The 144179-nt window shown below is 43.7% G+C and overlaps 1 protein-coding gene and 1 pseudogene across 1 annotated transcript; both read left to right on the forward strand.

Moving 5' to 3' along the window:
* The first annotated feature begins 28344 nt into the window (after window positions 1–28344).
* Window positions 28345–29412, forward strand: LOC148518986 (uncharacterized; annotated as a pseudogene).
* Window positions 29413–42606: 13194 nt separating this feature from the next.
* SLC13A3 (solute carrier family 13 member 3) lies at window positions 42607–119457 on the forward strand. The gene is made up of 13 exons (XM_088476747.1): window positions 42607–42717; window positions 85655–85920; window positions 89342–89502; window positions 95499–95565; window positions 100720–100905; window positions 103758–103883; window positions 107607–107702; window positions 108055–108159; window positions 109997–110094; window positions 113119–113231; window positions 115256–115417; window positions 115675–115812; window positions 119284–119457. The coding sequence occupies exons 1-13, from the start codon at window positions 42607–42609 to the stop codon at window positions 119455–119457; spliced, it is 1803 nt and encodes a 600-aa protein (XP_088332873.1).
* The last annotated feature ends 24722 nt before the right edge of the window (window positions 119458–144179 follow it).

The following is a 144179-nucleotide window of genomic DNA, read 5'->3' on the forward strand; positions in this document are numbered from 1 at the left end:
AGGAGCGAACTCATCCTAGCGAGCGGGTCTGAATCCGGTTCTGTGATCCCTGTAGGCTGTCAGTGAGAAGATTTAAATGATAACTCCTGCTGAATGAATTAAGACTGGAAAGTCTGGATTAGAAGCTGTTCTGACTAGGCTGACTGTAGTACATCAGTGTGGAATTCTAGGGCTTGTCTCTGCTGACTCCTGCCAGATAAGCCGAGGCTGCTGCCCAGTGCTTTATCTCCTGACTATCCTGTGGATCTGAGTCTGATACTGCAACTGATAATTATGTTATGGCATCTATGGCTGCCACCTGCACTGTTCACCTCCCCCTGTGATGTCTACTGCCTCAGTGTGGTGGATACTATGTAGTCTGTAATGCAGGATTAAACAGGAGATTGAAGTACCAACCTCTCCAGGCGATGGACTTTGCTGCCTCAGGAGAGGGAAAAGGCAACACCCAGTAGTTTTTTATAATCGGATGCCGTCCAGCCTCCACTGATGATGAGGTTGTTGTCAGCTGCTCACCCCGCTTGCAGAGCTGCACTGCATCAGAGAGGGGCTGATTTTTATCAGGAAGCTCCGCAGGAGCTACGACCATCATCCAGCCTCCGATGCCTGAGGTTGACCTCTTCCAACACGTCTTCGGATGCCTCTGATGCCTGAGTCTCACCTCTTCCATCAATAGTGGCTCTATTACTGGATCCAGACACTGACTGTGACACTTGTTCCTGCCAGCAGACTGCTGTCAGCACAATCCACAGTCCGCAGTCCATCTCTTCACTTCCCCGTAGCTCTGGTGGTTAATGGCGCTCTCCCTTCTTCTCCCTCCATCTGCTCTTTTCAATTGCCATTTGCCCCTGAGGCTTTTCAGCTGTCCCCTGCAGTTACTTTTTTAAAATTAAATGGGAAAGTCCAAAAAAAGGGGGGCGGAATCAATGCACATACTTACAATTCTTTGACCATTTACTAAACATATATATATATTTCTACTATACATTCACATCTTTATATTTCATGCAATTACACTAACATAACTGTTATCAAGCCCTTAAGGCCACCCTGCTTCATATGTACCCCCAGATTATGGGGTACCACAAGTATACTATGGATGCTAGTTGTGCAATGCTGGGCTCTCCTGGACCCAGTGGCACGTATGTGCCGCATACGCTGCACCCATTATAAATACACCTATGTGTGGGGTATAACTTTAACTAGGATACTGCTATGGGGTATAACATTAACTAGGGCACTGCAGAGGGAGGTGTTTCCTAGAAGCATTAGGAGCACCTTCAGTACTCATCTGCTCATCCCTTGTGCCCCCAGTTTTGAAGTAGATGGAATTAGAGCTCACTGTAGCACAGATTATTTCAGATGGGTAAGCTGCTGTTATGGGAGGCAGTGTCTCTTTTCCTCTTATGTGATTGTGTAAGGGCAGAGATTCATGTGACAGAGAGCCTGATTCAGAGATGGACAGAATTGCACAGCTGCACACAAGCGGCTGTGCAATTCTGTCCATTTATAATGCAAATGCAAAAAGAGGCATCAGACACCTCCTTGCTGCATCTGCATGAGCCCAGTGCTACAACCAAGGTTGCAGCCTGGGACCACCATCAGAACAAAGTCGACCATCAGTAGCGATTGTTGTCCTTACGGCCTGGCTGTGGCAGCTGAAGCTTACCACAGCCTGACCAGGTCCTGGCAGTTTGCGAGGCCAGGAAGTCTGCGTCCACCGGCACAGACCCTGGCCTTGTTCCTCCCGTTTCTGAGAAAGCTGCCTAGGAACACCCCCGCTCCATGTCCCAAATGCCGCAGCCTGTCAATCAGGCTGCGGCTGGGAGGGTCTGCGAGCGAACTCGCAGATGGAGGGCTGCATATGTGCACATTCTGTGCATACACAGTCCTCCCACCATTGGAGATGTGCGCTAACCATCGAGTTAGCGTACATCCCAGAATCAGGCCAAGAGTCAGCGTCAGAGTGAGCTTTAGCTCACTAGGTAACCTAGCGTATTACTATGGTTCATGTATCACACAGACAAGGCAAAAGGTAAGGTAGAACTGAATCTTTATTATATTTTAAGTTAGCAATTTCCTTAGTCCTAGCCAAAATCAGTCATGGCAATCACCTCCATTATGATCACCCAGAGCAGAAAAGTGAGGAAGCTCCCTAATCTAGCAGCCTAACAACTCCATAGCCAGGACTTCTTCCTTCTGTAGACTCATGGGCGGGAATTCAATTCAGCGCAATGTTGAATAACGACGGGAGGGAGCTCCCAAAGCTTTTCAATACACGTGCTGTTTGGGCGGGCTAAGGATTTCTTCTCAAACCCCCCTGGGGATGCGAGGAGAAATCCGACCAAAGTGCCGGGCGCGCAGCTGTTTTTCTGCATAGCGCCGCACTAACAGCCGCGCGCCCGGCACTTTAGTCAGAGAATGCCGGTTACCGCACCTTAACACCCTTGTTAAGGCGCGATAACCAGCATTCTCCGACCACACAGCGCACTGAATTGAATAGCTCCGGGAGCTCGCTCCTGGCACTATTCAATTTGCGTTATTCCCCCCATGTACTGTAATATCATCCAGCTGGCAGGAGACAAAACTCCAAACTGCAATATCTCCTGGTAGGAGCCTAAACTCCACACCCCAGAAGAGGTTATACAGTACTGAGATTTCAACCCCCTCCTGTACTGTCCTTTTAAAACATCTCAAATCCCAGAATGTTGGTATTTCACCCCTGTGCAGGTATCTCATTAGTATGTCCCCTGGTATTGGGTATCCCTGCAGGGGGGCTGGATGTAATGCACAAGTATACCCCCCTGTTTACTAGCTACCCCTTGTGATGTAACTACCCTCGTGTCTGAGGGTTACCTGGAACTTAAGGATTGTTAATGAAAAGGGGGATCTATAATAATGAAGGGTACCCTTCTCTAGCTTACTCCTCATACTTTCATACTTGCCTACTTTTGAAAACTATTTTCAGGGAGATTTTTGTTATTAGTACGGTATGCGTGTACCTTTGAGGGAGGTGTCATAAGCCACCCAAGGTGTGTGTCTGGCTCCACATATGGGCATATCTATGGTTAAGTGCTTCTTGTGAGATATTTCTATATAACATTAGTAGAAATATATTTAGGGAAAATTTTGCAAGTATTGATACTAACATTGCTACCTGCAATATTGGATATCTTGCCCAGAAACAGGAGATTCAAGCTTGAAGTGGGATTCTCCCGGAGAATCCGAGGGGGTAGACAACTATGTAGTTATATGTGACATGACGTACCCTCCAACTGTTCAGAGCTTCCTGCCTCAGGGAGAGACAGAGGACATGACCATATATAAACTTACTTTGAAATGTTTGGTAATTCACCTGCCAACATTCCAGAAACAAAACCTTACAACCTAACTTACACACTGCACAATACAATTATATACTCCTTAGATGCTGTGAAATATCCACTTGCAAGAAATTGAGGAGGGTTGTCATAATGTTATTAGGGAAAATTAAGGAAACTGGAATCTACAGATTGAGAATTAGACAGTGAAAAAAGCTGGGTCACCAAGCCACACAGAAGAGTGATGAGACTCTTGTTAATTTGCTATTGGAAGATTGCAGTTAAGACGATTCATTGTCAAATAGTGTTGAGTCTGTAACCAACTTCATGCATCTAACTTGGAGCTTACAGTCTAAATTACCCACACAAGCACTCATGCACACACTAGGGTCTGTTTTTTTAGTCAGCAGGTAATTAACCTACCAGTATATTTTTTTGTAGAGTGGGAAGTAGCTGGAGCACCCAGAGGAAACCCATGCAAACACAGGGAAAACATTCAGGGCGGGATACATGATGCATCCCACCACCCTTCACATGTATGCTGCCGTTAGTAACGCCGGTATGCAGGAAGAAAATCACAAAGGACAGCTCTCTCGGTAGGAGCCGTCCTTTGCGAATGACCATGAAGTCCCTCTGAAGTCCTTCTGCACATGTGCATAAAGACGCACCCGCTGCAGGGGGTGCTGGGAGGGATCCGATTGGATCCCTCTCACAGCACTCTACAGATAGAAACCCATAGGCTTCTATAGGGTAATGCCTTCAGGATATGGCATTGCCCACCGCATCCAAGCAATGCATTCCGGGAGTTGGAGCTTTGCTGTACCCAGCCCACAAACTCAACACAGATACATCTTTGATCAGAAATGTAACTTATAATCATAGTGTATTCTGTTATCCCATTGCTTTCCCTGTGTCTGCATTGTTCAATTATATTGCTGTCTTCCCTTGTCTCTGTACAGGTCATGTCATTGTCATCTTTTTCTGCTATAGTGCTGAAGTACCTTGTGAGTTCAGAGCCATATTAAGGGGGGCTTGGTGCCCCTCTCACAAGGCCTCCTGGCCGGAGCAAACTGCTGGACTGTGCAGTCCTGTGCATTTTCTAAAGGCTGGATGAGTCGGTGGGCCGGATGAAGAGTGGGGGCGGGGTGGATGACCAGGGGTGGAGGTGCTGACATGGGGCGAGCTGGAGGGGTAAGGGTGCACCCCCGGTCATAAGTGCCCTGGGCTTCCAGAAGCCTTAATCTAGCACTGTGTTTGATCCAATTCCTTGGAGCAGCCTGCTACTCAGGGACAGTTCTAATGTGAAAATCGGCTACCATATGCCTAACAGCATGAGTGATAGTAGTGTCCGTGATCTGTGTATGTTGGCATCAACATATAGTATTTGACCCAGCCTGGTTGAATTCCAGTTTTGGTTTGACCCTATGTTATATGACCCTTTCTGGACTGTGTTTTTCACAGCTCCCCCCGAGTTGCTAAAGCTGTCTTTGCTGTGGATATGAATTATTGCCTCTCCTTTTATACCGTCACCACTTACCTATAATGCCAATGTATGTCAGCTCCTGTACTGGGAGTCTGATTTTCTTCAGTTACTGATCATCAATCATTTGCTAATTGTTACAATAAGGGCCTGATTCAGCTTGGATCGCAAATGCTAATATACACGCAATCTGTGTACTGCTCATGTGTATGCATCACAGTGCGTGTACATGAACTGGCCACTGAGTTCGGGACTGCGATGGCATGCAGTACTTAGCTCCACTAGTGATACCTATTACCCTACCAGAGCCGCCAGCATTACCGCTATTAACCCAGGGTATACTGCATTACCACTGTTACTCTGTACCACCGCTGTTCCTCATAAACCCAACATCCAGGTTAAGGACATCTGTCTAGACCAACCTCCAAGTTACATTCTGCTGTTACTTATCATAACCAAACAGGTTACACCAATAGGTCATGCTAATATGAATTTTCTTCATTAACCTTGTATGTACTTTGTATTTTGCATAACTTGTAGCTCTCACTGTCAAATACAAATAAACAATGATACAGTAAACCATAAACAGTGATAAAGTATACAGTATGAGTGTCTATACTGTATATAATACCATGCCGTCAGAGAATTGGAGTTTGACATTTTATTTACATTTGCCATGTGGTTCAGTGCAATCTGATCTCTGTTAACTGGTCTCTGTTATCTATGCTCTGTTAACTGTTCTCTATATGTTGTATATGTGATTTACGATTTGTTCACACCCACTATATTAGCAAGAAGATGGCAATATGCCAGCACCTTGCCTGGCCTTTCATGCGCTATTATTATAAAATCAGTGTGCATAATGTTAACATCCGGAGATAAGTCTTACAGCCCTGTATTTCTTTGGTACTCCTATATGGGGTGAGAAAGCGATTACTGGAGGGGGTTGTAGAAGGTAAGACAGGGTTGCCTACCCTCCCAATTTGGGCGAGAGCCTCCTGATAATCAGGTGCAGATCCCGCCCCCCCGGAAAAGCAGGCAAGCCGATCCCCCCGACATCCCCCGCAATTTACTCCTAACCCCCGCTGCGAGGGCAGCCAGTGACGCGATTCGCGTCATTTTGGACCCGCCCCCTGCCTCACAATGCCTGTATTATTGGCATTGTGTAGCAGGGGCGGGGCCAAAATGACACGATCGCGTGACCCCGTCCCCGTGATGCCTACAAACGTCAGGCACCCATCCGGACACCCCCCCTTTTTCAGCCACGCCCCCCGCTACCCTGCCGATCTGGCTGCTCTCTCTCCAGAAAGTCGGCAACTATGAGGTAAGAAGAGGCTTATTTCTTCCTTTTGCCTTAAACTTAGATTTTGATGAGCTATCCTGTTTATGGGAATCTTTCCTCATTTTCCTCTCATTAATAACCTATGCAGGGATTAATATCAATATATCCATAAGCCAAGATAAGAGAATGAAATGAAAACAGAATACAAATAACTATGGGCCTAATTCAGCAAGGATCGCAATTGCAAAGCTGCACGTAGGCTATAGATATGATATATGCACACAGGCAGCTTTGCATTTGAGATCCTTGCAATAATGCAAATGCAGCAGGAGATGTATGACACCCCCTACTGAATTTGCGCTGCCAGCACTACGACAGAGGTCACAGGCTGGGATCACCATCGTGACCATTGCAACCATCAGCTTACTCAGGCTGGCCAGCTTGCGAGCCCAGCAGACTGCGTACATCCACGCAGTCCCTGGGCTGGTCACTCCCGGAAAATGGGGCAGAACACTGGCGGCCCCTGCCCCGTCCCTAAAATGCCTCTGCCTGTCAATCAGGCAGAGGCATTTAAGGGCTTGCGTACGACTAAGCAGGACCCATTCTGCACACTTGCAGAATGGGTCCTGTGCATGCGTATATTCCCAATAATCGGGAATCTGCATTGCGTGCACTGCTGAATCAGGCCCAATGTCCAGAAACACAACCACATGCTATTGGTTATGTCATAGACTGACACAAAGCTTGTTATTAATAACTAGCCAGCTCAGATTTTCCATACCATGGAGACAGGGACGTCTTTAGAGAGGAGGGGTCCCGTGTGCGTCCCCCATCATGGGCCCCCTCCTCTCACTCCATGGCTGGCAGCCGACTGACGACACTGACCGGCCACCACAGAATCAATAGACTCTGGGCACTAGAGTGTGCCCGGAGTCTATTGCGCATGCCCAGATTGCCAGGGAAATGGTGCGGTGCCATTTTCCAGCTGATTTCCTCACAGCGCTTGCGCAAAACTCCAGAAAAATGGCAGCGGCTGACATCTTCCAGCATTTGAGCAGCACTGGGAGACCCGACATGGGACCTCGGAGAGGTAAGTTTTACATAATATGGGTCCCCTGCACCCATTATAGATATGCCCCTGCTTACACACCCGTGATAGCAATCTCGAGCAGACATGATTCTTAGTAAATTTACCCCTTTAGGTGTTTTGTTTCTTGTTAATTGTATGACTCTATATTTGTTTATGCTATTTTGTCTCTATACATATACAGTATGAATATGGATGGAAAACTCTTTCAAGATTTCCACTGAAAGAAAATCACAGAACCTACAGTATGTAAAATTTCAATTATATATTTTTTTTAATATTAACTGGATTGAACAATTAAAGTGTTATCTGCATTTGAAGGGCCTCATCAAGCAAAATAAATTTCTGATAAACTGTGAGACAAAGGACTTGGGGGGTCATTCAGACCCGGTCGTTAGCGCCGATGTGCTCGGACCGGGTTGATGGCCCCCCACAGAGCATGCACACGACGGCGCCGTCGCCATCGTGCGCATGCGTGAGACCCGCTACGACCGGCAGCGCCGGTCGTAGCGGGTCTCGATCCAAAGGGGTCGAGCTGTCGATGTTGATTGACAACTCGCCCCGTTGGGAAGGCGGGCCGGGGGGGGGTGGCAGCCCAAATGGAGGCGTTCCCATGGGAACGCCTACCGTTTGGGGGAGGCCCCACTGACATCACTAGTGATGTCAGTGGAGAGCTTCCGGCTCAGACAGAGCCAGAAGCTCTCCGGGGCTTACGACAAGGGAGACCCTACCCTAGGGTCTCGTCATAAGCCCTGATGGTCGCGATGGTCTCTGACCATCGCGACCATCACCGGAGCGGTCGTTAGAGCTGTGGGTGTTAACCCACAGCCTAACGACCGCAACAGAGGCGGGTGGTCAGGATGCAAGCGGCCGCCCAGTTTCTGAGCAACCGCTTGCATCCTCCGACCGCCTCTGAATGAGGCCCTTGATTCTGATTTGCTTGCAATGCTGATATTTGTGCAAATTAGCAATTTTTATCAACTGCGCAGGCCTCTAAGTCGATAAAAAGTCACACAGCGCATGTGTCACCAAGGTATGTACACACAGAGGCACAGTAGTAGTTGAGATGCAGTCTATTCAGACGCACAGAGAAGCACTGTCTAATGGGCATGTTGTGGGAGTACCACAGGCATGTCGAATAACTGATTGCTAACTCAGACACTTAATCACCTACATTGGCGGCAATGCTCTGATGAAGATTCTGCACCTAGCTTATGGCAGGTGCAAGTTGCTATGGTGCGTCCGATGGTAGCATCTAAAAACGGGATTGTTGCGTCTAAACTCACAAAGTGGTCAGCTCATTCTTTGCACATTCAGACACATGCTTGTACACCAGGGAAAGGGCTTTTCCTAGTATTAGCATGTAGTTGCAAATGCGCCTACAGCAAAAAAATACTAAAGCGGCCGCAGCAGCACGCGACTCAGAAACAGCCCCAAACTGTTTTCTCATTTCTCATTTCAATTGTTGTATAGCAATGTAGTAATGGGGTCGTATCTTTAAAAAATAAAATGCTTCTTGTTGGTACCTAATCCCCACGACACTGCATGCCATGTTCTACTGTATTGTTGGAGACAATGCAGGGAAATTGGTACTCTTTATCACACATGGTGATTGTATCCTGTCATCCAGCAATTCTGGACTGTTACCTGGTACCTGGTCACATCCGTTACTGGCCTTTCACCTCCTACGAGTCCGGCAGTGGCTCTGCTCAATTGCCCTGTCCAATTCATATCTAAACCCTGTGACAGACTGTACATGCATGTCTGCAACGCAGGCAAATCTCTAATAGCCAAACAACTAGCTCCCCGACCAGAACTGCTCTGATTTATTGGTTAGGATGTATTGCATTCGTGGAATATATCACCAGCATCCAGGACATTATGGTCCCCAAAATTCATAAGGCCTGGAGCCCCTGGTTTCAGTTAATGAATTATCCACTTTCAGATGCACACTAACCTGCCCATTAGCTCTCTAACGTGACTTGCACTCTGGGCCTGATTCAGAGCCAGATGCTCTTGAAGAGCGCTCGCTCTGAATCAGGGTGTTATTTTTTTTTTGTTGCGGCCTCCCGGCCACTCGCTAAGCTGTGGGAGACCACCCACAGCTTTTGTGAGCGGCCAGGTGATGGTCGCGATCATCGTGACCATCGGGGCTTGCGATGAGACCCTTGTGGTAGGGTCTCGTCCGTCGCAAGCCCAAGAGAGCTTCCTGCTCTAACAGAGCAGGAAGCTCTCCACTGACATCACTGGTGATGTCAGTGGTGCCTCCCACAAATGGCAGGCATTCCTTCGGGAACGCCTCCATTTGTGTAGCCACCCCCCCTCCCCGCCTACAAAACGGGGCGAGCTGTCGATCAACATCGACAGCCGCCCCGTTTGTAGTGAGCCCCGGAGCGAGATAATTTCTCTCTGACTCTGGCGCTTGCGCATGTGCGCGGCACGCGCTGTGCATGCGCAGTACCCCACCATCAACCCACTTGCGAGCGCTATGCTTACTTGATTGACATAAAATCGATAAATATTAGTTATACATCAAATATTCTTGATATAAAGCAAATAAGAGAGACCAGGTGATGTTATATAGTTGCGCCTCTGCTGCTCTAGTTAAACTTCTTCTAAATTAACCTCTTACAAAACTTTGAAGCAAAAGGAATTTAGAAGTAGTTATACCTTAGCGCCCCCTATTTACAAAGTGGTATAAAAGACGATTTACTTATCTTTCCTAGTCAAGTGTATAAGTCATCTTCTTAAGAAATCGTCCACAAATTGATACCACAAGTATGCTGCAAATACATATAAAGGAAGAAAAAAGGAACAATCTAGTGCAGACACTTCTACAAAGACAGCCTTAAAAATAAATTCTTTCTTATGTATAAGGAAAATATTTAAAATCATAGAATTCCCCCCAAAAATTTTTTGGACAAAGTTTAATACATATGAAACAGTACACAGCCCTTGTATAAAATTCGGGCTTCAATAATCATAAAAACATATATAAAAAAACACCAACATTAGTGAAGTTGGCTTCGTACCAGAATCAGGTCACAACAGAGCCTGTAATAAAGCTGAAGGATAGTTGTAATACCCGGGATCCACCACAGCAACTTTCCAGGGACGTCTTCCAGACTGAGGGGGTCATTCAGACCCGCTCGCGAGCGCAGGACGCTCGCAAGCGGGTCAATGGTGCCGAATTGCGCATGCGCACGACGGAGGGAGCTCCGTTGTGCGCATGCGCGAGACCCGAATAACGACGGCCAGGCCGTCGTTATGGGTCTCGCACCAAAGGGGGCGTGCTGTCGATGTCGATTGACAGCATGCCCCCTTTGGTGGGCGTGCCGGGGGCGTGGCTGCCAGACGGAGGCGTTCCCATGGGAATGCCTACCATCTGAAGCCGACCCCACTGACATCAGTAGTGATGTCAGTGGGAGTGAGTTTGGCTCTGATAGAGCCAAAATCACTCCAGGGCCTGATTCAGGCAGAATGCCAACAAGGAATCCCCCTCTTTCCATCCAATGCGTTTCTACCTCTCCGGAGGTCTTTGCTTTGACATAAATATTACTTCTTCAGGGGTGTTTGTGAGTTGTGTCTATTAGCCTGTCCCAATGCTTCACGTGTTTCAGCAGTGATCCTGCTGGTACTTAAGAAATGCACAATGTGCATAAAATACATATTTTACATGGTTAAAACAATACACAGAATGTTAAACACAGCTTGGATGAGAAGGGGTGTCCAGCTAGCTATATGCCTATATTCAAGATCCTGACATGCAAATCTCATTACAATGGGCTTTTGCTGGCCCTAAGTACCTATATGATAGTTTAACAGATTTTTTATGTTGGACCTGTGTCTTTTTGTGACTATAAAACCCTTTAACAAACTTTCATATTTATGTTACTAATGCAATTTAAATAAATGTACTGTATATTATATTGTTTGGTTTGAGTGCAATATTTTCTTTGTTTTGCTGTATAGCCATAAATGTCTATATTATATATTAAGAATGCAACCCATGTCTGTGCATTCACTACAAAACAGCAGCAACAATTGAATAGAGATACAAAATAACCAACTAGTGGTTTACTTTAGTATGAATTTACTGAGTAAAGATCACATGACCATATTTTTGTCATTGTGGAATTATCCTCTTTCCTAATATCTGTCATGTGTGTAATGTTTGGATTGTGTAACGAATGTCAATGTGCAACTGCAGCATTAACAATACAACCTATATGTCTTGGAATAATTGCATTTTCCGAATATTTAAATATATATGTTTATCCATTTATTTATGTTGGACAACAGGGGTCCAACTAGCACAACACTGCCCACAGTGGTGTGATTATTCTGTTAGAGAGATCCTTAGGGATAGACATAGAATACAACATACATGAGACAAGAAGTTATAGTATACATCTCTGTACTGTAGAGCGCTTACTCTTCCCCCCAATATTTCTTGATTGTTTATACAGAAAGTTGGAACACCTCATAGAGCGAGCAGCTAGTGGTACAGTTAGAAGGTCGTCCTGAGAGCACCTACCGCCAACCCCTATTGCCCAGCATCTAAGTATTTGTTCCAAGGTTAGCAGCACCAGTTTATTCACTGAACTTAAAACATTTTAGTTAAGGAAGCTAAGGTATGGTGGGATTTCCATACTTTTGAATGGTATTTAAAAGAAAACATTGTACCTAAAGGCCTCAAATTACATAAGAAACCAACTCACAACACTGATAATGCATCATTTATTGAAAGATGGGACAAGGTTCTAGTAGAATGTTCCACTAAACTAATGCAACTCATATAAACAGAAAGACAGTTAGAATTGGAAAAAATAGGGGAACGCATCACAAAATTAGACTCAGAACTAGAACCATACAAGCAAGAGTCAGAGTATGCAAATTTAGAAGGATTAACTAAAACACAACTAGATAGAGTTGAGAGAGAGGTGATTGAAACGAAAAGATCAAAAATCCTAAGGGACAAATTTGGGATAAAACATACCAATAAACCCAATATCAATAAGAGACTACCCATCCATTCTAAACTGACACGTACAACAGACAGAAACCCAAAAAAGAAATTTCACACAGACTCCGATATACAAAAATCTCAATCTCACATATCAACAATATATGACAAAGTTACACTCAATATCATATACATATTTGAGCAATACTGAAATCACTGCCTACAGATTTTGCCCACCTGACTATAAGAACTACCATTTTTTTATGTGCCTACATTTAGTTGTAACATAGTATTAGGGGATCTATGCGTAGCAGTGCACCAGCTTGAAAGGTGTCCAGTTTGGTACAAATTAGTAAATATTCTCAGTAAAAGTCTAACCAGGTAACCAAGGCTATCTTTATTATGCCAATGTGGCTTTTCAATATCACATTAAAATATTCTATTTCTTAATAAACAGAATAAAATAGTCAAATCTTTTATAGCTATTTAGATATGAATTGGTCTTCTTTTAACCAGCCATTTGGATGTACAGTACCTTGATCAGAGCTAAGAAGATAATTGGATGCAGTTCACTGTTCACACATTTATTTTAGAGATGTACAGTTTGGTTTTCCTGAATACTGAACACACCTGAACTTTCCCGGTGCGGATCACTTTTGGAGTTCCGAGTAGAATTGAGTCCCGGCTCGAGTCAACTGTAAGTTCGGAACTCAGATGTAAAAGCCAAGTCTCGGGTTTTGGATTGCAATGTAAACAGATCCAAATTACATGATTTTAACTGCTTGTACCAATTTTAAAGAGATCCAAAACCAAAACATAAAAAGGTGGTTTGCCAAAAACAAAACCATAACACAATAATGTGGGTCCGCACACATCTCTAATTTATTTATTCTCATAATACAATCGTTAATGTGTAAATGTGTTTCTTGCCAGAGGCAAACTTTGGATTTCTACAGTGGGGTTTCATAATAAATACTTCCTATGAAAACATAACATTTAACACTACATATATATTTTTTTCATTGCCAGCCTATTTGTCCCTTGTATTGCCAAACTCTTTATTACCTCTAATTACTCTCTCATGCTTATTAATACCACCACCATTGCCCTCTCTCATGTCCCTTACTGTCACCCATTGATCCCTCTCCCCCCCTTTCATTGATCCCTCTTGTGCTTCACTGCCTACACAGTCACAGCCTCCCTTAGTTCTTGGTGGGTTGCTTTGCTGCACAATCTACTATGCTGCTGAGAGAGACAGTAAACACTTCATTTCTGAGCATGTTTGATTAGAGATGGGGTTTTGCTGAAAACTGAAAATACCTGAACTTTGGGCTTCTGAGTTGATCCTAATCTCAGCTTGGATCACTTTGGGGTTCTGAGTAGTCCTAACTTGGGTCTTCTCGCCAAGTTCAGAACTCAGATCTAAAACAGCATCCTATATATTTTGGATTGCATATAAATCCCTCCCTCATGATTTCAGGTGGTCAAAATTGACTGGAAATGACTGGAGATGAATGTTACTGATGTAAATAATACTATAGGAACACAAACAAGTATGATGATTTTAGCTGTTGTTAGACATTTTTAAAGAAATCCAAAACCTCACCAAAACATTTGAGGGTGGTTTTGCCAAGATCAAACCACTGGGGTCTGCACACATTTCATATTTGATTGATGTGCTAGAATGCTGAGTCATGCGCATAGCATTCGGGGGCATCAATCTGATTATCAATCTGATTATCATTTTTTTGCTGCTGATCATACTGATACATTGGGGGTGTTCCCTAAGGCACTCAGGCTAATTTGGAGTGAAACCAATGTTTAGGGAAGGTTTATGGGCAACAAGAATATCTCTGTAAGGGGTACAGGTAGATTCAATTAAGCATTGGCGCGATATGTGGCTGCTCAAAGAGCAAGTAATTACTGATGGAATCCTTACTAATTTGTCTCACACCACTATAACCATATAGCATTGGTCCTTGAAGTTCTGTCAGAACCTTGCAGCTAATTGAATTGCACCAACTGTAATTGCACTCCCGAATGCTATCTCAGGGGCAAATGCAGGATTTTTATTGGGGGGGTTTCTATATACGTATAGAAATATATATATATATATATACACACACACACATATATATATATGTATATATATATATATATGTGTATATACATACATACAGTAACCACACACAAACATATATGTATTATATATACAGTACACACGCATATAGATATGCACACACATACGTCACATAAATTATACACACACATATATTACACACACTTACCTGCCAGCAGCTGTGGGTTGTAGAGATAGGGACGGGATCTGGCACTGTCATTAGGCCCCTCCCCCTAGTGGCAAAATGCAGTGCTTCGCAGGTCAGTCAGGAGGGGTCAGGGCCAAATGACGTGATTCTAATGGAATTGCATCATTTTGGCTCCGCCTCATCTCGATTGACCCGTGAATCGCAGCATTTTGCCGCAAAGGGGCAGGGCTTAATACTATGGCGCTTGCTCGTCTCGTCTGTCAGAGGGGGTTTCTGGGTACTCAGAAACCCCCCCTGCTTGCGCTACTGCTATCTCATATGCCCTTGTTACAATTTTTCAATAAATACCACATGAACATTCATCAAAGTTTTCAAAGCTTTTGTTGGTTCATTCAGTTACATGCATTTTCTAGTGTTTTTAACAATACTTCAACTCATGTAACTGGGTCTGACATGGAACCCATTGTTTCCTAGGTTAGCATACCCACTTAGCTTTTTACTGCCATTTGGGTGTGTTACTTTGCGCTGCAGTTCTTTGAATGTTTCTTGCTCTGTTCAATGATGTATATCACATGAACAGAGTAAGCAAAAATGCTAGTTCACAACTGCATGTCATATGCTTTAATGACAAGACACTGATGGAACAAAATAACATGTAAAGAAAAAAGTAAAAAATGTCATAAATGAGGGAGACAAAATTGTTATAATAGTGTATTATAATTAACATGTATGATCCAATGCTAATATTATTATATTTTAATATACGACTTTACTTTTCCCATTTCTTCTAGCTGTCTGGAGGTAAAAGGGCACAGGGCTGAGATGACAGTGGGGACCAGGCATTCCATCAGTACTAAAAGGTAGAGTACAATGGGGCAGATGTATGAAACTCTGGAAAGTGATAAAGTGGAGAGTGATAAACGACCAACCAATCAGCTCCTAACTGTATTGTTACAGGCTTGAAAAATGACAATTGGGAGCTGATTGGTTGGTCGTTTATCACTCTCCACTTTATCACTTCCCAGAGCTTCATACATCTGCCCCAATAAATCTATTATACTAGGTTACTATTTGTTGTGGTCATTTGTGTGGGGATTAAATATAAACATTTCCATACTGCATATCACACTTACAGTAAATGTACTTGTATTCAAATTTAAGTGTATCTGAACAGACAGATTAGGGTGGCCAAATGTAAGGTGAAAACAGTAAGGGTGGGTACATGTAAGCTTAGCAAGTTCAGCTCACCCACTGGAGATGGGATCTTATGCAAATGGAATTCATCCCCAGATGCACATTTTTGGGGTGTGTCTTTAATAGGTACCAGAGGCCTAGTGTAAAGAAAGATACGTGATGGTGATGATGATGATGACACCACATCGGGGAAAAAAATTCCCAGTGGCAAACCAACTACTATAGCAACAATCTGCCATCATTTACACACTAAACATTAAGGGCCTGATTCAGAGCCGGATGCTATTTGCGCTCGCTCGTTCTGAAAAAGGGGCCGGATATTTAAATAGAGCGCTCGCTCTTTGCGGTCTGTTGACGCCTCTATGTCTGAGCAAGCGAACAAAATATGCGCTCGCTATTTGCAATCAATGCCCCCTGGCCGTTCGCATCATACGTCATCTCCACTATTTATTAGATTAATCCAGTACATCGAAAGGCGTCTGAACTGCTCGCAGTGCTTGTCAGTGGCAAACGCAGGATTTTGAAAGGGGGGTTTCCAATTTCTGAATACAGAGCCAATTAAAAAAATCCACAGACATATATATATATATATATATAAACACACACACACACACACGCAGTATAGACACATATATTCACAGTATACACAAACACACACATATATACAGTCAGGTGCATACATATTGGGACATTGACAGAATTTTAATATTTTGGCTTCTATTCACCACCACAATGGCTTTGAAATGAAACAAACAAGATGTGCTTTAACTGCAGACTTTCAGATTTAATTTGAGGGTAATACATCCAAATCAGGTGAACGGTGTAGGAATTACAACGGTTTCTATATGTGCCTCCCACTTTTTAAGGGGCCAAAAGTAATGGGACAAACTAAACAATCCTAAACCTAATTTTCACTTTTTAATACTTTGTTGCAAATCCTTTGCAGGCAATTACAGCCTGAAGTCTGGAATGCATAGACATCACCAGACGCTGGGTTTCATCCCTGGTGATGCTCTGCATGCCTCTACTGCAAATGTCTTCAGTTCCTGCTTGTTCTTGGGGCATTTTCCCTTCAGTTTTGTCTTCATCAAGTGAAATGCATGCTCAATCGGATTCAGGTCAGGGGATTGACTTGGCCATTGCATAACATTCCACTTTTTAGCCTTAAAAAATTCTTTGGTTGCTTTTGCAGTATGCTTCGGGTCATTGTCCATCTGCACTGTGAAGCGCCGTCCAATGAGTTCTGAAGCATTTGACTGAATATGAGCATATAATATTGCCTGAAACACTTCAGAATTCATTCTGCTGCTTTTGTCAGCAGTCACATCATCAATAAATACAAGGGAACCAGTTCCATTGGCAGCCATACATGCCCACGCCATGACACTACCACCACCATGCTTCACTGATGAGGTGGTATGTTTTGGATCATGAGCAGTTCCTTTCCTTCTCCATACTCTTCTCTTCCCATCACTCTGGTACAAGTTGATCTTTGTCTCATCTGTCCATAGGATGTTGTTCCAGAACTGTAATGGCTTTTTTAGATGTTGTTTGGCAAACTCTAATCTGGTCTTCCTGTTTTTGTGGCTCACCAAAGGTTTACATCTTGTGGTGAACCCTCTATATTCACTCTTGTGAAGTCTTCTCTTGATTGTTGACTTTGACACATATACACCTACCTCCTGGAGAGTGTTCTTGATTTGGCCAACTGTTGTGAAGGGGTTTTTCTTCACCAGGGAAATAATTCTTCTGTCATCCACCACAGTTGTTTTCCGTGGTCTTCCGGGTCCTTTGGTGTTGCTGAGGTCTCCGGTGCGTTCTTTCTTTTTAAGAATGTTCCAAACAGTTGATTTGGCCACATCTAATGTTTTTGCTATCTCTCTGATGGGTTTGTTTTGATTTTTCAGCCTAACGATGGCTTGCTTCACTGATAGTGACAGCTCTTTGGATCTCATATTGAGAGTCGACAGCAACTGATTCCAAATGCAAATGTCACACCTAGAATCAACTCCAGACCTTTTACCTGCTTAATTGAGAATGAAATAACGAGGTACTAGCCCACACCTGTCCATGAAATAGCTTTTGAGTTAATAGTCCCATTACTTTTGGCCCCTTAAAAAGTGGGAGGCACATATAGAAACCGTTGCAATTCCTACACCGTTCACCTGATTTGGATGTAATTACCCTCAAATTAAATCTGAAAGTCTGCAGTTAAAGCACATCTTGTTTGTTTCACTTCAAAGCCATTGTGGTGGTGAATAGAGGACAAAATATGAAAATTCTGCCAATGTCCCAATATTTATGGACCTGACTGTATATATATATATATATATATATATATATATACATACACACACACACACACACACACACACAGTATACACCTATATACACAGTATACATACACATATATATATATATATATATATATATTATATGCAGTGTTGCGGCGGCACTCTGGGTGATTTATAAATACACAGACCCTTACAGCTTGATATTAACTACGTTTCAGAACATCTATATATATATATATATACCAATTAAATTAAATATCCACTTACCGCAAAAATGTCTTACAGAATAGCCTGTTGCAGTCCGAGGAGCAGACTTGGTGGTACTGCAGCACTTCCCTTGCCTATTTCTGCTCCTCTTAGGTGGCCGCGGCCAGCCGCTGCAGGGAAGGAAGTAGGGCCAGCACAGAGTTGTACGTAATGGCGCTGCAGCGTCATTAGTATGACAAGAGTAGCCAGGAGAGGGACCATTCACGGGGGAGGGGAGGAGTCACCAGGAGGGTTACCAGGGCTGGCGGCGGCACTGTACCCCAGCTTTGAGCCCTCTAAACCTTAGGGCCCGGGACGGGGGCACAGCTTGTACCCCCCTGTCACGGGCCTGTCCGACGGGTAGTCTGCAGGCGGAGTGGCAGATTGGGCCAGCCGGTGTCACAGTGACGTTACTTGCGCCGGACCCAGCTGCCGCAGTTAATCTGTGTATTCTACAGGGGGGTGGAAGCGGGTGACCTTTAGAAAAGGCAGCACTGTGACTGGAGACTGGAGCCTGGAGGCGGGGCTGGCCGGGGAGTGAGGAGACAGAAAGTACTGTGACACTGCAGTCTGTCTGTCTCAGCCCGACTACATGATAGCTCGGTGGTTGCGGGCGGCGCGCCGCCCTCTACTGGCCGGTGCTCATGGGCCTAGAGCTGCCTAATGGAAGCAGCCGCCCTTTAGGACCCCCCCCGCCGGCAACCCCCACCCCCTTCACCTGCGGCACCAGGAGAGAGCACCGGGAATAGTCAGCACCCGACGGCAGCTCAGCTTTTCAGCCGCCTCTCACAGTGCCCCTTCGGAACTGCCTGGGAGGAGCTGCACTCCCGCTGCAGCTCCCCCTACGTTCAGCCAGCAGCCAAGCCCCAGCTGTTTGTAAGCTGAACTCCGGGCCCGGCTGCTCCTTCTCTTTAGGAAAAAAAATAATTCAGACGGGCAGCGATGGAGCGGCGGCAAGGGGGGGTTTCTAGGTACTCGGAAACCCCCCCTGTGTGCGCGTATGCTTGTGGTAGGATTTTCCTACCGCAATCATGCGAACAGTTCAGGCTAAGAGACAACCAAGTGACGTGGCCGATGATGCTGCTTTGTTAATTATGCACACCCTAAAAAAAACAGGTTTTGACCGTTTGGCACGCCTGCGTTCGGATCTCCACTCCCCGTTTTCAAGCACCTTCCCCTGTTACCACCCACAAACGCCTCATCCTGTCACTCAAATTAGCAGGCACTCGCTATTTTGCGAACACACGATTTCCAACCGCAATGACTGGTTGGCGCATGCGCATTACGACCCATACGCATGCGCAGATCTGCGAACATCGCTCGGAGCAAACAAGCGGCCGCTTACGAGCGGCTCTGAATCAGGCCCTAGGTGTCCATACATGGTTGATCTGTTTCAGGACATCGCATTGTAACACATTTTTCTTTTACAACACATTTAACCCTTCACTGTTTGTTTATTATACATGTACTTCACTTTTTTTATTTTCATTCTTTATATGCAGCTGAGGCTGCTCTTAACTATCTCTTTTACACTGCACTTTTCTTACTTTGGCGGTGCCCTGGGGCGGCTTAGCTGGGACAGTTTGGGGGTGTCCTGCACTCTGGATTTGAATCCTAGTATGTTAGGGACCTACCCTACAGAGGTTACCTGGATATGGTGGGTAGGCCCATAACCTTGGCAAAGATTATGCTAAAAACCTCTATTGATTGCAAAATTGTATTGCATTTATATATTATCAATAATTTGGACCTGAGATTTGTCTGTTTTTGTGCCTGCAATTAGTCTCATCAGGTAGCACCTCCCATTATATATATATATATATATATATATATATATTCAGGGTGTGCAGTCCAGGAATCTTTCCCATATAGTTCAATTAATTTGCTTTATTGCACACCTGAGGGAAAGGAGACGCCCTCAGTCTGGATTAGCACCCCTACCTTATTGGTTTAAATGCATGGAGTCTGGTAATGTATATGCACACTGGTATTAGGCACAAATCTAGGTAAGTCCTACAAGTTATATACTGTAGTGCAACTTTGGTTCATTTTTGGGGCGTGGGTCTCCCTGGATTGCTTTGGTTGATCTGTTTCAGGCCACCGCATTGTAACACATTTTTCTTTTATAACACATTTTAACCCTTCACTGTTTGTTTATTATACATGTACAGTACTTCACTTTTTTATTTTCATTCTTTATATGCAGCTGTGGCTGCTCTTAACTATCTCTTTTACACTGCACTTTTCTTACTATGGCGGTGCCCTGGGGCGGCTTAGCTGGGACAGTTGGGGGGTGTCCTGCTCTCCGGATTTGAATCCTAGTATGTTAGGGACCTACCCTAAAGAGGTTACCTGGATATGGTGGGTAGGCCCATAACCTTGGCCATGATTATGCTAAAAACCTCTATTGATTGCAAAATTTTATTGCATTTATATATTATCAATAATTTATAGTTGTGCACCTGAGATTTGTCTGTCAATGGACAGATGTCTGCAGACATATCTGTCCATCGGCTGTGCAGCACAGCCAATGCGACGACGTTCACCGACATATCACGGGTATACACTGGCCGACATTGATCAGCCAATATATCTGTCAGTGTGTACCCAGCATAAGTCTCTCGTCTCTATCTGCCTCTCAGCCTTCTCATCCGGATGTACCAGCATTTTCTCATATTTATTTTTCCAAAACAAAAACTCATTGTTTTCCCCCCTTCCTGGGCCCCATCATCTTCCCCCCTCTCCCTTTCTCTTGATAACATTTCCCTCCTGGCTATCACCCAAGTCCACTGTCTGAGTGTTATCCTTGACTGCTCCCTGTCCTTCACAATTAAAATAAACCTCACTTTTGCCATTTCCACCTTTGCAAGATCTCCAGGATAAGGCCTTTCCTCACCCTTGATGCCACCAAAAACTTTATCCATGCACTCATCATCTCCTTCCTCATCTACTGTAAGCTCCTCCTCTTTGCCTCCCCTTACTCACCATTCCCGCTTCATTCTATCATGCTGCTGCTTGTCTCATTTTCCTTTCTATACACTCTGCATCAGCTTCCCCCTCTACAACCTGCTTCATTGGGTCACCAACTCCCACAAAATCCAGCTCAATCTCCTGACTCTAACTTAGAAAGCATTTGTCTCTTCCTACATCTTCAATATCATCGGTGTCCACACTCCCTCTTGTCCCTTCCAGTCATACTCTGCTTTCCCCATCTATTCCACCATTTACCTAATTTAATACTCACCTCCAAGATTTTTTCCGCTCCATCCCTTTCTCTGCAACTCACTCTTTTGCCAAGTCAGACTTTCTACCAGTTTTGCCAGCTTCAAATGTGCATTCAAACCCCATCTTTTCACCAAAACCTACCCTCTCTCCTCCTAAATTTCCACTCTTCTCTCCTCCCTTTACTGTATTTTCTCCCCAGTTCACCCACCACCTGTTAATCCCCCTCTTTGTATGTACGTTCTCGCAGGCTGGGCCTTCCTTCCTTATGTTTTCCTTAACACTATCCTTGCTTCTTGTGTTCCTTACCTCTTGTCTCCTAGACCCATTTAGTGACTCAACCTTCTTTGTGTGCAGGCTTAGTGAGTACTGAAGTGCCTTCCCCTTGCCGTGACTCACCTCTGCTTGCCAATCTAGATACTGGGGCCCATTTATCAATGATCACATTTGCAATGCGATCTGGGCACGATATTATTGCCCATGATCGCATTTCAGGATGCAATGATGGTGCAGGAATGTATGAAATAGCACCCGCAAGAACAGGGGCTCCATAAGGAGCCCCCTCCTGTCAGGTGCTCAGAGTGAAGAGACGTGTGCCGGACTCCTGCGCATGCATGGTCTACAGACCACATATGCCTGGTACATTTTCCGAAGTGTACCCCATAGGTTCAGCAGCAGAATGCTATCTTCAGATCAGGAGCGTAACTAGGTATTTGCAGGCCCCATAGCAAAGGTTTGTTAGGGCCCCTATGTACCACCCAATGGTGAAAAATGTATACAGCACAGGGCTTGACAAATTTTTCTAAAATCTAGGAGCCAGGATGAAAGTGTAGTAGCCAGACCACCGTCCACCCAAAAAAATTACAGGAGTGAGTGAGGAGCACAGCTCTGTGTGTTATGCAACTGTTACACACACTATACTAGTCCACAAAATGGTCACATTTGAATGGATACAGTAAAATGGAGGCCCCCTCACTGCTCTGCACAGCTCCCCTGCTCTACCCCTCACCCCCCAGTAATAACGGACCACATTTCACATAAAATAATTGTGCCAGAAAGTACAACAAAACCCCCCTCCCCTCGTGGTCACACCACTATCCATCTGAAGCCTCTCTGCAATCCCTGGCCATGCATAGACCCTACTATCGGAGAGCTCTATGCAGCCGGAGATAGGAGCCAGTAGACAGCCAGGACGTACAGGAGGATCAGCGTAGACTGGGACAGATAGCAGGGATCAGAACAGGCCTGGGTGGAGAGGAGTCGTCAGTGCAGTCCGGGATGGACAGAGGCACAGCAGTCACCGCAGGCGACACTCAGCACATGCACTCCTGTGCATGATATGAACACTGCAATACTACAGGCACAAATCTCCGCCGGAGCTGATGAGAATCTGCTTCCTCCCTCACTGCAAAATCTAGTAGCCAGGCAGCAAAATCTGGTAGCCATGGTGACCTGGCCCCCAGGATTTGTCGAGCCCTGATATAGCACAATTTAATGTAATTTTGACAAGGAAGATGGGCCCCCCTAAGCTCAGGGCCCCATAGCAGCTCCATCCCTTGCACCTATGGTAGTTATGAAGCTCATGCTTCAGATGGTGTAAGCTGTGAGGACCAAACTCCGGAATGCTTTGTAAATCTGACAACATTGCATGCCCCATTGAAACCTATGGGACTGTTTTGCAAATGGAGTGCTTGCAGCAAATATCAAGAGATTTCTGCTGCGGTGCCTCCATACATCTAGGGGATACTAAATATTTGCAGGTATCCTCCAAAAGCTGGTGTTTTCAGGGAATACAGTATGCCACAAATATTTAATGATAAATAGGCCCCACAGTGAGTTGCAGCGGTGTTTTAAGACTGAAAAAAATGGAGCAGAAAATCACAGTCTTAGGACCTTTGACTGTATCCTACCTATTTGATCTGCTTATTGCTCCAAGTTGTTCCGAAAATACAATAAACATTATAAATACTGTGTGATACAATTGTATCCAGTGCACAGCACTGAGTTTAACAAGTTATAATGGTCTTGGAGAAAAATACAAATTGAAGTTCACAATGCATTAAGTATATGTTGTACAAAGATAAAAGATTAAAGTATACCCTTTATATATCCATAATTGATGCCCTTCTTTTTAGTGCTGGTGAATCAATTATTATAAATTGATTCACTAGAACTAAAATGAAATTGTTCTTTAGCTCTGTAGATATAGCTAATAAGCAATGTTAACAGCTGACTATAGTATTGTTTTTAACGAACGACTGCTCTTATGTATTTAGAATTATTATTCCAAAACATGTGGCTTGTTAATTTACTATATATTAACATAACCACATCACATGCACATACATCTAGCAAATGTGTAAACTTATGTAAATAGAAAGGTTTTTTACAGATGTAGATTATGCGCCTATTTATATAAGCCAGGAACATTCCACAAGTGTCTTGCATCAGGTGTTTTGCCCTATTGTTTTTTTTACTTGACAATGTATGAAAATCATCATTAATGAGTTATTGAAAAGGATAATAAGGGGTGAATTACATATCCCACTATCAACAGTGTTATCCAGGATGCCAGTGCTCAGAATACTGGTGCCGGAATCCCGTCAGCAGTCGGAATTCCGGCGCCAGGATCCCAGATGGGTCACAGCCAATCAGCGGGCGCTAACTGTAGAGAGGCCTCTGATTGGCTGGCGGGCCCGGAGAATGACAGAAACCTGCCGGTCTTTATCATTCACCGGGGTAGAGATGTATGTGTTATCACATACATCTCTACAGTTCGAAATCGTACGGGTACCTTGTTTTTTTTTTTGCCAAATCCCATGGAGCCTTCTGAAGAGGGGGACAGATGCGATGCCAGAGGGTAGGTGAGTATTGGATTTTTTTTTCACAGGTAACCCGTGGGATTCTACTGGAGAAGGGGACGGAACATCTGGCAGAAGGTAAGTATGTGTGAGTGTGTTAGTTATGTAATAAACTTTTTATTTCTACGGTGTGTGTATCATGTCGCTTTTTTGCTATTTTTTTTACAGTGGGGGTACGGGTGTAGTTCAACAAGTGCCAAAGGGTCAGCATGCTGGTGCCTGTAGTTCCACTGTAAAAAGCATACCACATACCAAATGGGGACCATGAGTAAAACCCATCTGGTTTGGGGTCAAGAGAGATGACATTAAGAGTTGTAATCTAATTGACATTATTTTGGCCAGTATTTTATAATCATAGTTTAATAGGGTAATTTTACTGTACTAGGAGAGTGAATCAGAGTTTTATTTCCTTATTAACGGAGAGGTCAACATGTATTTATTGGAATACATTTTTTGAGGGTAGGAGTTTGAGTAATCCTTCAAAATGTTGTAATAATTATCATTAATACTATAGTTGCATAAAAGCTAAACAGGCAACTATTAGTTCCAGGTTCCTGATTTAGTTTTAATGCAACAATAGCAGCTTAACTTCTTTCTCAGGACTGTCTCATTAAGATACGCCCTTTGCTGGGATGTAAACTTTGGCAGGGCTGCCTCTAAAAGATAAAAGTGTTATGAAGTTTCATCAATCGAAGCCCCTGAATACACAGATGGGCCCAGCCAGTTTGTTGCTCAATACACCCTGTAACGCGCCCTGCATCTTGCGCCACGTGGTACGCCTTGAGTCACGCCTTTCATTATTAATCGCAATGGAATGAACCGTGGCACTGGAAAAAGTCATAGCATGTAATACAACTTTTTGTCCACCAGGTGTCGCTTTTCCTAAACTAAACTGCGCATGTGTCCGATATCCAATACATTTTCTGTATAACCGCCCGATGATTGGCTGACAGAACCTGTGATTCGGTACACTATAGTACAGCTTTTTCATCATGGAATCAGGGTTGTAGAAGAATGTGTAATGAGTTTTAAATCATTACAGTACAGTATGTGTGCGAGAGTACAGTACTGTACTTTTTTGAATAATATATGTTTTAATATTTTGTCTCAGGGACTCGGACAGGGGTCACAAGCACACACAGCTTTCAATGAGATGGAATTAATTAATACTTGGATAACTGCTCGGGTACTGTGTTTACATGTACTAGTATAATATTTAGAAAGGAAGACACACTTGCATTATTATTATCATTATTATTATGCTTCCCTCACTGCGCCCTCCCTAACGGCAGCATGTGGGTGGAGTGCACAAGGATTCATAGATGGATGTGAAAGCCTTCTTGGCCTAGTGACAGATAGTGTAGTGTATTGAAGGCACTACATTGCTCCACAACTCCCCCGCACTCTGCAATGACACACCCAGGGGCAGATTGGCCATACTTTAAGCGGGAAAATTCCTAGTGGGCCAGTTGGACTGTGGGGTCACTTGTCATCTGTGGCCCTGCCCCCGAATCGCATCAACCGGTTGTCATTTGTTTTTACATGACAGGCAGCCCAGTGCCGGCTGCCTGTTACAACTAGTAGAGCTTCCCGCAGCCCGCCTCTATCGGGAGAAGAGGCTTTAGTCCCCACCCAGCAGGAAGGGAGCTGCCCCAGCACTATGGAGGAAGAGTGGATCTTTGGCCGGCCGGTAAGTTGGATCTGCTGCCTGCTAGCCTGGTTCACAGAGGACAGAGGGGATATAGGGGACAGAGGGAAGGCAGGGAGGGACTTCACAGGGGATGGAGTGGAGACAATCGGGGCTGGCTGCCTGGGAGGCTCAGACGAACAAATGAGTCTGAATCTGATTGTAGTGCATCAGCACCTGTTACAGGAGTCAGGACATTTTCTTTTTCTAAAGACTGACTGATATGGAGAATGGAGATAGAGATCTGTCTTGGGGGATGGGGGGCTATTCTGTTCTAGTCTCTGTGTGGGGGGAATGATGGTCTTTCTGAGAGGGAGGAGGCATTTGTTGTACTAGGGGGAGATGGTCTTTTTTTGGGGTGCTATTCTGTGCTCAGGGAAGATTATCTGTGTGTGGGGGAGGGGGGCAACTGTGCTAAGGGGAAATGATCTGTCTGTGGGGGAGGGGGGCTATACTGTGCTAGGGCAGGAGGATGGCACTGGGGAGATGCAGTATAATGGCACTGGGGAGACACAGGATGATGGCACTGGAGAGACACAAGATAATGGCACTGGGGAGATGCAGGACAATGGCACTGGGGAGGCGTAGTTTGATGGCATTGGGGAGACACAGGATAATGGCACTGGGGAGATGCACGATAATGGCACTGGGGAGATGCAGGATGATGGCATTGGGGAGACACAGGATGATGGCATTGGGGAGACACAGAAGGATAGTGCTGGAGAGAAGCAGGGGGTGGCACTGAGAGGCACAGGGGGATAGTGCTGGGGAGGCACACGGGGGGGGGATTGGCTGGAGACACACCATGGCGATGGTGCTGGAGACACCAAATTGGACGCTTTCTAATGAAACCATATTACTGATGCAAATGGTACCAAATGACAAATATATTTTATTAATATCAAATTTTTGATAAGGAAAACCCACATTTTGTCCTGGACCAAAACTTCTGTTACCATGTATTATCTGGTTGAACCTCTGTTGTATGAGGATGATATTGGATTTATTGCTATGCAAATAGGTGGCTTCCAGACCATATGATCTCCTGCATGAATAATGAATACCGACTCAAGACACTGCTTGTCCAGGGAGGATCAATTTCTTCAGAGGTTCCCCTTTGCAGAGAAATCATATAGGTAAGAAAATACTCATTGTTATTCACATGCTGGCTGTGCTTATTTCCTGGAGAGAGGGACTGTGGGTATGCCCATCAGCTCCTGGAGCAGTGGGCATGCCTCCAGCATGCTTTTCCGGGCACGCGCCTTCGGCGTGCGCACATAGGGCCTATTTCATATTTTTTCCCGGGCCACTTTCAATTCCCAATCAGCCCCTGGACACACCCATAGTTATGGGGTGTAGGGCTCAAGTGTCGGGTTTCAGATGCATGCTCAACGTCAGGGGCTTAGATGGGTCAGACATACCCACAGGTGTTGGTGTTCAGGGACTCAAATGCAACCTCAGTTTTAAATAAGACCACATGATTTCCTGTTCACTAATGTTGCAGTAGTGTATTGAAGGCACTACATTTCCCCACAACTCCCCCGCACCCTACAATGACATACCCATACAGTTATGGGGTGCAGGGGCTCGAGTGTCAATTGCTCCATAAGGTTGCCGATCGCTCCATAAGTCCTGCCGCCTTGTGGCCTGATTCAACATTTGGCAGCCATTTTGTCCCTCTCATGCTTCAGCCTTTACTGCTATGTCCCATGCTAGCCCAGTATCTCGGTTTTCCGTGCTGCTGCAACGTCCATGCCCCTAGACACATATTTGTGTATCAAGTCTCATAACTCAGCACCTTCACTTTTTATGCCCTGCTTGCCACCAATCGCTCCATAAGGTCTGGTCGCCTCATGGCCTGATTCAACGGTCGGCAGCCATTTTGTTCCTTTTGTGCTTCGTCCTATACTGCTATGTCCCATGTTAGCCCAGTATCTTGTTTTTCCATGCTGCTGAAACATCCATGCCCCAATATGCATTTTTATGTATCGAGTCTCGTAAAGCAGCCTAAATTTACATGACCTGCATGGAGCTCATAGTCCAGCTACGAGGCAGCCTGATTCAATGGTTGGCGGCCATTTGTCCCTCTCATGCATAATCCTTTACTGCTGTGCCTCATGCTAGCCCAGTCTATTTTATTTACATTTTTGTGTTATGTCCATGATCCTAGCCGCATGTATGTACTTAGTCACATACAGTGTGCTTTACAAAATATATTTGGTAGTTAAAAAAAATTTACATTTTTGTCTGGCTAGAACTTTTTGACTTGCTTTGAGGATGCCCATCAATTATCATATGTCACTGCTGTTGGAAAAATGTAATATCCCCTTATGTGTTATAAAATATGTTATACAATATTCATTGTTTTGAGATACTGGACATTAAATATACTCAGTAACAGTATTTCTCTTGTTCTCTCCATGTTGTCCCTGTCGTCAAACATGCCAACAAAAATCAGCAAATTCATGAGCAAGAAATTGAAAACATGAAAAAAGAACACAAAACAACACAACAGATTCAGGCCTGGCTGAAAGAAAGTAGTGTTGTAGTCAGTTTACAGACTGTGCGCTATCATGCATTCGAGAGGATGAGGTGCAGATATAGAACTCCTTCTAAATGCACATGGTAGGTACTTTACATCAACCTTTTTTTAAATGTTACTAGATTGCTACTGTACTGTGTTCCAATTTCAACAGACTGTAACTGTGCAATAGTTTCTATATGTACTGTAAGTGTTATACCGTAGGAGCATCAAAAAGATTGTGCACCAATTAACTTGTGAGGATGATGAACATACAGCTTTACAAATAAAACATATTCTAAAATCAGAATATGACCTGGACATTTCCTGTTTCAGCATCAAACGGATGTGGAAGGAACTGGGATGGACTCTTGGCCCTACAAGGTAAAATAGTGTACAATAATCCACAAATGCACTCTACAATGCACTATTTTATTCAGTAAACTGTCCTTAATAATACACTGAGTTACGTGACTATAAACTAATAATATTTTTTTTTATTCCACAGAATACATCCCATGATAAGGGATGTTAGTTAATAAAGAAAAGAGAGTTGAAAAAGCATGATGGTGGATAGAGAGTGGTAAGAATTTTAATAATGTAATTTTCACAGATGAAACTTCAGTTTCTTTGGAGAGGTTCTCAAGACTGTCCTTCCGGAACCATGCACATCTCTCAATTAAACCACATCCCAAGCATCCATTAAAGCTCCATGTATGGGGAGCTAGATCTCGTTGTGGTGTAGGACCTATCTTAATTTTTGAAGGTACAGTAATGTTTGTTGTAAAAAATGCATAATACACAAAATTTACAATCCCGTACAGTAGTACAGTGTGCGCTTGATACTGACCAAAATGTCTTCTTCAAAGAACAAATAGTAGATGGCTGTATGGTGGAATATGTGAGAAAACGCTATCCATCAGGACACCGATTATTCCAGGATAATGATCATAAACACTCTGCCTCAGCAAAATTCATGGAAGATTAACAGTAGGGTTAATTTTTGTTGGGAGCCAATTAACCTACCAGTATATTTTTGGAGTGTGGGAGGTAACCAGAGTACCCAGAGGAAACCCACGCAAGCACAGGGAGAATATACAAACTCCACACAGGTTGGGCCGTGGTGGGACTCGAACCCACAACACAAGTGCTGTGAGGCAGTAATGCTAACCATTACACTGTCCATGCTACTCATTGATGGATTGGCTCCTATAGCTAACCCCACAATGGTGAGAATCTAGTGTTTCCTCACCATCACAAGTTTCTACCCATGGTTTTTTTTTGGGGGGGCAGACAGGCTCATTTGATTGCACCCAGCGGTTAACCCTATATGTACAGGAGATAGTGAACCTACAGTTAAACCGCTCTGTACTTAAAACAGATAATTATGAGTATACCATACACAGAACTTGATTTTCCAACCTCATATATTGCAGTCGGACACTTAGCACATGAGCTATTTGATAGGAAGCTTTAGAATGCTGCAGCACAGCAAAATGAGGAGAGCAGGATAACTCAATCCTCTGTACCTGTGAACGTTTCTTCATATGACCAGGAGTCTGCGGGAATGGTAACATTACCGACATGGATCAGAACCATGTATCACAGGCACGGGCAGAGCAATCAACGGCCTCCCTGGTGTATCTGCCCACCACACAGACTTCCATTGGCTAGCTGACACAGCAGTCTGCGGGAACAGGCAATTACACCATGGAGGCCGCTTATTGCTCTGCCGGTGGCTGTGATACATGCCTCTGATCCCTGCCAGTGATGTCACAGTTCCCACAGACAGCCGGTGATATGAATAAGCATTTAAAGGCACAGTTAGGAGTTTGAGTTATCCTGCTCCCTTCTGCTAGTTTTGGACTGCATACAGCCCCACCATTACAACCACCACTGGTTAGGAGCTCCATCTCTCTCCACTTTATCTCTCTCCAAGGCTTGATACATCTCCCCCATAGTGTTTGAAAAATGACAGAAGCTGATTGGTTGGTACTTTATCTCTATTCAAAAAGGACAAACAATGTAGTTAAATCCACTACAATTCCTGGCACTAATAATATAATATAAATGTCTAAGTATTAATTCACCACAGCTGCAAGTAATTGAGGTCTAGTTAGGACCTACAAATTTTTTTTTTAACAAAGCGCACAAAAACAACAATAATTACTGAGGGTGGTGTTCTTTGTTTAATATATAGTTTTAACTATTATTATATATCTATATTCATAAACAGGAGGCTTATTTAGTTATACCAATAATTGGATTTATTTAAAAATATCCCACATAAACATACATCTCAAATAATATGATAGTATTAATCTCATAAACAACAATAAATATATAGACATCTATTAGTAACCATGTAGATACTCCTCGAGCATATATTATTCTATTTAGAAGCTACACTTCGCACCAGACTCCTCTGTAGTTAATAGCAAAATTGCAACATAATTGTTAATTATTTGCAACATAATTGTTAGTTTGTTTGTCTGGTTGTAAAACATATAGCAAATATGTTGCCAATCTTCAAGTTCTTGGGTTAGTAAACTAAGCAAGTCAGTCAATTAGTAAGCACCTTTATATGCAAAGTCAGTCATTTATTGGCATTTCCAACAGGTCTCCTATTTTCTCTCCTATATAGATCTATGTTAAAACAGTCAATTATTTCTGTCTGTGTGAGCCGCCACTCTATATTTTCCCTTAGATAATATTCAATCAATTGTAGAAAGCACGTCCACGCTATAGGAGTATGTGTAGAGGGTAGTCCTGTCAGGATGTAGTCAAATTGCCAGCGGATGGGATCCTGGACGTCGATATACCGCCACCGCAATCCCGCCACCCGGCATAATGCTGACGCCGTTACCCTGAAGGAGATCAGGATACCAGCGTTGGCATCCCGACCCTTGTCATCCCAAATCTAGAGCCGGGTAAATAGCGCACTGTCCCCGGGGATGGGGAGGTTAGGTTTAGGCACCCCAGGAGGATATTAGGGTTAGGCTCCCCCCAGGGAGTGTTAGGCTACAGGGAGAGAGGGCTAGGCACCTCCTTGGGAGGTTAGGGTTAGACACCCTCCCAGGAGGGTTAGGTTTAGGGTGTGTGACAGGGAGTTTAGGGTTAGGCATCACCAGGGGGAGGTCAGGGTTAGGCACTAAGGGGGGAGGTCAGGGTTAGGCATCGGAGAGGGGGGGTTAGGTGGGGGGAGAAAGGTAGGAATAGTATTCTTACCACCCCTGTCAGGATCTTCAGTCTTCGGGGATCCGGCGTCTGTATTTCATACCGATTCCCTCCTGTCCCTGCAGGGAGCAGTGGCTGGATGTAATGGAGAGGTCAGAAGCAGAGTCCAAATGCTGCTGTAGGTGGTTTCTGAGCCACTGGGCGGTCAGGCAATCGCTACTTGTCTTTGGCTGTTTAGCCGGACCAATGTGTTGGTGGGGGTATGACGTCAATGTGTTTCGTCCTGTGGAATGCCGGGACTTTCTCAAGACTGAGGATCAAATTATCTGATGTCTCCTCTTATTCCCCCAAATTGAAGTTAATCAATTACACCAGGATCGTGTTTGTGCAGCAGGATTTCATTTCTTTATGTTATAATACTCAAGTGCAAATGAGCATAAATGACTCTATAAATTAAGAATTTATATGTATATAAAAATGAAAACATACACATAAAAAATACACATCATTATATATACATAATAATATTCATTCTAGTGGGATATTTTATTAATACAACTTTTGAACAATAAAATATTTAGTTATTATTTTATTTATAACATTATTGAATAAGCCTTCTGTTTTAACATATATTAAAATAGAATGTGGATGAAAATTAAAATAAAAATAGAATAGAGGAACTATAGAGATTAAAGTAAAATAAAAAATCTAGTTAATATGTAACAAGGTAGCCAAAAACAGATATATATTCCTTATTAGATATTCACAGATATCAAATAAGAAATTATTTAATAATCTTCACCTATATTATTTGTCATCTTATAAGTTGTTCCACAATGTCTTAATCTAAGTTAGTATAAACATTACATATAAAAACCTCTTTCCTACCATATCAAGATTGTACTATATACATTATAATGGATAGAATGAGCTAAAATAAACTAAAATATGGTTTATATAACAGACAACCTAACACTTATGTTGCAATTCTGATATTAACTACAGCTGGTGCGAAGTTTGGATCCGTATTAGAATAATATATGCTCGATTACTATCTACATGGTTACTAATAGATGTCTATATATTTATTGTTGTTTTTATGTGATTGATACTATCATATTTTTTGAGATGTATGTTTATGTGGGATATTTTTAAATAAATCCAATTATTGGTATAACTAAATAAGCCTCCTGTTTATGAATATAGAGCAAACATATAATAGTTAAAACTATATATTTAGCAAAAAACACCAAGTGCAGTAATTATTGTTGTTTTGTTACTTTAAATCTCTCTCCACTTTATCTCTCATAGGGGGAGATGTACTAAGCCTTGAAAGTGATAAAGTGGAGAGTGAGAAAGTACCAATCAATCAGTGTTTGCAAAATGACATTTAGAAGCTGATTGGTTGATACTTTATCTCTCTCCAAGGTTTGATACATCTCCCCTCTGAGAAAGATCTACTGGAATACCATCTTAGTCCAGCTGCTAGGACTAGTGAGTGCAACTCTAACTGCTGTTGCAATGTGTGTTCATGCTTTGGTGATCTCCACAGCTTGCTTGGTGACAGTAGCTGCCACCACAACTTCTGCAAACATCGGAAACCAGTGTCCTGGCTCTATGTCCGAGTTACAGTACTCTGAGCTGGTGAATAACCTCAAGAGTGTCCATGCAGCACAAAAGCAAAAACCTTGCTCAGAACCAGAAAAGGAAGTAGGTTCACATACAATAAATGATGGACTGTCAAGTTTGTCAGCAGCTGTCTGGTTTATATATCATATCTCTACCTTCACTGTTTGTCTGATTTGCAACTGTGCCACAAAGTGCCATATATACTATGGATGCAGAGTTGGCACTAAATGTGGGCCCATGTGGGCTCTATGGTTATGCGTGGTACGCAGCCGTGTAAGGCGCCACATAGTGAAGGGCGCCGCGGCCGCGACCATGCAGATTTATTAGAGGCTTACCGCGGTGCAGTCTGTGTCTCCGTGACACAGCTGCACCGCGCGTGTAGCGCTGACCGGACTGAGTTCGGTCAGTGCTACACAGTGCCAAACACACAGCCGCCGGTGCCGGCAGCTGTGTGTTTGTTTCAGCAGCTGATGAGAGTCTGTCAGACTCTCATCGGCTGCTGTTGCTCCCACTGCGTGAGCCATCTTCCGGCTTCTACAGTGGGTAATGGGAGAGACGTCATGATGTCATGACGTCTCTCCCATAATGCAAAGCGGCCCTGGAGAACGGACGGAGTAGCTGATAGCGGCGGCGGGAGCAGGAGTAGGGGTTCAGGTAAGTGTTTTTTTTTATTTATTTTTATTAAGTGTGTCTCTACTGGGGGCACTAGAAGGGGGGATTACTACTGGGGGCACTTGAAGAGGGGATTATTACTGGGGGCACTTGAAGAGGGGATTATTACTGGGGGCACTTGAAGGGGGGATTACTACTGGGGGCACTAGAAGGGGGGATTACTACTGGGGGCACTAGAAGGAAGTATTACTACTAGGGGCACTAGAAGGGGGGATTACTAATGGGGGCACTAGAAGGGGGTCTACTACTGGGGGCACTTGAAGGGAGGATTACTCCTGGGGGCACTTGAAGGGGGGACTACTACTGGGGGCACTACAATGGGGATTACTACTGGGGGCACTACAAGGGGGGATTACTACTGGGAGCACTACATGGGGGGGAACCTCCACTGGGGGCACAACAATGGGGGGACTACTACAAGGGGGGACTACTAGGGGCGCTACAAGAGGGGGGATTACTACTAGGTGCACTACAAGGGGGGGACCACTACTGGGGGCACTATATAAAGGGCAATACTGGGGGTCCTGCATAGGGGGGGAACTACAACTGGGGCCACTGTTTAAAGGGCACTGCATAAGGGGTACCACTATTGGGGGCACTGCAATGGGGGGGAACTACTACTGGGGGCACTAAATAAGGGGCACTGCATAGGGGGACTACTACTGGGGGCACTATATAAGCTTACTACTGGGGGCACAAGGGGCAGTCCACAGGGGGGACCACTACCACGGGCACTGCATAGGGGGCGCCAAAAAGTCTACTCGTTTACCCTGAGCCCATGGATGAAGGGGGGCCCCACACCAGCTCCTTGACAAATAGGTCCTGCCTGTACCTATTTTCTCTATCTTCCTTAGCATGGTGAAGTATCCCAACTCTGCCAACTCTGACATATAACAGCTGTTCAAAATATCCTAGTCTGATCTGATTATTGTAATTAGTTTACCTTTATCTCCTCATTAAGTAGGGTACCAGCAATACAGTAAAACTTTGTCGGTGTCCCTTTTCCAAACTTTGTTACAGCATAACTAAATTGGATAATACGGTGCACAAAACGCTATAGTTTTTTTTTTCAACGTTTGTTCTACAAACACAGGAGAACATTTTACATTAAAATCCTAATCTCTCCTCTGTCTCTTTTGATGTCCTTTATATGGAAAATATAACTGAAATAATAAGTGCACATGTATTCATTACATTGAGATATCATATTATCGATGTTTAGCCGGAAATTTAAGTATACCGAATACACAGCATCAATGATTTCGATACATTAATGTGCGATGTCCATTTCTGGTTTGACCTCCATACCAGTGAAGAGAGCCAATGTCATTAGCTCTGAGCTCCCTCTAGACATAGACTGGTTTTATAAATAAAAATTCTACAACCTCTGATACATTGCCCCACAGGCCTAAAGGCTCATATGCACTAGAGGATAAATTGAACAATAACAATATTGTTATCGTTCATATTGTTCAAAATTGTCCAGTGTGTATGCACAATATCATTAACGATGCGTGCTCCCGCGGACCATTAATGATGCCTTTCATTGCCTGAACTTGCAGGGAAGCCTGACGATATCGTCAGGCACTACAAGTACGGGGATGTGGCAGGTGATGTCACTGAACGATATCGTTGAGTGTGTATGCTCAATGTTGTACCCGACATTGAGCCCGGCAGTTCAAGGGATAAAACTTAATGATATTGCTCATGGAGCATATCGTTAAGTGTGTATGAGCCTTAACTGAAATGTACAATTCAGTCAGTTATACTTGGAATATTGTTAAAATTAATTTCCAAAACTGCAGACAACCCCTCATCTTGGTAAACATTTACAAACATCAGAGGGTTCTTGAAGACATATGGGAGAATGTATACATTTCTACAGGGTATAAAGAATAGGAAAACTTCTGAGAAAAATTCCACTAGATTATAATAGAGATGGGCTCCCTCTTCCTATAGGGTGCCACTGTTTCACTAGCATGGTTTCACATTGTGGGCAGGATGCACTATCCTCAAAAATGCAGTCAGACCTATTTTCGGAGACTTCCCCAAGAGGGATCCAAAAGGATCCCTCCCAGGGTCCCCCGCGGCTCTAACTACTACAAAACATTCTATGCATGAGTCCAGTAGCAGAATGCATCACATTAAAAATGCGATGCTTGATGCCCAGAAAGAGGTTAAGGGTTATTATTGATTTATTGAAGCTTAAACAATTGCATAAGCCCACCTTGCATATATAGACGCAGTCCACCCCCACCTGTGTTCTCTGTCATATCAAAAAATGTTCTAAGCTTTTCTGTTTCCCTTCCCATTAAATAGCACCCACGCAAGGAGGACAGTGAGCTAACACTGCCCTGCTTTTCCAGCTGTTAACCAAGCATAGGCCGTTTTCTCTATGTTTGAGTCAATTATAATAGCAAGAGTGGAGGGAAGAGAGAATGTATAATGTTAAATTAGCTGATTATATTAGCAGGAGAGGAAGAAGGTAGCAGTATATACACACACCAATGATAGGAGTTATTATTTTTATATTGGGTCTAATTTTATTATATATGCGCTAGTAGTGTTATTTGGGGTTGCTAATAATACAACAAGGGGCTCTGTATTTAATGTGGGTGCTAATAATTTAATGACAGGACCATTTGGGGAAAGGAAGCCATTTTGAAATTATGGATGCTATTGAATTAATTTTTCAGGTGAATACTACCTATATCAAACAGGGCCCCAACTATCCAGGATCTGGACAAACAAACAATAGAGCTTAAAGGGGCCTATCCATCCTAACGTCTAGCATCAGTCCTTCAGGTCGCCGGGTGCGGTGCCCGCACTGAACGGCATTCACTGAACGTCATTCAGTGCAGGGAGACCGACCTCCTATCTGAGAACATGTGGAACCTGATGATCGTCGTCAGGTTGACTGACATATTCCACAGATAGTAGGGGTCGGCAAGGACCCAGCGTGCACGCGCATCACTGATCCTTGCCGGCTGTCCATTACACGACTTTCTGAATGTTCCGACCAAAGCCTCCTGGTTTTGGTCGGATCGTTCAAAAACTCATCTAATGGATAGCCCCTTAAGAAGTAGATTTACTAAAGCTTCTAAAAATGAAAAGTGGTGGTGTTACCCATAACAACCAATCATTTTCTAGGATGCAACTGAGAAATTATAGCTATAATCTTATTGGTTGCTATGGGCATCACCACCACTTTTCATTTTTAAAAAGCTTTAGTAAATTAACCTCTAAGACACTAGTAGCAGGTAGTCAAAGCTGCCAGAGCAAAGAAACTGATGGAGGGGCTTTGCACACTGGCTCCTTTAATATTGGTGGCTGATGTGAATGTGCTACATGGAGTGTACGCACAAGGGTGCTATTGGGATTGATGCAGATAGTATCAGAAATGTGACGGAAATGTGATGGGCGTTCCTGGGTGGAGACTGGGAGGTGGCTACTAGTGCACACACAAATTGGTCATTCAGTAGGCGTATTATGGAAGTGTCATGGGGTTGTCAATGTAAGTGATTGTTTTCCCAGATGCACAGCCACAACCATAAGGGGCCATAGTCAGACAGAGAAAATGCACCTGCAAAAGGGCTGGTGCAAGTTTCGGTGGTGTGACCAATGGTGGCATATAAGGACTCACCAATCGGTATTATAGCCTGCATGAATGCTGTAAGTGGGCGTTCCAGTCCTTGCACATTTGGCCATATATCTGTAGACAGGGGAAGGAGTTTGCAGTGGCATTTGCATAAATTCGTAGACACGTGACGGCTGCACGCAGAGTGACATTGCAAGGCATAATATGGATGAGTTCTGGGTTTTGCTTTGTTGGGCCCGCCCCAGGATTGCTCATCTAGCACACGGGCCTATATCATGTATAAATGTGTACAAAGAATATTGGCAATATGACTGCAGCAAAAACATTTTTTAATTAACAGATCTTTAAATATTTATTACTCTAATATTATTTACTGACTGACTACTAACTACTCACTGTCATGTTACAGATTCAAGAGTGTCAGAAAAAAACAGGTTCTGAAAAGAGAAATTAGAAGCATTTTGGAGCACAAATTACGCCAGGGACTGGCCAGTGGCCATTGATGTGGTAAAAGCCTGATGTAAGAGCAGTGTTAGAAGAATGCATATGGTTTGCTATTTATTATTGTCCAAAATCGTAGGATGGCTTGCTCTGTAACACAGTATGCATTCCCAAATAGATATGTATATTCTGTATTGTGTGACTCACTCAGGGCCTGATTCAAAGGTGGACAGAGTTTCAGTAGCAGCCTCTACTGCAAATTAATGCTAATGCTGCAGCCAAAGGGCTCTCTACTGAGATGCTCACTGGCTGCGGCTCTAGACCGTTGATGTGCGCAACCATCAATTGAACATCGGATATTAGAGAAACCCTATAGTTGCTCAGAATGTCCGACAGTGCCTGGCCGCCGGTGCCAGTGGAACAGTGCCTTTAAACGCAGTCAGGGGTGTAGCGAGGGTAGATCCAGTGGAACATGAGCTCCAGGCACCAAAATGGACAGAGAGCGCCATCCAGGGTTCCAGAAATCATGTCGTGCTGCAGAGTATGATGGCCGCCTGTTAGTTTTGTCTCGCATTTGTTTGCTCTATATTCCTGTCAGATTGATTACATTAACTTCTCACCTCTTTAATTCCCTCCCCTCTCTACCCTGTGATCGGCTCTTTACCCCTCCCCTCTCCTTTTCTTATTGGCTTCTGTTACCACCCCTCTCTGATCGACTCTTTGACCCACCCCTCTTCTTTGTTATTGGCTTTTGTCAACACCCCTCTCTACCCTGTGATCGGCTCTTTGCCCCTCCCCTCTCCTTTTCTTATTGGCTTCTGTCACCACCCCTCTCTGATCGACTCTTTGTCCCTCCCCTCTCATTTGTTTTTGTATTCTGTCACCACTCCTCTCCTGTCCTTTTCCTATTGGCTTCTATCACCAACCCTCTCTGAGGTGATAGACAGGGATTGGCTTTGCCTTTCCCCTTTCCTTTCTTATTGGCTTCTGTCACCACCCCTCTCTGATGGACTCTTTGTCCCTCCCCTCTCCTTTCTTATTGGCTTCTGTCACCACCCCTCTCCTGTCCTTTTCCTGTTGGCTTCTATCACTACCCCTCTCTGATTGACTCTTTGACCCTCCTCTCTCCTTTCTTATCGGCTTCTGTCACCACCCCTCTCTGCTCCTTTTTATATTGGCTTCTGTCACCTACCCTCTCTGATCGACACATTCCTCTCTGATCCCCTCCCTCTTTCTCTCCTCATTCATTCATTGTGCTTCAATGGACTTAAAAGTGACACATCTGAGGTACAATCCTATATTTCAATTTTAAGGTATAAGTTTGAAAAAAGTCACTGCTTTGCTATTTAAAGTACTGAGGGTGATACTGACACTGGGCCTGATTCAGAACCGCTCGCGAGCGCTGACCGCTCGCAAGCAGGTCGATGTTGGGCCAGTGCACATACGCACAACGGACCCGGCTCCGTCGTGCGCATGCGCGAGACCCAGATAGCGGCGGGCAAGCCGTCGCTATGGGTCACGCTACAAAGGGGACGTGCTGTCGATGGTGAGTGACATGGGAACACCTACCGTCTGGGGCCGGCCCCACTGACATCACAAGTGATGTCAGTGGGAGTGCTTTCGGCTCCGATAGAGCCAAAAGCACTCCAGGGCTTGCGGCAGACGAGACCCTACCACAAGGGTCTCGTCACAAGCCCGATGGATGCGATGGTCTTGACCATCGCGACCATCTTTTTGACTGCTCGCTATAGCTGTGGGTGGTCACGCACAGCTATGCGAGCGGTCAGGAGGTCGCTCTAAAATCAGGAAGGACGGCCCTGATTCAGAGCGAGCGCTCTATCAGAGCGTCCGGCTTTGAATCAGGGCCACTGTTTGCTGTTTTGTTTTTCTCTTCACTTCAGGCTGGCCATACCCCACTGGCACAGTTCAGTACAGAGAAAGGGGGGCGCTATGACATGCACTTTCTCCGGGCGCCATGGTTCCACGCTACTCCTCTGCACGCAGTCCCTGACACCAACATGCCCTGAAACCACCAATAGCCCACCACTGCCCAGGAATGCCCAACAGAATTGCATGGATCGGGACGCATGCAAAGTGTGTTTCGGACACATGTGCTTACGCCCGATGTTTTAATTCAGTTCACCTCTGAATTAGGCCCTCAGTCTCAATGGTTTGTTGTGTCAGTTTGCATTAAACAATAGGTAGCTCTATTAATCAATCACTTTCTAAGTAACAGACAGTCTGTAGGCAACATTTTAAGTGAATTAGTGAATACCATAGTGTGCCAACAAATAATCAAATCAATGACAACAAAACACACAATTGTTGCACAACTTATAGTACTGACAATCAACAAACGTAATAATAAAATCAATGATAGTAATACACATAAATGTATATATATATATATATATATATATATATATTGCATAAATGTATACATGTGTATATATTTTATATATATATATATATATATATATATATATATATATTGTGTAAGGTCTGTCCCGTCCGCTCGATGCATGTGTACTGGAAGCCTGGGAGTATGCATATGTACACTCACACAAATATATATGCTTAAGCATTGCCTTTGGCCCCTCTGTTTGTTTACAGTTAGGAATGGTCATTTTCTATACCTATGAGACCAATAGTTACCTCTCTTTAAGAACACTGACCCTCTCATGCTGTTTTACAGCCTGGTATTATGCACTCTCTGATGAATTCTGCCAGTGTCTTAGGAGCAGGCAAATTGTTAATTTTAGTTTTTTTGCAACTGGTTCATTGCAAATACTTAACTAAAGCAAACAATTCAGTTACTCACAATTTAGATTTATTTTAAAAGATTTGCTGCAAAAAAAAGATGTTTGTAGAGGTTAAAGGTCAGTCTTAGAGGCAGAGGCATGTCTCAACACAAAGAACTCTTCATCCTGCAGTAAAAGAATTCAAAACATTTCAAAACATTTTGACAAATAACTAGCCAGACTCTTAATGCAAATGCTACTTGTAGGAAATTTAATCACAACAATCCAAGCGCTTTTACAAGTTTATGTGTACTTATTACAAGATTTAACCTTGTTAACATTGTAGTCAGAGTGTGTTAAAATACTGCCAGTGGGAGATCTGCCACTGTCAATGACTAAATCCATCATCAAATGTTTACAGGCGATAAACTATTTACCTTGTTATTGGTTTTATATTAGGTTAGATAGTAATTTGTTTCATTTATTACACTTTTATCACATTGGCAGACAGTTGCTCCAAGCATCTGCTATTGGGATGTAGTTTATATCCCAGCGGTCTGGATGCTGGAGCTTAGTATCCCGGCGGTCCGGATGCCGGCGCTTAGAATATCAGAATCCTGGCGCTAGCATCCCAACCACTGGCATCCTGTTGGAAAGTATTGTGGTTAGGGTTAGAGGTTAGGCACTAGGGAGTAAGGGTTAGACTGCCGGGGAAGGGGATGGTTAGGCTGTGTGTGTGTGTGTGTGGGGGGGGTGGGGGTGGAGAGGTTATGTTCAGGCTGCGGGGTCGATGGTTAGTTTTAGGCTGGGGGAAGGGAGGGTTGGGGTACTTACGTACAGGTGTCGGTATCCTATCCCTGTCGGGATTCTGACCACCGGGATCCTGAGCGCCGGTATCCCATACCCAACCCAGTTAAATAGATTGCCATATTCAGTTTCAGAGTATGATCTCCCTATGCTTGAATTTTGAAAAAATACACCTGCTAACCTAGAACGCTTTGCTTTTGATGCAGAGCTGGACACCAGTTTGCATAGCGTAAAATACGCAAACTGGCTGTGCGCATGCCCTGAAAACCGATTGCAATCACATGGGGGTATACAGATTTATAGAATTATGAAGGGGTGCACATGGGGATTGGGATGGTGAGGAAAGGTACACTCACACATAGGCCTAGTAAAATAAGGATGTGTTTGTGTACCAGATGCTAACTTGCACAGGTACACATATTCGCCAGTAGAAGCTGTATAATTGTGGGTGCTTCATAACTAGCGCTCGACTGACTTCGAATTTACTGCTGAAGCTGATATGTATGTTATTTTTGTATGATTGTTTTAGGATTTTTTTCCCATATATAGATGGGGAGTTTAACCTGTTGTGTTAGAGAAGGTTTTTTTTCAGTTTTATTAAAAAGTAATGACAAATATTTTCTGACAGTGTTTCTCTTGCGCAATCACTATTGCTGTGCACACAATTCATTGGATCAATGAAAAACAAGCCTCATTTTCCGAATGATTACCTTATGTCTGTTTTCTGCCCAAATAACAGTGTAAACAAATGTAGGTAATCACGTTACATTTTTTTCCTGTCTCAAAACTGCTCAAAGTCCGGTGTGACTGAGCCCTAAACCTTAAGTAATAAAAAAGGCATTCTGTGCATTTTGATGTCAGGGAAATTAGGAAATATTGCAACACGAATTCTGAAGTGAAAATGTGAAAAACTTTTAAGATCAGCTATTCCTAGAAATCATTTTCTAAAAAAAAAAAAAAAAAGTCTAGCTGTATGTTAATAGGTTACTGGGAGGTGCTTTACACAGGGGTGTGTGTTTTAATTACAAAGTGACCTGATACTGTAGCTCCTGTCCACTCCACACTAATATAATAGACATCCAAGCAGAGCTTGACACCAGTCTGACTCCACTCCATAATGTCTGTGCTTGTAGCTCTGGTCAAAAAAATCTGGTGCATCAAGAAGTTCATCATCCTGGTTCTAACACCGCTGGTCCTGTCACCTATCCTGTTTACTCTTCCTCCACAGGTAAGATGAGTTCTTACATTTCTGTTAAAAGTTGTTGATTCGGACAAAATCCCTTTTTGATCAGCTACAAGAAAAGTAAAACTAAACTTTCCAAGTGTGGTTTTAAAATGTTGTGGACTAATACAAATGTTTCTTAATTTTATATTAGGTTTAAGTTTGGACTACTTAAACACTTTCTTATTTGCGTGCTAAATATTTGTCAGTTAGTTTTGTTTTAAAAGGTAGAAATGTTGGGATCTTTTCTAAAAGTGCATGAGTGAGATACACAGCATCTAGGAAGCAGAGGAATGTTCACCCTGCACTACATGGAGAACAAACAGAACTTGAAATTGGGATCAATGAAGGTATAGATCTCACAGGGGTTCAAACCGTAACTGGACTTCTTTGTGAGTGAGTTTATTTTAACAAGATGTTTTGGGCATAGAAGCAATGGTTGGTGCAGTGCTTAGTGCACCTTGGTATGTTTAAACCACCAGTATTGTGTCCTGTTTTCTGCTGTGGAAGTAGGAGAGAAACAAGCTCATTAGGATTAATGCATTTTATGAGAAAAATCGCAGTCTGTGCACACACTCAGGTTATCCGTAGATGAGAAAGGAAACGCATGCCTTTTGTTATATAAAGGGGTTTGTCTTGGCGGACTGTGCTTTCTCTCACAGATTTCGAGTTGGACATAAGACTTGTACATGTAAGTATTCTATTTTGAGTATGTTGCAGTGCATGATATACACCTCTACGTGTATATCTTCTGTAGTTCACTTAGTCCTGGTGTTAAAATATGTGCTGATAATGATCAACTGTGTTGTGAAAATGGTAAATTGATTAAGACATGTGTCCCCATCATACAATATATGTATCCATCAGCAATAATACAGCTTGGCTTGCTTACTGATAAAACGCTAGCTTCTATTCGGCAGAATTCCATATAGAAAATGAGTCCATCAAAAATAGCTTGTAGACATGTAGAACTACATGCTCCAGCATGCTGGGGCCAAAATAAAGGTTCACATGGCTATCCTAAAAATGGAATAATATGCCAAAACTGGTTGACAGGAATGATGGTAGCATGTGTGAGGACAGGAGACCACAAGCTAAGAGCATATAAGGTCTGTTACAAAAAGATTTTTTCAGCTTATTTATTTTTGCATCGTTTGCACTTTTAATACTTTTGTTTTCACACATACATCCTTCCTCCTCATATTCCTGGATTGCTTTTTCAACATTTCACTTTATTTGGCTATTTTGATAGCTAATAATACACATGAATTGTATTTATTCAGCATATTTGAGCACATGGATGCATCATGTGAAAATTCAGTCATACTATTTGCAGGACTTTGTCACCATACAATACGTACAGATATGTGGATGATTGTGAAAGGAAAATGCTCAGTCCGAATAATTCGCTTTTAATGCATTGATTTCAGTACTAAAGAACACCAACCAGCCATTTAGATGGCTGGCTGGAACCATAATCGTGTAATGTTTGGTAGCAAATGGTTTTCATCTGGTTGTTCAAAAACAGTCCAAAACTGTCATTCAAACAAGTTGGTTAAATCAAACTTGTTTGATTTAACCAACTCAACCAGCCGTTTATCGTTCAGTGTAGGAGGAAGTTTGACACTTTCCCCCCAACCGAATGTTTTTCAGCTTAGACGACACTGTGCACCTACTGTACTTTGGCATGTAAAAAAAAGAATTAAAAAATAAATTAAATTTGTTTTCAGCCCAGTGTCAGTTAACTCAAAATCAGAGGGAATACCGACATAGGGCACTCCTGATTTCAGAATAACTAGCACTGGGCTTTGCTAGCCTGGGCTGGTGTAACGATAGAGGGGTTACTCGTAGTGGCAGGGTGCCCTCAGTATGCTTCTAAACGTGCCCCAGGCCACTTTGCACCAAGACTAAATTCCCCAGGGGTTCCAAATCCTTCATAAATGCTGGGTATAACCAACCAGGGTGCCAATAGCACCAGAGCTTCCTATCCCAGCACGGCGGGTATGAAGGTAATGAAGAGGTAAAAACAGATTTAAAACACTTTGTTTTTGACAAATTAAAAGTCCCAGCATGGCCTGTTTGCCAAACATGGCTGCTGGGGCAAGCTGATACTTGGATAACCACAATATATTTAAGAACAGTCTTTACAGACTAGACTGTTTTGCAGGTATGCATGATAGATAACTGGTTAGAAACATTTCCCACCTAGGGCTGAATCTACAGGCCATACTTGCCTACTCTCCTAAAAGGTTCCTCAATCTGCTCATGGCCACCCACGTCCCAAGTGAAGTGTGCAGTCAGGGTGGCTGTATGATGCATTTTGCTCTGATTCACATCATCATGGTCTCGCCTTTACAATGATGGTAATAGCAGCATTATATAGTGGGGACCGGGCCATGATTATGCAATCCAGAGCCGGATTAAGGGGAGGGGGGCGACAGGGGCGTCAGCTCCGGGGCCCCCACACAGGGTTGGTGTGACCCTGCTGAGAACAGGTGCCCAGTGGCACCTGTTCCCGAATGGGGGCTCAGCTGCCGCGATTGTGTTCAACTTCTGCAGTCAATGCTGTGCTGTATGCAGCAACACTGACTTTTATGTAGCAGAACTTTTATTGCATGCAGCAGCACAATCAGTGCTACTGTATACAGCGCAGAGTGGCTCACGAGTCCCATCATCAGCGTCATGTCAGTGATGAGTAGGTGAGTAATCAGGGGCGCAGTAGGGCTCCGTTTAGCTTGGGTGCGGGAGGGGAATGTGAGTTGGTTGGGGAAGTTGGTGGGCTCCGATTGGCCCATGCGACTTGAAGTGAAGTGGGCCCCCACATCTTAGTTGCCCTGGGGCCCCTACAAGCTTTAATCTGGCCCTGATGCAATCTCTCACCTCCACACCAACTTGGCCATGCCCCAATGCATTGTTGACCTGACTCCCTCCCCTCCCCTTCCAGAGCCAGAAAGCCGCCATGTATGCAGCTGCCACGGCATGGGGGTCTCTGCAATGGGTGCAGGGTGTGTAGTTCCCGCACCTCATGTTCCCAGAGATCTGCACATGTGCAGTAGACTCTAACACAGTGCCAGAGTCAACTTAGGAATGTGCCGACAAGAGGGGGGGCAGGAGCACAGAGATTGTACACAGACCAGCTCCTCTGTTAAACCGCCCCTGTGCCTTGGGTAGTAATGTTCAGGGATAGCAGAAAAAATGCTCCATTGATAAATTACTACTGGTTTCTAGTACTTACAGTTTGCCCTGTTTCAGCAAACCATAAAGGATGTGACATATTCATGTGTGGTGCATATGATGTGTTATGTGGAAAAAGGAAGTAATTAGTTTGACACTGCAAAGTTGATTGAGTTCCACGAATTAAAATATTATATGTGTGTGCTAACATTAACAGAACTGTACTTATAGTCATGTTATAAATTGAATATAAGACAAAAGGGATGCCGGCGCTCAGAATGCTGGCGTCGGAATCCCGTCACCAGTCAGAATCCTGGCGCTGGCATCCTGAACGATGACATCTTGATGATAAATATTGCGGTTAGGGGAAGTGTTGGGCACTATGGGGAGGGTTAGGGATAGGCTTCGGGAGCAAGGGTTAGGCTGTGCAGGGGGGGGGGGGTGGTTAGGCTTAGGCTGCAGGGGTGGGGGGGCTTAGGTTTGAGTTGTGGGGAAGGAGGGTTAGGTATAGGGGTAGGGTTAGGGTACTTACCGGCCAGTGTCAGTATTCCCACGCAGTCGGGATGTCGGCTTCAGGATTCTTACCACCGGAATCCTGAGCGCCGGTATCCCGTACCCAACCCAGACTAAATAGATGAATGTAAACTGATCACCTTAGAATCCATGTAAAGTGCAGGCCTGGATATGATAATTGTGGCTAGCCTGTTCCAGGATCGGAGTGCATGAGAATGCAAAGGAGCATGATGTCCTAATCAACGGACCTGTCAAGAAGCTTTCTATTCAATCTGATCAGGTTCCAGTGATGAAGGGGATGAGACTTAAATATGGTACAAGGCTTTTAGCACTACAAAACCCCAAAACTGAAATGATTAGATGAAGGTGATATACATAGCTTACATTTGTTTGTAGTCCTAATATTGCACTTAGAATGTGTTGTTTTGTGCTGCAACCTGTAATCTCCATTATCCCAGGTAGCTCTTGTTATTTTCTCCGAGCGCAGTATTAGATGGGATGGTATTTGACAGAAAAAAAGTATTGTTTCTCTTAAATAGTAGTCCAGCTGTTGGTTTTACTGCTGAAGTGCTATTCCTACATTGTTTCACTATCCATCCCATCCATCCCTGCACTCACAGGAGACTTGGAGGCTGATTGGAAAAAATTATCGGTGTTTTGTAGTGAGGATTTAATCTCTAGTGATTGACAGACAGGGGCCATTTTGTTGGAGGTAACAGGCAGATCCGGATTTAGACCTCATGGGGCCCTAGGCAAGATACCTGTTTGGGGCCCTCTTCTATGTTTTCCCTAGTACCTTAACCTAAACAACTAAACTAACCCTAATACCCTAGTCCCTAAACTAACCCTAATACCCTGTCCATAATACCCTAACACAAACACCTAAACTAACCCTAATACTCTAACCTACACCGCTACACCAGTGGTTCTCAAACACGGTCCTCACTTCACATTTTACAGATCTCCTGGCAGGTGCACAGGTGCATTCATTAATCACTGACAAATTTAAAAAAATCCACAAGTGAAGCTAATTATCTCACTTGATTCCATGAGGAGACCTGGAAAACATGCACTGTTTGGGGTTCTGAGGACCGAGTTTGAAAACCTCTGCGCTACACCATCCCTAATACCCCATCACTAATACCCTAACCCAAACCACTACACCAACCCTAATACCCTATACCTAATGATGATGATTATCCGTTTAGTCTACATCGAATTTCGGACACTTTATGGATCAGTGAATGGCACGCTTCTCTTTCTCTGACCGCTTCCTTCAGGTCATTCATGGGCATGTTCGTGTCAGACTTTATTGTGACCAGCCAACGAGTTCTTTAGTGTCCTCTTCTTCTGGACCCGCTGACGAATCCAAGCATTAGAGCAGTTTCTAGGGAATTAGCCCGCATGACATGTCCAAAATACGAGAGTCGTTGTTTGGTGATTTTGCCTTCTGATGATATTTTTTTTGACCAGCTCAAGGACTGCCTTGTTCGTATTCATTGCTGTCCATGGTATGCGCAGCATTCGCCTCCAGCACCACAATTCAAAAGCGTCGATTCTCTTGCGATCTGCCTTCTTGAGTGTCCAGGTTTCGCATGCATACATAAAGATCGGAAAAACAATTGCATTGACCTGGTTGGTTGCTTTTGTTGCGCTGCTGATATCATTGCTCTTCCATATCTTTGTCATTCCTAGCATAGCACTGCGGCCAAGTGCAATTCGTCGCTTTATTTTAGTAGATGATTATCCACTGCGATCAATCTTATAACCCAGAAAGAGGAAGTGTCGTCCCGATTCGACTTCCTCATTATCGATTGCACTATGGACTGCATCGTCACTTGCCGTAGTCACTATCTTTGTTTTCTTGATGTTGAGGTACAGTCCCATGCTCTCGCTTTCTTCTTTGACTCTTCTGACCAGATATTCTAGGTCTTTTCTACTTTCAGCAAGCAGAGTCGTGTCATCGGAATATCATAGATTGTTGATGTTCCTACCTCCGATTTTTACTCCAATTGTAGACTCGTCCAAACTGCATCGTCTCATGATCATTTCGGCGTAAAGATTAAATAAAGCTGGCGAGAGAATACAGCCTTGTCAAACGCCTTTTCTGATCTTGAACCAATCCGTGTTGCCAAAAGCTGTCCTGACTGTGGCTTTTTGACTCATGTAGAGCGATCGCATCAGTTTCTCCAGGTGCTCCAGAATGCCCATCTGCCGTAAACATTTCCATAGCTTGTCATGATCAACGCAATCTATACCTAATAGACTAACCCAAATCCCAAAACTAAAGGTGCCCGGCACTCCTGGACACGATATGGTGCTAAAAAGAGTCCAATCTGACCAACGATCTATTGTGCGTCCTTAATGATATCCAGTCCCGTGGGAAAGCACATCATCATCATCAGTGGACACTCACGGTTTGCACATATTTTGCACGGTTTGCCATTCAGATGCGTCAAAATCGACAAATCGTGCAAAATATCTGAGTGTGTGGGCACCTTAAGCCTAGCATCTAACCCAAACTGCTACACCAACCCTAATCCCCATACCCCTAAACTAACCATAATACCCTAACCCTAAGATTTTTCCTCTTAGTACTATCAAGGTGGGGGGCCCTCTCCCCATTACATACAGGCTGCTGTGGTCCACTGCCCCTTCTGTGTCCCCTGCCAGCTCCCCTCCTTCTGTGTCCCATGCCATCTCCCTTACTTCTCTGTCCCCTACCAGCCCCCCCTTCTCTGTACCCTGTTAGCCCCCCTTCTGTGTTCCCTGCCTGCCCCTCCCTTCTGTGTGCCCTGCCAGACCCCTTCTGTATCCCCTGCCAGCCCTCCTCCTCCTGTGTCCTATACCAGCCCCCTCCTTCTGTGTCCGCTACCAGCACCCCTTCTCTGTCCCCTGTCAGCCCACCCTTCTGTGTCCCCTGCTAGCTTCCCCATCTGTGTCCCTTGCCAGCCCCTCCTTCTGTGTACCCTATCAGCCCCTCCTTCTGTGTCCCCTGCCAGCTCCCCATTCTGTGTCCCCTGCCAGCTCCCCCTTCTGTGTCCCCTGCCAGCCCCTCCCTTCTGTGTCCCCTGCCAGCCCCTCCCTTCTGTGTCCCCTGCCAGCCCCTTCCTTCTGTGTCCCCTGCCAGCCCTCCTTCTGTGTCCCCTGCCAGCTCCTTCCTTCTGTGTCCCCTGCCAGCTCCTTTCTTCTGTGTGCCCTAACAGCCCCCCTTCTGTGTCCCCTACCAGCTCCCCCCTTCTATGTCCCCTGCCAGCCCCTCCCTTCTATGTCCCCTGCCAGCTCCCTCCTTCTGTGTCCCCTGCCAGCCCCCCCCTTCTGTGTCCTCTGCTAGCCCCAATTCTGTGTCCCAGCCCCACACGCTTACCTTCTTGTTATTGCTCCTAATGCGACAGCTACACGGCTCCTCTCGATGGCGTGATGTCAGGTGCGCCGGGCCTAGTCTCCAAATGAAAAAACTTTGTTGCATGGCTTCCAGAAACACATGAGCGCCGGGCAGCAGGATGGTATGCAGGCGGATGGGCAGGATGGTTAGCGAGCGGGCGATCAGCGGGATGGATTGTGGGGCCCGGGACACCAGTCCCGCCAGTTTCCCCCTGATGGCAGCCCTGCTAGTGGCACTGGTGAGTCTGTGCTGAGGCAGCAATGAATCTGGCTGGAGGCTGGCTGGCGGGTCATGGACGATGACCCTCCTTCCCTCCTATGCACAGTCTTTGACAGACAGTGCAGACATCGGTACTGCAGCGGGACTCTGGGGGTGTGGGCGGGTCCGCGTGATGTCATGACATCACGCGGTACTTGCGCAGTGCTTCTCTGGGAGAGTTTTGACAGGACAGGTTTTTTAGATTTTTCTAGGGCCCCTTGGGGCCCACCGTGCCCTAGGCGGGCGCCTAGGTTGCCTTATGGATAATCCAGTCCTGGTAACAGGGAGTGGCGGCAAAAATTAGGGCGTGTCGTGACTGTTTTCAGGGCGTGTATCTACCTACATCTGTGATCCCGTATGCAAAAAATATGGTGCCAATTCCCTAGGGTTACTCAGATGGTAGTTTATCAAACTATCACCGCTGCAAACGAGCACCGCTGAATATTTGTACGCAGATGCTTGGATCTGCAAGGCCGCTGGTTGGTGTCTCAATACATTTGCAGGTGGCTGCAGGGTTAGCATGTTTTCACTTTAGTGTATACAGCAGAACCAGGTCCATTGTACCTGGGACAAACTATTCTACAATGCAAGGGGGGCGAATATATTTATTGTTTTTGCATGCAGAATAAATACTGATTGATTTGCATGTAGCCCACAAATACTGTATAGCTTTATTTTTACACTGCAATTTAGATTGGAGTTTGGACACGCCCCTCCCATATCTAAAGCTCTCTGCACATTTTAATTCTGCCCATCTGCAGTGCAGCATGGTTTTGCCAAGATGCAAATTTACTCTTATTAGCTTTGCTTCCAACTCAGAATAAGTCCATTGGGATCTATTTTTTAAGGCCCCTGCAAAATAAAGATTTTTTTTTATCAATGCTATTTACAGCCACGGGATTAGGATGGAAAACCAGCCCAGGAAATTTCTGGATGCAGCCCTAAATGGGAATGGGTTCTGAGGAGGGGTCGGGGTCTCTCTTGGAATGCCAGACATTTCAGTGCCCTGTGTGGAATACAGCAACTGCGCCACCCCCTGCAATGTTTCAAAGTTGGTTACTATGTCATCCATCGATGGTTAACTGTCCATGGCCGATGGTTCAGCCTGTCGGTTGCAGAGAGCCAATGGTTCTCCGCCATTGATGGCCGGTGGGACCGAGTAGGACCCGATGGTTGTTTTTGTTTTTCAGCAGGTATATGGAGCTTAGCTTTGCCCCTGGCTGCTGATAAGCCCCACACCTGTTTCTGATTGGCCCACGGCCCGCCATGCCCTCAGCAGTGGTGGCCACTGAGGGGTGCAAGTCATCGATGGTTCACCATAGATGGTTTTTGCCATAAATGGTAATCACCAATGAAACCATAGATGGTGACCATCAATGGACACCCCACTGATGGCCATCCCTAGCCCTTGCCAGATGGAAATGAGAGGAGAGAAGATGCAGCACTGGTGGGGTGCCATGCATAGGTCAGAGGTCGTGCCTACAGGCAAGCCACTGGGTCCTAGTGCTCTGCGGTTGTCTAGCTCCAAAGCATACTGTACAAAGGTAGCGCAGAGCACGCCTCTTTCAGGCCGGCCATGGATCACTTTGGTGATCTGATCGGCAACAATGTCGGCCCCAGCTGTGAGTGAGGGAGAACAGGAGCACCTCCTGGTGGCCCAGCCGGAACTGTCCCATGTTCCCAGTGGCCCAATTTTCCCCTGCATGTCACACATAACTGCACATTAAATAGAAATCTGAACTAAATATATGTTACAATTTTCTATTTGTTATAGCCATCTAGTTTCTTCTACATTCAAATTTTTACATGTCAGCAAGATTAGTCATCTTCTAGGTGATTATAAATAATCATTAATCTTGATGAGAGCGTACTACTGGCACAAAACCATGCTCAATAATCACTTCTGAGAACCACACTGCAACATCATTAATCTGCCATCTTACATTACATTAGTTTTGAGTAATGACATGATCTTCTACACTCAACAACATCTAATATAAATAATACTTAATACATTTATGACACAGATAGGGAGGGCATAGTCATAGATGATTTTATAGCTGATTTTTCTGAATAAGAAAGATTTTTCAAAACTACATGCCTTGTGTCGTTATACTGGGTACACACTGGAGTGACAGACATTCGTTCTGATATCGGACAATGGAACAGTAATTGTGCGTCCACACTAGACGACTTTAATGAACAACAGAACGACCACCATTACGTCACTCATTAACAATGCACCGGTCGCTAGTGATATCGCTAGGTTTGATCTGCAGCACATCAAACCTGGCAAACGACCTTGGCAGCGCGCAAGTGTCCTCGGAAATGCGTAAACACGGGTACACACTGAGCGATATAGGTGATTTGTTGTTCCAAAATGGCAATTCAGCCCGACATCGGTGCATTGTGTACCCAACTTTAGTTAGTGGGTGAGGTAGAAAGGTGAACAACCCCTTTAGGGCATGCTTAGTCACTGTGGTCTAAAGTAAAATTAAGTAGTTCCCATTCTTGACCAGAAGTTGTGAAAAACCATTCCCAAATTGAACTTTCATTTAATAAGCTCACTGCAACCCTCAGACGCGCATGGAGGGGGTTTTTTGAGTACCCAGAAACCCCACCTGCCCGCGGATCACTAAGTGTAGTGTAGATTGCAGTGAGTGCAGTCCGCGCTCCACACTATCAAGCACACTGCCGCCGGCTCCGGGTAGTACGCTCGTACTACCTGGCGGCGGTATGTTTATTTTAGCAGCAAATAAGAGTGAGACAAACTCTCATTGGCTGCTGCGTCCATGGAGCTCCTCCTTCCAGCTCCCCCCGCAGCGGGTGATGGGAGAGCCGTCACAACGTCTCTCCCATAGTGCAGAGCGGGCCGGGAGGAGCGGACAGCGGCAGTCATGGCAGGTACGGGGATTCAGGTAACTTGTGTTTTTTTAAATTTTTCTGTGTGTGTAAGGGCACTGACACTGGCACGGCATAGGGGGGTGCTACTGAGGGCACTATATAGGGGGGGTGGTGGCTACTAGGGGCATTGTATAGGGAGAGCGCTACCAGGTGCACTGTATAGACGAGGTAGCCACTACTGGGGGCACTGTATAGGGAGGCCCCTACTGGGGAAACTGAATGGGGGGTGGCCCATTCTAGGGGCACTGAATAGGGTGACTACTACTGGGGGCACTACATAAGGGGCACTATTGGGGGGACTACTACTGGGGGCACTATATAAGGAGCACTGCTGTGGGGACTACATAAGGGGCACTACTGGAGGGAGTACTACAGGAGGCACTGCAGAGGGGGGACTAATACTAAGGGAACTATATAATGGGCACTACTGGGGGCACTGCATAGGGGTGACTACTACTGCGGGCACTACTGGGGCACTGCAAAGGGGGAGACTACTACTGGGGGCACTATATAAGGGGCACTACTGGGGGCACTGCAAAGGGGGAATTACTATGGGGGGCACTATATAAGGGGCACTACTGGGGCCACTGCATAAGGGGGACTATTACTGGGCGCACTGCAAAGGGGAGACCACTACTGGAGGAAAGGGGGGTCTTTAGTAAATCATGCTGGCTGTATTTATTTGCCTGCTGCATTCATGTTTCTAAGTGATAGAGGTGTGTGTGTGTCTGTCTGTGTGTGTCTGTGTCAGTCGGTGTGTGTGTACCCCGTATTTTACTGTAGTGTTCCTAAATCCTGTGTAAGCTGTTTCTATCTATATATCGATCTTTTTATTTATGGCTAGATGTTTTTTAATTGTTTCGGTAACCAAGTATTTGGAACCCCCCTTTCAAAATCATGAGTTTGCCACTGACCATCATTACGCTATGTGTTCCTGATTGTCCCAGTTTCATTGCAGGAACATAATTTATTAGTGAACAATAGCATGCTTGTATAAACTGCTTTCATCAACAAAATCTTAGGCAATGTGCTGCTTCCAACTCATTGCAATTAACAACATACTGTAGTGGTTTCTGCCAGTTTGTTGCTTCTTTCTAAATCTCATGAAAAATGTTTGCAATAAAGTACCTTTAAGCTTCCATAATCCAATTTTGTTAATAAGATTGCTTTTTTAAAGCAGATTATTTATTTACTTGCATATACATTTCCATTACATTGGGTATTTATTGGCATTTGGTAGTGACTATATTATTATATATAAGTAATATTACACAATTAATATATGATCTAAAGTTAGTTTGGATTAATATAGAAATGATTATAGAAATGTTTTATTTTAGGCATACTTCATTATTCAGCTGCAAAAAAAAAAGCCAGAACTTAATACGTAATACCTTTTCCTTCTCTACAAAGTGCACAGCTGAACGCAGATTCTCGATTATCGAGTGTGCAGAATGGGCCCTGCTAAGGTGCACGCAAGCCCTTGAATGCCTCTGTTTGATTGACAGCCAGAGGCATTTAAGGGGCGGTGCGGGGTCGAGCTGTGTTCCCAGAAACAAGGCATGCCCTCCCAGTTTTCCGGGAGTTGCCAGTCCAGGGACTGCATGGACGTATGCAGTCTGCTGAGTGAGCAGGTCTGCCAGTCTAAGTAAGCGGAGGCTTATTTAGCTGGTCGGCCACCAGGTGCCGTCCACCATTGCGACCATCAACCGCCGATGGTCGCAATGATGATCTCAGCCTGCGACTTCCGTCACAGTGCTGGGATCGAAAATGCAGCAGGTAGTGTCATACACCTCCTGCTGTATTTGCGTTATTCAAAAATGAAAACTTGGTACTGCGCTTATATAAAGATTCTACTATGGCCAGGGGCGTAGGGAGGGCGGTTCCAGCGGAGCGCGAGCTTCAGGCTCCGAAAAAGTCAGAGGGTGCTGGCTTAAGTCTTACTCCGGCAGGTGTCTATTTGCTGACAGACTGCCGTGCCGGGCACACACTAATTCATTCTCCTGGCCTGGATCCTAACAGATTGCGTTACATTCGTGGACGGGACACGATCCGCCACGAAGCCACAGCCCCTTGCAGTGATGATGCCTATCCAGCCCTCTATACCTGCACTCTGAGTCTGGAGACTGACGGCAGATGTCAAGCGGGAGGCGGGGCTTAGGTCCAGCAGCAACGGGGGCAGGACTTAGGTCTGGGGGCGGGGCTTAAGGCCAGATCTGCCAGGTACTGCACACACAGAGAAGCCACGAATGTACCCACCACAAATAAAGAAAAGAGGTGCGTGCTGGCTGCTCCTGTAATGTATAATTGTTGTATATATATGTTTATATAAAGTGTATATATATATATATATATATATATATATACATATATATATATATATATATATATATATATATACTGTGTATATATATATATATATATATATATATATATCAGGGCTTGGCAAATTATTCTAAAATCTAGGAGCCAGGATGAAATTGTAGGAGCCAGCCTACCACCCCCCCAAAAATTTTTTTTACGGGAGTGAGTGGGGAGCACAACGCTGTGGGTTATGCAACTGTTATACACACTATACTAGTCCACAAAATGGTCATAGTTGAATGGATACAGTAAAATGGAGGCCCCTTCACTGCTCTGCACAGCTCCTCTGCTCCACCGTCCAGTAATAACGGACCACATTTCACATAAAACACTGGTGCCAGAAAGTACAACAAAACCCCCTCTCCTCATGGTCACACCACTATCCCTCTGAAGCCACTCCGCAATCCTTGGCCACGCATAGACCCTGCTACCGGAGAGCTCTATGCAGCCGGAGATAGGAGACAGTAGAGAGCCGGGGACGTACAGGGGGATCAGCGTAAATTGGGACAGACAGCAGAGATCAGAGGAGGCCAGAATGGAGAGGGGCGCAGGCCGGGCACAGCAGTCGCCGCAGGCGACACTCAGCACATGCACTCCTGTGCATGATATGAACACCGCAATACTATAGGCACAAATCTCCTCCAGAGCTTATGAGGATCTGCTTCCTCCCTCACTGCAAAATCTGGTAGCCAGGTAGCAAAATCTGGTAGCCAGGCAGCAAAATCTGGTAGCCATGGCGACCTGGCCCCTGGGATTTGTCGAGCCCTGATATTGATATATATATATGTATACATACATATATGCATCTATATGTATATGTATATATATATATTATATCTATATATAAATATATATATACAGTATATATATATACAGTATATATATATATATATATATATATAGTATATATATGTATATATAGTCTGCTTGTTATTCGGCACTCAGGATAAGAGGATGAACAGGCTGCCCTCCTAGATAGTTGAATAAATAGTGTTCCTATAGCGTGACATGGCAGCCCCGGAGAAGTAAGGAAATAAAGCGGCATCAGGGGCGGAACTAGCGGCGGTGCAGCCGGTGCCTTGCACCGGGGCCCGCTGTGGTGCAGGGGCCCATGGCCGCCTGCATCTGACAGCACCGCTGCCCACCGACCTGGTCCCCATTAACAAAAATTGGAGCCAGAGCGGGCCCGCTTTGGCCGCTTCGGCTCCGATATGACAGACACTCGCCGCGGCCTGGCCCACACGCTGGGGCTGGGGGGGAAGAGGCTGACACGCACTGGGGCTGGGGGGGAAGAAGCTGACACACATGCTGGGGCTGGGGGGGGAAGAGGCTAAGACACGCGCTGGGGCTGGGGGGGTAAGAGGCTGAGACACACGCTGGGGCTCGGGGGGAGAGAAGCTGACACACACGTCGGGGCTGGGGGGAAAGAGGCTGACACACACGCCGGGGCTGGGGGGGGGAAGAGGCTGACACACATGCTGGGGCTGGGGGGGGAAGAGGCTGAGACACACACTGGAGCTGGGGGGGAAGAGGCTGAGACACACGCTGGGGCTGGGGGGGGAAGAGGCTGACAGACGCTGGGGCTTGGGGGAGAATGAGGTTGACATGCTGGGACTGGGGGGGGAATGAGGCTGAGATGCTGGGGCTAGGAGGGAGAATGAAGCTGACACCCTAGGGCTGGGGGGGAGGAGAATGAGGCTGAGATGCTGGGGTTGGGGGAGAGAATGAGGCTGACACAGTTGGGCTGGGCAGACTGGATTTACTGACTGGCGGGGCAGTAAGGGGTGGTGAAAAAACAGGGCTGGGCAGCAGGACAGACACTGAATCTAATTACGGGAGGGGGAGTGGGGGGGGTAAAAAACTGTTGGGGTGCGACGGTGGCAGGAATGGGCGGGAGGGGGCCCGAAGCATATTCTTGCACCTGGGCCCACCACTCTCTAGTTCCACCACTGAGCGGTACGTCTGGATTTAGTATCAAAAAAGTTTGTTGATCACTTGAATACGTACAAGTGCTTCTGATACTAATGGCCGTATTCAATTAGCGGCGAAAACTGAAGTTTTTTTTGTCATTGGCGAAAATCCAGGACTGCCACCTTATTTCCTTACTTCTCCGGGGCTGCCATGCAGTGGCGTCCCTCCCCGCGTTGACACCTGTGTGCAGCTGAAAAGGGGACATAGCCTCACAAATAGGGGTGTAGCCTCGCGGACAGATTTTTTACTAAATATTTCAAGCATCTGTCCATACACTTTTATAATTAAAACAGTGTCTCTCTCTCTCTCTCTCTCTCTCTTGTGCTCTCTCTCTCTATATACACAGTATGTGTGTGTATGTATATATATATATATATATATATATACATACATACATATATATAAATTTAGACTGCAGCAACTCACTAACTTTATGTATTGAATTTATAAATAATACAACAACGGTTCTGTCGTAAATGTTGGATCTTTTTCCTTTGAAATGCTCACATGCCCCCACATGTTGGCCACGCCCGCAAGTCAGTACAGGTGAGGGGGGGTGCCACAACATACCCTTGCTCCGGGCATCATGGCTCCTAGCTACACCTCTGACTATGGCAGAAATCACTGCCAGTCTGCGAGCGAAAGGGTCTGTATATAAATAAGGGAACAATTTGATTCCATCTAAAAATTATATAAATCTAATGCATATATAAAAAAAATTGCACATTAATTTTTCTAATAATCAATTTATATATTCAAAAAAGACAGTACAATACAATATTCCACCGAGGAATTAATGAAAAAAAAGTTCCATAAAAATTAAGAAAAGAAATGTATAATAGGGAGAATCCTTTATGTATCAATGTTCCATAAGCTGTGAGAAATGGATTTCAACATATAAATTCTCTCTTTAGTGTGATAAAAAAGGTGCTCCTGGGACAAACAATATGATATCCATAGTCCACGAGCCCCAATGATGTGAACCTAAATAGGAACTGTCCCAGCGTATAGAGGGCTCAGCCATTAGTAAGTAAATAGCATTCACTAACAGGCTGGCCGCTAATCAGCACAAACTGTTACCTGGCTCTCTGGAGCTAATGGCAGTGTTTAGCTGAAATCTCCAGCCGTCTGTTGTATATGGGCTTTATCAGAGTGATATCAGTGTTGCCGTAGTGTACAGGTATTGAGTAGTAAAATCATTAGCATGTCCATAGAAATATAACCAAGAAATACTCCAGATCTGAGGGATGAAAACCAGTGTACTCAAACCACAACCAGACCTATCTGCAAGAAAAAAATAAACTTTTTGGCCACAGGACATGTGTGTCCAGAAGTGAAAGTTTTTATGAACCTAGTCTCTAGGTAATTTGATGACATTCATAAAAAACAGATAACGGAAACATCAAGGGAGCCTCAACTGGAAGGAAAGGAAGGCTATACATGAACTTAAGGCTATCCCTGATATCATTAACAAACAATCGGACAAGGGCGGAAATATTGTCCTGTATCCTACAGATCTATATATCAAAGAGACAATTGGATGATAACTGCTATACTAAACTGATGCTGAATCCTACTGACAATTTCAAAGATCTCTATATGAATATTGTCAATAAGGCTGCTCAAGAGGGAGTGATCACTAAGCAAGAGCAAGAATACTTATCCATTGACAGTCCTAAAATTCAAACTTTTTATTTGCTCCCCAAAGTACACAAAAATCTGAGTGAACCACCGGGAAGACCCATAGTGTCAGGAATAGGTAGCATCACTGAAAAGGCCAGTATTTTCATCGACACACACTTATGACACCATGTCACAGGACTTCCTTCCTATGTCCAGGATACCACCGATGTACTCAAGAAGATCAATGATATGCAACTAAATGATAACAACTTGGTTAGTATAGATGTACAATCACTCTACTCTAGTATTAGCAATGATGATGGCATAGTCGCTATAAGATACTTCTTGATGATGGAAGGTTTAGACAACATTCGCAAATTCTTCTGAAACTTCTCCATTTTGTTTTATACAAAAACTATTTTACTTTCAGTGATCAATTTTTCTTGCAGACCAGATGCACAGTGATGGGGCAGCTTGTGCCCCCACGTATGCTAATTTATTTCTGTGGTGGAGTGAGAAGTGGCATTCGTGAGCATAATGACCAATTAACCAAGTATGTTACCACATGGCTTCAATATATCGATGATATATTGGTTATCTGGGAAGGTGACTTTGAACAATTAGATCTGTTCATTACTACTCTCAATAAAAATAACGTAAACCTAAAGTTTACATATGAAGTAAGTCCCACCAGTATGTCCTTTCTAGACTTAAGACTAGCAAAAAAAAGAAGCAAAAAAACAAAAAAAATTGCAAAAATTTTGTTTTTGGGTGCCTAGCCTCTCGGACGTGAGCCCCTTAATGTTAGGGACGCCAGTATAGAGGAGCCTTGATGATTGGCCTGGCGCTTATTCATATATTTGCAAATGTGTGTAACTAATACCTCTAAATCTCTATTATCATGTAGGATTTAAGTATTGTTTTTGCTGCAGTGTGCTGGGGGGCAAATCTCTTTTTTTCTGTAGACTTAAGACTATACAGAGAGAAGGACAACATGATAGCCACAGAGCTATACAGAAAACAGACAGCAACCAACAGCCTTCTGCATAATTCAAGCTCACACTTCCCTCCCACCCTGGAGAACATACCCAAAGGAGATTTATTGAGACTCCGAAGAAATTGTCCTGATAATGCAATATATCAAACAAAAAGCCTAGATTTGGTTAATTGTTTGAAAAAGAGAGGATACAGTGGTAAAAATCATGTAATTTTGCATCCCAAACGAAACATGAAAATCTGATTTTTGGCAGAATCAAATCCATTGACAGAAAAAATCTGATAATATCAGATTTGTATGAAACTTCTGTAGTAACTGGAAGAAAATAAAAAATGTTATTAAAAAACATGTCTATTCTTCTTTCAGAATCAGATCTCGCAGCCAAACTCGATAAAACAGTTGTTAAGAGTTGGAGAAGATCGATGAATTTAAAGACAATTTAGTGAGGAGTCACTATATAAAGTATCCCCCTAAAAAACAACAGTGATAGGGACCCATCCATGTGGATCTTGTAAACTTTGTGACCACATTATTAACATCAAGAAAATCAAAGATAAATTTGGAGAGGAAGTAAAACTGAAACACTTTGTCAAATACCGCAGTAAAAATGTAATTTACTGCATTATGTGTTCATGTGGGAGGAAGTACGTAGGAATCATATCACGTATGGAGACTAGAACACATGGGCAATATCAGACATGCTAGATCTGATATGGCCAAGATGAAACAACTAACTACAGTAGCCCAACACTTTTATCTCAAACATAGTGGCTCAGTCAAAGGCTTGAAAGTATTTGGCTTTGAGACTCTGAACTTAGGCATCAGAGGAGGAGATGCTACTAAAGAGTTTTTGAAAAAAGAAAGTTACTGGACATTCAGATTAGGCAGTATTGCCCCAAATGGGATGAATGAAAACATCAACTTCAGCGCCTTTTTATGAATGAATCCTTAAATTGTTCTGCTTTATTCAATTCACCAGTTTTTTTTTCTTTGCACAATAACACTTGAATTAATTTTTACAAGTCTTTTTCACGCAATTTAACTTTTTGAGAGGAGCACCTGTCTAATATACCTGTTTTTGATTGAGATCTAAATCTTACCTACAGAACATGTCACAATTGTAAAGCAATTAAAACGTACCATAATTTTAATTTTATTTTATTTCTACACTATATCACTCAGACAATAGTACTAAATTGCACATTTTATATTAATTGATTAACTTAATTATTTATAATAATTGCACATACCGAATATGGAGAATCAAATAATGGGATCTATTATGATAATTCGTCTGATTATTTTATGATTTTTTATGCAATGATTCCCACTTTGGTTTTCATTTGTATAATACATAAGAATTCATTCTACGCATTTCCTATCTTACATGGCTGACATAAATAACAATACTTACCTTAATTACAATGGTACCTCCTTAATAACTGCTTTGTACTATTGTGATAATTTTAATACATCCCTCTTTATTACTGTAGTATTTCTATACATAGAAACATATGCTCCAAATGCATGTTTTTATACTAAACAAATGCTGGATCAATTTATCTCACTGTCTGCTAAATCACTGGCTAAGCATGTTGTCCTGGCCCTGGCTGATGATTGGTTATTACATTTAGTGTGCTGTGATTGGCACAGCATTTTGTCAATCACTCTTAAGAGAGCTATCATTGGCGAAGGCAGATCTTTTTTTTTTTTCATCAATAAATTTTTATTGAATATAGTACAAAATTTTTATGGGGTACAGAAAGAGAAAAAAGGGGGGAACATACATAAAATAAAAGGATGTGACAGTACACTTGGAGATATCAAACAAAAAAGAACCAATAGAGGAACCATAGCTGCCTGAACAAGTACTTAGATGTGCTAGTCCCTCTCTGGAATCTCATTTAGATCGAAAGGAGAGGCACTTTGAGGAACCGGAGAGGGTAGGGATAGGGGTGGCGCTCCACCATCTGTAACATACAGATACCAAGGATACCATTTTACAGTAGGGGATGAAATAGTCATAGAGTAAGGAACCTCCCTCCTCTCCATTTCAAAATGGGATTATGTTTTAGTTATGACTTTAGCAAATGGGGGAGGGGAAGCGGATTTCCAACTCTGAGCGATAGTAGCTTTAGCAGAAATCAGAATATGTCCAAGAACATATCGGTCAGATTTGGGAACAGAGATTGGATACCAGTGGAGAAGGGCGAGGGAAGGATCTGGGGTTAAGGTGAGACCTAGGACATCTTTAATAAGATTGAACACTTCCTCCCAAAAGGGGCGTATTAAAGGGCAATCCCAGAAGACATGAAAAATAGATCCTTCAGAATGACAGAGACGCCAACAGAACTTTGAGACTGTAGGCCAAATTTTATGCAATCTAGAGGGTGTCAAATATAATCTATTTAAAAGTTTTACATACATTTCAATATGGTTAGTGCATTTAGATATAGAGAAGGTAGAGAGATAGATAGTCTCCCATTGTGAGAAGGTAAAGGTACGTTGAAGATCTGCCACCGGAGCTGAGCAGGGGACTTAACCGTCGGGGCTCTGGGGGAGAGTACGGAATACCAAAAAGATATTGCGCCCCTAGAGGAGGGGTTATTAAATTTACTCAGAATTAGATGTGGTGGAGTCTGGAATACTGTAGGGCCGGTGTTCATCAGAGCATACCAATGTGTGAGTTGGAGATAATAAAACCAGGCTGATGATCCCAATGGGTACTTAATGCACAGATCTGTGTATGATAATAAAGAGGACGGGGAAAGAAAGTCTGCGAGAGACACCATGCCCAAGGACATCCAGTAGGACAAATTGAGATTAGGCAAGACCCTTCTCAGCGCCTGAAGAGAAACATTTCTGGTAGGTAAGGCAAAGTCGAAATGGGCCGACAGACTGTTATCCCAAACTTTTAAAGTGTCCAATATTGTTTTAGGGAAAAAAGGGAGTTGTGGTCGCAATCTATGAGGTATCCATAAAAGGTCAGGGAGGGTAAAGTGCCGCAGGAGTGCATGCTCTAGATCAACCCAGGGTTTGACTGCAGGAGGGAGAGACCAGTCACATATTTGAGAAAGAAGGGCCGCTTCATGATATCTAGTCAGGTCAGGGAGATTAAGGCCTCCCTGAGGTTTAGGACGAACCATGCGACTATAAGCCATTTTATGAGCTTTGCCTTTCCAGACGTAAGAAACCATCAAGCGGCGCATCTGTTGCAGTAGTTTCCCTGGGATAGCATATGGAATAGCACGGAACAGGTACATCAATTTTGGTAAGAGCATCATTTTGAACGCCGCTATACGGCCCAACCAGGAGATCTCGTGGCTCATCCAGGCAGTGGCTAGAGAGGACAATTGCAGCAAAAGGGGAGCATAGTTTCCAGTAAAGACGTCATCAATAGAGGATGGTATATTAATTCCCAAATAGGATAGGGAAGACTTATTCCAAATAAAAGGATAACGGGATATTAATAGGTAAGGCTTCAGTTTTTGTAACATTCAATTTATAATAGGATGCTGCACTGTAAGTATCTAAAATGCCTTGGAGCGATGGCAGCGAAATCTCCGGGTCGGTGACAAATAACAAAACATCATCTGCAAACAGACATAGCTTATGGGATGTATCATACACAGAGAGCCCTGGGAACTCAGATGATTGTCGAATTTTTTGAGCAAGGGGTTCTATGGCCAACACGTATATTAATGGGGAAAGTGGGCACCCCTGTCTGGTGCCGTTAGAAATTGAGAAGGGTGAGGAGAGAAATCCATTACTAAAGACACGAGCAGAGGGATCAGAATAAAGGGCATTAATGGATCGGAGAATATTGCCCCAAAATCCATACCGATGTAAAACCTGACGTATATAGTCCCAGTGAAGCCGATCAAACGCCTTCTCAGCGTCAAGGGATAAAAGAAGGCATTGTCCCTTATTGAACGACACCCATTCCACTAAGTCCAAAACCCTCCGGGTGTTGTCGGGAGCCTGGCGCCCATGAACAAACCCAACTTGATCAGGATATATCAAACGGGGGAGCAGTGGGTTTAAACGATTGGCAATTAATTTAGCAAAAATTTTCACATCCGTATTAAGGAGCGCGATGGGTCTATAATTTTTACTCTCAGAGGGGTCTTTACCAGGTGGGAAGGATCCCATATCGGAGGCTTCCGTAAATAAATTTAGCAAAAGTGGGGAGAGGGCTTCAGTAAATACAGAGTAAAAGGAGTTTGAAAAGCCATCAGGGCCAGGGGCTTTGCCCCTGGGTAGTTTCTGAATGACTTCCTGAATTTCCTTCAAGGACCAAGGGGCGTTCAGTGACTCCAAGCCGTCCGCATCCAGGGAGGGAAAAGATAGATTATCTAAGAAAGAGGATATAACAGTAGCTGAAGGTTGGGGGATTGAGGGATCCTCACACAGATTATATAATTTCGCATAATAATCCGAAAATAAATTAGCAATGTCAAGAGGATTAAGGCATTTAGTTCCCGAGGGGGTTAATAAACATTTAATTCTATTGCGAGTTTGCTGGCCCCTCAACTTACGGGCTAATAGGCGGGAGGCTTTATTGCCGGCCGTATAGAACTTATGTCGTAAACGCGTAAAAGCCGCCTGCATACGTGACATAAAGAGCTTTTGGAGTTGCGCTCGCACTTCTTGGAGTTGTTTGCGCAATGCTCTAGTGGGATGAGTTTGATTTTGGGACTCTAAGGACCGAAGGGACGATTCCAGATTATTCTGTAATTCACGAGAGCGAGCCTTAAATTGAGCTCCTTTTTGAATGGAAGTACCACGGTGTACTGCTTTTAAGGCACACCAATGTGTGAAAACAGAAGTATCGGTAGGGGAATTAGTCTGAATATATAATTTAAGAGAATCAGTTAGGGCCTGCAGAGTCTCTGGGTCTTTTAATTGGTACTCAGGAAGGCGCCAGGGACGCCTAGGGGAAATGTGTTGGCCTATACTCCAAATCCACAGGACAGGCGCGTGGTCAGACCAAGCAATAGGGAGGATTTTAACCTTTTTAGTAGATTGCAGAGTTCGTTTATCCAGAAGGACTAGATAGATTCTGGAGTAACTATTGTGGACCGGAGAATAAAAGGTATAATCCCTCTCATCAGGTAGATAAGTACGCCAAGTGTCATACAAATCATATTCCGCCAATAATTTCTTAAAGGCCAACGATGGGTTCGTTTCACGAGGGGAAGAATGTCCTTGCGGCGAGGACCTGTCTAGTTTAGGATCGAGGACTAAATTAAAGTCGCCCAGCAAAATGAGTGCACCTTGTCTAACTTTAGATATTTCCTCAAAGGTGTCTCGTAAAAAGGGAACCTGTCGGGAATTGGGGGCATATAAAGATACCAAAGTCACTAAAGTCTCCTCAACCTTCCCAATGAGAATAAGAAACCTGCCATTCCCATCTTCCACTTTCCTATGTAACTCAAATGGAGTGTTAACATGAAACAGTATAGCAACTCCATTACGTTTGAGAGGGCTATTAGCAGTGTAGCATACAGGGTATCTATGATCCTTAAATACGGGGGGGGGGGGCTGAGGATGAGAAGAGCGTCTCCTGGAGAGCTACAATATTAGCCTTATGATGATGAAAAGTAGAAAGAGCCAAACGTCTCTTTTGTGGGGAATTAAGCCCCTTGACATTTAGCGAAAGAACCTTAACCATTGGGACATTTAAAACAGTGCATAATGTAAGCTCCACCAAGTATACATGTCAGACAGCAGCAAAACAAAAGAAAAAGGTTACAGATGTAAATAAGGAAAAAGGAGAAAAATAAAAAACAAAGGCAAAAAAGAAAAATAGAGAACCCAAAAGGCCCGGTATATCGGGCCATAGTAGTTGCCGTGAGAAAACAATACGGCAACATGGTTAACATGTGGGGCGGGTCGTGACAATACCCATCCCTGAGACCTATTATGAGACATAATATAAACATATAATAATATAACATATTTACCTACCCCTCTCCACCCTAACAACAGGGAGATAATCCCTATACATATTATGATGGAAAAGAGGATAGGAGGAGGAGAAAGGGATTATTGTAATCAAATAGTAAACCACTTATTGTAAACAGAACAATACACAGAAGTTGTAAATAAACAACAGACCTTACACCAGTAAATTCTTATGAAACGAAACAACATGGAACGACTGCAAAAGAAATCCAAATCTGTATCTATGGAAGAAACAGAGTTCTGACGTTGGGAAAAAAAAAAAAGGAAAGGATTTCAGAAAAGGCAGCAAAAATCGGCTTCATCCCACTCGAGACCACTCCGATTGGATAGGGAGAGCTTGTGAAGGTGTAGGAATCGAGACCGGAATCTCCCATTCTGCTAACAATTTAACGCCAGCTTCCGGGGAAGAGATTATAAATGTCGAGCCATCTTTTCGTACTAGAAGCTTCAACGGGAACCCCCATCTATACTGGATGTCGTTATCCCGAAGCGCCTTCGTGAGAGGTTGGAATGTCCTCCGTGTATTTATAGTATGGATCGAGAAGTCAGGAAACAACTGTAGGTTATTAAGAACTTCCACATCTGTCGAATCACGTGCCGCCCTGAGTATCTCTTCTTTGATGTGAAAGAAGTGAAGCCGCAGGAGAACGTCTCTGGGAGAACCTACTGGAGCTGAGCGGGGCTTAGGTAGGCGATGAATGCGGTCGATCAATAAATCACGAACTTCTACAGATGGCAATAGCTTCTGAAAGATATTTAAAGCAAAGAACTGGAGTTCGGAATTTGATACCGATTCCGGGACGCCTCTAATTTTAACGTTGTTCCTCCGAGATCTATCTTCTAAATCCGCCAGTTTGTTTTTGACAGCCGTCAACTCCGTGAGGACCGAATTGTGAGAGGTTAGAAGGTCATTATGCGAGGAGACTAGTTCTTGCATCTTAGTCTCCAAGTTATTTGTGCGATCTCCAATACCTGTCACTTCAGTAGTGAGTTGTTTAATAGACACTTGAAGGTCAGAGGTAAGGTCCGTGCGGAATGCCTGAAGCATTTGATGAAGAGTGCGGACAGTAAGCGGACCATCAGCAGAAATATCAAGGTTGACATCAGGGCCAGGAGAAGGATCAACCTTAGTTGTCAGCGGAGATTTCCCAGTAGAGGAAGAATCGGTGGTTTTCTGTGCTACAAATTTAATAGGAGGTGCGAGAGTAGACAACTTGCCTCTTTTGTTGGGCATACTGGCGTCTTCGTATAGTAAATATGAGAAGATAGATGGTTACTATTACCAACAGTGTAGTATTAGGTAAATATGGGCTGTGGAGGTCTCATAGGGATGTGAGAGGAAATCACTGAAAGAACATGGCAGCAATGTATGCTATTATCCTGGTATGAGGAAGATGTAGAGGAATGCAATATTCATCCAATAGGGGGATTGTAGTATTGAAATGGATAGGGCATACAGAAAGTTGAAAAGAGCAGAGCCAGCAAGAAGCAAGTATGTTATGGGCATGTAGCCCTGATCCAAAATGGCGCCATCGGTTTCCCCAGAGGCGTCTAATGGAGTCTGGTTGTCAGCAGCTCTGGGAGAGGAGAGGACCGGCACAGCCGAGGAAAGCAGAGGCCAGGGGACACACTCACCGTGACCAGGCGCGCCGGGCAGCGCCCGCTGCAGCGGCGCCACGCGGGACCCCGCCGGAGCTCCAGGCCACGATCCGCGGCACCCGGGTGGTGAGTAGATCAACTCAGAGATAGTAGGTCGGCCGGTGGGGGACAGCGGCTGGTAGTAGGCGACCCGGCATCCACGGCAACTGCAGGACAACCCTGTGGGGAGTTTCGCCGAGCCGCGCCGTACTCCACTATCCGCCGCGGGCAGGTGACCAAAAATTTAGGCTGCGGCTTCTGGCGCGAGTAGGCCGCTGGTCTCCCGTCTCCGCACCAACGACTCCGGGGAGGATAATTTCACTTCCCCTGTATTAAGCTCCACTATAACTAGTATGCGGGGGGAGAAAAAGTCCCTTTATGTGCTGGAAAAGGGGTTTATAAGCTTCTTCAGACGGAGCTCCTATACAGTGCTGCCACTCAGGTCGGCAGTCAGGCCACACACCCCCGGCGGAGGCAGATCTTAACAAGGACATTGTGAGTATGAAGATTAGGTGACTGAGCAAGCCAGACGGCGAAACGCGCATCAACCAAACCCTCCTACCACAGAACCGATCAGCTGACCACCTAACACGCTCACTGCACTACCGCTGACTCTGGGATGATGAGGTTTTCCTCGGTCAGCGTGAGCAGCGCGGCAGCCTGATTTACAGCCGCATGTGAACTACCGCGCCTATGGGGGAATAAGCGAGAGGCAGCTGACAGGCAGCTGACACGAGATATTGATATCCGGCACAACACTTACATGCAGGCAGGTCCTTGTACAGGTAAAGCATCTACTTTTTCTCTTTCCAGGTAGCGACCTGACTGATCTGGGTGAATTTGATCCCTGCAATACCGGATGGCATCAGGGACCATCTAACTCCCATATATAAGATCTTTAACAACCCATCATTATACTTTATTTATTTTGGACCCCCTCCCCCAGTCTCTTATTACTTGTCCAATACAAGGCATTGTGTACAACAAGTAAAAGCAGAAGTGGGGGGCACCTATGTGTTTTACTTTCACTTAATCTCATGCAATAGAATAGTTTAATTTCTGTTTTTTGACCTGCCTGCTGAAATGAAAAGAAAACATTTTACTATCTGTAGCAGATAAGGATATGAACTAGTATCTTTAAAGTAATCATTGTTAGGATTGATATGTCTATGCGGACCTTCCTGATGAATGCTCAGCCTGAGGATATTAATTCAATCCTGCTATTATAAAAGTGATTTATGTGACAATACTGACACATGCTGAATATACTGTAGGGGACTTGTGCAATATGACTGATGGATATAATGATCTTCACTTAAAAGCTAATTAATACTGTTGGATTATAACCTATATGGATGAAGGGCAGATGCAATTGATGACATTTATCTATGCTTTTTATCATCCTTGTGTTTGATGTCTTTACATGCTATTTCTTGCTGCTTTAAAAGAACATGTGCAATATCATTAATAGGCAATTAGTCTCATGATTAAGCTTATCATCACTACCTGATTGCAACAATTAGGGTGCACGTAATTATATTTGATGTTTTTTCCTTTGCTGCTAGAATAAGGGCATGTGCAATATACATATTTGACTTGAACTATTTTGCAAGCCATTGCTATCTTTTAGATGATCTTCAGTGCCATTGGATAAGACATTTTTACATTGGCCGACATAATATGTGCACCTTATTATAATAACTTTTATCTCCCTCTATTGCTAAATAAGGACATGTGCAATTTATTTATCTGACTTTAGTTACATTACTGTTGTAAGAAATTTCAATGACAGTGTATGATTTAACACTGCCATACTTTGATGACCAGAATCAATATATTTTAGGAAGTGTATAATTATATACTAGAATCAAACTTCCTTTTCCTAATATTTTCGCCTATTTTATTTGTTTATTATTGTTTGTCTATGGTATTAACCGTGATTTTTTTTTATAAGGTATGTATTGAATAGTTATGTTTTAACAATTACCACCATATCATAGGTTTAACAATATAAAGAGTGCCCCACAAAGGGAATTTTACTTTATTTTGCCTGTGCAAAACCAAACGTAACATAAAGGATTCTCCCTATTATACATTTGTTTTCTGGATAATTTAATTTTTATGGAACTTTGTTTTTTCATTAATTCCCCGGTGGAATATTAAAATGTGTATTGTACTGTCTTTTTTGAATATTCGAAAAATTCATGTGCAATCTTTTTTATATATGCATTGGATTTATATAATATATTTTTAGATGGAATAAAATTGTTCCCTTATTTATATACAGACCTGTGTCTTAGTGTCGGTAATTTCTGCCATAGTAGAGTCTTTTTATAAGCGCAGTAGCAATTTTTCTTTTTTGCATAGTTTGTTCTCCACTAATAAGTCTCCATAGACTTCACAGGTGACTGCTGCTAATATAATTGTTTTTTTTTTTTTACATGAGCACCTGAAAACAAGGAACTTTGAGCCTTATTCAGCCGTGCACTGCTGAACGCAAATTCCCGACATTTGGGAATCTGCGCAGATGCAGGTCCCATTCTGCGAGTGTGCAGAACGGGTCCTGCTGACTCCTTCGCAGACTGGTAGTGATTGACAGTCTGCTGCTGTTTGTGGATGGGGAGGGGGCGGTGATTTTATTTATTTATTAACAGTTTCTTATATAGCGCAGCATATTCCGTTGTGCTTTACAATGGTGAACATTGAAAGAACAAAAGTGGGTAATAACAGACAGATATATAGGTAGGAAGGCCCTGCTCGCAAGTTTACAATCTATAGGGAAATAGGCAGTAATACACAAGGATAGGTGCTATATATTGCATCTTGGTCCAGCCACAATGCACAGTTTCTTGGTTGGCTGCATGATCCAGTCACACAGGAATGTCGGCCAAATGTCATGAGGATGTGAGAGAAAGACAATGTGTGAGGTTATGTGTGGACTGTAAAAGGGGATGTAATTAGATATGGAAACTATGAAGGTTGTGTGGGCGGTTCTGGGATCTGATAAGCTTGCCTGAAGAGGTGAGTTTTCAGGGATCGCTTGAAGGATTGGAGACTAGTGGAAAGTCCTATTTTGCGTGGTAAGGCATTCCATAGAGTGGGTGCAGCCCTAAGAAAGTCCTGTAACCATGAGTGGGAGCAAGTAATGCATGGGGATGAGAGACGCAGATCTTGTGCTGAGCGGAGAGGTCGGGTAGGGCGATATTTTGAGATGAGTGAAGAGATGTATGTTGGTGTGGTTTGGTTAATAGCCTTATGTGTAAGTAAGAGTATTTTGTATTGAATACGGTAGAAAACCGGCAACCAATGGAGGGACTGACAGAGCGGGGCAGCAGACGATGAACGTTTAGCAAGGAAGATAAGCCTTGCAGCTGCATTCATAATTGATTGTAATGGCGATAGCCTGTTTTTAGGAAGACCAGTAAGGAGACTATTGCAATAGTCAAGGTGGGAAATAATAAGTGCATGGATTAGAGTTTTTGCAGTGTCTTGTGTGAGATATGGTCGAATTTTGGATATGTTTTTTAGATGTATGTAACATGATATGGAGACAAATTGAATGTGGGGAACAAAGGACAGTTCAGAGTCAAGGATGACACCAAGGCAGCGAGCTTGTGGGGCAGGGTGGATTGTCGACTTATCAACTGTGATAGAGAGATCATGTTGGTAACTGTTGTTGGCTGGTGGAAATATGATTAATTCTGTTTTAGAAATATTAAGTTTCAGGTGGCGAGATGACATCCAAGATGAAATTGCAGAAAGACATTCAGTGACACGGACTAGTACAGTTGGTGATAAATCTGGGGAAGATAGGTAGATTTGAGTATCATCCGCATACAGATGGTACTGAAATCCAAAAGAGCTGATTAGTTTACCAAGAGAGGAGGTATAGATTGAGAATAACAGAGGCCCTAACACAGAGCCTTGAGGTACTCCAACTGATAGAGGTAGCGAAGAGGAGGCAGAATCAGAAAAACGAACAGTGAAAGAGCGATCAGATAGGTAGGAAGAGAACCAAGAAAGAGCAGTGTCCTTAAAACCCAGGGATGGTAGTGTTTGTATGAGAAGAGAGTGGTCAACAGTGTCAAAAGCAGCAGAGAGATCTAGAAGAATTAGGAGTGAGTAATGGCCTTTAGCCTTGGCAGTGACCAGATCATTTACTACCTTAGTCAGTGCTGTCTCTGTGGAGTGTTGGGAACGGAAGCCAGACTGAAGTGGGTCCAATAGGTTGTGTGAGTTAAGAAAGTGTGTGAGGCGAGTGTAGACAAGTCTCTCCAGTAGCTTGGAGGGGCATGGGAGCTGGGAGATAGGACGGTAATTTGAGAGAGTGTTGGGGTCAGAGTTTTGTTTTTTCAGAATAGGAGTAATCACTGCATGCTTGAACAGTGATGGAAAGATGCCAGTAGAGAGAGAGAGATTACAGATTTTAGTTAGGATTCGGATAAGCACAGGAGACAGAGCTTTACTGATTTGTGAGGGTATAGGATCTAGAGAAGAGGTAATAGAGTAGGAGGATGAGAAGAGGGAAGATACTTCATCTTCATTTGTGAGATCAAATGAAGAGAATGTGCCAGAGGATACAGGTAGCGAATTGAGCAGGTCACTAGCTGAGGAAGAGCATACCATTTCATTTCGGATCTCATCAATCTTGTCCCTAAAATAGGAAGCAAAATCTTGTGCACAGATAGTAGCAGGTGGTTTGGGTGAGGGAGGGGTAAGAAGCAGTTTAAATGTATTAAAAAGTCGCTTGGGGTTAGAGGCTTGAGCAGAGATAAGAGATTGGAAATATGTTTGTTTGGCAGTGTCCAGAGCAGTACGATAAGAGTTGTAGATAGTTTTATATGTGAGGAAGTCACTTGGAGTATGAGACTTTCGCCACTGACGTTCTACTTTACGTGAGAGTTTTTGTAGATGCCTTGTAAAGTTAGAATGTCACGGTTGACGTCTAAGTTTACGTGGTGTGTGATGGGTAGCTGGAGCTACTTCATCAAGGGCTTTTTCTAGAATCTGGTTTAAGTGTGATGCAGCAGTCTCTGGAGAAGTGAATGTAGAAATTGGTGAGAGTTGTTGTTGTAGAGAGGTAGATAGTTGATGAAAGTTAATAGCATTAATATTTCTGCGGGTTTTAGGAGGTTTGGTTGATGCCCTCTCTTTCCCGAAACGGAGGCGTGTCGGCTGCGTGCAGCTTTGCAATTGCGATAATTGCCGAATAAGGCCCAATGTATGATGATATATTACTGTTATTTTCATTGTTTTAAACTAAGCACAGTGAGACATGTTAGGGAGTTTGAATCAATTAAATAAATAATTACATTGATTAATGTCTCTATCTTGCTATATTCTTACAAAGGCATGGGAACTCTGTAATAGTTATGTTATGAAATATGTATTACCTCAAAACTCCATTACATAATCTTACAGTAAAATAATGAGTCTGCAAATATTATGTATCCCCAAGATGTACTATGGAGTAATCGTCCGCAAATGCCGCACCCATATGTTTCTATGGGGGCTGCTGTGCTGCCGATTTTACTAAGCTCCGGAATGCAAAGCATTACGTAGGTTGGTCCTGTTAGGATAGCGCCATCTTCAGATGGTGTTACCCTATAGTAGCCTATGGGCTACTAATTTGCACTATTTTGGAGAGGGAGTGCATTGGCTGCCAGGGACCTGAAATGGGAAGCTGTGTGATAGCTTTACGCTACAACCTGCTTCCAGCTCTTCGCCAGGATGGGCTCTTATCAGTGGTAGCTCCTTATCTGTCTGGCCGGGGTGTCTGCAGTGCACATTATCCCTCTCCTCCCTTGTCATTCCGGTGACTGACAGGTGATGTCACCGGGAGGCAGGGCTTAAGTCCGGCAGCTGTGGGGGAGTATCTTAAGCCCGGAGGTTGTGCTAGGCTAGCAGACAGGCTGGCTTTTATTATCTGCAGCCCCTATGAGCCAGATAGGGCTGCCGTTATAGCAGGGGAGTGGCTTCCCATGGGAAGCCCTCTCTCTGCTATTGCAGTCTGGACTGTCAGTGCCACGGGGAGAAAACATCTCTCCCTGGGACTGCCTGTACGGCTGTGATCAGCAGGGTAGTGCTACCAATGAGAAATCACTACCACTACTGCTAGCCTAGGCTGTCCCTGCCAGTGGTGGATTTTACTGGGAGGGCTGCCGTCCCGCAGCCCCTAGGTAAAATCCGCCACTGGCTCTTAACAGAGCTCATCTCCTGGCAAGTGGGTTTTAAAAAATTTGGGTGAAAATATAATAGATTAATGTTCACATTGCAAATTTGTACACAAAATATTTATTATATCCGCATTAAAAATGCGGATTGTGATAAATATGCCCCAGAGTGCCTTTGATGATCCTTACAGATGATTAGGACTCTGGGGCCTATTCATCAGTACACAATTATCACTAGTGATAATTATGTTTTAAACTCACTGCGAGTTTAAGAAACCTTTCAAAGGCGTTCATCATGCCTCATTAACAAAAGTACCACTTCCGAAAAGCTGCTCTTTTTGCAGAGTCAGCTCTTCGGGAAAAGTAATACTTTTCCTCCTACAGTTGAGGTATCCATAAGGATTTCTTCACTGCATCTGTCCCCCCACTCTAATTCAACCACTGCCTTTCCCCCCGCCCCACTCAGACTTGCAGCCCCCCGCTGCTGCTGTCATTAACCACCTCCCCCCTTCTTTTTGGCCGCCCCTACTCATTTTGTCCCCTGTATTTCCACAACTCCCTGAGCTTGGTGCTGGTTGCTGAAAATACAGGGTAACCCTATGTTTTTCCCCCCTGTATTTTCACAGCCAGGACTAGCTCAGAAAAGCCTGATGCTGGATAAAGCCGTAACTAGACTTTTTGGTGCCCTGTGCCAGAAAGAGCATTGGCGCCCCCCTCATTTTTCAAAGGGACATAATGCACCCAAAAAAGGGCCATGGCTTCATGGGGAAGGACCAGGTTAGAGATAGGGGAGTCCAGATGTTGGGGATGAAATAAGAGGAAGCTACAAGCAAGAATGATAATAAACAGAAATTTGAAGGCCCCCCTGACCTGTGGTGCCCTGTGAGATGGCACCGGCCGCACTACCCTAGCTACAGCCCTGGTGCTGGATGTGCAATTAGGAGGGGGACCTCACATTGTTTTTTTTATTTTTAACATTTTACAATTTTTTTAAAACAGAAGCATGCACGGATCTCACAGACCTATGCATGTTTCTGTGTAACTCAGACCTGCTCAAGCTTGCTATCCTGAAGCAGGTCCTTTTTTTACAAGTTTTTGGTCAGTAATAGTGTGCGAGTTAAAAACTTTTGCCATTGTTTCCTCACAATGGCGAAATATCTGGATTCGAGTTTTGCCATTGTGAGTTGCGGGGGTGTAACGAACATACAAGTTTGCATGTTCTCGCTCCCTATTACATGATCTATAAATGTGTGAGTATAGTTGCATACTAGCACATTTTCAAAACTCGAACCCTAATAGGTATAATAGCAAGTTGCCGACAACTCCACATATGTTGCTATAATGTGGAAGTATACATATAAATACAATATAGTAAATGAAACAGCTCCACACTTCACTAGACAATTCTCTGGAATATATCCCAAAATGACACTTCAAGATACCAAGGGCTCTATTTGCTACAGTCTGCATTTGTAATACAGATTGTAGTGTGATATTACCGACTTGAATTCGCATTGCGCATTCGGGCAGTATCACAGGGATTTACTAGAAATCCCTTGCAGGGACAGAGGGCCTGATTCAGAGCCGGACGCTCTGAATCAGGGCCCTCCTACATGAAAATGGAGCGGCCTCTTGGACGCTCGCATAGCTGTGGGTGACCACCCACAGCTATAGCGAGCATCCATGATGATGGTCGCGATGGTCTTGACCATCGGGCTTGCAACGGAGACCCTGCGGTAGGGTCTCACTGCCGCAAGCCCTGGAGTGATTTTGGCTCTATCAGAGCCAAAATCACTCCCACTGACATCACTACTGTCGCTAGCCGGGTCGCTAGCCGGGTCTCGCGCATGCGCACGACGGAGCTCCCACCGTCGTGCTCATGCGCAGTAGGGCACCATCGACCCGCTTGCGAGCGTCCTGCACTCGCGAGCGGGTCTGAATGACCCCCAGAGCTTGCAAGAAAGCACTGTCCCTGCGAATCCAATCCGGAGCCTTATCATGGTATTTTCGCAAAAAATACAGTGACAAGTGCCCCACGCATGCGCTGGCAGGCCGCCGCTGCTACCCCGTCACCAAGCCCCGCCCCGTCACTAAGCCCCACCCCCATGATCGCGGATCCCCTGCAACCCCCCTCCCACTCCCCGTGACCCCCCTCCCTTAATTACACTTACCTGCAGTTATCGGGCCTCCGGTGATGTCCTCTGTCGCTCAGGTCATCTGACATCCCATACTGCACTGGGACCCTGTCTGGTGACGACTGGGCCCCAGTGCAGCATGGGAAACATGTCCCTGGACTCAGGTAAGTTTTTTTTTTTTTTACCTTTCTTTACAGTGAATCAGCTTGTGGTCTGTTTAGTCCACAAAGCTGATCACTCCGGCTTCGGGCTCTGCTCTGCCCATTATAGCGGAGCAGGAGTCCGGTAACCGGGGGAGACCCTGGATAATGCCACCTCCAGGTGGCATTATTATAACAGGGCTTTTCCCAGTATTTTTTCACATTTTATTTTTAGTAACTTTGGTCAGATCACATTTACCATTACAATTATGGGAAATGCGATCTGCTTACTAAAAATAAGTGATAATTAGGGGTTGGAGTAGAATTTTATGAATTCTACTCCAATTGCCCTTTAGTAACTGTAGGTGATACTAAAATAATGTGAAAAGGGTGTGAAAACACCCTTTTTCACATTATTTTAGTAAAAATAATGTTAATTATTTTTACACGCCAAAGGGGGCGTGCTGTCACTCACCATCGACAGCACGCCCCCTTTGGTGCAAGTCCCATAGCGACAGGTTGGCTGTCGCTATGTGGGTCTCGCGCATGCGCATTAGGGCACCATCGACCCGCTTGCGAGCGCTCTGTGATAGTGCCTGAATTCGCAATGCGAATTCAGTCGGTAATATCACACTACAATCTGCATTACAAATGCGGATTTTAGTAAATAGAGCCCTCTATAAATATTTCCCAACTATTAAATGGACATTAAAATTTGAGATCGTGTACTCACATATATTTATAATCAAGTCCTCTTCAACCATCAAGGAACAAAAAGTACTGTTATTCAATTGGTCCTTGACCTAATAAAATGGTATGGATTAAAATACATTTGGAATCTTGAAGTGCCATTTTGGGATATAGGGCCTGATTCAGAGCCGGACGCTCTGACCAGAGTGCTCGCTCTGAATCAGGGCCCTCCTCCATTAAAATGGAGCGTCCTCCTGGACGCTCGTACAGCTGTGGGTCACCACCCACAGCATATACGAGCGTGCAAAAAGATGGTCGCGATGGTCTTGACCATCGCGACCATTGGACTTGCGAGGGAAACCCTGCGGTCGGGTTTCCCAGCCACAAGCTCTGGAGTGATTTTGGCTCTATCAGAGCCAAAATCACTCCCACTGACATCACTAGTGATGTCAGTGGGGCCGGCTTCAGACGGTAGGCGTTCCCATGGGAACGCCTCCATCTGGCAGGCACGTCCACCAAAGGGGGCGTGCTGTCAATCAACATCGACAGCACGCCCCCTTTGGTGCGAGACCCTGAGTGATGGAATGCCCATCGCTCGCCGGGTCTCGCGCATGCGCACGACGGAGCTCCCTCCGTCGTGCGCATGCGCAGTAGGGAACATCGACCCACTTGCGAGCGTACTGCCGCTCGCGAGTGGGTCTGAATGACCCCCATAATCCAGAGAAACGTCTAGTGAAGTGTGGAGCTGTTTCATTTATTATATTGTATTTATATGTTTACTTCCACATTATAGCAACATATGTGGAATTGTCGGCAGCTTGCTATTATCTCGGCTGCTTTTATATAACCACATGCTCAGATATTAACCTGATATCCCAGAAGTATTTATACCTATGCATTGTCATTTATGCAAATTGTCTTGTGTTTTAATTTTGTGTTTTATACATGGCCATTTGTATGTTATATTAAACTGTATTTATTATTATTATTAAGACAGAAGGTCTCCAATCAGCAGCGCTTTTTATTATTCTCTTTTCTTGGTTTTTACTGTTAAGAGGTGTGGCAATTACCTCTATTAAGAAGCTGCAGCGTGGATTGGGTATTAAGGACCTTATTCAGAGCCGCTCGCTGTTTGCGGTCGTTCGTTTAAAAAAAAGGGGTGGCTATTCAAATGAACCGTTCGCACTTTGCGGTTTGTTCACGCCTCTAAGTCTGAACGAGCGAGCTAATCGCATTAGAAATCTTGAAAAATACGCCCCCTGGCCGCTCGTATCATACGTCATGTCCGCTATTTATTAGATGAATCGAGTACATCGAACAGCGTATGAACTGCTCGCTATTCTTGTGGTTGGTTTTTTCAACCGCTATTTTGCGAGTAGTTCTGACTAAAAAAAAAACAAGTCACGTGGTCGCTGACGCTGCTGTATTAATTATGCACACCCATAAAACGCCCGTTTTGACCTTTAAGCACGCCTGCGTTCTGAATTCCACTCCCCGTTTTCAAGCACCTTCCCCTGTTACCGCCCACATACGCCTCCTCCTGTCACTCAAAATAGCAGACATTCGCTATTTTGCGAACAAACGATTTTCGGCCGCACTGACTGGTTCGCGCATGCGTATTACAATCCGTACGCATGCGCAGTTGTGCGAACATCGCTCAGTGCGAACGAGCGGCCGCTTACGAGCGGCTCTGAATCAGGCCCTAAGATCCTGATCAGGTGCCTATGTGTGTGTTTTTTGGTGCTTGTTCTGTTTGATTAATTGAACAGTCAAGTTAGTCTTCAGTGCTGAAGCCATAGTGGATGAGTTATTTAAACAAGTATCAGTGCATTTTGGTCTCCAGAAAAACAATTGTCTTTTGTATAACTCATTAACAGAGACACTCTTTAAGGTAAAAGTTTTACCTGAAACTGGTAGAATTTTATTTAACAGCTGAATGCTGTTTGGAGTCTGGAGCATGCTCTGTGGGGGGCCATCGACCCGGTCCGAGCGCATCGGCGCTAACGACCGGGTCTAAATGAACCCCACTATGTGAGTTCTGATTTCATGCCCCTTACATAATTTTTTGTTTGTCCTCCTGTGCCTATAGAAAATATATTATAATGTGTCTACACATTTTGCAATATGAGTCAGGTCTGCCAAACATGAGTTCGCAGGACTAGGGCATGTTAAGATGCATTTGGGACAGGACAAGATTATATATATGTAAGCTCTCACAGCAGGGCCCTCTTCCCTCGTGCTTTTCCTTCATATACCTATATGATCATATATGCCATACCCCCTTGGTCTCTGCTGCCCTGATGCAGGAACATTTATAAAGTTTGTCCTTGTCCTGCTATGTCTTGAACTGTAAACGGCTTTCTTGTATTGCTAATTTGTTTATATACTCTATTAGGTGCTGCAGAACCCTTGTGGCGCCATATAAATAAAGGTTATATATATATATAATATATATATATATATATGCAGTTCAATGACCAATGACACTCTCCTCCGTAGGCCAGCTTGTGAGTCTGGATATACATGCAACAGAATTCAGCAGCACTCGGGGTGAAAAACAACAGGAGAGTGGGCCTGATTCAGCAAGGAACGCACGCTAGCAGATGCACGCACCCAGCCACTGCAAATATATGCTAATCAATGCATAAGTGCGCAGACTGCAGCACAAGAAGCAGACACCCAGCAAAACATAAAGCCGCCCACCTCTGCCGTGATTGACAGCATAAACATCGGGAACATTGAGTGCCATCAAAGCTGCGTAAAAGCTAAGGGTAGACCTGACATGCCGCAGGACTTGAGATATTCCTGCACGCAGGGAGGTGCCTGGGCAGCGTGCGGCGCTGCTGAGAGTAATTTACGCACACCCCCATAATGGCGTGCGAATGGCCTGTGTTCGGCCGACCACTCCCGTCACCACCCACAAATGGCACTTCCTGTCAATCAGCATCGGAGGTTTCTGCAGGCTCCCTGCATACTCTAATGGAGCCCTAACTGTATGCAGCAACCTGTGCACACAATGCGATGCATACGCATGCACAGAATGAAAACATTGGCTGAGTGCGTGTGCGTTCGCTCACTTGCGTTGCTTGCTGAATCAGGCCCAGTGACCGTTACTAAACCAACGTTTTAATCGGATTATCGTTACTAAACCAACGTTTTAATTGGATTAATCAATTTTCCTCATTATTCTGGTGTGTGTGTGTGTGTATATATAGACAGATATATATCATCTAGTGACATTGTAAATACTGTGCAAATATCACAGCAGGTGTCACTAGAGCTAGATACACATATTCATATTATATACACAATATAAATATATATTTATAGTGTGTATATGATATGAATATGTGTATCTTGCCCTAGTGACACCTGCTATGATATGTTATATTCTTGGGGCATTTTCCCTTCAATTTTGTCTTCATCAAGTGAAATGCATGCTCAATCGGATTCAGGTCAGGGGATTGACTTGGCCATTGCATAACATTCCACATTTTAGCCTTAAAAAACTCTTTGGTTGCTTTTGCAGTATGCTTTGGGTCATTGTCCATCTGCACTGTGAAGCGCCGTCCAATGAGTTCTGAAGCATTTGACTGAATATGAGCATATAATATTGCCCGAAACGCTTCAGAATTCATTCTGCTGCTTTTGTCAGCAGTCACATCAATAAATACAAGGGAACCAGTTCCATTGGCAGCCATACATGCCCACGCCATGATACTACCACCACCATGCTTCACTGATGAGGTGGTATGTTTTGGATCATGAGCAGTTCCTTTCCTTCTCTTCTCTTCCCATCACTCTGGTACAAGGTGATCTTTGTCTCATCTGTCAATAGGATGTTGTTCCAGAACTGTAATGGCTTTTTTAGATGTTGTTTGGCAAACTCTAATCTGTTTTTCTTGTTTTTGTGGCTCACCAATGGTTTGCATCTTGTGGTGAACCCTCTATATTCACTCTTGTGAAGTCTTCTCTTGATTGTTGAGTTTGACACATATACATCTACCTCCTGGAGAGTGTTCTTGATTTGGCCAACTGTTGTGAAGGGGTTTTACTTCACCAGGGAAATAATTATTTTGTCATCCACCACAGTTGTTTTCCGTGGTCTTCCGGGTCTTTTGGTGTTGCTGAGCTCTCCGGTGCGTTCTTTCTTTTTAAGAATGTTCCAAACAGTTGATTTGGCCACACCTAATGTTTTTGCAATCTCTCTGATGGGTTTGTTTTGATTTTCAGCCTAATGATGGCTTGCTTCACTGATAGTGATAGCTCTTTAGATCTCATATTGAGAGTTGACAGCAACCGATTCCAAATGCAAATGTCACACCTAGAATCAACTCCAGACCTTTTACCTGCTTAATTGATAATGAAATAACGAGGGAATAGCCCACACCTGTCCATGAAATAGCTTTTGAGTTGATAGTCCCATTACTTTTGGCCCCTTAAAAAGTGGGAGGCACATATTGAAACTGTTGTAATTCCTACACCGTTCATCCGATTTGGATGTAATTACCCTCAAATTAAAACTGAAAGTCTGCGGTTAAAGCACATCCTATTTGTTTCATTTCAAAACCATTGTGGTGGTGAATAGAGGCCAAAATCTGAAAATTCTGTCAATGTCCCAATATTTATGGACCTGACTGTATATAATCCTCCTGTAATGAATATGTACAGTATATGGAGCCAAGTCAACTGTGTATACATTACTAACAAATATGAACAGTACTTGTGTGCTGCCATTCGCGCTGATTGCTGCTGGTGGGCAGTGCAAGTCTTGTAGTGACACTGTCACTGTGGTGACAGAGAGGCTGATATACCTGCCGGGGTGTACGCGGCAGGAGCTAGCTGGGACAAGGAGGCAGGCCACGGATGCTGACCCGGTAACCCTTCTTTCAGCTGGGAGGGACATGGCGGCGGATCCCCGCCGGGCGGTGAGTAATACTTTGCAGTGTGCCGCGCGCAGGCTGGCGGCTGCATACAACACAGTCTCTTTCTCCGAGAGAGCACCAACAGCAGCGTGGGATTGGAGGCGGGGCCGTGTGATGTCATGACGTCACGCGATACTCACGCAGTGCTCATCTGGGAGCGCTGTGAATTTATGAACGGGTGATACTGCAGGCAAAGGGGCCTGTCCATAGGTCCCTTGGGTCCCGCCGGGCCCTAGGCGAGCGCCTAGGGTGCCTAGTGGGAAATCCGGCCCTGCAGCCGGGCAGCCCTGCACTCCACCTCAAACTGTCAGAATCGCGTCCTGCCACCTGCCCAGATTCCCCCCACCCCACTTCTCATACACAGCCGCATTGTAATGTCATGACGAGACTGCGTCATGACATCACTACACAATAGCGTGGCCGCACATCAAACCACCCACCGAGCATGGCGCTTTCTGGGAGGTGCTGCTGCTGGGTGAGCTGCGCTCAGCCAGACCGGCCCATGTGGCCATCGGCCCTTCTAAGATTTGCCAGAAGTGCCAGATCCCCAGTCCAGCCCTTTGTATATGTATTCCAACTGCTAGCATTCACTGTTCAACACAAAATCATTATAGTCAGTAATAGTTACTAGACCTTAGTTAATGTAACCCTATGGCAGGTTGGGTTACTCTTTCTTAATATCCCCCGGAAGAACCTGTGTAGATATTAGAGATGTGCGCCAACCCCCGTGTTTTGGTTTTGGATCCGGATTAATCTTTGTGTTTTGGCTTTGCAAAACCACCCTCACTTGCGCGAACCAGTCCGAGCAAACAGGAAGCGTACACTCGCTTCTCATAGAATGCCCAGCTGAGTGAGTGACAGGAGAAGCAGTTTGTGGTTGGTGAAAGGGGTTGGTCTATGCAAAAGGGGGAGTGGAGGTGCGAATGCAGGCGTGGATGAGCATCTCAATGCCGTTTCAGAGGCATGCATAATTAAGACGCTGGCTGAATTCTACACTGTAGTGCTCGCAGTGCTTGCGGTAGGGTATGGTTAACCACAAGCACTGCGTTCGCTTCTGATGGTACCCGCTGGTACTGATGGTTGCATACACTTCCTGGAGATGACATGCGCAAGTTGGCATCTTAAGACAAGCTGGTGGGCGTCTGCATACACAGAGCGATCACACGCCAAGGCATAGGACCTCATTCAGAGTCGGTCGCAAGCGCCGATGCGCTCGTAACCGACTCGATGGTTAGTCCTCTCTCGCTCCAGAGCTCATTACCAAAGGGGCGGCTGTCGATGTTGATCGATAACTCGCCCCGTTGGGTAGGCGGTCCGGGGGGATGGTTTGCAAAACGGAGGTGTTCCTTAACGAATGCCTACTGTTTTGTGGGCGGCCGCACTGACATCATCAGTGATGTCAGTGGGGAGTTTCCAACTCAAACAGAGCAGGAAGCTCCCTGGGGCTTACGAGTGCCGAGACCCAACCTTAGGGTCTCGTCGTAAGCCCCGATGGCCGCGATGGTGATCACCATCGCGACCATCAACCTGGTCGGTCATTAAGCTGTGGGCGGTAACCCACAGCTTAGCGATCGTCAAGGAGGCGGTCGTTCAGGTTGCAAGAGGCCGCCTTGATTCAGAGCGACCGCTTGCATCTCACGACCGCCTCTGAATGAGGCGGTCGTGAGATGCAAGTGCGTGTGCTTATGCCTTGCCATGCGATCGTCTACCTTGCTGTCACATAGCCTAATCTGCATACACATCTAGCGAGTGGGTCTGAATCGAGCCACTAGGTTCAAAGTGATTCCGAACTTGGACTCGGTTCGACTCGGAACCCCTAAATTCGGTTGTTGTCAGTTCTCTGAGACCGGACCTGCACATCTCTAGTAGATATATAACAAAAGAAAAGACCAATTTCTGGGTTTCAATCCCAAAAGGAAACTTTGGCAATTCTTAGTAAGTAGCACAGATTTCAAAGGAGACACACATATATAATTAATTATTGATGACTGCAATAACTGGTGCACAAATAGCTGGTATGTCCCATGTATTAAATGTTGATATGTCATATCCTATTGAATTGGAAAAATAGGTACAGGTTGAGTCTCCCATATCCAAATATTCTGAAATACGGAATATACCGAAATACGGAATAATTTTGCCATGACTGAGATAATGAAACCTTTGCTTTTTGATGGTTCCATGTCCACAAACTTTGTCTAAGGCACAAATTATTAAAAATATTGTATAAAATTACCTTCAGGCTGTGTGTATAAGGTGTATATGAAACATAAATGAATTTAATTTCTGTACACAAACTTTGCTTGAGCCACAAAATAATTGAAAACATTGTATACAATGACCTGCAGGCTGTGTGTATAAGGTGTATATAACACATAAATGCATTCTGTGTTAAGATTTGGGTCCCATTCCCAAGATATTTCATTATGATATGCAAATATTCCAAAATACAGAATATTCTGTTATCCAAAATACCCCTGGTCCCAAGCATTTTGGATATGGGAGACTCAATCTGTACCAGTGGAATTATAAAATGGAGTTTAGGCCATACAATCTGTCCTAAACTAGTGTTACAGGTATATTAAGGATATCAAGTGTAACAGACATAACAGCGGTTGTCAGCAGTACACAGAGTAACACAGAGTAAGCAGTTTATGTTACAAGAGAGGTGTTACAGGTGCTAAGACCCAGAGCCGTAGCTAGGGTAGTGCGGCTGCTGCCATTGCACAGGGCACCACAGGTCAGGGGGCGCTGTTTGGCCCTATCAAATTTCTGTTTATTATCATTCTTGATTGTAGCCTCCTCTTATTTCATCCCCAGCATCTCCTGGCCTCTCCGATCTCTTCCCTGGCTCTTCCCCATGAATCCATGGCCCTTTTTTGGGTGCATTATGTCCCTTTGAAAAATGAGGGGGTCGCCAATGCTCTTTCTGGCACAGGGCACCAAAAAGTCTAGTTACGGCTCTGCTAAGACCTTTGAGGAACATGTGCTGCACGTCCGTGCAGTACATCACACATTCAACAAGAAGGTGCAGGGGCTTGGAGTCAGGGGCGCCTAGAGGGGGGGGTCGGGTACAATTTACCCAGGCCCGGGCTTCCAGAGGGGCCCGGCGGGGGCCCGGGTGCGGCGCTGCCCCCCATCCCTCCAACTGCAGCAGCCCAGCACACAGCTTGTGCTGGGATGCAGTGGGAGATTGTGGCTGCTGCTTAGCACTCAAACCCAGGCTCCCAGCACTCTGGGCCTGATTCAGAGCCGCTCGTAAGCCCAACTGCGCATGCGTACGGATCGTAATACGCATGCGCGAACCAGTCAGTGCGGCCGAAAATTGTTTGTTCGCTAAATAGCGAATGCCTGCTATTTTCAGTGACAGGAGGAGGCGTATGTGGGTGGTAACAGGGGAAGGTGCTTGAAAACGGGGAGTGGAGATCCGAACGCAGGCATGCTTAAAGGTCAAAACGGGCGTTTTATGGGTGTGCATAATTAATACAGCAGCGTCATTGACCACGTCACTGGGTTATTTTATAGCCAGAACTGCTCGCAAAATTGTGGTAGCAAAAACCAACCACAAGAATAGCGAGCAGTTCATACCCTGGTCGATGTACTCGATTAATCTAATAAATAGCGTACATGACGTAGGATGCGAGCGGCCAGGGGGCGTATTTTTTCAAAAAACGACCGCAAGTTTTGTTCGCTCGTTCAGACATAGAGGCGTGAACAGACCGCAAAGAGCGAACGGTTCATTTGAATAGCCACCCCTATTTTCTGAACGAGCGAGCGCAAATAGCGTCCGGCTCTGAATCAGGCCCTCAGACCCATCTCCATGTGTGCATCCCCAGCCATTGACCTCACTGCACGTCACTGCCTAAAACAATGTCTTGCATATACAATTCCCCTTGCCAAGCACAATAAACACAACATTGTTGCGGCTAGTGGTCTTTTATGTGTATGTTGTCCCTTATTATCCTGATATGCCTGTGTACCTAGCAAGACCACTAATAACTATTTGTAACAAAATCATTCAAACTGTTATTCATGTCACCTGTGTATTCTACTATGATTCTAATCATTAATAACTTGTAATTTCAGGAAGGAAAATGCCTCTTTGTCGTTCTATTGATGGCTTTTTACTGGTGTACGGAAGCACTGCCTCTGGCTGTTACTGCTTTGCTCCCGATAGTACTTTTTCCATTTATGGGTATTCTACCTTCCAGTAAGGTCTGCCCGCAATACTTCCTGGATACAAACTTCCTGTTCCTTAGTGGACTGATCATGGCTGCTGCAATTGAGGAGTGGAATCTGCACAGGAGAATTGCACTAAAGGTCCTATTGTTGGTGGGAGTCCAGCCTGCAAGGTTTATTTCTTTTTTTCATTTTAGCATTTGCTGATTTTTGAATCTTATATTTTTGTTCTTTATTCTTTAGAAATCAAACTATGACAATTGAGGGGCTTCTGCAGAATTGGATGTATATGTGTTCTGTGGCTTTTTTCCCTTAGCAAAATGCCTCACACTGTGCAAGTGCACACAATACATTAGCATTTAAAACACCTTGTATGAAGGGGACTGAGACTGGCATGGGGAAGCAAGTTGCTGTGGCTGATTAAGAATCTATGTGGAGCTGGTGCAAGATTTGTGCTGCTGCTGATGATCACGAACAGCACGGATCTTTCATAAGCTAAAAATAAAAATATATACAGTATATAAAAATGTTTTTAAAAATGGCTATCCCCACCACCACAAAAAGTACAACCACTAGTGCTGCAGGCCTGTCATATTAGCTGCAAAATGAGGGGCCAAAAAAAGTGGGTCCTCCCAGGGGCGTCACGAGAGGTATGGGGGCCCCATAGCAAAATTTCCTCAGGGGCCCCCATAGGTCTACCTATACAGTGCCCCTGTAGTTCTGCTTATTATGCAATACCCCCTGTAGTTGTGCCCCTTATTCAGTGGCCATTATACAATGCCCCCTTTGGTTTGCCCATTATGCAGTGCCCCCAATAGTTGTGCCCATTATGCAGTGCCCCCTGTAGTTGTGCCCATTATACAATGCCCCCTGTAGTTGTGCCCATTATGTAATGCCCCTTGTATTAGAGCCCCTTATGCAGTGCCCATTATGCAGTACCCCGTATGTTGTGCCCCCAGTAATGCCCCTAATACAGTGACCCCAGTAATGCCCCTAATGCAGTGCTGCAGTAATGTCCCTAATAGTGCCCCTTATGCTGTGCCCTCAGTAATGTCCCTAGTACTGGCCCTTATGCTGTGGCCCCCATCACCTGTGCAGTACTTACCTATCTCCACGCTCCAGTCCACGACATCAGCTCCCCGCGTAGACTCTGCCACTGACTGGATCTGACTAGATTCAGCAGCAGGCGCAGGCTCCTCTTATCGTGGGGGACGAGGGTGAAATCATGACGTCACCTGCGCACTGCATCACTGGGAATGCTGGCCTCTGAAGCGATCAGATGTGTCTTTAGTCTCTAATCGCTACAGAGACCAGTGTTCCCAGTTGCACCAGCAACTTGGCCGGCCGTGCTACAGAGGGACGCTTGCTGGGCTGGCGGGCCCCCTAAGCTGCTGGGCCCCATAGCAAGCGTACCCCCTGCATCCTCTATAGTTACGCCACTGGGTCCTCCCAAATTTACTACTACAAGCCCTATGCTTTGCCAGTCAGTTGCCTACTTTTCCTAAACATCTAGGAGATTCCCAAATTAGACTCCCCCAAAAAGTAGGCTCTTTGCTGTGATGATACAATTACACCATGACACCTTACCCACTTACACAAGGGGTAAATTTACTAAGAATCATGTTTGAATTCTAAACGTAATTGCTGGACATCGTTGGAACATTTAATGATCAAAAATACAAATGTATTAATTAGTGAATTTGGCTGACTATTTACATCCGATGGTGGTACTCAGCGATTTCTGTCGAGTGTGTGACCAGTCGATTTGCTCCATTTTGCTGACAAATCAAAGCATGAATCCACAGACACAATAGCAGGGAGACATACAGCGTAGGGTCGCCCTGCCAGCCCCAAACTAATACAGTGCTACAGCGAGCGCTACCTGAGATCTAACAGTTCCCACATGGGTCACTGCACTAGGCAGTGGTGAAGTGCTGATTGGCTAAGAGTTGAACATTCTCAGAATGTTTTTTTCCCGATTTTCCAATACCAGACCAGACTCAGAGGCCCGGGGCTAGTTATGCTTTTTTTGGGGGGCTTCAGTGCTTTGGACAAATAAGCTGCACACAGGAAGGTTTATTAATTTTATGCATTGTGCTGTGATTTCGGTGTGATTTTCATTGATCTGACAAACACGATTCTTAATAAATCTGTGATTTATATTTGTGTCCATGTAAGTGATACTATGTTTGGAGTGTTTGGTTTGATGGTGTATTGAGCCGAATTGATACTGTAGGTTAAGTTGTGACTCATTTGTGATATGCTGTCGAATTGCCCCTTATTAAATCTCCAATTTGCAAAATCACACCCAAATCATACAAAAACACCAAATCAACCAAAATTGAACCTTAGTAAATGTACCCCTAAGTGTTAAAATAAATCACAATAGTCATTCCCAATGTGTTTACCTGCAGTAATCACAAGAAATACAAGCATTGTTGTGTAAAGTAGTACTAAAAAAATTGGTTGGAAGTTAGTATAATTCAAAAAAGGTGAGTGATCATATTTATACTTTCTTTGTAATTTAAAGGATTTACTGTTACCTTATTTTGCAACAGTGCCAAATGAAAAAAAATCAGGGTTAATTGTCACCCTAATCTGACCAAGTCACTCCCCAATCCGCCAAACCACAATGTACATTCACTGTAGCCACACCATTTTTTCTACACAAAACTATGGGGGAGATTTATCAAACCTTGGATATAGATAAAGTACCAACCAATCAGTTCCTGTCATTTTTCAAACACAGCCTGTAAAATGGCAGTTATAAGCTGATTGGTTGGCACTTTGGTGGAGATGTACTAAGCCTTGAAGTGAGATAAAGTACGAACCAATCAACTCCTAACTGTCATTGTACAGATGTGTTTAAATAATGACAGTTAGGAATTAATTGGTTGGTGCTTTATCTCTCTCCACTTTATCTCTGTCCAAACTTTGAAAAATCTCCCCCAATGTCTTTTCCTTGAAAAACAGGACTGGAGATCAGCTGACCCCATGATTCCTATTCCTACTTTAGTAGCTGTGAAACTTAGCTAATGTGCATGCGTGAACTGGGGTTCACACATGCACAATAACCAAGGAGCCAAACTGGGGCGGACCCTAGGAAGGTGCGCGGTGCAGGAACAAACACCATCTAAAGATGGCGAAGGTTCCTGCTGTCAAGCTCTGAAAAGTTAGTATTTCTGAGATGAATTTAGGTCCCCATGCTACTGTATGGGGACAAACGGGACAGATCGGGCGTGAAAGTTAAGCAAGAGATATTTCCTGCATTACATTTATAATGAATAAGAGATGATGATTAGACCACGTAATTGCCTATTTTTGCAGTATTCCATTAAACAATGTCAATGTATTTGTTCTAGAACATGATTGGGAAGCCATTGCAATTCTTATTGTTACATGTCTACTACAATATTGCATGCTGAGAAGGTATCTTCTTTCCCAGAAGTCATGAATCAAACTCTGTCTTATTTGAGTGATATGACACGTGATGTGATATGTACAATGAAAACAAGACTTCATAAAAAAAAAAAAAATTGAGTAATGAAATTCTTTGTCACTCATTATTGAAAGAATACACTTCCTATCTGTCAGGCTCATACTGGGGATGATGATGACAACGGCCTTCCTGTCTATGTGGCTGAGTAACACTGCTTCTACTGCCATGATGCTCCCCATTGCAAATGCCATTCTAACAAGTCTGTTTGGAGAACAATGTAGTGAAGATAAAGGAATGAAGAGTGACAGCAGCTCAGGTAATGCTAAATTGATAGACAGACAGGACTGGATTGGTAGTGTACCTTAAATAATCAAAGATGTTTATTATTATTGGCCTTGGAACAAAGCAGCAGATGGATGTATTTGGCACGAAGACGCAATTCCAGTTAGGATATTGGCTAATCACATGATCCTCATGACCAATCCTGGGATGTCCACTTTGGCCATACTTTAAATGGACGTACAAAAGCAGTATTACATTTGTAGGCTGCCCCCTTCAGTCAAAATTAATTAACCTCGATTCCCCTTGTGGTCATCTATGCAAAGGAAGATTCTTTTTCTTCAGGCTTCAGAACAGATAACATCAAATTACATAGTCCCAGCGCCAGCATGTGGCACCAGTCTCCGGCCCCAGCCGACTACCCTCTCTCCCAGTCACTTTCGCAGAACTTAGCAAAGTCCCACATGTTTTCCTTACATAAATCCAGCTAACTCTTGTGGGATGTTTTCTGTATTTGCGTTCAGATTTCATGTCTCACTTGCATTATTTTACATTTTGATGTATTCAGTTTAAGATTCTACACTTAATTAATTTCCCTATTTTCTCAAAATCACTACATATTAGTTTTACCTTTTCTGGAATATTAACCCTGTAACAGATCTTTGTATCATCTGCTAAAGGTTATACTACCACAAATGAATTTTGTGTTTCAGGGTCTATGGGCTCTATTTATTAACATTATTTTTACTAAAATAAAGTGAAAAAGGGTGTTTTCACACCCTTTTCACATTATTTTAGTATCACCTATAGTTATTACAGGGTAATTGGAGTAGAATTCGTAAAATTCTACTCCAACCCCTAAGTATCACTTATTTTTAGTAAAGCAGATCGCATTTCCCATAATTGTAATGGGAAATGTGATCCGACCAGAGTTACTAAAAATGAAATGTGAAAAAATATCAGGGAAAGCCCTGTGATAATAACGCCACCTGGAGGTGGTGTTATCCAGGGTCTCCCCGGTTACCGGACTCCTGCTCCGCTCTAACGGGGAGAGCAGAGCCTGGAGTCGGTCCCAGTAATCAGCTGTGTGGTCTAAACAGACCGCAAGCTGATTACTGTAAAAAAAAAAAAAAAAATTGGTAAAAAAAAAAATGTACTTGCCTGACTCCAAGGACTGGTGATTGGGCCTCCGGTGATGACTCCCCTCCGGTCAGCTGGTCTCCCATAGTGCACTGCTACCCGGTCATCAGGTGATCGGGTCCCAGTGCAGTATTTTTTGCGAAAATAACGTGATAAGGCTCCGAAGGGAATTCGCAGGGACAGAGCTTTATCGCAAGCTCTGTCCCTGCAAGGGATTTGTAGTGAATCCCTGTGATATTGCCTGAATTCGCAATGCGAATTCAGTCGTTAATATATCACTCCACTATCTGCATTCAATATGCGGATTGTAGTAAATAGAGCCCTAAATCACACATTTACTTGGAGATGATATTTTGACATCATTTAAATTTTTTTTTATAAAGATCTGTTCGTATATGTGTGATTTAAACCCCGAAACACAATATGGACTAAAAATCGACCAAACGTGGAACAAAAATCGGGTAAAATCAACTTTTAGTAAATATACTCCCAAGAGATGCTTCCAGAACTAATTTGTCAAAGCAGCTGTAAAGTAAATATACAATTCTAGATAATTCTCAAACGTTCCATATTGATGAGTGGCAGGTACTAAGTAATAATAATGGTCTAAATAAAATATAAGGAAATATGTTCAAGTCTCATAAACATGTTCAATTATTAAAAAATAAAGTCATGTTGAGGTTTTGAGACACGTAAATTCCAACCATGATCCCATCTACTTTTCTTCCCTTTGTTGTTAACAGACAACCTGAAATACTTATATTGTAGTCAGGGCTGTAACTAGCTATCGGCACAGTGCTCTGTGGGCAGCAACACCGACCTTCCACAGTCCCTGTATGTGGCTAGCATGTTGCCTGGAATGGCACACTGCAGCCAGAATCACAGATGCAGTGCTGCTTGGAGCGTCCTCTGGAGGCTCCAATTGGAGACTGCGGCCATAATAGCCCGCAGACCATCCCCATCACTGTAGTTCCGGTCACTTGTGGGCCCTGCCCCCGTGGTATGATGTTATGCGCTGATGGGGCGTGGCCAGCACCGGGCGCCGTAACTCGCTGCTTGTAGTCTAATAATCTAGTCTATACCCTAGAATAGACTTGTGACTGCCTCTCCTTTTCTGTCCCCACATACATAAGTGGGGCACATCTCTTACCTGTCCTGGAATCAGAGGAGCAACTAGGGTTCATGGTACTCAGGGCAAATAAAAAAATGTTGATCTTTCTAGACTGATCTTTAAAATACTGGCTGAATACTTATATTGGTGCTCAGATAAACATACAGTGGAAGCACACATTTTTAGGAAATGTTAAAGCAAGGCAAAACATCTAAATGGCACCATGTGCTCATGCACATTATATGGTTATGTAATAGAAATTTAAGTGAATCGTTGGGGGTCTGGGGGTTCGCCTGAAGGGTACAGGCCTTGGACCTGTTTTCTGCTCTGTTTGGGCATAGCGGCACTGACCTCTTAGGGTAGGGATGGCCATCGGTGGGTTAACCAGTGATGGTGAAAAAGTTAATCTTATATATGTATATAACCACCTCCGAGTCACAGCAAAACAGTCAGTCTTCAAATGAGAATAAATCCAAAATGGCTTCTGGCCAGAAGCTGAATGTACCGAAACATCAGATTTGCGCTTCCATTACACTCTGTTCGTTTTAGGATTAGTTGCAACATTTTATACCACTCACATTAACATAATTTAGTATACAGACAAAGAAACTAGCACTACACATGCTTCAAATTTCGGTTTATCAATTTCAAATAAACATACTTTATGTTAATAATATTAAGCATAATATATTGTCACTAGATGGCAGTATTATACTGAGTAAAAATAACTTCATCTCTTAGCATGTAAAGAGTTAACATTTTATCATAAGGGTATGCAAGACCTTCATAACGATACATAGTATAAAATATAACTGTGAATATGGTATGCAGTTGGTAAGCCGGCGGACCTAATCCCAACAGCCGGCTTCCCGACTGCTTTATCCCGGCGAGGGTTAAATGACAGGCGTCTAAATCTAGACGCCTGTCATTTTACTGACGCCGGGAGACCGGCGCCCGGCATCCCGATCGAAGGGATGCCGAGCGTGGACAATCGCGCGGGGGGGAGGGTTAGGTTTAGGGCTCCCGAGGGGCACTTAGGGTTAGGCACCCCTCCGGGAGGTTAGGGTTAGGCTAGGGGAAGGGGGGGTTAGGCACCCCCGGGGGGGACTCAGGGTTAGGCACCCCCCGGGGGACTTAGGTTTAGGTGGCGGGGAAGGGTTAGGGTTAGGCACTTAGAGGGGGGATTAGAGTTAGGCACTGGAGGGGAAGGTTAGGGTTAGGCACCCCTAAGGATGGTTAGGGGGGGGGGATTAGGTTAGTGAATACTTACCTTAGGGACGATCAGGATTTTCACCCATGTCGGGAAGCCGCTGCCGGGATTTCAGTCATACCGATTCCGTGAATACAATAGGTTTTGTATTCTCTCTTATACATCTTATCTCCCTGCAATACTTTCACATGTCCACATTACTCTTCCAAGGACAAGTTCCCAGCTAACATCCCTCTTTGAGCAATTCCTGTGTATTTTATTCAAATTGAAGACACATACAAACAAAATGGCGTTTCAAACAACATCTTGTTTTCCTGCCTTTATCAATGGTACCATTGGTGGTTAACTTCAATGGTATGAAACCATTGACAGGGGAACCATCAATGCTTTCACCCACTGATGGTCATCCCTGCTCTATTACTCACTGGGCAGCAGGCCAAACAGAGGTAGGTAGGGGCTTCACGGGTTTGGCTGGGGAGGCCAGAGCTTGGCTTCGTGTTCCGGTGCAAAGTACAAAAAAAGAATCAGGCCCTGTGTCACTTAAATCGGGAAAGGCAAGATATATGCCACTATATAGCCAATGATTTCAGTCTCACCCTCTGGTACAAGGAGATTTTCCAGAATATTGTGCGCTGAGCGGATTATTATAACTCTCTAGTTGTTGCACACGGCTTCGCCCATAATGAAATCGCTTATGCCAACATTTATTTTATTTGAGGTATTCTAGTTGTATTGCTTTGCCTGTCGCAGGAGTGGCCCACGTGACCAACAGTGCTATATAGGGAATCGGTATGTAATGCTGTCTGTCGGGATGCTCCTGTAAAAATATCTACAGCCGCGTCCCGACAGGGGTCGGGTAAGTGTACTTACCCGACCCCCTTCTTCCCCTAACTCTAACCCTCTCTTTTTGTAGCCTAACCCTAACCATCCCCACCCCACACCCTAACCCTCCCCATTAGTGCCTAAACCTAAGTAAACCCCCTTCGTGCCTAAACCTAGCCCTCCCCCCTTAGTGCCAAACCCTAACCCCCCCAGTGGTGCCTAACCCTAACTTCCCCTCCCCAAAACCTAACCACAACCCCACTATGCTGCCTAAACCTAACCCTCTACCCCCCCATGGCTAACAGCTAAGGGCGCCCTGGACTTACCTCGTTCAGGCTAGTATCCTTCTGGATTCTGGCATCGGGATTAAGATAGGCGTCGGTGTTTAACGCCTATCTTAAGTCCCTTGTCAGGCTTCCCCCGTCAGGATTTAGACCTGCGACATCGCGACCGCCAGTCTGCTAACTACATCTCTTATACAGACTGGTGGCAGCAGCACCTTCACCCACCACTCACACCAATGTCACTGTGTGCCCTGTGCACAGATTGCTACGTAGCCTATCCTATTCAAGTGAATGCGGGCTCAAAGCACCTCTACCTCCATCTCTTACCAGCCGCGGGCATGGTGACAGACCTATCTCTTGCATTGATGATGTCAATAAATTTTAATTTTGTTATTGCTCAGCTTTACCTTGATGGAGTTTTCATGATAATCGGTTCAGTAATTTTTGCCCCAACTTGGAGCAAACAGACAGACTAAACATTCTTATTATATTAGTACAGATTAATAAAATTGACTGGAGGGTTTTAAAAGAAGATAAGGGCATTATATGAAGCAAATAACAAATGGCTTTGTCGATAAGCTAAATTGGCGAAACAGACACAACTTTTTAGAATCTAGGAAAGTCCTGATAGATGAATATTACTTTACTGTCATCTCTTAATATTAGACAAATATAAAGTAGAGATGTGCGGTTCGGTTCTCCAGAAATCCTGAGGAGATCTGGGTAAATCCGAGTCATGGTTCTGATCTTTTTGCAGTTCTGAATTCGGTTTTTAAATCTGAATTTTGGGTTTTGGATTGCATAAATTACATGATTTTAGCTGTTTTTAAAACTTTTTTTTCTATTTTTTTTTTTTTAAATTCAGATCCAAAACCAAAACCAAAACACTTGAGGGTGGTTTTGCAAAACCAAATCCAGATCCAAAATCTTGAAGGAGATAAAGATCCAAAACCAAAACACGGGGATCGGTGCACATGCCTAATAAATAATAATAATAATAATAATAATAATAATAATAATAATAATAATAATAAAGGCAAATAAAAAATAAGGTTTAATGTGCCTTTAAAGAGGTTTGAGATGAGCTACCTACAACAATAACATAATAGATGTAAAAAATACTTTAAAATACTGGTTGATTGGTACTATAGAATGTAAGCTCTCACGAGCAAGGCCCTCTACCTTCTGTTGCTTTCCCTTACTTTACTTTCATCTACTTCTTACTAGCCCCTAGGGCACCTAATACTTGTTTGCTTACACTCTGCTGCTTATCTGGGTGTTATGGTCGTAACATGTAATGTAGCAATGTATATTATCCATCCATTTACTTGTCCTACATTGTATTGTACTGTAAGTTGCTGGTCAACCTATTTGTTTATGTACTTTGTAAGGCGCTGCGGAACACTTTTGGCGCCATATAAATAAAGGATAATTATACCAATCTAATACAATAATTTTACTTTCAGCTACCATGCAAGAGAATGGCTTACACCCTGTGCTTACAGAACTGCAGATGCTCACTAGTAATGAAAGGTAAGTTCAGTGTTTAATTAACATTTCATTACAAGAATTCAATAGGAACAAATAGTAGTAAAGTAATATAAACAAACAAAAATGTATGGTGTAATCTTATATATAAAATTCATTGGTCTGATTGTTTGTGTGTTTGTTAGTCGTCCGGTTATGCATTTGGACACCCTTACACCGATTGGAATGAAACCAATGCGGGATAGTCCATTTGGATCCTGGGCAAGCTTTAGGAGGGTTAGGGTCCCAGTCGGACCTCCCTTTAGTGTACGCTGGGCAGAACTTTGACCCGGGGAGCCTGTTCTGGGCCTTCCACTGCATGGAATTGGATGAAAACTTCATAAAGTGGTAACATTGGATCCCATAAGACATACCAGGAGGTTGAGATCCTGGTCAGACCTCCCGTTGGTGTATGCTGGGTAGAATTATGACAGAGGAGTGGCAATTGGTCTGGGATACCTAATAAAGTGGTTGGGGTCCTGGTCAGACATCACGGCGGAGGGCGCTGGGGAGAACTTTGACCAATGGAGCCTGTTCTGGGCTTGACACTGGATTAATTTGGATGACATCACATAATTTGGGCAAAAACTTCACAGGGTGGTAACATTGGATCCCAGAAGACATGCTAGGAGGTCCCGGTTGGAACTCCCTTTGGTGTACACTGGGCAGAACTTTGACCCGGGGAGCCTGTGCTGGACCTTCCACTGGATGCATTTGGATGAAAACTTCACAGAGGGGTGGCAATTGGTCTGGGATGCCTAATTGAGTGGTAGGATGACATCACATAATAAAACTTAGTAACTTGAAGATTTAAACCCGGGTATCGCCGGATACTTCAGCTACTAAAATATAAAATTATAGCAAACTGGCTAGGGAAGCACTGGTATATAGTACAAAGTTATCAGCACGTGTTGCATCTCACTAAGGGGCCCATTTATTAGTAAGCGGGTTTTTGACCCGATAATTATAATAACAGATGGCATTAGCTTCCAGAGCTTGGTAAACTTGGCAAGAAATTGGGGGCTGCTTTTGCATTTGAGGGATGAGGGCACGCAGCAATCAGTATTACAATGTGCAAGGACTCTAACAGATGGTGTCTCACTCCTTGAACAATCTGCAGCACAGATGTACTCAATGGAAGGACTTTGTAGAGGCATTTGCATAAATTCGCAGATGGACAAACGCCAATAGACACTGCTGCATGCGCTTCTGCATTTGACACAGAATCAGGCCTTTAATATTTATGGGTAACCCCCAGATAGATATCCTGCAAATATTAATTTTAAGAAAACATAATAAAAATTTTAGCAATAACATTGTTCTTTTAAACCAGTTTTCAATTTAGTTTATTGGTTTTCCTATTTTAGTATAAGTAAGTTTTGAATTATACCGTGGTACAATTTCAGCAGAGATTTTTAAGGTTGAGGGTTTTAAAAATTGTTTAATGTTCTACAGTTATCAGCAAATATTCTACTAACCCAGAAGGTGAGAAGCTGAGATTAGAGTTTTGTTCCCCCCTTCATAGTTGCCTACTTCTGAAAAGCATTTCAGGGAGATTATAAAAGCAACATCTATGAGCGTGGCTTTAAAGTGAATGTGTACTGCTATATTTGAGGGGTGTGCTATAAATTGACTTTCATCCAAATGTAAACGAACCCCAAAGCAGTTAGGTAATATCTACATGTTAATGGAAACACAGATACTTTTCAGATCCCATTTGAATATATATATCTCTGTTTTATTGTATATAACAGCTACATAATGGGGTTAAGGTGCAATCAGGGAGACTACTAGACTCTTCAGGGAGTCAGGGAGATTGCTACTATTCCAGGGAGCCTCCCTGACAATCAGGGACACTTGGCAAGTATGGTCCCCTTTAGTGTTTTCTCAGTGGGTGCTAAGAGTGGATACTGCATGGATGGGCCTAGGGTTCTATGTAATCTGTACATTTGATTATTTTGCTTGACAGCGAGAAAATTTATGTATTTCTATGATCTGTCCTGAAAGTATGCCTTGCAGAGATTAAAGGGGAATGTATAATAAACGTTAATAACTGCTTAAACAAAACAGTCTTTGGGTTGAAATGGCTCTCAGACATGGAGATTATGTATTATGTTGATGCCATAAAGTCAGTTGTAAAAATGTTAAAGTGACATATAATGTTTTAGTACGAACAAGCAATAAGATTACAAAGGAGGAGATGTATCAAGCCTTGGAGAGAGATAAACTACAAACCAATCAGCTCCTAACTGTCATTTTTCAAACACAGCCTGTAATATGACAGTTAGGAGCTGATTGGTTGGTACTTTATCTCTTTCCACTTTATCTCTTTCCAAGGTTTGACACCTCTCCCCCAAAGTGTTTTAGGTAGGGATGTACAATTTGAGCCTTGTTCTGAGTTACATGCAGTCTGAATGCAGCCACATCTAGTCAGCTTTGGAAAACTGCACATGTACGGTAGTGCATATATACATCTGCGTATCTCTGGGTAATCTGAATGGATCTTGGATGTTGCACTCCCTCCATGAAATGTCAACTGAGCGGCAACTGGGCGTTTGCATGGAAGAAAACTGTCACTTGGACGTATCTTGGATGTGTAGAGTCATGTGAATGCCGAGAGTAGGCCTGTCTCAGTCATACCTCTTGCACCTAGTCAGTGTAAGTGCCGATAATAATGATGCAGCCGTATTCGGACCTGCGAGTAACTCAGAGTCAGGCCCTTTGTAGCCTAGCTGGATACAGGACTGAATGGATGCAAAGACAAAAGAGACAGCTGACTTGGGTGGAAATAGAAATAGACTTGGGGTCCAGCACAACTGAGCACACCCTATTTGTCTCCATCTGTAAATTCTCTCTTTCATGTCTTCACATATTCATTTGTGGTTGTTAGGGCCCACAGCAGATGAAATGGTTGCCAGTTGCCACACAACATTAGTTGGCAGTATATCTGGCTGCCAGTGCTCAAAACTTTTTAATATTAAGGCAGCTTAATATACAAAATTTGTCTTCTGCTACAGTATGTCACGTTTTCTCTTGATTGGGGAGATGTATCAAACCTTGGAGAGAGATAAAGTCCCAATCAATTAGCTTCTAACTACCATTTTACAGGCTGTGTTTGAAAAATGACAGAAGGTGACTGGCTGGCACTTTATCTCTCTCCATTTTATCTCTCTTCAAGGTTTGATACATCTCACCATATCTCACTTCAAATTTTCAGCCTGAGTCTTGTTTAGATATAGAAACACATTTGTGTTTTGTTTTACTAAATAGAGAAAACTAGGGGTCAATTGACCACCAATTGCTGACATAGGGCTGGATGTACTAAGCATCGCATCTGCAATGCGGTACATCCCGCCTGTCTTCGGGTACATACCGCAGTTCATAACCGTGGTATGTACCTAGAATATCGCAAAGGACAACTCTCCCGATAAGAGCTGTCCTTTGGAATGCCCCCGGAGAGAGGGAGGGACTTCCGGGTTTAACACCTAGAAGTACCTTTGGCAGAAGGACGCCGGCCATGGGGGGTGATGGGAGGGATCCGATCGGGTCCCGATAAGAAGCCCATAATCTTCTACTGGGTAACGCCACCTGAAGATGTCGTTACGTTACCCATCGAGACTTTGCATATATTGGGAATGCGGCAAAAAACCCAGAAAATTGCATTTTCTGGAGTTTTGCCACATTTTCCGTTTAGAACATCCCGCCCATAACCTTAGAGTGGTGTAAACAGGGAATGTCCACACAGGAAAAAATGTTTTGATTTTATAGCATTGTTTTTATTATTTCTACACTATCCCTCTTTGTAATCAGAAAATGGTTGGTAAGTATTGCCACTTCCACAGGATGAATAACCAGGGCACCATAAAGGGGAAAATACCTCCCTCCTAACTATCTGGACAGTCCCTCAAAATAAGGATTGTCCCACCAGAGTCAAGACAGTTGTAACACAGTACTACCAGTCAGAACCATAACTAGACATTTTGGTGCCCTGTGCCAAAAAATTAACTGGTGCCCCCTCCTTGGAACAGTGCACATCAAAGGTGCGTGCCAAAAATATAGGGGCATGGCTTCATAGAAAAGGGCCACAGAGTAGTACCAATTTACATTACGCCGCACAGTAGTGTTTGTTAGTCACATTACACCATACAGTAGTATCCCTTATACACGTTACACCACACAGTAGAGCTCCTCATACACTGTACAGCACAGCAGAGCTGTTTATACACGATATGCCACAATAGAGGCCCTTATGCATGTTACACAACAGTCAAGCCGCTTATACACGTTATACCACAGTAGAGCCACTTATACACATATACCATGGTAGAGCCCCTCCACCTCATTCCTCCTACTCATCATTCCTCCAGCTCCTCATTCCTCCATCTCATTCCGCCTTCTCATCAGTCCTCCTCCTCATCATTCCTCCCCCCCTCCCCTCCTGGCAGCAGCTATGCTGCTTACCTTTGTTGTTGTGCAGCTGTGCCCAGCAGCAGCCACAAAAAGGATCCTGACTGTGCCTGGTGGAGGTCCAGTCCCTGCAGACACTGCAGGAGACGGTGGAAGGGCTGAGTGCACGGGGCAGACAGCTGCAGCACTGCCGCTGTGATGTATATTAACAGCAGTGCGTCCGGCAGAGAAGGAGCTAGGCATCGTTGCGGCCAGCGGGCAGTCAGTGGCGGTGGTGGTGCAGCATACATGGGTGGAGGCGGCTGGTCTCCTGCCACAGTGCACGTGTGCTCTGTGCAAGCGCACCGGCTGTACCACTCTAGTTACGGCTGTATTACCTGTTCTTGCACTTTTGACTACCCACTGCTGTTGGTTTCTTAAGCTCAGTTACTGCATGTCTGGGCACCGAAACATTACGGCCCTGATTGAAAAAGAGATATTCATCACTGAGAGAAGCTGAACAGCAGGTGAACATTCTAGGCCTCCCTTTCTCAACCAGTCCCAACATCAAATTAATAACACTAAAATGAAACTCGGCTGGATGTGATATAAATATTGGAGATATCTGTTGTGATCCTTCCATAGTACATTCGGGGGTTCTCTAATATTTGAGGATACTTCTTACGTGGATTATTCTGCAAATATTTGATAGGCCACATAGTCTAAACAGCAAATTAACTAATATTTAACATATATATATATATTATTTTACAGCAAAGAAGTGCCGGAGAAAACCGAAATTCCTATTGAGATTCATTTGGATTTGGAGAAAGAACAAGAATTTCAGAGAAGAATCTGGAAAGCATTTCTGATATCCATCCCATACTCCGCAAGTATCGGGGGAACAGCCACTCTCACTGGGACAGCGCCCAACCTCATCCTTCTTGGACAATTAAAGAGGTGATATATATATATATATATATATATATATATACACATATACAAACACACATATGTATATATAGTGTGTGTGTGTATATATAATATATATATATAATTTCCATAAGCCATGGCCGCAGTGCTCCACTAGAGAGAAAAATGGATAGGAAGGGTAAGTGGCACTCAAGTGGGCTTGAAATATATGTAACACAGCGGTGTTCCTTGTCAAAATCAATTTGATTGTCCTGATGACGGATTAAAACTCTGAAACGTTGACAAGGAACACTGCTGTCTTACATTTATTTCAAGCCTGCTTGAGTGCCACTTACCCTGCCTATCTATCTATCTATCTATCTATCTATCTATCTATCTATCTATCTATCTATCTATCTATCTATCTATCTATCTATCTATCTATCTATCCAGTCAGGTCCATAAATATTGGGACATTGACAGAATTTTCATATTTTGTCCTCTATTCACCACCACAATGGCTTTGAAATTAAACAAACAACATGTGATTTAACTGCAGACTTTCAGATTTAATTTGAGGGTAATTACATCCAAATCAGGTGAACGGTGTAGGAATTACAACGGTTTCTATATGTGCCTCCCACTTTTTAAGGGGCCAAAAGTAATGGGACAAACTAAACAATCCTAAATCTAACTTTCACTTTTTAATACTTTGTTGCAAATCCTTTGCAGGCAATTACAGCCTGAAGTCTGTAATGCATAGACATCACCAGACGCTGGGTTTCATCCCTGGTGATGCTCTGCCAGGCCTCTACTGCAAATGTCTTCAGTTCCTGCTTGTTCTAGGGGCATTTTCCCTTCAGTTTTGTCTTCATCAAGTGAAATGCATGCTCAATCAGATTCAGGTCAGGGGATTGACTTGGCCATTGCATAACATTCCACTTTTTAGCCTTACAAAACTCTTTGGTTGCTTTTGCAGTATGCTTCGGGTCATTGTCCATCTGCACTGTGAAGTGCTGTCCAATGAGTTCTGAAGCATTTGACTGAATATGAGCAAATAATATTGCCCAAAACACTTCAGAATTCATTCTGCTGCTTTTGTCAGCAATCACATCATCAATAAATACAAGGGAACCAGTTCCATTGGCAGCCATACATGCCCACGCCATGACACTACCACCTCCATGCTTCACTGATGAGGTGGTATGTTTTGGATCATGAGCAGTTCCTTTCCTTCTCTTCTCTTCCCATCACTCTGGTACAAGTTGATCTTTGTCTCATCTGTCAATAGGATGTTGTTCCAGAACTGTAATGGCTTTTTTAGATGTTGTTTGGCAAACTCTAATCTGGTGTTCCTGTTTTTGTGGCTCACCAATGGTTTGCATCTTGTGGTGAACCCTCTATATTCACTCTTGTGAAGTCTTCTCTTGATTGTTGACTTTGACACATATACATCTACCTCCTGGAGAGTGTTCTTGATTTGGCCAACTGTTGTGAAGGGGTTTTTCTTCACCAGGGAAATAATTCTTTTGTCATCCACCACAGTTGTTTTCCGTGGTCTTCCGGGTCTTTTGGTGTTGCTGAGCTCTCCGGTGCGTTCTTTCTTTTTAAGAATGTTCCAAACAGTTGATTTGGCCACACCTAATGTTTTTGCTATCTCTCTGATGGGTTTGTTTTGATTTTTCAGCCTAATGATGGCTTGCTTCACTGATAGTGACAGCTCTTTGGATCTCATATTGAGAGTTGACAGCAACTGATTCGAAATGCAAATGTCACACCTAGAATCAACTCCAGACCTTTTACCTGCTAACTGATAATGAAATAACGAGGGAATAGCCCATACCTGTCCATGAAATAGCTTTTGAGTTGATAGTTCCATTACTTTTGGCCCCTTAAAAAGTGGGAGGCACATATTGAAACTGTTGTAATTCCTACACCGTTCACCCGATATGGATGTAATTACCCTCAAATTAAATCGGAAAGTCTGCAGTTAAAGCACATCTTGTTTGTTTCATTTCAAAACCATTGTGGTGGTGAATAGAGGCCAAAATCTGAAAATTCTGTCAATGTCCCAATATTTATGGACCTGACTGTGTATGTATGTATGTATGTATGTGTGTGTGTATATATATATATATATATATATATATATATACACTAGTTTTATAGTAATGCACTATGTTATGTTATTTGAATTTCTTAAGAGGAATCATACAACTCTGTCCTCTGTCAGCCATTACAACAAGTCATACAACATTGGCTGAGAATCCTTGAACACTTTGATAACAGGGCTATTAGGAGCATGGTAGTCCAACAGTGTTCCATAAACAATATAGAAGTGGTCTACTGAATTGCTTATTTTACTTACAGTATGCTGTGTTCTAGAATTAGTGTAACCGAGCAAAGTTCTGCGTGTTTGAAAGATACATTATTGAAAAGCTAATAATTGAATGACCCCATTAAACACTAGGGGGTAAATTTACTAAAGTGAGAGATTTTAGAAGTGGAGATGTTGTCCTTATCTAGCTATTATCATCTAGAACGTACTAGTTAAATGTTAAGTAGAATCTGATTGGTTGTTATGGGCAATATCTCTAAAAACTCTCACTTTAGTAAATTTACCCCTAGGTCTTGATATCATCTTCTAGTCAACATGCGCTATGCATTGCTCATTCCAGATCATCTGCTTTGGGGCTTAATGTCCCGAACCTGCATCACTTGTCATGTGATAATAAGGTATTCTATATGTAAATAATCATTAATAATTTTTAATGCTGAAAAGCATACATGGTGGCATCTTGTCTCCCATGCAATCCTGCCACCCTGCACCTTTTACATGTATTGGGGCCTGTTAAAAACTTAGTTTAACACACTAATCAACATGTTTGTTTTCCATAAAGCTTTTTTCCAGGTTGTGACGTATTGAACTTTGGTTCCTGGTTTGTCTTCGCTTTTCCGCTAATGGTTTTATTCCTTCTTCTTGGATGGTTCTGGATCTCAGTCTTACATGGAGCAATTAACCTTAGGTACAATGTCTTCTGACTGCAGAGTGTTTATTTCAATGAATTTGTTTTATTTTTCAACTATTAAAGTACATTTTGTAGCAATCACAGATGAATGACTGCATAATCTTAGCCAGCTGAGCACAACTATTGTCCTCTGTGTTTTTCAGTTTTAGGCTTATTTCTGCACTGTCCTCCAGTAGAGTCACACGCATGATGCCTGGTGTACCCAGGGTCATATTAACCCATGGCAGGGTCCCTAGGCTTTTAGATATTTTAGGCACTGAAGGTGGCCATCAGGGTTTTGAAAGTCCTTGGGTGTGTGTCAAGGTAGCGTCCCGCACTATTCCCTTACTGCAGCGTCCGTCCTGGTGTGTGCACTCCGGTTCTTCAATTCAGTTGGCTCCACCCCTGAGTTGGGGTATCCCTGCTCTGGTGGTTCTCTAGTGGGCAGCCAGAATCCCCACAAGTCCTGTGTAATCTCCTGTCCCTGTGTGTGCTGAGGTCTGGGGGAGAGAGAACTACCTCCAGGTAGCGGCGGTGACTGTAGCTGTAATGGTGGCGGTCAGGTGTCCACTCATGGGGGTCTATTTATTATCACTTAATTTCTACAAAAGCAGGTGAAACATTTTCTCCTGCTTTTGTAGAAATTAAGTGTCCGGGCCATTCATCAAAAAGGTAACGCAAGAGAGCAGGAGATATCACAGATACAGTATCTCCTGTTTACCGGAATGGCCCGCAGTCCCTATACACTAGTATGGGGAAAGAAATTCATCAAGCTCCGAAAATACAATGTTTTTGGAGCTTGACTGTGGGAGCATTCGCCATTTTGAGATGGCGTTTGCTCCCACTCACGGCGGACACCTCGCTCCTTCCCCATGAGAAGGAGTCCCGGATTGCGAAGAGGGATCCTTTCGGATCCCTTCGCCCCTGTACGGCTCCTTCCACCGGACGTCAGGGCTTTGTGGGCCTGCGTAAACTCAAGGTCACTCAGGCGCACTAACACTGCCAAGTCGACTCGGCAGTGCTAAATTACGTTGCTCTGAAAGGAGCAGTGAAAGCCGTTCGGAGAGACAACTGATTTTCAGCGAGTCAGGTCGAGAATGGAAATAGTGCATTGATTTGCTCATAACACCCATGCTCTGGCAGACTTTGCCTGGCCATAAAATGACATTCTAATATCTACCAGAGAAATACCAACTTGTTTGATCTATTTACTCCATATGAGGATAGGGTTAGCTGTAATCAGACACTCAAGTTAACATTGAATCACATGAAAAGACTACACTTTCTATTTGCTCTTGGCTATTATTGTTGTTTTTTGGTCCTAGAACATGTTAATAAAACACAATTCTATAAAAAAAGCCGCACACAACTGCATTCATCCATGGTTGATCAAACAACCTGGACTACACAAACGTGGGAGGCCACCCAACGCGTTTTGTTACCTGGACTTCATCAGGGGTGAAGTCCTGGAGACTGAACACATCGGGCCCATCCCCACCTTCCACAACAGTGAAGGAGCCGGTCTTTGCAAATCAGAAATGATGTTGCGTGGCATTCCCGAATGAGCATCATATGATGTAAACAAATCCCCAGCACTGTCACTGGCATTTAAGATAACATATACATAGCAAAGCACTGTGTAAAAAACACCATAACAAAGGGGAAAAACATTATCAAACATAAATGAAAAACCAATATTCACACTGGTATCATGAGTGTACGGACTAAATGATGTATGTATGTACACAGATGTGGAGATTAAGTGCTTTTTTTCTCAATTTGACTGGAAACAAGTTAGGAAGGCAAGTAACATGATAATGATATAACAGATACTGCAAAACTGGATGTGATATCTGCAAATTGGTAGCGTTATACAATATATGTATAGATGAGGCTTCTTTGAGTAAATCACAGCATACATATATATAGTATGGCTGTTATCATCAACTTTATGATTGCTGCATCTAAACTTTAAAAAAAAAGAAAAGAAATAAATACAATATAAAAAAGAAATAAATAACTGCCCTCTTATAGATAAGTAATCGGCACCAGGCAAAAGTGAGTGTGGAGTTTATGCAAAAGCAGTATCAAGCACTAGGCTGGGCTGGTCACACAGGTAGATCCATTCTAGGCTATAGCACTGCTGGGGTTCCAATCAGAATGTTGACCTGTTCTGAAGGTCAATATTCTGGATGTTGACGTCCACAATGCTGACACTGATATAATGTCGACATGTTCGAAATGTCAGCAGTCACAATGTCAACACATGTAATTAGTATAATTAGTATTACGGTTAGGCTACAATTAGGATTAGGGTTAGGCTACAATTAGAGTTAGGCTACAATTAGGATTAGGGTTAGGCTGCAATTAGGGTTAGGATAAGGCTGCAGTTAGGGTTAGGCTGCAATTAGGATTAGGGTTAGACTGCAAATAGGGTTAGGCTGTAATTAGGATTAGGGTTTGGCTGCAATTAGGGTTAGGATAAGGCTGCAATTAGGGTTAGGCTGTAATTAGGATTAGGGTTTGGCTTCAATTAGGCTTAGGCTACAGTTAGGGTTAGGCTGCAATTAGGTTTAGGCTGCAATTAGGGTTAGGCTACAATTAGGGTTAGGCTACAATTAGGGTTAGGCTACAATTAAGGTTAGGCTGCAATTAGGATTAGGGTTAGGCTGCAATTAGGGTTAGGCTGCAATTATGGTTAGGCTGCAATTAGGGTTAGGCTACAATTAGGGTTAGGCTACAATTAGGGTTAGGCTACAATTAAGGTTAGGCTGCAATTAGGATTAGGGTTAGGCTGCAATTAGGGTTAGGCTGCAATTAGGGTTAGGATGTGATTTGGATTAGGGTTAGGATTATACTGCAATTTGGATTAGGGTTATGCTGCAATTTGGATTAGGGCAACGGTTATGCTGCAATTTGGATTAGGGTTAGGCTGCAATTAGGATTAGGGTTAGGCTGCAATTAGGGTAGGCTGCAATTAGGGTTAGGCTACAATTAGGGTTAGGCTGCAATTAGGGTTAGGGCAAAATATTAGACTTGACATTGTGATTGTCGACATTCGCAATGTCAACATTTTGAAAATGTCAACATTATATAGGTCTCAACATTGTAGATTTCAACATTCTGAACATGTCAACATCCGGAATGTTTACATTCAGACTATGTCAATGTCAACATAATAAATGTCGATATTTTGAATGTGGACATATCATATCTCATATCAGCCAAATGTTACCAGCCGGCATATGCAGTACAAGCTGCCCTAAATTTATATGGGCACACCCCCACTGTTTGCACATATACAGTACGTTCCGCTATCTGCCTATGCAACTGTGAGGTACTCAAGCTTCACGTGGCTTTGCAGAAATACTAAAAAAAAAATCTGATCAGTGATATTCTTGGCAGGGAAAGATACAACAAACACTGCATATGCTGTTACATGCTGTTCATCAGCAAAGTGAGAATCGGTGATTTACTTTGCAGGACTTCTCTTCCCCGTTCAGTCTCTCAGCAAGAGCCTGATGGATCCTTGCACTGTGCACTCAGTCATTGTCTGCGGTAAACTGCTGAGGACTCAGGAGATGAGGAAACTGCCCGGACACCGGATGGTGGCTGCGAAGGCAAATACCCTTTAGTGGGCAATTCATTAATATAAATAGAAACTGTATATATTTAAAACAGTAAATATTAATTTCTAGTAGTTATCCTTTAATATAAGAATATTTTCCATATATTTATCAGTTGTAAAAGGAAAGAGAAGTCGGACATTAGATCGGATGCAGAGGCTAAAGCCAAGGCAGTAATAAAGGAAGATTACCAGAAGCTGGGCCCTGTAAAGTAAGTACTGGGACTGCTGCATTATTTTGAAAGCCAATTATGTTTACCAGCAATACTTTAAAAGTAAGTTAATTATAACTTCAGTATTCACTATAGTTTCTCAAAGGGTCTCCGCTGCATGTGTTCTACCCATTGCTAAATTATGACCACAGGCAGGGGCGGTTTAAGATAGGAGGTGACCTCTTCCTCTCCCTCTCATTGTGCCAGAGTCTACTGTGCATGCGAAAGTCTTCGAGAACATGGCACCTGCACCATATTTCCAGTGACTTATCTATTGCGAAGGTCATTAGTGAATGACATGACCTTTTATCATTCTGTTTCCGAATCATAAACAATACTTCTCTTGCTTTAGTTTTGCACAGAAAGCCGTTTTCTTCTTTTTCTGCCTATTTGCCATCCTTCTGTTTACAAGAGACCCAAAGTTCATCACTGGATGGGCATCAGCATTCAAGCCTGGGTAAGAGATTTACTACCATAATATTCAGTTTATTAATAAACAATAATCTGCAATACTATGTTTTAGTAATTGTTGCGCCCTATGCCTAACTGTCATTGATCCCACATAAATGCTTCACTTTGTATCTGTGCTCTAACAGCCCTCAAAAAGCATGAGAAGGGCTGAGTTCTGAGTGTTGGCACTAGAAGGGGGCTCACCTATTTGTGTATATAATATACTATGGCTGGATGATTCTGGAGCATGCAGGGCCGGCAATAGAAATCTCGGGGCTCGGTAAACTCATGTTTTTGAGGCCCCCTATACCCTCTCCTAGTCCTTATCCAAGCCCGTCGCGCGCACACACACACACACACACATACACACACACACACACACACACACACACACACACACACACACACACACCTTTTCCACACAGCCCCATGTCCCCCTCTTCCCAAGCCCCTGGCACATGTCCCCCTTTTCCCCAGCCCCTGGCACATGGGGCTCTCACACTTGGCGGCTCCTCGGTCTGATTCAGCGGCGTGACGTCACGCATGCTGCGCTGGTCCGGCCTTCCTGTGTTTGCCGGGGTCCGAGACTAGCTGCAATTGTCGTGCAGGTAGCTGTCTGCAGAGGCAAGGGGGACACATTATCTGGGCTCCCGAAATTCCTGAGAGTTCAGGGCCCCTCAGAATCTAGGGGCCCTGTACAAGTGTCCCCCTTGTCCCCCGCTATCACCGGGCCTGGGAGCATGGCTAATTGCTGTTCACATTTTGCTCATCTTCTTTGGTTCAATGGTTAATTACTTTTTATTGTAAGTTTAACTAGCTTTCTCTTTAGTTACTTAACTGATATATCTAACATACTACATTAGAAATATTAGGAATCAACATAGAAAACTGGGAGAGAAAAGAAGTATAAACACAACAACACCTATGTAATAATTGCTCCATAATAGCGCTTTGATTACTTGGTAGCAGCTGTTGAATTGTACTGTTTCAGAGCTAGTAGACAGACCAGTTTTCAGTGATAGAGGATTGTGGACATCCAGGATGTTCAGTCTATAAATGGGGATGTGAAAAAGACTGTGAGGGCCTGATTCAGACCTGCTCACGAGCACACAACGCTCACAAGCGAGTCTATGTTCCCCAACTGCACATGTGCGGCCTTTGGCATGCGCAAGCCCCAGCGAGCGATGGCAGCTCCGTTGCTCCGGGGCTCACTACAAGACAGGGCAGCTGTCGATGTTGATTGACAGCTCACCCCGTTTTATAGGCGGGGAGGGGGGTGTGTGGCTGTACAAACATTTGTGGGCGGCCCTATTAGAGCAGGAAGTCCACTCGGGCTTGCGGGAGCCGAGACCCTACCGCAGGGTCTTGCCGCAAGCCTGATGGTCGCGATAATCGCGACCATCGCCAGGCCGCTTGCACAAGCTGTGGGTGGTCACCCACAGCTGTGCGTGCGGCCTGGAGGCCAGAAAAAAAGAAAAAACGCCCTGATTCAGAGCGAGTACTCGCAAACAGCGAGCGCCTCTGAATCAGGCCCTGAGTCACCTGACAACCTGAAACCATGCAGCACATTTACTTTCATCACTGAAAAAGAACATATTAACTATAAGTCATAACTATCAAAAATAATTAAATATATTTGTTGCTGACAGGATTACTTTAAATTACTTTACTTAACAACTTGTACATGATACAAATGGCCATGTAGATCATTTTCCCTTGGTTACAAATCCCATTTACTAGGCCAATAACAGGGCAGAGTCAGCAATAGCAGAGTCAGACCAATCGCAGCAGGATCAATGTTCTGTAGTCTATGTTCATTAACTCTCAGCTGTTTTCATCCATAGATTTACCTCTGACGCAGTCACAGGAATTACTATAGCCATCATTTTATTTTTCTTCCCCTCTGAAATGCCGTCACTGACATGGTGGTTTGATCTTAAAGGTATATTGTCAGAAAGTTAGAGATTTCTTTAATATTTATTTTTCACATTTGTAAAGATGATTATTAAATGAACAATATAATGCTGCCATAATGATGATAACAATTATTATATAGGGACACGGTGCAAACATGGCCTGAAAATTAGAGTGGTATTTTCATAAAAAACTAACACACCTGAACTTTTGGGTTCTAAGTAGAGATGTGCGCAGGACAATTTTTGCTGGATTTGGATGTGGCAATGATTCGTCATCCGGCTTTGGATTTGCCAAACCTCCGTGACTGGATTTGGATTTTTTTACAAAAACTGACAAAAAAAGCTAAACTCACATAATTTGGGCTTTTTTTGTTCCTAGAGTATTATTAACCTCAATAACATTAATTTCCAGTCATTTACGGTCAATTCAGACAACCTCACTGCTCACAATATTGTTTTTACCATTATTGTCCTAAGGCTGCAGTGAGCTGGCTGGTTACTAAGCTACAGAGCAGCGGCACAGACGCCGCAGTTTAAAGCACATCTATGAAACATTGACACACAGCAGTGGCCGAAATGAAAGGTAGTGCAAGATGGAATTGCCCTTGTGCCCTCACACCCTCCCAGTGGGGTATGGCCAGCAGAGTCACAGTACTTGTATACACAGTGAGGTACGGCCCAAGGAGTCACAGTGCTTGTATACACAGAGGGGTACGGCCCAAGGAGTCACAGTGCTTGTATACAGTACGCAGTGGGATACAGCAGAAGAAAACAGTTTTTAAAAAAAATATCATTTTACTTTGTTTTTACACTGGAGCAGATGGGCATGAGTACAGAGCAGCGTACTGTACATCAGCATGCCTTGTACACACAGCCACTTGTGAGTCTGGACACAACCACTTTAATCAGCAGAGTATAGCGCAGCATACATCAGCATGCCGTGCAGTGTGCCCCCCTATACACAGTCACTTACCAGCACAGCCACTTGTGAGTCTGGAGTCTGGACACAGGCTACAGCCACTTTAATCAGTAGAGTATAGCGCAGCATACATCAGCGTGCAGTGTGCCCCCCTCTACACAGTCACTTACCAGCACAGCCACTTGTGAGTCTGGAGTCTGGACACAGGCTACAGCCACTTTAATTAGAAGGGTAGCGCAGGCGCAGCATACATCAGTGTGCAGTGTGCCCCCTACAGTCACATTACCAGCACAGCCACTCTGGACACAGCCACTATAACATATGCAGAGAAACATTGCAGAGCAGTGCGCAGCGTGCGAGTGAACAGTGAAATGGCGCTGAGTGCCGGTGGCGGCGCCTTATATAGAAACGAACTATCGCGAGAATCCAATGTCGGGAGGATGACGTTTGACCTCGAAGTGGGATCCCAGTCAGGCAGGAACACCCGAGCCTCGGGTGGACTCGGATCCCCGATGTTCAGAGCGATTCAGATTCCACAGAATCCGAACCGCTTATCTATAGTTCTAAGTCGAATCGATTCCCAGCTCGGATTATTTTTGGGGTTCCAAGTAGAACCGGGTCCCAGCTCAGGTCTGCTGTTCGAAACTCGGATTTAAAACTGAATCTCAGGTTTTAGATTGCATATAAATTGGTCAAAGAAATCACATGATTTTAGCTGCTTTTATCATTTAAAGTAATCCAAAACTGAATCACAGAACTAAAACAAAATCAAAACACGGGGGTCCGCGCACATCTCTACTGATAATACATTTGAAGATACAGTAAGCATTATCAATCTTATTCACAGGCAGCACCTTCAGTACAGCTTAGGTGGCAGTAAGTTCTTTATTATTTATTGTCTTTATCTGCAATGTCCTGTGCTCATGTAAGATTGAATCTTGTAAGGAATGATATTTATATAGTAAAAAAAACTGTTAAATCTTCCTTTTTACAATGAATTAATATTACTTTCTTTAGACATCATATTAAATACCTCACAGAGGGTGAATTTATTAGACTTGAGTTGCCTTGCATGTTAATTTCCCGCATGTAGGGTACCCAAAGTATTTTAAATTACAAGATCTATCTTGAAATGGGGTTTATTTTTGTCCATTGTTTGCAACTCCAAGGGGTGCGAGCAAAAGTTACTACAATTAGGCCTTGTTTCCAGATGTTATCCATGTCACAAGCCCCTGCGTTGCTAGGAGATGTGAACGCTGGGCTATCAATCACTGAACTCCTCCTACCTCCTGCCTGTCATTCCTGGACTAACCTGATTGGCTCCTGTGGCTTTTTCTATCTTGTCCGTAGGTTGCTCAGGTGCCGGTGATAGCTGGTGGTTAATTCCTGTTTAGTTGAGTGTCCACTACCTCTGCTTGTCTTGTATTTCTCCTGACGTTTGTGTCATCTAGGCGACACGGACTTTACCTCTGCATCCTGACGCTTGTGTCATCTAGGCGGCACGGGCGGCACCTCAGCGTCCTATTGCTTGTGTCAACCTGGCGACACAAGGCGCACACCAGCATCACCTGTGCACGCAATCCAGCATCCCTGCCACTTGTGTCATCTAGGTGGCACAGGCCGCACCCCAGCGTCCTGTCGCTTGTGTCAACCCGGCGACACAAGGCGCACACCAGTGTTCCTGGTACACGTAATCCAGTGTACTGCCGCTTGTGTCAACTCGGTGGCACAAGTCGCACACCAGCATCTCCAGTACGCACTATCCTACGTACTGCCACTTGTGTCGACCAAGCGCCGCAAGTCGCACTCCAGCGTCATCTTGCCAAGCATCACCAGCCCTCAAGGCTGTTAGCGGCCGCATCACGCCAAACATCACCAGCCCTCAAGACTCTTGCTGAACTTTGTTCTTAGAGATACCCCTGTATCATACCAATTCATCACACAGGATTTGTCATTTAATTACTTTGGGTAACTACATACCGAAAAATATCATGTGAGGCAACTTGGATCTAAATAAATCACCCCCAAAGCAAACAGTGATTATTTTATTACTCAATATATTATGTTAAGGTTATATATATATAATTGTTAGACAATTTATTGCTGACAGAATGAATCTCACTTTCTGCAGCCCCCAACACAGAAAATAAACCACTGTTATCATGGAAGAAAGCTCAGGATACTGTGCCCTGGAATATCATTTTATTGCTGGGGGGAGGATTTGCCATGGCAAAGGGCTGTGAGGTGAGAAGGAAGATATGATTTTCAGCAACTGAATAAATATTGTATTCTGGGGTCTATGTACCAAGGCAAGTTAGGTGAAAGAGTGGCACATTTACACTTTTTCCTCCATGTTTGCCTCAGGGCTCACTTGCCTTGCATGCCATTCAGGATGTGGGAGGGGCATGCCCAGAGATGTCAGGATGTAGGAGGGGCATACCCAGAGATGGCAGGATGTGGGAGGGGCATGCCCATAGATGTCAGTATGTGGGAGGGTCATGCCCAGAGATGTCAGGATGTAGAAGGGGCATGCCCAGAGATGTCAGGATTTGAGAGGGGCATACCCAGAGATGTCAGGATGTGGGAGGGTCATGCCCAGAGATGTCAGGATGTGGGAGGGGCATGCCCAGAGATGTCAGGATATGGGAAAGGCATGTCCAGAGATGTCAGGATGAAGTCATGCCCAGTGATGTCAGGATGTAGAAGGGGCATGCCCAGAGATGTCAGGATGTGGGAGGGGCATGCCCAGAGATGTCAGGATGTGGAAGGGGCGTCAGGATGTGGGAGGGGCATGTCCAGAGATGTCAGAATGAAGTTGTGCAATTTTACATAGTAATGAGGCTAATAGGAGGAGTGTGTGCCATCCCCCCATTTACTCCATACAACAAAGGGCCTGATTCAGACCCGCTCACTATCTGCGTACGCTCGCTGGATGTGTATGCAAATTTGTCAAAGTGAAGCCACGGGAAGCGAACGCTCGCCATGGCATAAGCACGCCCACCATGGCTTTGAGAGCGGCCACTTTGTCTGAGCGTATGCCCAATCGCACAGGCAGAGTTGCCCACCAGCACACGTCATCTCCAGGAAGTGTCATAAAACATTGGTACATCGAGCACCATCAGATGCTAACACAGTGCTTGCGGTTGCTTTACCCTACTGCAAGCATTGCGAGGAAATCAGTGTAAAAAAAAAGGCAAGTGACGTGTACTATGACGCTACTGTTTATTATGCGCGCCTCTAAAATGGCGTTGAAACACTCAGGCAAGCCTGCGTTCGCATCTTCAACCCCCCGTTATTTGTGTCCTGCCCCTGTTACCACCCACAAACAGCCTCTCCTGTCACTCATTATCCTGGGCTGCCTTTGCTGGGCGAGCGAGAGGGTTGCGATCGCAGTGTGTAGTTTGCACACGTGCAGAACGAAGCGTACGCATGCACGTACACAGAACATTGGGCCGCTTGCGAACGCACAGCGTGAGCGAGCGACTCTGAATCAGGCCCAAAATCTGCGCATTATATGTAATAACCAAATATTACATTTGGCACCACACCTCTTCAAGAACGGAGTACCTTAGGGCATACAGCCATACATGTTATTTATATTACTATTTAGAGAATAGTAGAGAAGAAGAAATATTAAAGGCAGGGCATTATCTAGAGATAAAACTGCTCTAAGCAATGGGAGTGAATACTATTTTTTTTGGGTACACACTGGAGCGATGTTGGGCTGATTTGCCATTTCATAATGAAAAAAAATCTCCTACATTGCTCAGTGTGGGATTGCGCGCTCCCGCGGTTGCTAGGCACACACATCAATCCTAGCAATATCGCTAGCGACCTGTGGTAAGTTAATGAAGGACGGAACAGTGATCGTTCTGTTGTTCATTAACTCATTCAAATGTCTATGGGCAATCCGCGTTCAAGGGCACTCATTTCAATGTTGCTCCAGTGTGTATCTGGTTCAAGTGATTATTTAAATGAATACAGAACACTACCAGATATAGGGGTCTATGTACTAAGCAGTGATAAGAGACAGAGTGAAAAGTGATAAGGTGCCAGCCAATCAGCTCCCAACTGCCATCTAACAGGCTGTGTTTGAAAAATTACAGTTGGGAGCTGATTGGCTGGCACCTTATCACAGACTTATCACTTTTCACTCTGTCTCTTATCGCTGCTTAGTACATGGACCCCATAATCTTGACAAATGCTCTGTGCAGATGTAACTAAGTCATGTACCTGGCATCAAAATGTCTTTATCTTTCTTTTTCCAGGTTTCTGGTTTATCCACATGGATAGGAAGCCGTTTGCAGCCCCTTGAGGATATCCCACCAGCACTTGCCGTCCTCCTCATTACTATACTGATCGCCTCCTTCACAGAGTTCGCCAGTAACACAGCCACCATCATTGTATTCCTTCCTGTTTTATCTGAGCTGGTAAGAAGGAGGCTAAATTCCCTTATAAAGTAACTATAAAATGGGCAAAGGAGATCCATATGTGTCTGGGGCTCCATAATTGACAATTATATCATGTATTCTATATGGCAAATACATCGGGCAAGATATACATCATTAACCTCAGGGGATGGATTTCTCTGGCAGGACCCCTCACACACACTTTCCCCCTGTACTATGTTAGGGGTATACCATTTACATTGACTATAGAATGAAGGCGTGTCACTCTGCTTTTTCAGGCTATTCGTCTTAGGGTGAATCCACTGTATTTAATGATTCCTGGTACCGTTGGCTGCTCCTATGCGTTCATGTTACCTGTGTCCACTCCTCCGAACTCTATAGCATTTTCTACTGGGCATTTGATGGTGAAAGACATGGTAGGTACCAAAAGTATAAACTTTTCAACAAAGCATGTCAGGCCAGTACTAAGACAGAATTCCCAACTGTGAAAAATGCTGATTTGTCTTTGTTCAGGCCCATTAGTTTTTGGCAGAGTCATGTGTATGGAATAAGTGTGAAACATTTTGCAGTGTAATGGCAATGCTTGGGCATATGCCAACTGTGGCATTGTATACCAGTCAGCGACCAACTCACACTGACAAACAGCTGAGAAAGTTTAAGGTGAGATTCTGGCATAAAATACCTAGTAAGTTTATCTTACTCTATGTTCAAGACCAGGACTGTAACTAGGTGTTTGCGACCACTGCCAATGCCCAGGGCGGGCGCAAGGCCAAAGAGGTCAGCAGTGTTGCAGCCCTGATAGCACCTGTCTCCGGCTTATGGACTGCCTGGAAGGAGAGGTGCCAGACACCCAGCTTCCTGCTCTCAGCACCCTCTTTGTGATGTCCTTACAACACATGTGCTCATGGTGGGGGCTGGCCCAGGGCATGGAATTACTAGGCTATGGCACTGTTCAAGGCATACTGTATATTCTCAATAAGTTACATCCAAACACAGATAAGGGATGTAGGGCTCAATGCAGAGCTGAATAGAAGACAGTCACAATTACAACCACATTGTTGTATGCATCTATGAGACCGCACCGCTATACGCTTGATTTCATAACCAACATAATTTTCAGCCCTGTCCTTGGTGCAATAGATTTGTTTGAAAATAGGTGTATATTTATACATAGCTTGTAATTCTTTTGCCAAGCCTTTTTTTGCCAGAGCAAGGGGTTATTACTGCTTCCGTCTATTTAAGAAAAGGCATACAGCTGAGAAATCATTGATTTCTTTTGTGGTCCCTCCAGGAGCATATTAATGCCCCAGGGGGCTTGTGTACATCACCTCTCCTCCTACATGTAGCATCCTAGCCCCTACCTTCTGTGGCTGGTGCGCTCTTCCTAGTGATATTTGGGAGGATGGAGCAAGCTCAGAAGATAGCAAAGTCCAGAGTCTTTGCTTTCAATGTGTGGCGCTATCTTTCCAGATATCACTGGAAAAAAGACGCCGGATGCAGAGGGACCTACTTACTGGCAGCAGTGTAAGGTATGCTCTGGGTATAGGGTGTGTGGTGCGGGGTTCCCCTGGACCCATGGGCTGCATGGGTCCAGGGGACCTATCTTTTTGTTTGTTGATAGGCTCCCCTTAGCTTGCTATGCGTATAGTGGTGTCTGCTCCATACCCTTCTGAGAGGTTTTGCAGAATCCCCTCCTGGTCATGTCTCACTATGCATATTGCCTGAAATCCTAGCTGTCAGCATTAGACTACCGGTGAGTGGAAGCAGGGGCGTATATCTACCCATTGGCCAGGATGGCACTCGCCAGGGTGCCGACCAAAGGGGGGGGGGGCGCCGCCCGGCAATGGCACCAGTAGCCAAGGGGTGGACAAGTCCCCCGGGCCCCACAACTGTAGGGCAGACCACAGTGAGAGCGGTCCGCCCTACACAGTTTACAAACAGACAGCCGCCAGCGGCGGCTGTGTGTTTGTAATAGCAGCCAGCTAATGAGAGTCTGCCTGACTCTCATTAGCTGCAGCGTCATACGCGGAGGGAGCCGGCTGGAGCTCACTCATGAGCTCCGTGTTCCGGCTCCCCCCGCAGCATGTGATGGGAGAGACGTCATACGTCATGACGTCTCTCCCATGCAGGAGAAGAGCGGGCCGGGACTCGGACAGCGGCGGTCGCGTCAGGAGCGGGGACCAGGTAAGTTGAGTTTTCTTTTGTTCTTTGTGTGTGTGTGTGTGTGTGTGTGTGTGAAATAGGGGTTGTCCACTACTGGGGGAAGTTTATGGGGGGGTGCCCGCTACTGTATTGGGGTGGCCACTACTGGGGGCAATTTATGGGGGTGGCCACTACTGGGAGCACTGTATAGGGGTGGCCACTACTGGGGCAATTTAGGGGGGGGGGGTGGCCACTACTGGGGACACTGTATAGGGGGTCTACAACTGGGGGCACTGTATAGGGGACTACTACTGGGGGCACTGTATAGGGGGGCTACTACTAGGGGCAATGTATAGGGGGGACTACTACTGGGGGCACTATAAAGGGGGGACTACTACTGGGTACTATTACTGGGGGCACTGTATAGGGGGGACTACTACTGGGTACTATTACTGGGGGCACTGTATAGGGGGGACTACTAGGGGCAATGCATCATAGGGGGGATTACTACTGGGGGCACTGTATAGGGGGGCTTCTACTGGGTGTACTGTATAGGGAGGACTACTACTGGGGACAATGCAGCATAGGGGGGATTACTACTGGGGGCAATGCAGCATAGGGGTGATTACTACTGGGGGCAATGCAGCATAGGGGTGATTACTACTGGGGGATTACTACTGGGGGCACTGCATAAGGGGGTAGGGGGGCGCCAGTACATTACATTGCCTGGGGCGCTTGTATCCCTAGATACACCCCTGAGTGGAAGAAAACCAGCATGGATAAATGGCAGACTAAACAAAAACATTTTAAATCATTATATGTGGCGAGTATTAACTTTCGTGGTCAAATCAAGAGTATTAATAAATAAACCCTTTAAATCTATGTAAGTTGACACCATTCAGAAATCTTAGTCCGAGCAGTGTCCCCAGGGCTAGTAGCATTCTGAAGTAGGATGCTTACAAGAACTGTTATTTGTGGAATTGAGTGAAAATGTTGTGTTTCTGTAAGTAGAAGAGTTACACAAGACTTCACCATATACATTTGAGGAACTAGTTTATTTTCTACAGTTAATATCGGGAAATGTTACAAAATGTGAAACAGACCCAACAAACAAAGCATCACGCTGCTTATTTCTTCCTGCTGGTCTCCATTTTCCTCCTCACATAATGACACTGCCCCTGATACATGAGCTATGCCCTATCTGATAAAGTCACAGGGCCACATGTTCATCATATAACCTAAAATAATCATCGCTACTGATGATCTGATGGATGTCAGTGTGTGCCCAACCATTTGTACAGTAGGTTACACACAGACTAAGGGGCCTATACTATCAATATATGGTTAGTGTGTGCCCAACCATTTGTACAGTAGGTTACACACAGACTAAGGGGCCTATACTATCAATATATGGTTAGTGTGTGCCCAACCATTTGTACAGTAGGTTACACACAGACTAAGGGGCCTATATTATCAAGCTACATCTCTACTTTATTGTGGGGCATAAGTATATACACCTTTATACCTCATGGACATTTGGTAAATGCTGCAGTTTTTGAGTTGGACGCATTTTGAGATTGGGAAGACTAAGCAAATGGACATAAATTATTTTTGTTTACATGTATTTTTTTCTATGAACTGTAAGTTAAGATTGAAGATGTGTTCACTTACAAATGAGCTCTAGTGTGTGCCTGCATAAAACATTGTATTATATCTGTAAGTCTGTTTTTTGTTTCTCTCTGTAGGCAAAGACTGGTTTGCTGATGAATATAATGGGTGTCCTCCTCCTTAGTCTGGCCATGAACACTTGGGCCACTAGTATATTTCAGCTGAATACCTTTCCAGACTGGGTAATCGGCCATTCGGACAATATCACTGTTCTTACCACCAGCACATACAACATGACCACAGGGGGATAAACATGGGCTCCACAGCTCCTTCCAGCATGGTTACAAAATCAGAATTTAATAAAGAACATAATCTGAGTAAATGATCACTTTACAAATCTAAAAGAAAAATAGCTATTTTATAGCTATCACTGAGACACTTTCAAAGACTGTTTAATATGCTTTTTAATTGTTACACAACTGTCTCACTCCTAAGGCATCATTTCTTTCAGAGAAGTTATCAATAATATTGTGCTGCTTATATCTGTAGTCTCATATACCTCAGGTCTGCTAAAAGTAATGCAATGCAACATATGTAACCGGGTACCCAATCTCGTTAATGGTGAATAGATGGACCCGCGTGACATATGTTAAGGTGCATTTGATATGCCTTAAAGTGGATCCAAAGGCCTTCTGGAGATAGAAAACGCTCTAGTTATTGCAATGGTAGTGAAATATAGGGCTGGACATTATATTTAGGTTCCACTATTCTCAATTGCGCTGTTTTCCATAAGAGTTAAGAAGAGAAAGTGTAAAAAATGAGTGTCCTATGTCATGCACTTACAAGGGCATGTGATATGTATAGTTTTGTTAACCCAAAATGATGGCACTAGCAGGCTTCTATACCATCCCTAGTAGCACCACTTGAAGCCCTAAACACGTTTTAATACTTTCAGAACAGATTTGCCCTCTGAAGTTTTTTTGACTACTGTTGTTTGTGGTTCATATTCTTTGATCGCATTACAAATGTTTAGACATATTTTTATTCTTAAACTCTATTTAGATAAGATTTTTAAGTAACTAAAAAAGTATTTTAATATTTCTTTCATTGAAGTTGTGCACATTACACATGAATGTGTCACATTGAGCTCAAACACTTCATCATGTTTGAGGCACATGTGTGAACGAGCTCTAAACCGGTCGAGCAGGCTCGAAAATGGTAGAAGCAGTTTCACTTTCTCTAATTACAGCAGCTTGATCATTTTAAAAAAAAATAATTAATTTCTAGCAAATTTTTGTAATGATTTGAGGAACTGGTTAAAAAAAAACGATACTACAACCCTATTGTAGAGCACTGTCATTCTAATACTTAGGGAAATTTATAATAAAATGTGTTTGGGTTCTCTAAATAAATTAAGGAATTACAAACAGTAATGTTGAGTCAGGAATGCAATGGAATTTATGGATTAAGTTGTTAGCGATCCATTTATAAAACTTTTATGTGTTATTATGATGTGCAATGTTTTAGTCTGTACCTGAAAAGTTGTCTTGGTTAACTCTAGTTCACTGTAATGAGTCTTAATTCCTGATTCCAATTTTGAATACATTTGTGCAGCTGCTCTCATAGCAGTTTAGTATGTGTAAAATGATCATTTTTAAAATATACATTTTTCAAGGGTCTATTTACTAAGCAGTGTTAGGAGACAGAGTGAAAAGTGATAAGGTGCCAGCCAATCAGCTCCCAACTGTCATTTTTCAAAGACAGCCTGTGAGATGGCAGTTAGGAGCTGATTGGCTGGCATCTTATCACTTTGTCACTCTGTCTCCTAACACACTGCTTAGTAAATAGAACCCTCAGTCTTAACACTCCTGTTACAGTTTCTAAATAGTTGAGAATACTTGAGCATTCCTCCTCAAAGCTGCTCTCAGTGTGTAATGTTATGTCGTATGTAATGGGGAATTATAGAACTTCTGACTATTTAGCAATGACAACAGCTCCACCTATAGGGTTATTATAATAAAGGCAAATAATACTTTTAGTGGCTAATTTAATAAAATAGTGCTATGCAGGATGGTATTTGCTAGGCTGTCATTACACCTGGTGCTTATCGCATCACCAAACTATTACTGCTCCCACCATACACAAAGTATAACGATGTAAATGATTAGGATGATATTATGCCTCTTCTAGCTACAGTAGTATTGGGTGTAATACTGTTTAAGTACAGTTTGCTAAATAAGTCTTTCTACAATGAAAAAAAATGTGCACTGAGGCACAAAGCTTGACACTTGGGGTTTGTGTTCCCAATGTGGGGGTATATTTACTAAAGTGCAGGTTTATAGAAGTGAAGAGTTTGCCCATAGCAACCAATCAGATTCTATTTAACATTTATCTAGCACTTTCTAGAAATATTAGCTAGAACCTAATTGGTTGCTATGGGCAACATCTTCACTTCTAAAAACCCACACTTTAGTAAATATACCTCGTAGAGTCATAGCAATGCTTAATAACATAGATAGATGAGTGCACAATTACCTCTTATGCTGTATACACACGTAATGATTTTCTGTCCAACCATCCAACTAGTTGATTGGTTGGAATGAAAATCTAGTGACGTATGGGAGTAACTGATGATCAGCAATTTGCTCCTAAATACCAGAAAACAGATGAAAATGGACGTCAGACAAGTTTGAACAAATTGTTTAGATCAAACATTTAACAAACAACAGTTTTTGTCCATTTTCCGGCGTTTGGTAGCAATTTGCTGATTGTCATTTGCTTTCATACCTTACCAGATTTTCATTCCAACCAATCAACTAGTTGGCTGGTTGGACAGAAAATCTTTACGCGTGTACCCAGCTTAAGTCTTGACAGCCAATAAGATGAATACTTTAATTTTATCATCTGCATTAGAATCTGATTGGTTGCAGTGAGTTATGCTGGGTAGACACCTGAGCAAACCAGTGGCTGGCCGACCGTCACGCAGACCGAGCGATTGATTTGATAAGCATACACACTTCCCAATCGGCCGCTCAATGGGGTACATTTACTAAAGTGCGAGTTTTTATAAGTGGAGATGTTGCCCATAGCAACCAATCAGATTCTAGCTATTATCTTCTAGAAGGTACCAGATAAATGATAAGCAGAATTTGATTGGTTGCTATGGGCAACATCTCGACTTCTAAAAACCCGCACTTTAGTTTATATACTCCTATATGTCTGGCCAGACATCACAACTGGGCAGGCATTTAAATCTGTCAGTGACAACGGTTTCTTCGACCAGCGCAATGGGTTGGTTGCCCGTAAACACCAGTAGATGCGCACAATATATCTGCATGATATGCTGCAGGGCCAACATGATGTATCTATGACTTACATAATTTACAGATATATGGTGATTACACACGAGCCAACGTACTGAACAATATATTGTTCATCGGCTGTACAAACAATAATTGCATAGTGTGTACCCAGCATTACAGCTCATCTGTACACATTGCTCCATTTATTAAAATAAACATAAAATAAAAAGGCATTTATCAAGGACAAGAATATTTATTATTTTTCCCTGCTTTATAGAAGCCCCCTTCTTTATTAATATAATGCTCATTTTCAGCCTCTTAGGGAATCCTGGCGTAGAAATGTCTCACTCGCTACATAGCGTGATCGAAGTACTTCAGGCATGTATTATAGACTTGTAAATAAGATCATTTATGATTCTGCGTACTGATTGGATGGTATTAATTTTATGAGACTGAAAAGCAAACGTCATTCAAAACCAAACTGTCTTGGTTACAGTTTTCTATTATTTTTGTTGTATGTTGTTCATTGTCATGCTATCTTCAATTTGAATGTACTATACTGTGAGTACATAGATATTGTAGAATAATGTGATTATAATCTAACATTTGTCAGTGAAATTTTAAAGAAAACAAATAATGTGTGTACAATAAGTACAAATATTTTCTAGTAAGTGTGCAGTAGGTAATTTATGCACGCCCATGAAATGACGATCAAACGGACAGGCATGTCTGTATTTCTCCAACCACTCCCCTGTCACCACCCCCAAACGCTCACGGCCTGTCACTCACTCTGCAATGGTTTCCTATCCCCCGTGCATACGCATGTGCAATACTGAACAATCAGCTGGTCTGCGTATGCAGTTGCAATTGCGATCCTTGCTGAATCAGGCCCATAGAGAATATCCTACCTTCCTACATCAAAACAGCAATGGTAATAAGCAAACCACAGCTTGCCAGATATGTTTGCCCTAACATCACTGGCCTTGCTCCCGTGTGTAAAACCTTCAACTACTATGGGAGAACAAGATGGAGCTTCAGAGCACAACGTTTCAGTTAGGCTTGCTATGACATCTCTTACCCAGCTCCTGTATTTGAAACCAGCTTTAAGTAAGACAATAAGTTGAAAAGGCAAAGCACAGCATGGCAGTTAGACATTCTATATCAATACTAAAGGGGCTGATTCATCAGAGGACACAATGCCGATATTATAGCAGAACAAGTGATTGTTTGATATTATGTATTTGTGAATGCCACACTGTGCAGCGCAGCTGCGCAGCGATTGCATTGTGATTACTTTCATACATAAGAATCATTCGCAAAGTGAGTGAGAGGTTGTCAGCTTTGGGGGTGATAATGGGGGGTGGTTAGAAAAGTGCAGGAGTGTCTGACTGTTTCAGCAACGTTTCATGTGTGTACATAAATTAGCCATTGCTATCTCCTTCGCAGCATGAGAGCTCTCAATGTGCCAAGAAAGCAGGACTGTTCGCGGCAGTCAGACTTTACTTCCATGCTGCGTAACTGGCCGATGTGCGCAGATGGTACAGATGTTTATGCTGTTGTATGTCGTTGGACGGATATGAGAGGGCAGCAGTGGGCATCCCTATGGTCGGCTAATGTTTGTTTAGAATATTTTAGCAACTACGATCCGCAGTTGCGAATACATTATCGCCCTCTGCTGACTAATAATAATAATAATCAGTCCCTAAGTCAGATCCTGTAGTTGCAACCATTAATATGGTCAGTAAATGTCTGCTATTTAGGAGACTGCAAGTATGTCAGTCAGAATTTGCATTGCCCTTAATGATGCATTGCAAACTAGTATAGCCTTCATTTCTAAGGGTTGATGGCAACTGCCAGCAAAGGAGTGTGACAGCTAGGAGCTATACAACATGCTTCAGGTACATTTTCTAAATTAGAAATACACATGATATATTTTAATATACAGAAGTGGGTTTGCTTTTTGTAATCCCAAATGTTAGCACATGATAAGTCTATACAGATTGTATGTTAGTAGCGGTATACGTTTATGAAGCCAGCTTCTAGACTACTAAATCGCGGCGAGGGTTAAAAGAAATCTAAATCTAGACGCCTGTCATTTTACTGACGCCGATTGAAGGGATGTCAGTCGTCAGGTGTGTACAGCCGCGGGGGGGGGGGAGGGGTTGGGTTTAGGGCTCCCGGAGGGGGACTTAGTGTTAGGCACCCCCCGGGAGGTCAGGGTTAGGCTAGGGGGAGGAAGGGTTAGGGTTAGGCACCCCCGGGGGGAGGTTAGGGTTAGGCACCCCCACCGATTCCGTTAAGTACACTGCTACATTCACTAGGAAGGACTATTCAATGTGGACCAAACGGCACTATGGTTTTGATTCTGAGGTAATGCCGATGTTTGAGCAGTTGAGTGATTTTTTTTATACTGCAAATGCGTATGAGACACACTGCGACCGGTGTGCGACCAATGGTGCCTCTGTGTACGCAAGTGGCCAGACTTGAGACATCGCTAGTGGGCGTCTCAAAAGAAATCCCGTCGGATGCATAATTTCGCACAACCACTGTGTACGGGATCGCAGCCATCATCCGTGCATGCATTAGTGCCCACCTCTTAATCAGGTCCTATGGGGTCTATGTACTAAGCCGTGAACGGAGATAAAGTACCTACCAATCAGTTCCTAACTGTTATTTTTCAAACACAACCTATAAATTGACCGTTAGGAGCTGAGTGGTTGGCACCTTGGGTCTACGTACTAAGCCTTGGAGCGAGATAAACTGGACAGAGGTAAAATACCAACCAATCAGCTCCTATCATTTTTCAATACAGCTTGTAAAGTGTCAGGAGCTGATTGGTAGGTGCTTTATCTCCCCCCACTCTATCTCTCTCCAAGGCTTAGTACATAGACCCCTAAATCTCAAAATTTGACTCTCCTAGACACGTTCAAGAAGAGAATGCTTATCATTCGTCCTACAGCAGAATCCAGTAACTGACTGTCTCTCTCTAAATGCACTATGATTTACCAGAGCTTACAGACATGTAAATTAGAGGTTTTAAATTATATAATTTTATTGTGAGGCAGAAGTAATGTCAGGTTAAGAGTAGACTTTTCTACATCAATAATTCAATGTATTTTTTGTTTATGGGCTTCTCTCCAACACAATTTAAACTTCCATGTGTCCCAGCGCCAACACCCTCACGTACCACATCCATACTACCAGTACCCCTATCATCCTATACAAAGCCCTCTTATGTCACTATATGAAGTGCCAATCTCATACATAACTCTCTCTCCAGTTACTCCACTATCACACTGACGAGCTGCAGGAAGACACATTAGTGATATGATGGAGCATAGCTTTAAATTGTAACTTCCAATAGTAATGTCAATTCAATCGGAGTTCACTGATCCATGTAATAAACTCTAAAACTCTGATTGGCTGGAGTTTACTATAGGAGGGTCAAGATTAGTCCTGTAACCAATCACCGTATTCTGTAAGTGACAGGTGCCACTGCTACAGGAATACAGGTCAGATGTAAAGGATACTATTAAATCATTGTTGCATTGTAAAATATTTCCTCAATCCATCGATTCTTATATTCATGGCCAGCAAAACCTGTATGAGTGAAACAATCCTGTTCCAGGCATATGCACATTTTTAAAGGAACTTTTGAGGCATTGTTTGACAAAGAAAAATGTTTTTTTTCCTGTGCATACCAGTCATAAATCCACAGACTAAAATGCCTAAAATGTTGTTATTATAAAATGTCTAAAGTACTATTGTTATGAAATGTAAGTTTTTTAAGTCATGTAGCTCAAGTTAATTGATGCCATGGAAATGTTTAGTTGTATATATATTTCATATTATTTGTTTTCTAGATGTAGTTGTGCTTTGAACAACAAATGGATAGTTCTATTGTTAAGGTGCGTATCCACTAGACGAGAAAAATGAGCGATTGAACTATTACGACATCGTTATCGCTCAATCACTCATTAATCATGCAGTAAAAATTATGGCAACGACCAGCCAGGGGCATATCTATAATGGGTCCAGGAGGGCCCCACACCGCACACCCTGCACCAATAATATATATACCTCTCCAGAGTCCCACGTCGGTGTTTGGGTCCGGTGCTGTAAAAATGTCTGGAAAATGGCCGCAGCGACCATTTTCCCATAGTTTGTGCATGCGGCCATTTTCCCGGTGACCTGTGCATGCGCTATAGACTCTGGGCACACTCTAGTGCCCAGAGTCTATAACTCCGGCTGTGGCTGCGCACAGCTTAGAGCGCTGCTGGGTGCCGAATGGAGAGGAGGGGGACCGTGACGGAGACGGAACACGGGCCCCCTCCTCACTATAAATGTCCCTGCGACCAGCGATGCGCATTCCCGCTGGTCGTTGTCGGCATTTGTCATCGCCTGAACATGCAGGCCAACCTGTTGATATCGTCAGGTTGTGCATGTTCGGGGATGAGGGAGGGTGTCTGCACTGAACAACATATCGTTCAGTGTGAGCACATTATCCACTGCACAGGATGAAGAACGATTGTACGATTACAATGTTGTAATCGTACAGTCGCTCCCCTCTCATGTAGTGGATACGCACCTTTAGAGTGGGTATATTATATTATATGAAATCAAATGACTGGTATTTTAGGCAAATCAGTAATAGTAAAATACAAAAAATATATTTTAATTAGTAATTTTTTTTTCAATTATCAGATCATTGAAGAACAGTCAATGCACTACAGTTATTCACAATGCACTATTGTATTTTATGAAGTAAAAAAACAGTATAGAAAAAAACTGCTCAGGGAATGACATTTATATAGATATTCTATTCTGTAGCAAACAGTGCATTCCTGGTCATTCCATTATATGTATAAATATATGTATGTTAAATGGAAAACAATGTATATAGATAAAAATATTGTCTGTAACTAGGCTGTATCTTAGTAAAGTTTAATATTGAATTATATTAATGGATAAAACTTGAAATAAAAATGTACTGATGAAAAAGTGTATTTATGTTTACTTTATGAGCAAGTATATAACCGTACTTAAGGGCCTATTTATGTCAGCCATAGATCCTGCAGGACTGTCATCCCCACAGTTTGCTCTGCAGATGGCGGTAAATGGGGTTTGATGGGAAGCTCAGGAAAGGTTACATTTTTGGAACCTGTCTCTGATGGAGTTAACAGGTGCTACCTATAGGGAGTGCTCTGGTGCCGAGGAATCTCCTGATCGTCTGGACACTTCTTTCCTCCCTCCTTTGCTTAAACCTAAAGTATGAATGTGCATGTGCAGCCTGGATACCACCCATGCGTATATATAGTGAGCAATAAGGTAAGGGAATGTGTTATTACACAGGTGAGGGAGGGGAATGTGGTACTAAACAGGGGAGGGAGGGGAATGTGGTGCTACACAGGTGAGGGAGGGGAATGTGATACTAAACAGGTGAGGGAGGGGAATGTGATACTAAACAGGTGAGGGAGGGGAATGGCTAATATGTTACTACGTGGTGAGAGGGAAATGTGGTACTACAGGGGTTAGCGGGGGTAATGTGTTACTACAGAGGCAAGGGAGGGGAATATGTTACTACTGGTGTGAGTGATGGTAATGTGTTACTACAGGTGTGAAGGAGGGATTGTATTTCTACACAGGTAAGGGAGGGAAATGTATTACTACAGAGGTGAGCAAGAATAATGTGTTACTACAGAGGTGAGGGAGTGGAATGTTAGTACACAGGTGAGGGAGGGTAATTTCTTACTATAGCAGTGATGTACTACTATAGAGGTGAGGGATTAATGTGTTACTGGATTGAGATGGAAAAGGTAACGGTAAATATCTAAGGTCTAACTGGGTAAAACCGAGCATATCAGCTAGTTAGAAAATAAGGGTCCAATTCTAAATTAAGCCCTCCATATTTTTTATGAAATCCTCTTCTTTACTTTCACTAATAAAAGTCTCATCGTTCCTTTTCTCTCACTTTCTTTACGAGTCTTTGAAAGCTATCTTGTCCTACAGGTGGTCTCTCCTCTGCAGCTCTGTATTAATGATTGGTTTGATAAGGAGTGGCCTCTACTTAGTTAGGATTTTTATATGCTACAGTATTTAACTGATGGACAAATGATAGTATGAAATGGAATTTGCTGAATATAAAATAGGTTTTCTTAATCAGAAATCATTCACAAGATCTAACACCTACTGTCCACAAGATGGCAGAAATGCTTCAGTGTATCTTAATCTTAGGTGGAAAAGGAATTATACCATTTAGTGGAGAACGCACACACATTGGTGCATATACATATATACGCAATCCTCACCTCCAATTTTCTGTTACTGTGGACATGCGCTTTCATTACCAGCAGTAACCAAAAGAAAAAAAACGGTTGCAAATTTTTTTCGGGGCAAAACCCAGTGGGAAATTTTAAAAATAAATAAATACCCTAAAAAAACATTGGGTACAGTAATAATGGTTATTACTGTCCCAAATATATATATTTTTTAAATGCGTTAAATGGATGATTTGTGCATTTGTTTTTAACATAAAAAAAATTATAAAAAGCAAACTTTTTTCATTTTATCCCAAACAAATTAAACAAAAATGCAAAAAAAGTATAAAAAAAGGTGGATTTAGGGTATTTTAAGGCCAATTAAAAAAAAAGATAATAAAGCAAATATTTTTCATTTAACTAAATGCTTTAATTAAATATAGGGTGCAAAAATTAAGAAAAAATAATGAATTTGGGGTATTTTGAGGCCTTAACAACCAATAATGTCATGTAATTATTTTATCAAGTAGGCTAACTGAAAACTATTTCCTAATAAGTCATTAGAGGGTTCTTAAGGGGTCCCCCACATTTTAAGCTTAAAATAGAGATTTAAATTTTTTTAAGACTTGCTCTAGGGCTAAGAGTAAATAGCTGCGGTAATACCATGTTGCGTTAAGAGAAAACAGCAAATGTTCATTTTTTGCAAAAATGCATTGAATCCTATGGGGAAAGTAAAAAACGAATTTCTGCAATATCTCCATTGAATAGGAAACACCTTGCGGCTGTGGGAAAAACCCAGCAATGTGTTTTTTTTTTTACATTTTGCCTGCAATTGGATATTCCCCAGTGGTCTACATTTAGGAAACAACACACCTTGGTTATGACACAATGCACCTGAATTGTCGTCTCAGGCAACAGTGTGACTACTCCTTGCTCTGTTAAAATGCCTCAGAAAAACTGGAAATTTTTAACTCTTTATGCTCTTTTAACACTAAGAAGCTTGCACAGATCATAGTGATCTGTGCATGCTTCTGCCAAACACAAATGTCTCAGACAGGTCTATTAATTGGGTGCTTTCAAAGTTGGTTTTGAAATCGATTTTTATGTCATTTTCAATCCGACTGTTAGTATATATGGGAAACCTGTAGTCTATGGGAAAATATTGATGTTTGGTTGATATTCGGTTTTGCTCGGGTTTCAGCTTTATAGTCGATGTTACCTTTAGTAGATCCACGATTTGTAAAATTGAATAAAAATCAACTACAAATAAATAAAAAAACAAAATTGATCAAAACCGACCTTTAGTAAATATGACTTATTTACATGCCTTTATCTGCATGTGCACAAGACTGTCACTGTGTTATTTGAGCGCCGCAGTATTGTAATGCTCTACAGTACTTAGCCCAAGAGGGCTAAGATGGGATGTACTCACAAACAAGAAAAAGAAGCCTCATACGAGTACACAATGTCTCGCCGTAATCAGCATAAATTATAACTTTTATTGCTTGCTATTAATTAATAACCACCTAAGTGGTAAAGTTTAAAATACAACAAAATATGAAGAAGAATAAAAAATAAAGAGTTTAAAATACTAATTAGTGCTCAGTCACTTGTGTCTCTAATTTATATACTCAATAGTATGCTGAATGTATAAAGACTTCTTATAAGGATCTAGTAATGCCATATAACTATAATTCAGCAGTATACTCTGATACCTTGGCAAATGCCTTTAATATCGTAAAATATAATTCATATAGGCATCCAAAAATATCCCTTAATACCTCATCAGAGGTTCATAAACAAATACACTCTATGTCACTGTATATGCACGTTATTTAAGCAATCTCCCTTTGTTTTTTTTCACCGTGCATATATAAACCCTATTCAAGACGGGCTCCACCAAAGACCTGCCCCAGGCCCCCGCCTCCCATGCCCACTTACCCGCAGCTCTGTCTGGTGCATCCTTGTTGACAGCCAGCTCCTGGAAGATCTGCAGCCGCTCTTATTGCCGAGCACTACTACAGTGGGCATTGCAAGAGGTGCACTACTACAGTGGGCGTTGCAAGAGGGGCATTACTACTGAAGTGAATAAAAAGGAAAAAAAAAATGTTCCTAGTGTGACAAGAAACTGTGGTATATAGGGGCCCCCACAAGTTTGTTGCCCAGGGGCCCCCACAGACCTTAATCCGGCCCTGGTTGGACGGGTAGTTGTGGGTGAGGCGGGATGTCAGAGTAACACTGACATGAGGAGTAGCGACATCAATGAGCGCGGACAGGCTATAGATAAACGGAAGCGGCATCTGATGGTCTGACACGGATCCCTCCACTAGTATATGGTAGCTTCTCAAGTGCCGGGAAGAGGTGCCATGTATTGGGCGGCCGTGATGGTACACTAAGGGTACATATTTACAGCCCAAAGTGGGGTGAATATATTGTGGGCAATGGAAGAGGTGCCACTTCAGTGCTGGTGCCCGGCGGCAGGCGCCTCCATTGACTCCTATAGTTCTGCCCCTGGTGTGTCTATTAGACATTCTGGGCCAGTAGGCAATTATGCAGTAGATAGTAAAATGGCTGCTTTCCTCTGAGAAGCTAAAATGGTTCCAATCAGTGTGTGGATAGAAGGAGTTTCAACCAATGTGCCTCATACTGAGTCAGAGGTAAAGTGGCTGTATTTGAGGCTAGTTGCGTAAGCCTGATTTACTACCTTATGTTACTGCGAGTTTCTGTAGGGCTGTGCGGCTTCAAGCAGGAAGTCACTCTGCCCACTGCTCTTCCCTCCACAGCAATTATCATCTTTAGTATCGGCACTTGCACCGGCTCCATGCTAGGTGCAAGAGGTCCGTCTGACACAGTCTTACATTCTTCATATGCACAACTCAGAATAGCATGGAACTCTAGCTTCATGCCCATGACATTCCTACAACACTCCAGTGATACTCTCACAAGAACAGTTCTGTGCATTCGCATTATTGCCATCTCTATTCCCACCCCAAAATGCTCATTTCATGCTAAGACATATCCTGGCAAAGATCCGTCCAACTCAGAATAGGACACAGATACATAAATTTGTATCTGTGCATTGCACTGTACTATATGATAAAACACACTACTTCTGTTCATGCCAAGAAACCCGTCCAACTCCAAATCGGCCCCAATGTGTGTGCAAGAGCTGGATACACAGTCTGGGCAATTAAAAAATCCAGGCGTTGATGGCAAAATGTAGTAGGGTCTGAATAATTAAATTGAGAGGTTCAAACTAAGCCTGTGATCCCTATGCTGTACACAGTACATTCACTTACAATTTCAAGTTACAGTTACCAGATTCTGGGAAAAAAATGAAAGAGACAAGCAGCTTAGGCCACCAGTACTGTAAAGGATGAAAGAAAAATACATTTTTTGACATAAATCTGTAACAGGAATGTATTAAATATGTGCAGTACACAAAGCCAGATGGTAAAATATGAAGTTAGCCTGACAGTGCAGAAAAACATCATGTGTAGTGCACTGTGGGCCTGATTCAGAGACGGACGCTCTGAAATCAGGGCGTATTTTTGTTGTGCGGCCTCCTGGCTGCTCGCTTAGCTGTGGGTGGCCATCCACAGCCATTGCGAGCGGCCAGGATGATGGTCGCGATGGTCAAGACCATCGCGACCATCGGGCTTGCGACGAGACCCTTGTGGTAGGGTCTCGTGGCCGCAAGCCCCAGAGAGCTTCCGGCTCTAATAGACTGGTGATGGTGACTGGTGATGTCAGTGGGGCCACCCACAAATGGCAGGCGTTCGCTTGGGAACGCCTCCGTTTGTGAAACCACCCCCCGCCACGCCTACAAAACGGGCGAGCTGTCGATCAATATCGACAGCCGCCCTTTTTGTAGTGAGCCACGGAGCGAGAGAATTTCATTCTCGCTCCAGGGCTTGCGCAGGTGCAGTGCGGCCGCTGTGTGTGCACAGAGCCCACCATCGACCCGCTTGCGAGCGCTCAAGCGCTTGGGAGCGGGTCCGAATCAGGCCCTGTGTGCAGCAGCCGAGCATGGTTTGGCAAAGAGAGATTCTCTTATTGTAGCAATAATATGTATTGGTAGCATGCACAGCATGTAGAAACAATAAAGGAGTTCTATTCATAGACTAGGTATATTATTATTTATACTGAGTGTATAGATTAATCCCCCATTACAGTGCACAACAATGAAAATGTTTCCGATGTGAAAATAGTTACTTCTAATTGATTCTAATTGATTTCAGCATGCAGAGAATGAATATGACATTTAAAACTCTCAGTTAGCTCTGAGTTCCGAGATATAGCCCATTTATGACGATGTAGGGGTATTCCTAGTGAAGTGGGCAGAATGGAGAGAATCTTACCAGCAATCTGCTTTCCGTGCAGAAGGGGCGGGGCCTAATGACTCAATTAAATGAATCAGTTATTTGTCCCCTCCCCTATTCAAATATATGCAATTGACGGGATTACCCACACAAGATAATTGTGGTGCACTGAGTGACGAGCATAGTGAGCGATTCCACCAAGACATTTCACCAATGGAACAAAGATATCAGGGTAGGTGAATCACTACTGTTGGACAGTGACAAGAGATGCCCCAGAAGAGGAGTACAAGCGACAAGCAAAGAGAAAGCACCCCCATGAATAGGCCACTATATTAGATAGTACTTTTGTATCCTGTATGTTTTGTATGCTGTATGTTTGTTTCGTTTTGTGTTCTTATTTGTGATTGATTGAATTAAAACAACTGTCTATCAAGAAAATAGACACGCCTGCTAAAATATGCTGTAACACAGCGAGCGCCCTGGCGAATACCGATCCCAAATAAAAGTCAGTATGACTCTCTGTAAGCTCTTACATGCCTGAGCCACCGAAACCATAAAAAACGCTCCCATTCCAGCCCACCCACCTGCTAACAGCGCAAAGTCTTGGGGTCAATGGCCCTCAAAGCTAATTCTCAAATGCCGGACTGTTGAACTGCCAAAAATAAGGAGGACACGGGTCACCGGCCAAAGTTGCCTGAAGGGCTAATTCTTCGAACGGCAACAGTGCATCCACAATCCCAATCTGTGTACCAGGCACAAGTCTGGCAACAAAATGGACATTAAGTAGTAGGCAACAAAGAACAATTCATCCTAGCAAACGAACAACCGGAAGAGAGGACGAACTCTGAGGTCATGCGCATGCAATGCGCCCAGGGTGTCGCAACAAAATCATACTTGCGTTACTCAAGCGGTCCCCCAAGAGTTCTAAAGCAACCACAATGGGGAACAGCTTAAGCAACAGCATGTTCCTAGTGAACCCCTACGCAACCCACGTCAAAGGCCAAGGTGAAGCGCACGACAAATTGTTGAGGTAAGCTCAAAAAAGCCAGTCACGACAGCAACGTCAGTAAAAATTGGACCTGCGTACTGCGGTAGTGGAGAGCCCACCGCTACTGGTCACACATGCGACCTCTGCACTATATATAGGAGGGACCTGCCTGTGCCTCCCGCTTGAGCAATCCTAACAGCCCTTGTTTGTAAAGGGACAGGGCTCAGTGGCAAACATGCAAATTTCTACAGAGGGGTTTTTAAATGCTTGATTTTAACATATTACCATTAAGAGGGCATAATCAGCACTTAAAACCAGTTATAACAGACATCATACGAATGTACGGAATGAAATAATTCTGGCCTATACAGTCAGGACAAGCAGACATATATAGAAGTATATCCATCCTGTCTGAGCTGAATCTTTTTATTTCATATGTGGGCTGCATTACAGATCATTTGAGCAAGTTGGGAATCTGGGGGAGGGCAGAAAAAGAAACCGTGCACTGCCCGGGATATAGATGTACCGATTGGACTCCCTATGTACTGGATAGTGTATTATTCAGTATTAATAATCGATCCTATAGATGGTCTATATCAGTGCACCTCTAACAGTGCATGTTTTCCAGATCACCTAGTTGGTGCACAACTACATTCATTGCTGGCTTTCCAATTTTTACTACTGGCTGACATTTTAAAAGATCAACAGGGACTGTAGTTGGCTAGTTATTTAATTAGTGTCAGTGAGGGGATCCTAATTTGTATGGCCCCTTACAATCTGGGGCACGAATATGGCAGTCTGTGGTACCTGGGAGGGCTGCCTGCTGCACCTAGAGCCAGTATAAAGATGGCGGCCGCACTCGGGGCAAAGCCACGCCCCCTTTGTGGCCTAAATCACTGGCGCGCAACCGCTTGCAAATAGACCGCTTATTGACCCAACCAGCGGGGCAGCCACCGCTGCCTGCCGCTGGTAAACAATACAGAGGTGGAGCCATGTGGCAACATGCTTAGCCTCGCTCCGCTTGACAGCACAGACGCGGCCGCCGCTACCAGCCTAGGTTGTGCTAAGGCACGTGGCAGCACCGGGCACCCTATGGAGAGGCAGGATCGGAGGTGGTGGATACTGCCGGCCGCCTCTGTACTACAAAGCCAAAGGGCAGGGGCTGTCGGTTGCGTTCATAGCTGTGGCCCTGCCCTACTGCCCCACTGCGCAAGCGCTACCGCGATAAGCGTGGCGGCCTGCTCAGGGAGGGGCTGTGGCAGCAACACGGGAGCCTGCAGTTGTAGCCCGACAGCCCATAAAGACAGCGGGCGGGCAGTGTAAACAGAGGAGCGATGGGGGGGACATTATGAAGAGCACGAGAGAGAGACAAGGAAGGAAGGAATCACAGTGGGAAAGAATACAGGGAAAGTATGAAAATATGTGAAAATAATTAAAGTACATGGGAATAGAACAAAAGAATAGCAGGAGGGAAGAGAACAGGAGAAGGAAAAAAAGCAAAAGGAGATTTAAATCACAAATCTTTACTTCTCTGTCCTGGAAAAAACTGGAACAAAGAGGCAGATGTACATACATCACTCCATTAAATACTCTTAGACCACTCCCCATGAAACATTCATTGGCTGCATAGGACCAGCTAAACTTAAAGGGGCAATATCCAACACGTTATTAAACTGGCAACACTCAAAACACTTGTGGTTTAATGTCCCTCATGCTTAAATGTCAGCCTTCGGGCTTACTTCTGCTCATTTGCAGATACCTCTAATGTGTGTACATTGTACTTAATGATTACAAGGGGCTTACATAATCGGCTTACACAAGGGGCTTACACAAAGTAGATATAATTTCTATGGCAATTTATATAATATACATATTATGCCAGGCACAAAGAGCCCAATTCAGAGTTAAATGTACTGTAAGATTGCTACTTTAGCATACATAAATATATGTATCCATTCACAGCCAAAGAAACACATGCAAGCATGTATTCCACCAATGCACTGAGCAGCTGTTTGGAAATAGCAACTAAGATAAAATAAAAAAAATTACACAGAATCCAGCAGATTGCACATAAAAGGTACAATAAGTTTATGCATTAATACTGGTTGCTGCACAAAAGATACCTGGTTATACGACACTGTCTAATAACTGTATCAATAGGAACTGAGGGCCTGATTCAGACCCGTTCGCTCTGACAGAGCGCTCGCTCTGAATCAGGGCCGGGCTTTTTTTTTTTTAGAACAGCCTCTTGGCCGCTCGCATAGCTGTGGGTGACCACCCACAGCTATTGCGAGCGGCAATGATGATGGTCGCGATGGTCAAGACCATTGCCTTGTGGTAGGGTCTCGTGGCCGCAAGCCCCAGAGAGATTTCGGCTCTAACAGAGCCGGAATCTCTCCACTGACATCACTCGTGATGCGAACATCATCTCGCGCATCATCATCTCGCGCATGCGAACGACGGGCCACCATCAACCCAGCTGCGAGCGCTCAGCGCTTGCGACCGGGTCTGAATCAGGCCCAGAGTGCAAAATATTGGTACATAGAGATCTTTCAACCAACTAGTGAATATAGGACATTATTTTATACATAACATTTTATGGCTTTACTATCATATATTGATGCAGGCAGACCTTTCCCCGGGGGTTATTAGGAGATTACAGGGGAAAAATCAGTAGAAATACTGAACAGTAATCATGTATAACTGCCCAGCATGGCCTTAATACATCTTGGGAACAACAGTTTCTCCATCCCTGAGGCTACATACAGATCTCAAACCATTAATTTATAGACCCTATATATGTCCCCGACATCAGGGCTGTAACTAAGCCAGAAACGCACATACAGATGAGTAGGGTAAATTTACAGTATATAGAGATGAGGGAGTGGTCATAAATGGATATATACTGTAGATGAGGGTGGAATGAGTGTTCATAAATGAATATAAAGATAAGGTGGGGGGACAGAGCACATAAATAGACATACAGATGAGGGTGGGAGGAGAGAGTACATAGACATAGAGATGTGGGAAGGGAGAGCACATAGATGGACATAAAGATGAGGGGAGGGGGGAAGCATAAATGAATATACAGATGAGAGAAAGGGAGTGAGAGAGCACATAAGTAAACATACAGATGAGGTGGCGGGGAGGGGAGAGAGCACATAAATCGACATACAGATGAGGGATAGTGATGAGAAAGAACATGAGTGGACATACAGAAGGGGGTGCACATAAATGGATATACAGATGAGGGATAGTGATGAGAAAGAACATGAATGGACATACAGAAGGGGGTGCACATAAATGGACATACAGATGAGGGATGGTAATGAAAGAGCACAAGAGTGGACATACAGAAGGGGATGCACATAAATGGACATACAGATGCTGGATGCTGGTGAGAGAACATGAGTGGACATACAGAAGGGTGTGCACATAAATGGACATACAGATGAGGGATGGTGATGAGAGAGCACATGAGTGGACATACAGAAGGGGGTGCACATAAATGGACATACAGATGATGGATGCTGGTGAGAGAGCACATGAGTGGACATACAGAAGGGGGTGCACATAAATGGACATACAGATGATGGATACTGGTGAGAGAGCACATGAATGGACATACAGAAGGGGGTGCACATAAATGGACATACAGATGAGTGATGGTGGTGAGAGAGCAGATGATGGACATACAGAAGGGGGTGCACATAAATGGACATACAGATGAGGGATGGTGATGAGAGAGAACATGAATGGACATACAGAAGGGGGTGCACATAAATGGACATGCAGATGATGGATGCTGGTGAGAGAGCAGATGAGTGGACATACAGAAGGGGGTGCACATAAATGGACATACAGATGATGGATGCTGATGAGAGAGCACATGAGTGGACATACAGAAGGGGGTGCACATAAATGGACATACAGATGAGGGATGGTAATGAGAGAGCACATGAGTGGACATACAGAAGGGGGTGCACAAAAATGGACATACAGATGATGGATGCTGATGAGAGAGCACATGAGTGGACATACAGAAGGGGGTGCACATAAATGGACATACAGATGATGGATGCTGATGAGAGAGCACATGAGTGGACATACAGAAGGGGGTGCACATAAATGGACATACAGATGAGGGATGGTAATGAGAGAGCACATGAGTAGGGTAAATTTACAGTATATAGAGATGAGGGAGTGGTCATAAATGGATATATACTGTAGATGAGGGTGGAATGAGTGTTCATAAATGAATATAAAGATAAGGTGGGGGGACAGAGCACATAAATAGACATACAGATGAGGGTGGGAGGAGAGAGTACATAGACATAGAGATGTGGGAAGGGAGAGCACATAGATGGACATAAAGATGAGGGGAGGGGGGAAGCATAAATGAATATACAGATGAGAGAAAGGGAGTGAGAGAGCACATAAGTAAACATACAGATGAGGTGGCGGGGAGGGGAGAGCGCACATAAATCGACATACAGATGAGGGATAGTGATGAGAAAGAACATGAGTGGACATACAGAAGGGGGTGCACATAAATGGATATACAGATGAGGGATAGTGATGAGAAAGAACATGAATGGACATACAGAAGGGGGTGCACATAAATGGACATACAGATGAGGGATGGTAATGAGAGAGCACATGAGTGGACATACAGAAGGGGATGCACATAAATGGACATACAGATGATGGATGCTGGTGAGAGAACATGAGTGGACATACAGAAGGGGGTGCACATAAATGGACATACAGATGAGGGATGGTGATGAGAGAGCACATGAGTGGACATACAGAAGGGGGTGCACATAAATGGACATACAGATGATGGATGCTGGTGAGAGAGCACATGAGTGGACATACAGAAGGGGGTGCACATAAATGGACATACAGATGATGGATACTGGTGAGAGAGCACATGAATGGACATACAGAAGGGGGTGCACATAAATGGACATACAGATGAGTGATGGTGGTGAGAGAGCAGATGATGGACATACAGAAGGGGGTGCACATAAATGGACATACAGATGAGGGATGGTGATGAGAGAGAACATGAATGGACATACAGAAGGGGGTGCACATAAATGGACATGCAGATGATGGATGCTGGTGAGAGAGCAGATGAGTGGACATACAGAAGGGGGTGCACATAAATGGACATACAGATGAGGGATGGTAATGAGAGAGCACATGAGTGGACATACAGAAGGGGGTGCACATAAATGGACATACAGATGATGGATACTGGTGAGAGAGCAGATGAGTGGACATACAGAAGGGGGTGCACATAAATGGACATACAGATGAGGGATGGTGATGAGAGAGAACATGAATGGACATACAGAAGGGGGTGCACATAAGTGGACATACAGATGATGGATGCTGGTGAGAGAGCAGATGAGTGGACATACAGAAGGGGGTGCACATAAATGGACATACAGATGAGGGATGGTGATGAGAGAGAACATGAATGGACATACAGAAGGGGGTGCACATAAATGGACATACAGATGATGGATACTGGTGAGAGAGCAGATGAGTGAACATACAGAAGGGGGTGCACATAAATGGACATACAGATGATGGATGCTGGTGAGAGAACATGAATGGACATACAGAAGGGGGTGCACATAAATGGACATACAGATGAGGGATGGTGATGAGAGAGAACATGAGTGGACATACAGAAGGGGGTGCACATAAATGGATATACAGATGAGGGATTCTGGTGAGAGAGCACATGAGTGGACATACAGAAGGGGGTGCACATAAATGGACATACAGATGAGGGATGGTGATGAGAGAGAACATGAGTGGACATACAGAAGGGGGTGCACATAAATGGATATACAGATGAGGGATTCTGGTGAGAGAGCACATGAGTGGACATACAGAAGGGGGTGCACATAAGTGGACATACAGATGATGGATGCTGGTGAGAGAGCAGATGAGTGGACATACAGAAGGGGATGCACATAAATGGACATACAGATGCTGGATGCTGGTGAGAGAGTACATGAGTGGACATACAGAAGGGGGTGCACATAAATGGACATATAGATGAGGGATGGTGATGAGAGAGAACATGAATGGACATACAGAAGGGGGTGCACATAAATGGACATACAGATGATGGATGCTGATGAGAGAGCACATGAGTGGACATACAGAAGGGGGTGCACATAAATGGACATACAGATGATGGATGCTGATGAGAGAGCACATGAGTGGACATACAGAAGGGGGTGCACATAAATGGACATACAGATGAGGGATGGTAATGAGAGAGCACATGAGTGGACATACAGAAGGGGGTGCACATAAATGGACATACAGATGATGGATACTGGTGAGAGAGCAGATGAGTGGACATACAGAAGGGGGTGCACATAAATGGACATACAGATGAGGGATGGTGATGAGAGAACACATGAATGGACATACAGAAGGGGGTGCACATAAGTGGACATACAGATGATGGATGCTGGTGAGAGAGCAGATGAGTGGACATACAGAAGGGGGTGCACATAAATGGACATACAGATGAGGGATGGTGATGAGAGAGAACATGAATGGACATACAGAAGGGGGTGCACATAAATGGACATACAGATGATGGATACTGGTGAGAGAGCAGATGAGTGGACATACAGAAGGGGGTGCACATAAATGGACATACAGATGATGGATGCTGATGAGAGAGCACATGAATGGACATACAGAAGGGGGTGCACATAAATGGACATACAGATGATGGATGCTGGTGAGAGAACATGAGTGGACATACAGAAGGGGGTGCACATAAATGGACATACAGATGAGGGATGGTGATGAGAGAGCACATGAGTGGACATACAGAAGGGGGTGCACATAAATGGACAAACAGATGATGGATGCTGGTGAGAGAACATGAGTGGACATACAGAAAGGGGTGCACATAAATGGACATACAGATGATGGATGCTGGTGAGAGAACATGAGTGGACATACAGAAGGGGGTGCACATAAATGGACATACAGATGATGGATGCTGATGAGAGAGCACATGAGTGGACATACAGAAGGGGGTGCACATAAATGGACATACAGATGATGGATGCTGGTGAGAGAACATGAGTGGACATACAGAAGGGGGTGCACATAAATGGACATACAGATGAGGGATGGTGATGAGAGAGCACATGAGTGGACATACAGAAGGGGGTGCACATAAATGGACATACAGATGATGGATGCTGGTGAGAGAGCAGATGAGTGGACATACAGAAGGGGGTGCACATAAATGGACATACAGATGATGGATGCTGATGAGAGAGCACATGAGTGGACATACAGAAGGGGGTGCACATAAATGGACATACAGATGAGGGATGGTGATGAGAGAGAACATGAGTGGACATACAGAAGGGGGTGCACATAAATGGATATACAGATGAGGGATTCTGGTGAGAGAGCACATGAGTGGACATACAGAAGGGGGTGCACATAAGTGGACATACAGATGATGGATGCTGGTGAGAGAGCAGATGAGTGGACATACAGAAGGGGATGCACATAAATGGACATACAGATGCTGGATGCTGGTGAGAGAGTACATGAGTGGACATACAGAAGGGGGTGCACATAAATGGACATATAGATGAGGGATGGTGATGAGAGAGAACATTAATGGACATACAGAAGGGGGTGCACATAAATGGACATACAGATGATGGATGCTGATGAGAGAGCACATGAGTGGACATACAGAAGGGGGTGCACATAAATGGACATACAGATGAGAGGGAAAGAAAGGCACAATTATGTAGAGAGTTCAGGGGGTGGGGGAGCAAAATACAGAACATATAGACATAGAGTCGCACATACAGACATATAAAAGGATGGCTGATAGGACAAAGCAAAAAAGTATAAGATGGAAAAAATAGTTCAAATAGACTTTATATTATGATTGGACTAGTAATGTTAATATGAAGGCTACAGTATATATCCATATATATATAAACCGCAGGAGTTTCCTTTTCCTTTTCATCTCATCTCCTTTTTTTATATATATAACATCAATTTTCTTTTCATCTATGAATAATTATAAAGAGGTATGTAACAATTATAAAAGAAGTAAAGAACAATTGTTATATGGTATGGAGATATAATATACTGCTATAAATTAATTTTTGTTTATTTATTATCATCACCCAGATTTTAGGTCTCCATTAGGGAGATTATTCTCTAAAAAACTCATTCCAGGATAGGATTGAATTCATATCTTATTGTTACCATCACTGTTACTGCACTTTTCTTTCTGTACTCTCATCAGCTCTGTGCCTTGGAGCTGACAGCAGATACAGGGTACTGATCTATCACATATATTGGAGTACAGGACTCTCACTGATTATTCAATGTCGACGGACAAATAATCAGAAGCAGATCCCTATTCCTATTTCATACATGTGCTTTTCATGACTGACTATACGCTAACCGTTTGGAACAAGTGAGACATGCAGGGCTCGTTCATTAATATTACTGCAGTTCCCTGCTAAATGTTTTAGAATAGTCCCGTATGTGTATCTAATGTATGTTTTTGTTGATGAATATTTTGATTATTTGTTCTAAATAAGATTTTGCATATCAAATCTGTGCTATTTTCATGCATAAATTAGGAGATTTACCATTATAGTCTGTCACTGTGCAGTATATGAATATCCTGTCTGAGCCCGGTGAGGACTGGAATGCAGTTTAGTGTTTAATTATCTTTTTAAATACATGTATTTCTACTTTTTTTCCAGTATAAGTTTATTTATTATTACTATTTTTTAGGATAGAGGTGTATTAAAAGTTATTTTTTAATTCAAAACATCAGAATAAGTGTGCCCCCAAACAAAGAGTCTTCTTTACCTTCTTTTGTTTCACATATGATATCTTCTGACTTATGGGGAGCACCGCCGAATCTACATATTAAATAGGTATAAAATAAGGGCTTGATTGCTATTAATTAACCACAATTGACTTATATTATCGGTTACTAAATACGTTTTTTCAAAAAATTTTGTGAACATACCTGTGCACTGACCATCCTCAATAGGTAAGGAATAGGGTCAGGGCATGATGGTAAGTGCTGGGTATTTCTGTAGGTAAGGAATAGGGTCAGGGCATGATGAAGAGTGCTGGGTATTTCTGTAGGTAAGGAATAGGGACAGGGCATGATGGTAAGTGCTGGGTATTTCTGTAAGTAAGGAATAGGGTCAGGGCATGATGATGAGTGCTGGGTATTTCTGTAGGTAAGGAATAGGGTCAGGGCATGATGGTAAGTGCTTGGTATTTCTGTACCTAAGGAATAGGGTCAGGGCATGATGGTAAGTGCTTGGTATTTCTGTAGGTAAGGAATAGGGTCAGGGCATGATGGTCAGTGCTGGGTATTTCTGTAGGTAAGGAATAGGGTCAGGGCATGATGATGATATAGAAATAATCAAATATACGATGAAGTCTCCTTGAAGATTTTATTAATATGTACGTACGTATAGAGCTGGCAGTACATCACTGCCAAGCTGCCCATACATTGATTGTACAGACATTATACACCAAATATGATTTTTCACATAAACCAATCAAATGATTCAAACATTAGTCATTATTTTACTCCCTTAAGATTTAAATCCAATCACATAATTATTTCATCCCTTCATTGGAAGAAATCCAATATCACTATCTCATTATTATAGTCACGTAGCCCTAATCACGAGTGTATGACCCAGACATCTAAATGGACATTTAATCTTTACATATACTTATCAGTTCCCCATGATTCCAATAACTGGCCCACCCCAAAGGTATTTTAAGCCTAGACATAGCATGCAGCTGGGTATATTTCCTTATAGCCTTGCAAATTTTACTATTGTTGCATTATTTAATAGAGATGTGTGCACATATTAGACATTTTCATTAAAGGCATAGTTATATAAGAAACAATTAGCAATGGTTTCATTCAGCCGCCATCTTGTCTCCAGGCCGCCATATCATTCCCTGCTCTGAAACTTTATCAGTTTCATACTCTAGGTATGCTACTTACACAAATCAAGAAGGTTCATCTCAAATGATCATTAAGGAGGAGTAGGTAAAGACATACACCATAGGTAAAGGTAAATTGGATAA

Source organism: Taudactylus pleione, unplaced genomic scaffold, assembly GCF_031769625.1.
Source record: "Taudactylus pleione unplaced genomic scaffold, aTauple2 ptg000192l, whole genome shotgun sequence".
NCBI lineage: Eukaryota > Metazoa > Chordata > Amphibia > Anura > Myobatrachidae > Taudactylus > Taudactylus pleione.

Bases quoted from the DNA above. Each gene is read 5' to 3' on its own strand.
- SLC13A3 (XM_088476747.1), top strand. From the start codon at position 42,607: ATGTCTGTGCTTGTAGCTCTGGTCAAAAAAATCTGGTGCATCAAGAAG. The intron at 42,718-85,654 runs GTAAGATGAGTT...TTGTAATTTCAG, and splicing joins TGTTTACTCTTCCTCCACAG to GAAGGAAAATGCCTCTTTGT. The intron at 110,095-113,118 runs GTATATTGTCAG...CACTTTCTGCAG, and splicing joins ATGGTGGTTTGATCTTAAAG to CCCCCAACACAGAAAATAAA.